Source organism: Dicentrarchus labrax, unplaced genomic scaffold (assembly GCF_905237075.1).
Source record: "Dicentrarchus labrax unplaced genomic scaffold, dlabrax2021, whole genome shotgun sequence".
NCBI lineage: Eukaryota > Metazoa > Chordata > Actinopteri > Moronidae > Dicentrarchus > Dicentrarchus labrax.
Genome location: NW_026136716.1, coordinates 6583287 through 6723829, shown reverse-complemented (window position 1 = coordinate 6723829; position 140543 = coordinate 6583287). Strand labels below are relative to the sequence as shown.

The window sequence follows — 140543 nt, the reverse complement described above, 5'->3', positions numbered from 1 at the left end:
TTCACTTGACTTAATTGTTCAAAGTGTCTTAATAATCATTCTCTATTGATGTATCTCAATCTGTCTCATTCTCCACTGATGTAATGAATGTGCTGTGTGTCCCTGTGTGTCCCTGTGTGTCCTGTGCAGAGCTGCATGAACCCATCCTACATGTTAGAGAATCAAACTCTCCTGAAGAGGCAGTTGTGTCCTGCTCGGCCACAGGTCGACCTGCTCCCACAGTAACATTAAGAGTCCTGCAACAAGACCTCCACTTCTCAAACTACAGCTCTGTCAGTCTCACCAACACCAACGGTACAGTCGCTGTCACCACCACAGCTGTGCTGTCTGGTTTCCGTGGCAACATCACAGAGGTTGGATGTGCAGCGCGAGTGCTCTCTGGTCCTCAGATAGAGGTGTTTATGATGATTCCTGAGGTCAAACAGTCGCCTGCTGATGGTGAGAAACACTTCCAAACATACACATTCAGAGACTGATCAATACTTTATGATTCTGATGTTTTTTGTTTCTTTTTTTAGGGTTTAATGATAAATCTGGATCTAAAGACAGAGATCTCTGTAAGTTAACCTCTAAGTGTTCACAAATCATTATTACCTTTTGATCTGTAGTTTCTTTATGATTGTTGAGTGTTTGTCACTAATTTTACTCTTTTCTCACAGATTCCACCTGGATCATTGTGTTGTCTGTGGTAGTGGCCTTTGTTTGTGTTTGTGTTTGTGTTTGTGTTTGTGTTGCAGTCATCAAACTCCTGCTCAAAAGAAAACATCAGAACAGGTAAAAGTTAAAAATTTACTTTGAACTCACCATCACAGTTAATATGTTAATGACTGTTAAAGATCTTTTCAGACAAAACCCATAAATACATAATTGATAAATGTTTGTTCAGCACTGACTTTTATTCAACCTTCAGTCTGTCACACAGAGACCCTGAAGAGATCAATACAACACAAAAACCAGCGGAACTCATTCTTGAGTAAGACAATTTATTCATTTTAAAACTTTCACATATTAATTTTCTTTGTTTTGCTTCTGACTAATAAAATTGACTAATGTTTTATTTTCATCTGAAGGACCAAAACACCTTCAATGCAGCAAGAGAACAAGATAAGGCAACGGAGAACGTCTTCTAGGAACAAAAGTAACAACTCAGAATCATTGTCTCCAACAGGAAGTTGTCTACAATCGCTGTTTGACCATAATGAAACATTTAGTGACACAGAATCCTCCAAGACTGTAGAGACAAAGTGAAGACATATATGGTGAAATATGGAGACATTTATGAAAGAACCAACACTAAAAGACCTGTTTAAGATTCATCTTTCAGTTCAACACAGAGAATATAAACAAATATTAATGTAAACAGCAGATTTTATAATGAGGTTTACTTTTTATTTTTTTTAAGTATTATTTTTTGGGGGCTTGTATTGCCTTTATGATAGTGACAGCTGAAGACAGACAGGAAAGGGGGGCAGAGATAGAAGGGATAACACTTTACTGTGTTCTTTATAACCTCTAATGATTGTTTTTATGTTTAAATGTTGTGATGTTTTTAACTTTGATGCTGGAAAGACCTCTCAGTGTTATTACTTTACTTTCTAAGAAGTATTTTAACTTAGTATTTGAAATCTTGGTGTTTTATATGTTGAAAAGGTATTCTGAGCTGCATGTTGAGTGTAAATGCATTTAACGTATATATGTATATGTATTTTCTACATGTATTTTAATAAAATATTGTTTTTCTTTTTCTTTTTGTTCATCATAATAATTATGAAATGTAATTTTGCAACTTATATTTAAACCCTTATAATATATTCGAGGGTTATAGAGTCAGATATCACTGTGGTGATTTATTTACTTATTAGAAATAAATACAAACATTCATATTGCAAATAATAATAAGACTTTGTTGTGGACTGTCAGTGTTAGACTACGGATGTATTGATTATGCTTCAGCAGGAATAAGATCAAACTTTGAGACTGTTGAGCTGCCTTTTAAAAACCTCCTGTTCCCACTCGTCAGGTTGTTCTGTGTTAATGTCAATGCAGTCGTACATTTCACAGCTGGAAGGTTAAGGAAAAGGTGTCAGAGGCAAATGCATCATTACTTTATTGTTGTTCAGACATGATGAGTGTTGACTGATGCTGTTAGTTCATGTAATGTTGGAATATTTTAGCAATACAATTTTAGATGCATGAGAAAAACAGGCTCTGAAACACGGTGAGATCAAGGACAGAAAATCTGAAGCAGAAGGAATAATAACATTACAGTGAGGACAGTTAACAGGAGCAGGAATACCAGATGTAATAAAACACTTCAATAAACAAACATTCTTCTGAATTATGAAGTTAAAAAATGTCTCTTGGCACATTTACAGCAACGTTTTATCAGTGTGCACTGTCCCTGCTAAATAAACTAACAAATACAAATGAATGAAGACTCAAAAAGAGGAATCAGTGGAGATATTGTTTACTGCCAGGAAATCAGAAAGCTTTAGGTGGAAGAACTGAGTCCAAAAAACGTGTGTGAATCTGAAAGAAATCAAACACAAGATTGAATAACAAAATAAAGGTTTGTAGTTTCCTAATGCTAAAAACACAGAAAGAGATCATTAAACCATAGACTAATTAAATAAAATTAAAAAAAATAAACCAATATATACAGTTATTAATGTAAACAAACACGTATACACCCAGGTAATATGAAATGATTTGAAAGAAACTGGGCTCTCTCCTTGTTTTCTTGTACTCCCGGGTCCAAACTGCAGGTGGCGCTAAAGCTACTTAACGCCGGCTGCTGCACTCAATAAAGAGAGAGAAGAAGAAACCTGACTTGGCGGTAAACAATGAACAAAGATGGCTGAATGTGTAGTTTCTGTCATCAGTGCGTTTGGACTCTTCTGGAAAGGTGAGTTTATTAACCTTTGTTTTACCACATTTTATGTTTTATACAAACATATGTGATGTATTTTTATTAGACAGGGTTTTATTATTATTGTTATTAATGTATTAATTCATGAATTCATTATTATTTGTCTGTCGAGGAGTCGCTGAGGACGTTACATCAATTAAAAGTAGATAAAATGAGTTTAAACACAGTTACATTAATGTGTGCAGGAGTTTAATCGTGTTTTTAAACTGTGTTGTAAAATGTTTAAAGTGTGTGCAGCATAAAAACTGAGAGCAGTTTCCACAGATTTAATGTTTGCATGTTGTTCATCCTTCAAATTCACACTTTTTAGTTTTTATTATATTTGACAAAAAAATAAATGCAAATGTCTCTGAAACCCTCTTCTATCCTGCAGGTCTAACAGTGTACAGTGGGAGAAGAGGCTCATTTAAACTGTCAGCTGATGCAAAATAAAGATGTTGTTCAAGTCACATTGTGGAAACCTGAGGGAGAGAAGACTCTTGCCTCCTACAACAAACACTTTGGTCCAAGAGTTCATCCTCTGTGGACTGTGGAGGTCTGTTAAAGTCTTTTTAAAGGGTCTGAAACGTATTTTAAACCTCTGAAGAGCCGTCGTACAAACAGTCTCTTCTCCAGACCTTAAACAAAGCTCATGGAGTGTATTGATCTGGACAAGCAGATGTTTTCCTTCGCTGAAGATGTGATGAGGATTTGTGGACTACGTTGAGCCTCACGCTGCAGGATGACCAGTCGCAGGTATTCTTCACCTGCTGCTTATTGATTTGATTTAAACTTCGTAAAAACTGTTCTTAAATGTTTTTATTTACATTTCATATGAGTTGTTTTGGATCATATGACAGTCAGACTCCGCCTCCTACAAACCAGTCCCAGCTAGAAAAAAAAAATAACTGCGTCGTACTTAGAAACCTGAAGGTTAAGCGGACAGATACACATAGAGCAGAGATGAAACACTTTATATATTTACTCTTTCTGATGGGACTATTTCAGAAAGGTAAGAAAATACCATAAATATTATGTAATTATACATATTTTATGTACTTTCGCTTCCTTAAAGCGCAGCCGGTGTGACAATTGAACTGGTGATATTCCCGAGCATTGGTGCACAATTGTACACTAGAAATACTGGCTGAATTTACTTCTTTTTATCATTTTAACCAACAAGAATGAAATATTTAACGTTGTAAACACTCCAGTGCTGATGTTAAATAAGATTAACGGAGTTGCCTGGAGTTTGAAAATAGTTACCTGTGTCGATGTCTGTAAATAAATCAGAAAATGTTCTTGCTGTCGTTTTACGTATCCTTATGAATCTGATGTCAAGTATATTTGGTAATAGTTTATACTGTCATACAGTCAGTAAGGAAACAGTCAGTGGTGATCGCCTTACTCTTTTTACCATCGATTATGTCGCGTCTACACTTTTATCTCGCCAATTACAATTTATATTATACACATGACCGCACACCCTTTCATCCAAATTAGACAACTGTCGAATCTCATTTTGCAATAGGAACAGAAATAAATTGGATAATGTTAAAACTTTAATCAGTAGAGAGTCTACAAAGTTTTTGTGGAGGAAAACGATGAGCCGCAATCGCAACCAGTCTCACGCAGGGGGAGATCGCCTGTTATTTAAAACTCTAGTGTACTACGTTAATGTTGTTTTACACTAGAAGTAGTCAGAATCTTTATTACCTGGTTCGGCAATAAGGGTCCTCCAAAAGTCACACCAGCTGACTTTTCCGTACTGTAGGTCCTGTTAGGTATAAAGTAATATTACCGATTGTGCAGATAACAGTGGGAAAGGAGAACTGCGCACATATCTCAACTCCTTTTATTGAGTCACAATATGAAAAGTGAGATATAAAACAACATACAGGTGATATCCTAACTGCAAACAACACTTGTCTTCAGACTATTTCAACCTTAAACAGAAGCTTTGGTGCAGAAACCAGACAGGAAATAGAGCAAAACAACAACATGTGTCAATGGTTCCCATAATAGGCAGAATATATACAGTATAAAAAAACTAACAAATGCATTCAGTATGAGTGCTCCCCTTTAATGCAGTGTGTCATATTGTAACAATAGAATAAACATATGTTATTAAAAATAAATACCTACAGTATGAATTATCTTTACTTTCACAAATTGTTTCCTCGTACCTGCTGTTCTGTTCTGTACTGGTACACTGTATATACACAGACGAGCTACTGTAGCTGAAAGTGCTGAAAAAAGTTCATGCTGGTTCTGATAGAAAGGGAGTTGTACTTCCAGTATGAAAGTGTACACGCACCCTCAGCTGAAGAAACTTCTCTGTTGCTTCATCTCCTGCAGGTCTAACAGCTCTGGTACAGACACAGCAGACTGTGATGGCAGCAATGGGAGAAGAGGCTCATTTAAACTGTCAGCTGATGCAAAATAAAGATGTTGTTCAAGTCACATGGCAGAAAGGTTCACCTGAGAAAGAGGAAAATGTTGCTACCTACTCCGAACACTTTGGTCCAAGAGTGAATTTTGGCTTTATTGATAAAGTGGGGTTTACTAAAGATGCTGGACTGCAGAACAACTCCATAGTTATCAGGAACCTGGCAGAGCAGGATGAAGGCTGCTATCAATGTTTGTTTAACACCTACCCTGAAGGTCGTCTCACAGGTGCAACCTGCATCAAACTCTATGGTAAGAACATTTATTCATTGTTAAATACATTTCCATAATACAATACTACAAGTATCCTGTTAGAAGCTGATGTCTTTGTAACACCTTCATTAATGTGCTGTGTGTCCCTGTGTGTCCTGTGTGTCCTGTGTGTCCTGTGCAGAGCTGCATGAACCCATCCTACATGTTAGAGAATCAAACTCTCCTGAAGAGGCAGTTGTGTCCTGCTCGGCCACAGGTCGACCTGCTCCCACAGTAACATTAAGAGTCCTGCAACAAGACTTCCACTTCTCAAACTACAGCTCTGTCAATGTCACCAACACCAACGGTACAGTCGCTGTCACCACCACAGCTGTGCTGTCTGGTTACCGTGGCAACAGCACAGAGATTGTATGTGCAGCGCGAGTGCTCTCTGGTCCTCAGATAGAGGTGTTTATGATGATTCCTGAGGTCAAACAGTCGTCTGCTGATGGTGAGAAACACTTCCAAACATACACATTCAGAGACTGATCAATACTTTATGATTCTGATGTTTTTTGTTTTTTATTTTTCAGGTTTTGATGATGACTCTGGATCTAAAGACAGAGATCGCAGTAAGTTAATGTTCAGTTATTTTTCATTGTCATTTACAACTCAGTTTAATAATGAAAATGATGTATAGTTCCCTTTATGCTTCTTGAAGAACAAAATAAAAGATCAATAGGTAATAATAATGAATGACTAATTTGCATTAATTGTCTCATAATTCGAGGGTTGTAATGAATAGTTTGAAGTTTCCGCCTCCTTTTGTGGAAGTGCGGCCATGTTTATTTGTGCTTTAGAACTAAACTGTACGGGGATTAATTTTTATATAATTCATCCATTCAAACTATATTAAAGCCGGTGAACACCCACACAGGTGTTTGCAGTTAATTATTGATTAGTCCTCTTCTTGGGACTGAGTGGGCGTGTATACTGTCATTGACTGACATCTTACTGAGTCTTCTTTTGGCTTTGTTGCACCTCTTAGAGTGGGACGAATTACACTTATCGTTCTTATTGGAAACTGAGAATTGTGACGTAATAAATGTCCATCAAAGCTCCAGCCCAACTTCAACCTGAGCCAGAATAACTGAAAACACCTGTGTGGGTGTTCACAGGCTTTAAGGCTTATAGTTATGCATAATAAAGGTTGTGGCTGCTTTGAGTGACAGGTGGGGAGTCGAGATGTTGATGGCCAGAGCCGATCACACTGAGCTTCACATCGCTGTGTAGAACAATCAGAGAATTACTTTTTGTGTTTCTTATTCACTCTCTTTGTTCTCAGCACTTGTTACAGCCCTACGTAATTCAATCAATTCTCATTTGTTTGCTTTATAAGTGTTAGTTCAAATGATAAATGTTCCTCTTTTCTCACAGATTACACCTTGGCCATTGCATGGCCCATGGTAGTGGCCTGTTTATATGCTTCTGTCATCATCTATGTCTCCATAATACTCTACAGTGAAAGCAGGTGAGTCTCCACCTCAACTCAAATCTAGTTTATTGATACAGCACCTTTCAGACAAACATGCAGCCCAAAGTGAGTTACAAAGCAAAATTGAACACATAAATTGCAGAGCTAATATTTAATACAATAAAAACAATCAAATGTACATCAATAGATAAAAGTCAATAGAAAATAAACAATAACAATACTCCAAATTAAAAACCAGATTAGAAAGAAAGGTGTTTAATTTCCAGGTCTCAGTACTGAGAGAGATTTCCATCCTTACATCCAGAGGAAGTTCCACAGTTTAGGGCCATAAAAACAGACGGCAGTCTCTCCTGAACGTTTATGGGACACATCAGGAATATTAAAAAGAAAAGCAGTGGAGGGCCTCAGGGGGTCTGGCTGGAGAATAAAATGAAACCAGATCTCTGGTGTATTAAGGTCATTTAAAACTTTGTGAAGTGGGTCAAAGAACTTTAAAATTAATTATATTTCTGAACTAGCTGTAGTTTTATTACAGACTTCTTGTAATCCAGTAAAAAGTGAACTACAGTAGTAAACAATTAATACTGAAAGCATGAGTGAATATTTCAGCATCTCTGAGTTATAAAAGGTCTGACTTTGATAATATTTGTAAGACGACAAAAATTATTTTTAAGTGAAGTTAAAATGAGAATTTAAATTTAAATCTGAAGTCATTAGTGCAGTTTGTTTCTCTGCTTTGGGTCTATTCACATGTTCAGATTAACGGATAAAAATATATATGATTATAATGTAATAATATGAGTGGAATCTGACTGTCTTTCTTTCTTTCTTTCTTTTTTACCTCAAAGGTAACAAACATCTTCAGCAAAGTATCCGATCAGACAACTGATACCTGTGGAAAAAGCCGGAGGAGCCGGAGATCAAACCGTCAGATTTCTGCTCAACCCTCCTGAGCCACAGCCGGTGTGTTGGAGGAAACGTGTTTTCTATTTGTGGGAAAAAAGCGTAAAAAAAAAGAAACACTGGTATTTACTGCATCACCACGGCAACAGACTACCACAAAAAGTCACATTCAAGGTTCATAACATATCATCAATGTGTGAAAAGTTTAGCTGGATGTGGTCAGTCGACAAGGAGAAGCACAAGGAAGTATAAAACTTAGTAACCAGCGCTATGAGTGCGACTCAGTATTGGCATGTCGACATGTTCAGGACGGGAATCCCCTGGAGGAGTTTGGGGTCTGTGACCTAAACAAGAAAACCCAGCATGCAGTGTGTCCGGCATTAAAGCTCAAAGAATAAAAGATAAAAGAAAGATAAAATCATATTTAAGGGCTATCCTCTAATAATTTAAAGACATTAAATATGTGTTTTTGTTGTTTTCTTTCACAAACATTCTTGAGATTGTATTCAAAGGTTTTATATATTTATAGGTGTGAATGAAGGATTTATCTATAATAATAAATAAAGTATTCAACAGAAATTCTGTTGTCTTTTCCTCCATTATGATCCTAAATGTGATATAATTTCTTTAAAATGGGAGAGAGATGGGAGGAAAGACAGAGGACCTCTAAAGGTAAGACGTTACTAAATTAATTTAATAAATAGGTCAAAGACCATATATTTATATCTGTCCAGTAACTGAAAAATATAAATATTTCTAAAAAGAATGAATCTGTAATTATTTACTGTGAATTAAAATCATCAGTAATTAAATCAAACACAGGACAAAATCTGTATTTACTAGAAAGGACTCTTAAGTTCAAACAAAAACTGATTTTTATTTGTGCATTTTGTTCCATATATTCAAAGTTTTACTTACTTTAGTATCCTTTGTTATATCCGCAACAAAGTATTTGACCATAGTTTTACTGGTGATACCAAGTGCTGCCACAAAATGTCAATTAAAATGTAACTCATTTCCAGTTGCTTAATCCAGGAATATCTATATCTGTCACCTGTCAGGTATTATAACGTTTTATTTATTTATTATAATTTTATTTTGTTAAACCTGCAAACAAAAAGATTTAGACCACTTAAATTTAACTTTATTATCTGGAAATGTCTCATTCAGTGCAGTGAGAGGTCAGACAGCAATATATTGATTATTAATTTAATTCAAATATCCAGATGCTTCTCTCTGATTGGTCGGGATGTACCATTGCGTTGTTATGAGGGGTGATAAGCGTCACTCGCTATCTGTGTCGTATTTTAAACAGGTAATTAGTTCATTTTTTATTTATTATTGAATAATAGTATATTTTATATAAATGTATAATGTTCTCTGTAGACTGTAAAGGCTCGTGTTTGTCCATTGGTGGTAAATAGTTATTTCTATGACACCCCTCGGCGATGAACGTACCCAGAAGTCAGTGCGTACAGTAGCAGGTGACGTACAATAACAACATTACTTTGAATGAGATGGCGGTAGATTCAGTAAAGATGACACAACCTGCAGTTTTATGTTTATTTTGTGCGTTTGGAGTTTTTCAGAAAGGTAAGATTTATACTTTGTGTTTCTGTCATTTATATAAGTAAATTATTTTAATTAAACTGAGAGTTTATTGTTCTTTGTTTACTGTAATTCGGCAATTACGCCACGTTTTTTGGGATTACTTTTACACTTTTGCACTGGTTGATGGTCAAATTCATACTTTATATTATATTTTAATACTGAGTTTGTTTGTTATTGGTCAGTGAAGAACACAATGTCTGTTAGCTTTCACATCAGGATACTGAGGTAGAATAAAAACAACCTAGATATGTTTATTCTACAAATTAACCTTATTTTTGATACTTGAGCTACAAAAGATTAATGCATTTAGAAGAAAACAAAGAGAAAGCGTTACAGTAATTATTATTATTATTGAAATCAGATTATTTATGAGTCTAAAGTTATATTTCCACTGTGCTTCACACTGGTGAGACTGCAGCCTGTACAACACACACACACACTTACCTCTGAAACCATCTTCTCCTGCAGGTCTAACAGCTCTGGTACAGACACAGCAGACTGTGATGGCAGCAGTGGGAGAAGAGGCTCATTTAAACTGTCAGCTGATGCAAAATAAAGATGTTGTTCAAGTCACATGGTGGAAACCTGAGGGAGATAAGACTCTTGCTACTTCCAGCAAACACTTTGGTCCAAGAGTGATTCCTGACTTTATTGATAAAGTGGAGTTTAAAGATGATGGACTGCAGAACAACTCCATAGTTATCAGGAACCTGACAGAGCAGGATGAAGGCTGCTATCACTGTTTGTTTAATTCCTACCCTGAAGGTGCTCTCACTGGTATAACCTGCATCAAACTCTATGGTAAGAACCATTTTAAATATTCTTACTAGTAGTTTTAACCTGTTTTCATATGATTTATCTCCAACTTAATCAAAAACATGTTTATTTGTTTACGAGTAGTAATGTAAAGCTGTATCCTGAGGCAGTTAAATACAATGTGTATGTAATATATATATTGTGAACCCAGAATCAAATCATAAGTTGAGTGTATCGTTATATCTTTATCTACCAGGGAGGTGCATTATTAGTTGACTAGTTGATGAAACGTTACTCTCACTACTCGCTAGATATACTGGTACATATAGAAATTAGTTGTTAGGAACATCTCTGTTGTTCACTTGACTTAATTGTTCAAAGTGTCTTAATAATCATTCTCTATTGATGTATCTCAATCTGCCTCATTCTCCACTGATGTAATGAATGTGCTGTGTGTCCTGTGTGTCCCTGTGTGTCCCTGTGTGTCCTGTGTGTCCCTGTGTGTCCTGTGTTTCCTGTGCAGAGCTGCATGAACCCATCCTACATGTTAGAGAATCAAACTCTCCTGTAGAGGCAGTTGTGTCCTGCTCGGCCACAGGTCGACCTGCTCCCACAGTAACATTAAGAGTCCTGCAACAAGACCTCCACTTCTCAAACTACAGCTCTGTCAGTGTCACCAACACCAACGGTACAGTAGCTGTCACCACCACAGCTGTGCTGTCTGGTTACCGTGGCAACAGCAGACGGGTTGGATGTGCAGCGCGAGTGCTCTCTGGTCCTCAGATAGAGGTGTTTATGATGATTCCTGAGGTCAAACAGTCGTCTGCTGATGGTGAGAAACACTTCCAAACATACACATTCAGAGACTGATCAATACTTTATGATTCTGATGTTTTTTGTTTCTTTTTTTAGGATTTAATGATAAATCTGGATCTAAAGACAGAGATCACAGTAAGTTAACCTCTAAGTGTTCGCAAGTCATTATTACATTTTGATCTGTAGTTTCTTTATGAATGTTGAGTGTTTATCACTAATTTCTTTTCACAGATTTCACCTGGATCATTGTGTTGTCTGTGGTTGTGGCCTTTGGTTGTGTTTGTGTTGCAGTCATCACATTCCTGCGCATAAGAAATCATCAAAACAGGTAATTTTTTAAAATATGAGCTCAACATCTGTGTTGTTTTAATACCAACGTCTCACAGTTAATATGTTAATGACTGATTGAGATCTTTTCAGACAAAACTCATAAATAAATAATTAATAAGTGTTTGTTCAGCACTGAGTTTTATTCAACCTTCAGTCTGTCACACAGAGACCCTGAAGAGATCAAGACACCACAAAAAGCCACTGAATCCATTGATGAGTAAGACAATTTATTTATTTAATTCATTATATTTGTTTTGTTGCTTCTGACTTACGAAATTGACTAATGTTTTATTTTCATCTGAAGGTCCACAACACCTTTAATGCAGGAAGAGAACGAGATAAGGCAACAGGGGTCTTGTGAGAAAAAAAGCGACAACTCAGAAACATCGTCTTCAACAGGAAGTTGTCGGCGACAGCTGTTTTTACCATAATAAAATATTTAGTGACACAGAACCCTTCAAGACTGTAGAGACAGAGAGAAGAGAGATATGATGAAAGATGGAGACATTTATGAAAGAACCGAAACTAAAAAACCTGTTTAAGATTCATCTTTCAGTTCAACACAGAGAATATAAACAAAGATTAATGTAAACAGCTGATTTTAAATTAATGTTTTCATACTTTTTTATTCTTTACTGTTCTTTATAAAATCTGATGATTGTTTTTATCTTTAAATGTTGTGATGTTCTCGACAGCGTAAAGATCTGTAATATATTTGCATCATATTTTTTGCTTTTTAAAATGAAATGTATATAAATGTTGCCTGTTATTATAATTTAAAGTATTCTCAGTAATGCAATGAATGTGTTATATTGAAAATATTGTTTACAATTACAACTTACTTTTATTTTAATATCCACTGATCACATTATTACATATTTATTTTATGTTGCATCTTTCCATTTCATCACTCTTCACTCTTTTGTATATTGTTCTTATAAATTGCCTTTATAGCTCCTGAACACCTGTAAATAACATTGTAAATAAATAATGTAATATGGAGTTTAAATTCATTGAAGTCATTTTCTGTTCAGGACTGACTGTGATGGCTACAGGTATTTATACATATATATATATATATATATATATATATATATATAGTGTGTTTCTATGGTGGAAATAAGAATGAGACGTTTTTTATCATGTTGAGCAGGTAATAGCAAGAAAATGTGTTGAAATGTGTCAAACCAAGGAACAAAAGCAGCTCGAACTACTAATATTTTTATTTTTATTATTACTACTTATAGCCTGCATTATTATAGCACTCTGGACCACATGTAAAGTGGTATATCGACACTGTATGCTGTTGTTCATTGATGCTTCATATACTTTATATATCTTTTTTCAGCTACTTGCATAATAGCAGTGCTGTAGTCAAGACAACCTTTGCTGAGTCCAAGACCAGGACGAGTTAAGACCGAGTCCAAGTGAGAGAAACAGAATAAACCAACATCATTGCCAGTGAGATGAGTTTTTGCTGCCAACGTTGATCCCTGTTCTAGATGGTGTTTGATTATGAATCTGGATCTAAAGACAGTGATCGCAGTAAGTTAATGTTCAGTTATTTTTCATTGTCATTTTCAACTCAGGGTTGAATAATGAAAATAATTTATAGTTCTCTTTATGCTTCTTGTAAAACAAAATAAAATAGATCAATAAGTAATAAAAATATAATCATATGTTTTAATATATAACTATATTAAAGCCTATGAACACCCACACAGGTGTTTGTAGTTCACCTGGCTGATTAAACCTTTTCTTGGGACTTTAGTATCTTTTATAATATCCACAATGAAGTGTTTGACTATAGTTTTACTGGTGATACCAAGTGCTGCCACAGGATGGCGTCTGTATAGTTAATGATTCACATTAAGTTGAAGTTCAGATACATGGAGGTCGCTGTTTATTCATATTTACTGTGGAAGTGTGGATACATCAGGGAGGGAAGCAGGTTGGTTGGAGTTGTTTTTGTCATTCTGGATCTGTAAATGACAATAAAAATATAATTAGCTTTCAGTCACTAAATCCAGGAATATCTATCGACCTAATATAATAAATCATAATGTCTCTGTCAGGTATTATTACGTTTTATTTATTTATTATAATTTTATTTTGTTAAACCTGCACACATACAGATTTACACCACTTAAGTTTAACTTTATTACGCGGGAATATCTCATTCAGTGCACTGAGAGGTCAGACAGCAATATATTAATTATTAACTAATCCAAATCTCTGAGTTGGGATGTACCATTGTGTTGTATGAGGGGTGATAAGCGTCACTTGCTGTTTGTGTCGCATTTCAAACGAGCGAATTCGCTCACCATATTGAATAACAGTCTTTTATTATATATATGTTAAATGTTGCCATTGTACTGTAAAGGCTCGTGTTTCTACATTGTTGGTAAATAGTTGTTTCTATGACACCCGCCTCCCCCCTCAGCGATTACCTGGAAGTGCGCACGGAGTTAACGTACAGTGACAGCTTTCAGTTTCAATGAGTTGGCGGTAGATTCAGTAAAGATGACACAACCTGCAGTTTTATGTTTATTTTGTACGTTTGGAGTTTTTCAGAAAGGTAAGATTAATACTTTGTGTTTCTGTCATTTTATATAAAATAAATGATTTTAATTAAACTGAGACTTTATTGTTCTTTGTTTACTGTAATTCAGCAGTTAAGTTAACCACGTTGTTGGCGCTTCATCAGAATCAGAATCGGGTTTATTGCCAAGTACAAGGAATTTGTCTTGGTGCATAAAAAGCACGCCAAAATTTTTAAAATATAAATAAATAAAGATAAGGATAAAGATATAAAGATCTAAACTGTGCAGGAAAGACATTTACAATGTTTTATTTTACACGTTTGAGCTGGTTGATGGTAAAATTGGCAAATTCTGATTAATATTTCAACTTGAGCTACAGAAGAATAATGCATCCAGAAGAAAACGAACAGAAAATGTTACAATTATCATTATTATTTAAATTTGATTATCCATAAATATGCTTCACACTCACCTCTGAAACCATCTTCTCCTGCAGGTCTAACAGCTCTGGTACAGACACAGCAGACTGTGCTGGCAGCAATGGGAGATGAAGCCTGCTTAAACTGTCAGCTGAGTCAGTCTAAAGATGTTCTTCAAGTCACATGGCAGAAAGTTTCACCTGAGAAAGAGGAAAATGTTGCCACCTTCAACAGATACTTTGGTCCAAGAGTGAATCCTGACTTTATTGATAAAGTGGAGTTTAAAGATGCTGGACTGCAGAACAACTCCATAGTTATCAGGAACCTGACAGATCAAGATAAAGGATACTATCGTTGTTTGTTCAACACCTACCCTGATGGTGCTCTCACTGCTATAACCTGTCTCCAGGTCTATGGTAAGAACATTTTAAATATTCATACAGCAGAGGACGCTATCTACTTTACTTGCCACTCACATCAGTAACTGTATCAAGGCAGCAGATCTACAAAAAGTAATGGAAATGTGTATTATATTTAATAATCATTCTGATGTAATTAATGTGCTGTGTGTCCCTGTGTGTCCCTGTGTGTCCCTGTGTGTCCTGTGTGTCCTGTGTGTCCCTGTGTGTCCCTGTGTGTCCTGTGCAGAGCTGCATGAACCCATCCTACATGTTAGAGAATCAAACTCTTCTGAAGAGGCAGTTGTGTCCTGCTCGGCCACAGGTCGACCTGCTCCCACAGTAACATTAAGAGTCCTGCAACAAGACCTCCACTTCTCAAACTACAGCTCTGTCAGTCTCACCAACACCAACGGTACAGTCGCTGTCACCACCACAGCTGTGCTGTCTGGTTACCGTGGCAACAGTCCAGAGGTTGGATGTGCAGCGCGAGTGCTCTCTGGTCCTCAGATAGAGGTGTTTATGATGATTCCTGAGGTCAAACAGTCGTCTGCTGATGGTGAGAAACACTTCCAAACATACACATTCAGAGACTGATCAATACTTTATGATTCTGATGTCTTTTGTTTCTTTTTTAGGATTTAATGATAAATCTGGATCTAAAGACAGAGATCGCAGTAAGTTAACCTCTAAGTGTTCGCAAGTCATTATTACATTTTGATCTGTAGTTTCTATATGAATGTTGAGTGTTTATCACTAACTTTTTCTCACAGATTTCACCTGGATCATTGTGTTGTCTGTGGTAGTGGCCTTTGGTTGTGTTTGTGTTGCAGTCATCACATTCCTGCTCAAAAGAAATCATCAAAACAGGTAATTTTTTTAATTTGAACTCAACATCTGTGTTGTTTTAATACCAGCGTCTCACAGTTAATATGTTAATGACTGACTGAGATCTTTTCAGACAAAACCCATAAATATATAATTGATCAATGTTTGTTCAGCACTGACTTTTATTCAACCTTCAGTCTGTCACACAGAGACCCTGAAGAGATCAAGACACCACAAAAAGCCACTGAATCCACTGATGAGTAAGACAATTTATTTATTTACTTTATTATATTTATGTTTTGTTGCTTCTGACTAATAAAATTGATTAATGTTTTATTTTTATCTGAAGGTCCAAAACACCTTTAATGCAGCAAGAGAACGAGTTAAGGCAACGGGGAACATCTACTGTTAAAAAAAAGAGAAGCTGCAGCCCAAAAACACCGTCTCCAACAGGAAGTGTTCGACAACAGCTGAGTAAAATGTTTAGTGACACAGAATCCTTCAAGACTGTAGAGACAGAGTGAAGACAGATAGGATGAAATATGGAGACATTTATGAAAGAACCAACACTAAAAGACCTGTTTAAGATTCATCTTTCAGTTCAACACAGAGAATATAAACAAAGATTAATGTAAACAGCTGATTTTATATTAATGTTTTCCTACTTTTTTATTCTTTACTGTTCTTTACTTGTTTTTATGTTTAAATGTTCTTTAACAGTGGAAAGATCTTCTCTGTGTCTTGTGACTTCACTTTCTAACATCTGTAATATATTTGCATCCTGTGTTTTTACTTCTTTCTGTCAAATTATTATTTTTTTTCTTTTTAAAATGAAATGTATATAAATGCACTGCTGCTTCTTTTTGTATGTTTTTATATCAGCTCAGTTATATAAAGATTAAACTTATTGGAGACTACATTATATTAAATTGAACAGAATAAAATGTTTTGTAATGGTCTGAATTATGGCTTAAAAATGTAATTGTGGGCATTAAAAATAAAGAATGTATATTATTACTGTGGTAAAGGAAGCTTTAACTAAATGAGGGTGTTGTTGACAGAAATGTAACTGTCTGAAATCTTGGTGTTTTATATCTTGAAAATGTATTTTAATAAAATATTAACTTTCTAAATCTGTTAGTAACAAACAGTTCCTATATATAGCACAGAGACAACATTACTGAGAGTGTATAATGACATCTTTATGCATGCTGACAATAGTTAAAGCTCCATCCTTATTCTTATTGATCTAACTGTGGCCTTTGATACCATCAATCCATTTTACTTGATAGATTACAGAACTGGGTTGTTGTTTCTGGTACAACCTTAGACTGGTTTAATTCCTATTTGACTAATAAGGTCATAAATAAAAATGTTCTTCAAGTCACATGGCAGAAAGTTTCACCTGTCTATAGTTCCCTTTATGCTTCTTGTAAAACAAAATAAAATAGATCAATAGGTAATAAAAATATGATAATATTTTTTTAATATATAACTATATTAAAGCCTGTGAACACCCACACAGGTGTTTGTAGTTAACCTGACTGATTAAACCTTTTCTTGGGACTTTAATATCTTTTATAATATCCACAATAAAGTGTTTGACTATAGTTTTACTGGTGATACCAAGTGCTGCTACAGGATGGCGTCTGTATAGTTAATGATTCACATTAAGTTTAAATTCATCATGCGGAAATATCTCATTCAGTGCACTGAGAGGTAAGACACCAATATATTAATTATTAAATAATCCAAATCTCTGAGTAGTGGGATGTACCATTGTGTTGTTATAGAGGTGATAAGCGTCACTCGCTATTTATGTCGTATTTTAAACAGCTTATTAGTTTACCATTTATTATTGAATAACAGTCTTTTGTAATGAATGTATAATGTTCTCTACTGTATACTGTAAAAGCTCGTGTTTTTACATTGTTGGTAAATAGTTGTTTCTATCATTCACACCCTCCTGGTGATACTACAACTGTTATTATATCAATAAAACACTCTTTTATATTTTTGAGGAATTTTTATCGGGATAAATAATCAATAACTCAACCATTATCAACTGTAGTGCCACCAAAATCACTGTACACATAATTTGCCCCCTCCTGGTGATACTACAACTGTTCCAAACAATGGAACATACTTCTTTTTCTTTAAATAAAGAGCCAAATGATATATATATCTTTCTTAGTGAAAGAGCCAATAACAAGTTGTGCAACTAAAGATATTTGACGTTATGTAGGATGCATATATCAAATGGACCATCAAAGCAATTTGTCATTTATTCAACGTTAAACAAAAACACACACTGATTATTCTAAAAAACACTAAAACAACAAAAACAAACATCTGTTCAGTGAAATCCAGTCACTTAAAATTAGTGGTCATAAGATATTAATTATGAACTATGAAACAACATTTTAATAAGTTTTGAATTAAGTAAAAGTATAGAAAAATTGATAAATAAATAGGGCAAAAGAAACAGGTCTTGAATATTTACAGCACACATCTTTCTGTACATTAGGTAATAAATTATTCCACATTTAGATGAAAAACAGATTAAGGTAATTGTTTACTTTTGTATACAAGATTGTTCTTTTCTTTCACAGTTTACTACAGAGTAAAAAAATCACTTATATTTATTTCAGTTGCACACATTTCCAAGCATAGCTGTTTTGTTCTGTATTTGGTTTTATATCAGGTTCCCATGCATTTTAAAAGGGTACTACTATTATTATGGCAGTAGTGAAATTTAATACACCTAAACACTGCTATTTCTGATAAGAGTCTGCCAAACTTACCAACAGCCTCGTCACTCAGGGCTGTTGCACAACTCACAATACCAAGGGGTATCTTTATTTGGGATTTGTGCTGCTGTCATTCCAAGGCACTGCGTGTGAAACCATCTTGTACAAGTTCCACACTGAATCTACATAGGGATAAAAACATTAAACATATTTTAAAAAGTTGACATTAGCAAATCTGTAATGCATAAGATTATACAAGATTTGATTACTATAGTATTATCTCAGGAATTTCAAGATTATCCACTATTCAGATCATCCACTGATGTTTTCAAACAATTAAAGATTCTCACCCAAACAGCATCAACAGCGGTTTGCAGTAAGTCCTTATTTCCACAGAAGGAACAGAAGTCATCCTTTGCCACTAAAAATAATTAAGCTATATTACTGTCATGTTTGTAGGAAGTTGTCAACATAATAATGTAATATTTTGAACAATACCTGATCCTCTCAAAATTTCTTCTGACATTTCTCTTCTTAGATTTTGAATTGATTTTTTAGATGACTCAATGCGAAATTTCTGCGGTATGTTTGGAAATTCCATTACTGTCATCTTGGCCATCTGGACAGATGTCAAAACAATACATGTGTTATGTATGATTTTGCACAATAAAGAAACAGATTTTTATCTATATTGAAGAAAAGATTTTGCATACTATCACCTGCATGACAAAGATCCCACAACTGGTGGCATCTTTCTGGAAGGTGTGGGTTATTTTGCCAGGCTTCCACTTGATGTTTACCCAATCTTCCTTTCCAAGTCTATTCCTGCGCATCTTGAAGTACTGTCTATAGGACGAAAGGAACAGAATTTTCGGTTTACATTTTCATGAACTCTATGGCCAAATGTGTGTGTAAGGTAGTCAGTCCTCATAATTATATAATACCCAAATTTGTAGCCAGCCTTTTTGGAGTCCTCAACTTCATTGGAGCCTTGAAGAGGATCAACCACAAAAATGTGGTTTGAAAGGCTATGAAGATACTGTTTGAAAAATGTAAATATCATTAAACCATACCATCCTTAAATATGTCATCAACCACAACATCAACAATGAAAATATATGTAAAAGTTTAAAACCACTGTTGACAAATTGATACACAGTAATGTAAGTACATTTAAAGTATTAAAGACAAAAAAACAAGCCATTTCACATAAGCACGTTCTTAATTTTTTTTTTAACCTAGGACACTCATCATATGGTACACAGCACTCAATGCAGCTGCATGACATACGGAGCTGATAATCCTAAACTTGTGAATTTGTTAGTTGAGCCATTATAATTCTTAGATAAATACTGAACTGATATGAAAAATATGTAATTAATACTACTGTATTTTTGTAGTTTTTAATTGATTATAGGTAAGTAGTCTTTATAGTAATTTTATGGCTGGTAACCTTTGAACAAACAAACCATGACTAATATATAAATGGCACATAATACTACATGAATAGCTGTTTTCTCACCACAAACTTCCAGTGCACATTGTTTATGTTGACAAATCCAATGGCTCCATCGTAGTCATCAAATGTGACCTGACAAAAAAATAAGTGACACACAGAAAATATGTAAATTTCTGAAGCAACTTACAGAAGGAATATTATTAAAAGTATTAAAATCAAGATTTTCCATGATCACATCAAGGACTATAAAAACTCTGAAATGAAGCCTGCTGATGACCTAAACTCTGCAATACTAAAGTGAAGTTGTACGCACCTTTTTTAAACCCTGCCTGGCCATCTGCTCTCTTGTGCCATGTAATATTACACCCATGGTGTAGTGATTCATGTGGAATAGTCGGCCAGCAGTATCCTTAGACTTGAGGATGGCTCCAATGTAACATTCTATCACCTTTGAACAAATATTATGAAAAGATCAATCATAAAAATGTCAGATATTGTACAGTAGAGGAGTCTAAAGTAAAGTTGTGTTCATTATCTATAAATATATCCATCTATATATTTTTAATGAGAAAACTTGCCTCTCCAAAGAGTAGTTCATCAGGCCTCAAACTCTGAAATTCTCTGTGCCGGAGGGTAAATGTGTGCTTCTGCTCCTATGATTTACAACAGCCACAACAAGTTCAGTTGGCTTGCATTTCCAGAGGACATCAACCTACATGGATATTAATAAATAAATCACAATGTTTCTAGCTGTCAAAAAGAGTTCATGGTTTCAGCATCAACAAATGTAATTGGCTTGAATTTAATGTATTTAGCAAAAAAGTACCTCTGTTGTGGGCTTGGAGCTGCTGTTGTTCTCATTTGTCTTCTGAAGATCTTTGCCAGTGTTCAAGGCTGACTTTGCTTTCTTTGGAACAGGAACAGTGGTTGGAGCAGTGTAGAATTTGGAGCTGCCAGTGCGGGGTTTTGCTCCATCTCTCTTTGCCCAACTCTCCTGTGATTGACCTATGTCCTTCTGTTGCATGGGTTTTAGGAGTAACTGCTCAGATAACTGATGACACATGATGTGTTCTTTATATCTACCCTGTAGAGAGGCAAACATTTTCCTGACAAAGGCCCCTGGTCTCAGTCTCCTCTGCTTTTTGAGAATGGAATGTTTCACTATTCCAAACCATCCCTCCACATGGCAGTTTGTGTCCCTTGTTTTGCTTGGGCCAAAGGTGTCATCTTCTTTGTCATATGCAAACCTTTTTAAATTTCCCAAAAGCAGACCACTCCAAAGGGGAAAAAGGCCCAGGTAGTTATCAAAAAGAACATCAACAACAACTGGGCAGTAGTAAGGATTGTCCTCATCTTCTTTGGTTTCTGCATTCTCTTTTTCAAGCTCTCCTTGCACCTCCTTCAAGACCTTCTTGAATTCATAGGTGAAGGGAGATTTGCCTACAACCGTGTGTGCATTTCTTCTATCTTCATCACTTTCCTCCTGAGCTACAGGACTGTCTTCCAGTTTCTCCGTCTCTTCCACGTCAGGAATTGTGCTCTTTTTTATCAAGTCCTGTATGGCCTTGAGATTATTCTGCACACTACAGGTGTTGTATTTGTCAGTTAATACAGTACACAATGAGCGGAAGATTTTGATTGCAGAGACCATTGATGTTGTATTTTGCAACCTGGCAAATGCAAAGGTTGCAAACTCCTTCAACCCTTTATCGTTAGTCTTTCTCCCAATAGCCTGTGCAACAGCTTTGAGCACATGTGCAGAGCAAATGTGAAGCACTGTAAACATTTGGATCTCTTTCCATGTCTTTACTCTTGAAGAAATAGCAAAAGCCCTATCCAAATAGCTTTCAATGCTCTCCTTGTTGAATGACAGAAGGACACTTTGGAGTAGTGCCCAGCTGTAGTCTGTTTCCACCTGGTGTACTCTTACCTTTGTGTACTGTGACAGTTTTCTGAGAAACTGCATTAACCAGAATGTAATTGGTGGTATAGAGTGTTCGTTGGTCAGCATTTCACAGACTGGGAGGGGAGGTATATTCTGACCACCACCAGGAAGAGTAAGAGAGTAGTAAAGTACTCTTTTGGTCTGCCTGGAACTTTACATACAACATTACCTGTAGCATCTAGGTACAGGGTCAGTGGGGTCTTCCTTCTCAGGTGTTGCACTGTTATGCTTATTCCAGTTTCTGTATACATGTGTACACCAAAGGGGTCAACTTGTAAGTGCTGTATGTAGCCAGGCATCTTGTGGAAATGGAAGTCACATTCCTTCATGATCTTTTGGGTTAGGTACATCTCCATGAAGACATCATCATGCACTCTTGTTGCTTTTGTAACCTCTGAATTAATCACCTTAAGCACATTTTTGTTTAAACACTGGGTTATGTTCCCTGAAATCAGTTCAGCAACTGGTGTTTTTTGGAGCTTACGATAGAACACTTGGCTCACTCCTTTATGTAGAGCTTTTGCAATTCTCCCTCTCCGGGTTTTTGCGGCTGGTCTGAATTTTGTCTCATTTTTCTTGTGTGCCACTGTTCCTGTTTGCAGCACAGCTATCTTGACCTGGTTGTCTCCCACAAGGATTTTTTTTGCGGAAACTGCTATATAACACACTTGTCCATGGTTGCCTAAGTTTTGTGGAACCATGTCGCGGAACAATTTTTTTCCATTTCTTTAGATTCACAGTTATTGTGAATCTCTTAGGCACCACTGGCAACTTTCTCCATTCACTTTTGTTTCCGGTCTTGACGTGTTTAGGTTTGGCTCTTTTCTTTAATCGTATTTTTTTATCTTGCTCTTCTCCTACTTCATTCTCATCTGTCTCTTTCTGTGAAACTTCTTCATCATCTTGAGCTGCACTCTGCAATGTCATTTTCTTTTCTTCTTCTCCTACTTCATTCTCATCTGTCTCTTTCTGTGAAACTTCTTCATCATCTTGAGCTGCACTCTGCAATGTCATTTTCTTTTCTTCTTCTCCTACTTCATTCTCATCTGTCTCTTTCTGTGAAACTTCTTCATCATCTTGAGCTGCACTCTGCAATGTCATTTTCTTTTCTTCTTCTCCTACTTCATTGTCTTCTGTTTCCTCATCTGACAGTACTTTAATATTCTGAGTCAAATTTAGAGGCAGATCCTCTGTTCCACTGTCTTCAAGTGCCACTGTATTATGTGTTTCATCCTCATTTAGTTCCTGATTCATAATCAGATCCCTCACTCCATTACGATTCTTGGTCCATATAACCCACAGCCAATGACGGTTTTTCTTCATATCTTCAGCAAATAGGTGTACAGATAGTTCAGACCAGATCTGGGAAGAATAAGCTGTATCTCTGTTTGTTATGTTAAAACTGGTCATTGCTCTGACCACAGCTTCTTTTCCCCCTGCCACTGCCCATAGGTCTTTCCTCTTTCCTCTGTTTCCTTTTTTTACTCTTCCCATTATCTTCAAATAGTCCCAAGCCTAGGGAAAGGGAAAAGGGAAAAACTAAAACCTTGACCTAAAAATGTTTATGCTAGTGATAATCAATTATATGTTTTACATGTGCTTGAAAACCTGGGGTAAAAGTTGAGGTATACAAAGTAATACAATAAGTTGACAAACAGTTAATTTAATCATTATACACAACCTAAATATCACATTTCAATTTGTGAACAGCTATATAGGCATAGTAAAATAAAGATAAAAGATTACTTACATATAACCAAGGAAAGATTGTGGTGGTACACTGGCAAAGCTATCCAAAGGCAGAAAAATTGCAAAGTACTCCAAAGGCAAATAGATGTCATTCTCCATCATGGTTCTGCAGTAAAGACTGAAATCTGATCGTTCCAAGTAGAGCTTAATTGACAGTGGCTCCTGATTGGACGGTAAGAGGTCAACTTGGGGTGAGATGTGCCACACACTTTATTTCTGCAACAGGTTGGTCAAGTCTGTATGTTTTAAATATGCTATATAAATAAACAAAATAAACATCACCAGGAAGGTACAAATGAGGTGTACAGTGATTTTGGTGGCACTACAGTTGATAATGGTTGAGTTATTGATTATTTATCCAAATAAAAATTCCCCAAAAATATAAAAGAGTGTTTTATTGATATAATAACAGTTGTAGTATCACCAGGAGGGTGTGAATGATGTATACAGTGATTTTGGTGGCACTACAGTTGATAATGGTTGAGTTATTGATTATTTATCCCGATAAAAATTCCCCAAAAATATAAAAGAGTGTTATATTGATATAATAACAGTTGTAGTATCACCAGGAGGGTGTGAATGATGTGCACAGTGATTTTGGTGGCACTACAGTTGATAATAGTTGAGTTATTGATTATTTATCCCGATAGAAATTCCCCAAAAATATAAAAAAGTGTTTTATTGATATAATAACAGTTGTAGTATCACCAGGAGGGGGCAAATGATGTGTACAGTGATTTTGGTGGCACTACAGTTGATAATGGTTGAGTTATTGATTATTTAACCCGATAAAAATTCCCCAAAAATATAAAAGAGTGTTTTATTGATATAATAACAGTTGTAGTATCACCAGGAGGGGGCAAATGATGTGTACAGTGATTTTGGTGGCACTACAGTTGATAATGGTTGAGTTATTGATTATTTAACCCGATAAAAATTCCCCAAAAATATAAAAGAGTGTTTTATTGATATAATAACAGTTGTAGTATCACCAGGAGGGTGTGAATGATGTGCACAGTGATTTTGGTGGCACTACAGTTGATAATAGTTGAGTTATTGATTATTTATCCCGATAGAAATTCCCCAAAAATATAAAAAAGTGTTTTATTGACATAATAACAGTTGTAGTATCACCAGGAGGGGGCAAATGATGTGTACAGTGATTTTGGTGAGGCTACAATATATGAGAGTACAGTTATTGATTATCTTTTGAACTATCTCTTTTCGTTATTGAAAATTGTTGACGGTCCCTGCGCACTCCTCTCACCGCCAGGTGTGCATAGAGATCAATGTTACTGGAGCTGCGCAGAGGACGGCTTGTTTAGATGAATGTGAGGTTGTAGCTCATTGTGTGCTTTACTACGGATGGAAAAAGGCATCGGCTGTGTTTTAAAAATGTCCCGATTATGAGTTATTGATACGGGAAGTGCGAATCTGTGAATATATTGCCAACTTTACTGCAGTGAACCCCGGAAGGGAGGGGCAGCGGACAGATCCACATAGAGCAGAGATGAAACTCTTTATTTTCCTCTTTCTGATGGGATTCTTTGAGAAAGGTAAGAAATTACGATAAATATTATGTTTTTATACATATTTTATGTAATTTCGCTTCCTTAAAGAACAGCCAGCTGACTTTTCCGTCTTTAGTTTCGCTTTAAATACGTCCCGCAGAGTAATCTCGCATTTTCTTACCACTTTACAGTCACAGTGTAGATTAATGGACATCTTGAACTAACGGGGTCCCAGTACTGTAGGTCCTGTTAGGTATAAAGTAATATTACCGATTGTGCAGATAACAGTACAACATACAGGTGATATCCTAACTGCAAAAAACACTTGTCTTCAGACTATTAAGACTTTAAACAGAAGCTTTGGTGCAGAAACCAGACAGGAAATAGAGCAAAACAACAACATGTGGTGACACAGCAGCACAGGGAAATGTAATGCAAAGACTACAATAAAGGATAATAGATATAATGGACAATATAAGACTAATGAAAAATTCATACACTATATGTAATATGCAGTGAAATGGTGTTCAAATATTCTGAGCAGCATATGACTAAAAACTAAATTGTACATTTACAATTTAAAGATGTTGGAGGGTGGAGGTACTGGGTGTGTATTAAATCAGACTTCACTAAGTTGGACTTCCTGTCAAAGTGTACACGCACCCTCAGCTGAAGAAACTTCTCTGTTGCTTTATCTCCTGCAGGTCTAACAGCTCTGGTACAGACACAGCAGACTGTGATGGCAGCAGTGGGAGAAGAGGCTCATTTAAACTGTCAGCTGATGCAAAAGAAAGATGTTGTTCAAGTCACATGGCAGAAAGTTTCACCTGAGAAAGAGGAAAATGTTGCCACCTTCAACAGATACTTTGGTCCAAGAGTGAATCCTGACTTTATTGATAAAGTGGAGTTTAAAGATGCTGGACTGCAGAACAACTCCATAGTTTTCAGGAACCTGAAAGAGCAGGATGAAGGCTGCTATCACTGTTTGTTCAACACCTACCCTGATGGTGCTCTCACTGCTATAACCTGTCTCCAGGTCTATGGTAAGAACATTTTAAATATTCATACAGCAGAGGGCGCTATCGGCTTTACTTGTCACTCACATCAGTAACTGTATCAAGGCAGCAGTTCTAGAAAGGAAAATAAATGTGTATTATTTTACATAATATATACTGAACCTCAGAAATACATCAGGATTCAAAAATGAGATGAAGAAATATATTTTGAAGACTTGTCTCAAAAGGAATCTTTTTTCTGTCATAATTTGTCTTAATAATCATTCTCTATTGATGTATCTCAATCTGTCTCATTATCCACTGATGTACTTAATGTGCTGTGTGTCCCTGTGTGTCCTGTCTGTCCCTGTGTGTCCTGTGTGTCCCTGTGTGTCCCTGTGTGTCCTGTGCAGAGCTGCATGAACCCATCCTACATGTTAGAGAATCAAACTCTCCTGAAGAGGCAGTTGTGTCCTGCTCGGCCACAGGTCGACCTGCTCCCACAGTAACATTAAGAGTCCTGCAGCAAGACCTCCACTTCTCAAACTACAGCTCTGTCAGTGTCACCAACACCAACGGTACAGTCGCTGTCACCACCACAGCTGTGCTGTCTGGTTACCATGGCAACAGCCCAGAGGTTGGATGTGCAGCGCGAGTGCTCTCTGGTCCTCAGATAGAGGTGTTTATGATGATTCCTGAGGTCAAACAGTCGTCTGCTGATGGTGAGAAACACTTCCAAACATACACATTCAGAGACTGATCAATACTTTATGATTCTGATGTTTTTTGTTAACCTCTAAGTGTTCGCAAGTCATTATTACATTTTGATCTGTAGTTTCTTTATGAATGTTGAGTGTTTATCACTAACTTTTTCTCACAGATTCCACCTGGTTCATTGTGTTGTCTGTGGTAGTGGCCTTTGGTTGTGTTTGTGTTGCAGTCATCACATTCCTGCTCAAAAGAAATCATCAAAACAGGTAATTTTTTAAAATATGAGCTCAACATCTGTGTTGTTTTAATACCAGCGTCTCACAGTTAATATGTTAATGACTGATTGAGATCTTTTTAGACAAAACTCATAAATAAATAATTAATACGTGTTTGTTCAGCACTGAGTTTTATTCAACATTCAGTCTGTCACACAGAGACCCTGAAGAGATCAAGACACCACAAAGAGCCACTGAATCCACTGATGAGTAAGACAATTTATTTATTTAATTCATTATATTTGTTTTGTTGCTTCTGACTTACGAAATTGACTAATGTTTTATTTTCATCTGAAGGTCCACAACACCTTTAATGCAGGAAGAGAATGAGATAAGGCAACAGGGGTCTTGTGAGAAAAAAGCGACGACTCAGAAACATCGTCTTCAACAGGAAGTTGTCGGCGACAGCTGTTTTTACCATAATGAAATGTTTAGTGACACAGAAACCTTTAAGACTGTAGAGACAGAGTGAAGACAGATATGGTGAAAGATGGAGACATTTATGAAAGAACCAACACTAAAAGACCTGTTTAAGATTCATCTTTCAGTTCAACACAGAGAATATAAACAAAGATTAATGTAAACAGCTGATTTTATATTAATGTTTTCATACTTTTTTATTCTTTACTGTTCTTTACTTGTTTTTATGTTTAAATTTTCTTTAACAGTGGAAAGATCTTCTCTGTGTCTTGTGACTTCACTTTCTAACATCTGTAATATATTTGCATCCTGTGTTTTTACTTCTTTCTTTCAAATTATTATTTTTTTTCTTTTTAAAATGAAATGTATATAAATGCACTGCTGCTTCTTTTGTATGTTTTTATATCAGCTCAGTTATATAAAGATTAAACTTACTGGAGACTACATTATATTAAATTGAACAGAATAAAATGTTTTGTAATGGTCTGAATTATGGCTTAAAAATGTAATTGTGGGCATTAAAAATAAAGAATGTATATTATTACTGTGGTAAAGGAAGCTTTAACTAAATGAGGGTGTTGTTGACAGAAATGTAACTGTCTGAAATCTTGGTGTTTTATATCTTGAAAATGTATTTTAATAAAATATTAACTTTCTAAGTCTGTTAGTAACAAACAGTTCCTATATATAGCACAGAGACAACATTACTGAGAGTGTATAATGACATCTTTATGCATGTTGACAATAGTTAAAGCTCCATCCTTATTCTTATTGATCTGACTGCGGCCTTTGATACCATCGATCCATTTCACTTGATAGATTACAGAACTGGGTTGTTGTTTCTGGTACAGCCTTAGACTGGTTTCATTCCTATTTGACTAATAGATTCTTTAATGTCTGCATTAATAATCACGTTTCCTCCTCATCTGTTCCCCTGCTGTGTGGAGTCCCTCAGGGGTCGGTTCTTGGTCCAGCTCTGTTCTCCCTGTATATGCTTCCTCTGGGTCATTTGTTCAGCCACTTCCAAGACATGTCATACCAATGTTATGCCGATGATACACAGATCTGCTTCTCTCTGAAACCCAATCACCTGAATCAACTGTCCTCTTTCCATGAGTGTTTAGCTGCCACCAAAGACTGAATGTCTCTTAATTTTCTCCACCTAAAACAAAACTGATATCATTTTATTTGGCCCTGAGAACTTTGTCACTGCAGTTGATCAGTTTATTGGACCACTACACTCAAATATCAAACCCACTGCTAAGAATCTGGGTATCATCTTCGACCAGTATATGACATTTGACCTTCATGTTACAAAAACTTGTCCAGTCCTGTTTCCTGCAGCTACGAAATGTAGCAAAATTCAGAAGTTTCTTGTCCTCCAGTGATCTTGAACTATTAATTCACAGCTTTATTTTCTCCTGTCTAGATTACTGTAACTCCCTCCACACGTGCCTCAGTCAAGCTTCCTTTAATCTTTTACAGTTAGTACAAAATGCAGCTGTTAGACTTTTAACCAGAACCAGCCGTCGGTCCCACATTACTCCTGTTCTCTCATCCCTTCATTGGCTTCCTGTGAAATTCTGCCCCCAGTTACATTTCAGATCTTAAAGTCCTTTTATCTATTCCCTGCTCTAACTAACAAAACTAAAGGTGACCTTTGCTGTTTTAGCCCCAACATTGTGGAACAAACTTCCCCAATCACTCAGATTCACTGAATCGGCTCCTCTACAGGCAAAGCCTTTTTATAGATCTCCTTGTTTGTTTTCTCATCTGTCATCTCTCTTAATTTATCCTTCCCTCTTGTTTTATCTTCCTTATGTTTGTATTTACATCCTCCCTATGTATGTTTGATTGGGTATGGTTATGCATGTACATATTTATATGTATATATGCATATATATAGACCCATATGTATATTGTTGTTTGAAAAGCACTTTGTACCGTGTTTAAAAAAGTGCTATACAATTAAAACTTTACTTACTTACTCACCTGTCAGGTATAAATATAACGTTTTATTCATTTATTATGATTTTACTTTGGCAAACAGAAAGATTTTAACCACCAAAAGTGACAAATCCTCATTTGTCACTTTTCGAAAACAGCAAAAAAAAGGAGAACTTGAAACGAAAGTAAATTGTGAGATGGAACCTATTTACTGTCAATGGTTGAATGTTGAAAGAGTTGGAGTGTGGACTGTACCACTGTAGGGGGGACAGCTAGACTTAACGCGCTGTTAATTTAGTATATAAAATATTTTATAGTAATTGACTAAATCAGCAGTTTACTGATCATTCCTTTGTATTCTGTTGTTTTTATTATTTATAATATTGTATTTATAAGGGTCATATTTTACATATTTGCCTTGACACTTCCCCTCAGAGATGATACCATATAGTCTGCTGGACATTTATATATATTACAGTCTGTCATATTTAGTTTATCTTAAGGTATCAACACACATACAGCTACATCATGGCAGACTGCATCGTCCTCTGTCTCCTTTTGGTGTTGAACTTTCAGACAGGTAGGAAACTGAATTCTATAAAAAATATTATGTTTTGTTTTGTTTTAAAGTTATTTGTTGTGAATAAGTTGAAGTTAAGTGCTTTATTTAACGAGCTTATAGTTGATCTTGAATTCCAAATTACGATGTAATCTGTTACACACATTTCTCATATCTGATTTAATTTCTGTCCTGCAGGTCTAACAGCTCTGGTACAGACACAGCAGACTGTGATGGCAGCAGTGGGAGAAGAGGCTCATTTAAACTGTCAGCTGAGTCAGTCTAAAGATGTTCTTCAAGTCACATGGCAGAAAGTTTCACCTGAGAAAGAGGAAAATGTTGCTACCTTCAACAGATACTTTGGTCCAAGAGTGAATCCTGACTTTATTGATAATGTGGAGTTTAAAGATGCTGGACTGCAGAACAACTCCATAGTTATCAGGAACCTGACAGAGCAGGATGAAGGCTGCTATCGTTGTTTGTTCAGTACCTACCCTGAAGGTGCTCTCACTGCTATTACCTGTCTCCAGGTCTATGGTAAGAACATTGATGCATTTTAAATATTCATACAGCAGAGGGCGCTATCTACTTTACTTGTCACTCACATCAGTAGCTGTATCAGGAGACAAAGACATTTGGAAATCTGTATTATTTTACACAATTTATACTGTAATTCATAAATAAAACAAGATTCAATAATGAAATAATGAAATATGATTGAAAACTTTTGTCTAATAAAGGAATATTTTTTCCATCATAATTTGTCTTAATAATCATTCTCAATTGATGTATCTCAATCTGCCTCATTCTCCACTGATGTAATTAATGTGCTGTGTGTCCCTGTGTGTCCCTGTGTGTCCTGTGTGTCCCTGTGTGTCCCTGTGTGTCCTGTGTGTCCCTGTGTGTCCTGTGTGTCCTGTGCAGAGCTGCATGAACCCATCCTACATGTTAGAGAATCAAACTCTTCTGAAGAGGCAGTTGTGTCCTGCTCGGCCACAGGTCGACCTGCTCCCACAGTAACATTAGGAGTCCTGCAACAAGACCTCCACTTCTCAAACTACAGCTCTGTCAGTGTCACCAACACCAACGGTACAGTCGCTGTCACCACCACAGCTGTGCTGTCTGGTTACCGTGGCAACAACACACAGGTTGGATGTGCAGTGCGAGTGCTCTCTGGTCCTCAGATAGAGGTGTTTATGATGATTCCTGAGGTCAAACAGTCGTCTGCTGATGGTGAGAAACACTTCCAAACATACACATTCAGAGACTGATCAATACTTTATAGCTCATGTCTTTTTTGGTTTTCAGGTTTCAGGAATCTGGGTCTGATCACATTGATTTCAGTAAGTTAACGTCCAAGTGTTCTCAATTATTACTTTTTGATCTGTAGTTTCTATATGAATGTTGAGTATTTGTCACAAATTTTTCTCTTTTCTCACAGATTTCACTTGGATCATTTTATCTGTGGTGGCCTGTGTTTGCTTAAAAATTTAATTGTGTGCATTTATTATAAAGTATACATATCATTACTGTAGTAAAGAAAGCTTTAACTAAATGAGGGTTTTGTTGACAGAAATGTAACTTTATATCTGAAATATTGGTGTTTTATATCTTAAAATGGTATTCTGAGCTGTTTGTTGAGTGTAACATCATTTGATATATTTGTATTTTAATAAAGTTTCCATTTTCTAAATCTACTAAGTACAAACAGTGATTTGTTTGTCATAATAATCAGAAATGTGTAATTTTGTTCCTCATATATTTAAACCCTTACGATATATTTGTCTTTATAGAGATAGATATCAGCCTGTGATGAGACTCTGTGGTGATTTATGGACTTGTTAAAAAGTAGTTCAAACCTTCATATTGAGGTTGTTTTTATTAAATCATGTCAGTGTCTCTCATCTGTCACCTGTCAGGTATAAATATGAGGTTTTATTCATTTATTATGATTTTACTTTGGCAAACAGAAAGATTTGAATCACCAAAAGAGAAACGAAAGTAAATTGTGGTTGAACTTTATAAGATGTCTCACTGAGTGTGTGTATGGGGGGCAGCTAGACTTAACGCGCTGTTTATTTAGCATTTATACAAGATTTTAGAGTAATAATTGATTAAATGATTAAACCTATAAATCCTGATATGTTTTATGTATGATATTGTATTTATAAGGATCATATTTTAGAAAAATGCGTTGACACTTCCCACGGTGATACCATAAAGCCTTATGTACACCTATATACATTACAGTGTCATATTGAGTTCATCGTAAGGTATCAACGCTGAAATATAATATATATTTATGGGGTTTAAAAGTTATTTGTTAAGAATAAGTTAAAGTTAAGTGTTATGGCAGAAAATCTAACCGGAGCGGACTCTTTACTCTTGCCTCCTACAGAACTTCGGTCGCATCTTCTGCGCATGACAGCCTTTCCACGTGTGGAGCTCCATCATGGTAGACTGCGTCGTCCTCTGTCTCCTTTTGGTGTTGAGCTTTCAGACAGGTAGAAAACTGAATTCTCCAAATATGTTAGGCGAGACCGGGGCTTGTTGTCCCATTGCAGTTATCTTCTCCACCAAGGGGCGCAACTAAAAAGTGGAATACTAGTTTTCTTCCTTTACATGGTCAGGTGTCATGTCCTGTCTGAGAAGAGGATAGCACATTGTGAGCTGAGATGAGCACCAAGTAACCGTTTTGCACAACCCAAAAGAAAAAATATCAACTTTATATATTTCAAAATAAGCTTCGTTAGGCAAAGGATGGGCCCATGAAGAATGAACCCATGGTAAGTCAGTCTACGTATGCCAGAACTGCGTTGCGGATGATGAGTCTAGTGAGGAAATTTGTTTGTCAGGTTTTGTTTGAGTTTTTATGAATGGATCTTCCAGTTGTTGTTGGAACTAGTCCACATTTTAGGACTGGTTTAAGTTTAAGAAAGGTAAAACAGGCATTGGAGTCTGAGAGTCATAGCCTACGCCTCAGCAGTTCCTAAGGACTTTAATCCAGTGCATGTTGCATAATATTTTATGTTAACGTTTGTTCAATGGCTTTTTCAAGCTCAATGATAAACATTTTCTGTGCCTGACTTCAGTGTTCACTTTCAAGTAAAAAAGAACAACATCAATAATTTTGTCCTTGTTTTATTAGTTGCAAAATCCAGTGTGACATCTTACCCCATATAGTGAGACAACTTACCCGATGGTGGGGCAACATGTCACATGTTCACAGTCTCTATTTGATTGCTTATAACTCTGCACTGACACAAGATATAAAAATGACATGAATACAAAATATATACCTGAGACTTTCATCTGGTACACATTTTTTTTTATATGATGTACTGATTCCAAGAAATATATAAGAGTGTAAAAAGTGTGACAACAAGCCCCGGTCTCCCCTACATGTTTAGTTTGTTTTTAAAGTTATTTCTCAGCTAATATAATCTGTTAAACTTAAAGTCAAGTGCTTTATTTAACAAGCTCATATTGATCTTGAATTCCAAATTACGATGTAATCTGTTACACAAAGTTCACATATCTGATTTAATTTCTACCCTGCAGGTCTAACAGCTCTGGTACAGACACAGCAGACTGTGATGGCAGCAGTGGGAGAAGAGGCTCATTTAAACTGTCAGCTGAGTCAGTTGAAAGATGTTCTTCAAGTCACATGGCAGAAAGTTTCACCTGAGAAAGAGGAAAATGTTGCTACCTTCAACAGATACTTTGGTCCAAGAGTGAATCCTGACTTTATTGATAATGTGGAGTTTAAAGATGCTGGACTGCAGAACAACTCCATAGTTATCAGGAACCCGACAGAGCAGGATGAAGGCTGCTATCGTTGTTTGTTCAACACCTACCCTGAAGGTGCTCTCACTGCTACAACCTGTCTCCAGGTCTATGGTAAGAACATTTATGCATCTTAAATAATCATACAGCAGAGGACGCTATCTACTTTTCTTGTCACTCACATCAGTAGCTGTATCAGGACAGCAGATCCACAAAAAGAAAATGAAATGTGTATTATTTTTAATAGTCTTTCACAATTGATGTATCTCAATCTGTCTCATTCTCCACTGATGTAATTAATGTGCTGTGTGTCCCTGTGTGTCCCTGTGTGTCCTGTGCAGAGCTGCATGAACCCATCCTACATGTTAGAGAATCAAACTCTTCTGAAGAGCCAGTTGTGTCCTGCTCGGCCACAGCTCGACCTGCTCCCACAGTAACATTAAGAGTCCTGCAACAAGACCTCCACTTCTCAAACTACAGCTCTGTCAGTGTCACCAACACCAACGGTACAGTCACTGTCACCACGACTACTGTGCTGTCTAGTTTCCGTGGCAACAACACACAGGTTGTATGTGCAGCGCGAGTGCTCTCTGGTCCTCAGATAGAGGTGTTTATGATGATTCCTGAGGTCAAACAGTCGTCTGCTGATGGTGAGAAACACTTCCAAACATACACATTCAGAGACTGATCAATACTTTATGATTCTGATGTTTTTTGTTTCTTTTTACAGGTTTTGGTGTTGAATCTGGATCTAAAGACAGGGATCACAGTAAATTTACTAAGTTAACTTTAATTGTTCTCAATTTTTACCTTTTGATCTGAATGTTAAGTGTTTGTCACTAATTTTCCTCTTTAGTCACAGACTTTATTTGGATCATTGTGTTGCTGGTAGTGGCCTCTGGTTGTGGTGTTGCAGCACACCTGCTCATACGAAAACATAAGCATGGGTACGTTTTAACTTTCAACTCAACATCTGTGTTTTTTTCAATAGCACAGTTAATATGGTGATGACTGATGTGTGTTTGTTCAGCACTGACTTTTTTTTTTTACCATGAGGAGATCAGGACAAGACAAACACCAATTAAACCCACTCAAGAGTAAGACAATTCATTAATTTTGTACTTTATTATTAGAATGAATCCAAATTAACTGTCTTCTGCTGGCTGACTATTTTTGTCAACTGTACATGTTAAATGCATTGATTACTCTTATTGACGTTTTTTTTTTTAGAAACTTATTTATTAATCCCCGAAGGGAAATTAGGTCGTCATAGCAGCCAGGTACATTAAAATACAATAAAATACAATAGAATAAAATACTTAGATTGAAAAGATAAAAAAAGATAAATAGGTAGGTAAGGTGCAAAGAAGTTGTAGTTGCAAGATGGTGGTAATAGTACTGATGATATGATGGTAGTGGTTTTGTTAATAACAGTATATAATGATAATATTAATAATATTTCTAATAATATAATAATAATAATAATAATAATAATATGTATATATAATATGATGACTGAACAGATATACATGTATACACATAGATACCCCAGGACACCGCAGCAAAGAAGATGGTGCTCGCCACAACAGACTGATAAACATAAACATTGAAGGACTTGAGCCTCCTCAGGAAGTAAAGCCAGCTCAGGCCCTTATTGTAGATGGCCTACGAATTTGTGGACCAGTCCAGTTTTTTGTCCAGTGTGACACCCAAGTATTTATCTTCTACATACATGTTCAAAATACATCTTTTAATAAACGGTTCATGTGTGGTTCCGTTAAGAAAGTAACTTTGCTGCTCATATTTAAACCCTCACAATATATTGAGTTTGTGTATAGAAAAGTCACTGAAATCTTGGTATTGTATGTCATGAAATGCTGTATGTGGACTGCAAATGTATTTGTATTTTAATAAAATCAAAATTTTCTCAATCTACATCTTTAAAATGTGATGTATTCTCAGTAATGCAGTGACTGATGCAGTGACTGTGTGCTGCTACAAACCTGCAGCACACAGTCACTGCATTACACAATATGGCCACTGGAGGTCCTGCTTCCCTCAGTTTGACAGAAGAGGAGTTGAGTCTGTTTTTTGAGAGATCGGGGACTGAAACGCTGCAGCAGGAACTCAACTCAGCTCAGTCGTAGTTTAAATCAATGAGCAATGGATCACTGTGCTCCACTTTCATATTACCTGTAGCTCAGGAAGCATCTCCAGGACTGGGAGCTGACTTTGTTGTGGACTATCATCTGTCAGAGGGTAAGTTTGACCTCTTCTTGTCGGGGAAAAAAAACGATTTTGGTTGCAACCAAATTAGTTTGGAGTAACTACAAATTGTTTTAGATGTTTTCACTGAATCCTGGAACAAACCACCTCAATTAGTTTGTCTAACTTTAAATGGTGAAAGTCTTCAGGGTGTAAAACCAGACATATTAAGAAACTTTTTACTGAAGATAATATTTAACTTTTATATACCTTATATAATAATATATAATATAAACTTATATGTCTGCATCGTTAACTAAACTAGAAAATAAGTTTAAATCCACTTAATGACCTGAACATAGTCCCTTTGTACTTGTGAAGCACAGGTGACATTTTTCTTCCTGTTCCATTTTTTACTATTTATTTAGGGAGAGAAGTTATAGAGAAGTTGTTATATGTGTCACTTTTTATGATTTTCATGTGGGAAACCTGGTAAGAGAAAGATTTAAATCCACAAAACTTCATGAAAAAGCCATTTTAAATATCTATTAAATAACATACAGGTGGGGAAGGGTTTTTTTATTATTGCAATCTGTTAAAGAAATCTCACATAACATCTGCATCCTGGGGACTGAACCAGCTGTGGTGGTTAAAATGTTCAGTGCACATCTGGATGTAAAGCAGATTTTTTAGGATTTTAAGTCGCCCAGCCTGGTTTCTTGGTGAGACGTTAAGATCTTCTGCATAAACGTGTATCCCTTCCAACAAAATACACTCAATTAACTTAATAAATCACCAAAATCTGGAAGGTTATTATCTGCTGGAGCTTCACATTGATTGAATCTGATTTGTTTTGTGTCCCGCTGTCAGACATCAGTGGTGTTTTTGTCGTGGAAAAGTGATTTAAGTGTTGCCCAACAGGAGCGGACTGCATGTTTGAAGCCAGATGGTTGGCACTGTAAAAAGAGCAAATAAAGGCCCATAAAGCTCTGAGGTCTGGACCTGGTCTGTCTTGTGGTTTAGGTGGGTTTCTCTTTTCCCAGCAAGTCCACTTCACTTCACTGGAGTCTGATCAAAGACCTGCTGGTTCCACCTTTTTGCCCTGGATGTCTAGAATATTTATAGAAGAACACAGAGGAGCTTTGACACAGTGTGATGTTCACACCATGTCGTGCTCACCTGAATGACTAATGTCTCCTCACCACTCCCTTGCATCATCATGTGATGACTGTAATTTCCTTGAGGTTGGATTTCAGGTATCGATTTTGAAATCTCGAGGTTTTTGGCATTGTCTAGACATCAAAGTGGCGGCTTGTGTTGCTCCCTGATGATTATTGGTTTACCAGGAGCAGGATGCACGCTGCCTATTAACATGTAAAAACCTCCATTAGGCCCCCAGGTAGTGTTTCTTGAATCAGCAGCAGCTGCTGTTGATGCTAAAACATTGTGTTACCATGCCGACAACTATCCACGATGCAGGAATGACCCAAAGCGATGGCTGCAGAGAAGTTTGGTTTCTTTTTGTGTTCCTCCTTCGCTGCCAAGCAAAGAGCGTAATCCCTGACGATGCTGTCATTGCTAATGTCATCCTCTGGCTTCATGTTCCCTCATGACAGCAGACGGCGTGCCAGTACGATGCAGCTACAACTGTGCTGACCAACAGCAGCTCAACAAGTCACAACACTGGACAGCTGACGGGTACGTCTGCACCACAGCCTCTCCGTTCACACTGTTCTGTGCTAATTTAACCTTCTTGTTTTTCCCAATTTGATGCAGCCAAAAGCCAGGTTGAGGTTTAGGTTGTGGTCGGAGCCGTCTGACTGACAGTGTTTGTGTTTGCAGCTGCAGCCTGGATGTGATACTGGGTCAGAGTGTGAGTTGGTAACCCTGCCCGAGTGTGCGATGTGTGGACCTGCCCTGCCTCTGTGTCTGCTGCTCTGGATAGTAGGGACGGCTGTTTCCAGGACACAAGGTACTTTCTGCATCCAAACCGTGCTTGTTGGTTCAATTAATAGACTGTGGTACTCATTTTATAGCCTTTAAGACAAAAAAGTGTCCATGGAACTGAGAGTTCTGCTGTTTTGGGGGTAGTAACTAAGTGCATTTACTTAAATACTGAACCTAATGCTCCTACTCCACTACATTTAGAAAGAGATACTGTACTTTTTTACTCCACTATGTTTGTCTGACAGGTATGTGACAATATTTGACATAAAAACACAATAAAATGCATTGCTAAAGATTAAACAAGTGGTTTTCGTGACCTCTTGTGTTTGAAGCTCAGAGAGGTAAAGTTATTTCATATTTCATATAAAAGTCAAATATTAATACAATGTTGTGGATCAGAACTTGTTTTTTTCTTTGTTCATTCCTCATTAATCATCTCACAACCCGTCAGATTTATTTTATAACAGTAATAATGAAATATGCAGAAGTACTTTTATCTCTGATCCTTTAAGTATATTTTACTGATAATGATACTTCTGTCCTGTTACCCAAGTAGGATTCTGAATAAAGGACTTGTAATGGAGTATTTGTAAATTATTATATTATTACTTTTACTAAAGTAAATGATCTCAGCAGATAGTTATACTACAGCAGGGATGTGAAAACATCTGTATAATAGACTGTATTGTGTAATATTGTCTCTGAACTCAGGTGAGGTCATAGCTCCTGCCACTCTGAGCGTGGAGGCAGGTCGTCCCCTCCTGCTGAGCTGTAACGTCACCACGGCGACAGGCGACACCGTCCGGCAAGTGCGCTGGCACAACAAGCACAACAAGATCCTCCTGGCGTACGAGCAAAGCGCCCCGGCCCGCATCAGCCACCAAGACCCCAACGTGCAGCTCACTGCCGCCCACAACGACGCCAGCTACATCACCATCAAGAAGGTGCAGCCCGATGATGAGGGCTGTTACCTCTGCGTCTTTGATGTGTTTCCCACGGGCCAGCAATCCGGCAAGACGTGCGTCAGCGTCACTGGTCAGTCTGGTTTCCAAATGTCTAAAAACTACTACCACCATCAGAGAGCGCAGTTGTGTATTTTGGGGTTTTGGTTCCTAGCTTCTGTAATCTTAAAGAACAAGTTATCTTCAGTAACTCACACCTAACATTTGAACTTTTGTACTTTTCCACAAACACAAAGCCTCTTTTTCCCACTTAGACCCCCCTACGAGACAGGAAGTAGTCAGCTAAGGTCTGAACTCCCAGACCTGCAGGGGAGAATGCCCACCCAGCTGGCCTTGGCACTTCCTGTTGTTACCATTAAACGTGCACATACACATTTTTATTGCTACCAGACTCCTCCTGTTAGCTCCAGTAGTCCTGTAAATCTTTCATTGTACAATCTGATGTCAGCAGAAATAAATACAGCAAACATACAATCACATTAACACACGGACCTCACTCACTTTCATGATATTTAGTATTGATAACAGCACTTCCTTTGTTCCAGGTACAGTGCGCCAGGAGGGCAACAAGACGGCCGTGAGCGGGCAGCCGGTCACCCTGTCCTGCTGGTACAGCCTCCCAGAGAGGGTGCACCAGGTGCTGTGGAGGAAGACGGCCGAGCAGGGCGACACCACCACCGTGGCCTCCTACGGCAAGCACAACCACCACTTCATAGCGGACCATTTCAAGGGTCGCGTTGGCTTGAGCCGAAGCCTGGGCGACACCCAGCTGACCATCCAGACAGTGACGACGGAGGACGAGGCCTGCTACACCTGCGAGTTCCACACATACCCAGACGGCACCAAAAGCGCCACCGCCTGCCTCTCTGTTTATGGTGAGTACCTGGGTGCCGTCTATTTCCTCGTTGATTCACCATAAATCAGGCTGCATGTGAGCCAGAATTCCTCAAATAGATACTCTTATGTCTTTCACTGCTGCTTTGGCTGTTTAATATTGCACTTCTGTAATGTCGGGTTACTTGTTTGAAACATATTAACAAAAGATCAGTGAAGCAGAGGTAGAAATATCTTGTCTTTTGGTCTTTTTATATACATTCAAGCTCTAAATACACACCTATCTGATAAATGGACTTTCAAACACCTAAAGGAGCCTAAAGTGCTCCTCCAAAGCCACAGAAGACATTATATAAACACGTGTAAAATTTTCCCTTTTTGTAAACACACCCAGGTGATGCTGTTGCAAATTAATTAAAAGCTACTGATGACTAATGTCAGGTATTTCCAGACATTGTTCTGAACAGGTCGGGTTAAAGAGCAACACTGAGACATTTCCGTTCGTTCCACTACTTCTCGCTGTCGTTAAAGTCTCTGAGCTCTGGCTTCCCACTTGTGTTCATCAGATTGGTAAAGATCTAGCAGCTACCAGACTAACAGACACACTACCAACGCTTTTCAAGGTGGAACTTCAATATAAATTATCATTATTTTATTGTTTAATAGAGAGTTTAATAGATTTGTATTGCATTTTATTGTGCGTACGACTTTGGGTTTATTTTCCAAGTGTCTTGACTGTACTAGAGATACACTGTAGGCTGAGAGAAAACGTGTGTGTGTGTCTGTGTGTCTGTGTGCATCCCAGATATAGCACAGGAAAGGGAAGTTCTGTGTATAAACACAGCCCTGAGGTGAGAGTTAGTCCAGTCATTAAACTACTGCTCTGACCCACTTTGAAGGCAGATGCTCCGTGTCCCTCGCCAACACTTAACCCCATCCTGCGCCCACTGCGCCAGAGAGGTTCAAACCACAGTGTGAAAAAGAGTGTAAGCTCTCTTAAGTCATAAGCAAATGTTCCAGGAGTGTGAGTGGTTGTTGATCTTCCTCCTTGTGTGTGTGTGTGTGTGTGTGTGTGTGTGTGTGTGTGTGTGTGTGTAGAGATAATGTTGACTGAGGGAGGGGTGTCACTGAGGGGAAAGGAGTGATTAATTTGGGAGAAAGCCCAGGGGATGAGTGGCTCACTGTTTCCCCAGATACAAGGCCCTCAGTGTTTCTGCGTGTGTGTGTCCTTCTCTTTGCTCTGTTAAACAAGCTTTTGTCTTAAACAGACGGAACCAGAGATCCAGACACACACACACACACACAGCACAGAGTTAGTAAAAGCTGCTTTGCCTCTGTTCTGTTTGCCGGCCTGTCGGAGGACAACTTGTGTCACTGTGTCCTCGAGGCAGATAGATTGACAGGCTCCGTCTCTCCATCTCCATTTTGAAGGCAGAGGAACAAATCTCTGCTGTCTGTTTCCTGTGGTTGCTCAGATAAAATGCAAAATGGCACATTAAACACAATCTCCCTTTCACCAGTTTTACCCAAACCAGAGGTGAGCCATGCGACCTCGCCCTCGGGAGTCACCGAGGCCAACTGCACCGCTCAGTCCCGACCTGCGGCGGAGATCATGTGGAACGTCGGCGGGGACAACCGAACGCTCGGGCCGCCCGTTTCTTCTTCCTACGAGCAGGGCGACGGCACGACGATAGTGACGAGCACGCTGCTCTTCCAATCAGGGCTGCTCAGTGACCTGTCCGTCAAGTGCATCGTGCACCACCAGGGTCTGAAGAAACCCCTGACGGTGTCCCTCAACGCACACGGTGAGGAGCTGGTTGAATGTTGTCAGGTTTTCATGATGTTACAAACATTTCACACACTAGATATTTACGTTAATGTACATTTATCAACAGCTTACACTACTGATAAAGAGTATTTATTAGTGATCCTCCTACATAATGACGAAATAAGTAAGTACATTTACTCAAATACTGAACTTAAGTACAGCTTTGAGGTACTTGAGTATTTTAATTTTATGCTCCTATATTTGACTATCTCTAGATGGATTTAAGGTCCAGTGTGTAGGATTTAGTCGCATCTAGTGGTGTAGTTGCAGATTACAACGCTCTCACCTCACCCTCCCCTTCCAAGGCCCAAAGACACACTAAATGACACACACCTGACTTTTAATTTAAATAACTGTTTGAGGTAAAAGTATGCAATATTTCACAAAAAAGGGGGAACATTTAAGGAAACCAGCAGCATTGCAGAACTTAATTTTTTCTTCTATCCCATTAATCACCTCAGATTTATCATTTATCTTCGGAGGGGTCCGACCCCTAGTTGGAATTAGCTCCATCTGAACCAGCTAAAGTTTTGAATGCCGGAAGCAAAGCCTGTGCACTCTAACACAGTAAGTGAAACCCTGTGGAGGTGATCCTTACAGCACAACAAACGCTGTAAGCTTCTGACAACATGTTTTACTGATAAAATCCAAATAACACTATGCACAATCAAGGCTCTCAAAATGCTGCCAGAATGTGTAAGTTGTCCTTCCCATCCTTGTGTGCTGAGGTACAGTAGAAAGAAGGCTTTTGTTTTCCACATGTGTGTATTCTCAGCTATTTTGATCACGGGTAATTGTGGCTGCTTTGATGGGGTCCTGAATCCTGTAATGTCGCAGCATACGAGAAGGATTATTTTTCTCGTACCACATCACCTAACATGTTTAGTCCAGATGTCACGAACGCACACGCTGTAATTTTAAAACATAAACAGTGATTTGGTGTAAATCTGTGTTTTTGTGTGCTGTAGTGGGTCCAGCCATGGTCATCCTCCTCTCAGTGTGCGGTGTGGCAGCGGTGCTCCTCCTGTGTCTGTGTGTGTGTCTCTGCAAGTGCTTCATCTGCACCGACGGTGAGTCTCAACTCTGCATCTTCACATCCCACAAAAGCACCACGTTTACCCTTTCAAGCCACATCGACTCATCTTCGAAAATGTATTTAGGTTTGTTGTTGTTTTTGTTGAGGTGTCGTTTAATTGCAGCTTGATTGAATCCAACTAAAACAGGAAACAGTGCTGGTGAAATACGAGTGTTCACTTGCAGCTGTATGCAGCGAGGGCATGCCTTTGACTCTGGTGGTTTTCCAGAGGCATTCTGGGAAGTGCAAGGGGTGGTTGCAAAAGAGTAAATTAGAGCATGTCATCAAAAATACGTTAACTGCTGTTATGAAAGTATCTGAAGGTGGATTTCCCCTTGCAGATTTCGGTGGCACAGCTTATTCAGGGAAACGTGGGTGAAGAAAGTGAAAAAGAAGCACTTTGAGAAATTCCTAATGTTGATCCTAAATGCTTCAGAGTTCAGCACGGGTGTTTTTACTGAGCAGCTCTCAGGAGTGACTGTAACTGTGACTGTAAGAATAACAGGAACTGAGAAAACAGGCTGGGTGTTTTAATATAATCCAGTCTTTTCTATAAGCATTTGTTAATTACAGGCTCTCCATCATGGGAGAAAAATACTCAGCTGATATGTAGTGTATTGTTGATCTTGTGGCCCGCTGTGCTGGCCAACTTTTAAGTGCCTCTTGTCATTGTCATGCTTATGGTGAACTGTTCACATTTCTTCTGGTTGCATAAACAGAAAACATCCTTGGATTTTATGAGCTGACAAGCCGACCTCAGAGAAGCTGAGCAAAGACAATCCTGCAGCTGTGTCACAGAGGATTATCGTTCAACTCTACGGAGCTTTATAGCGTCTTTCAGCTCACTGTTTTGGTTTTCCGGCCCTCACCTTTATAGTTTTGCTTCACTCTTGCCGCTCTTATCAGCGTAATTTCCAAGCACCGTCTGCTACCAAAGAAAATAAAGTGACTAGCTGGTGAACAAATAGTGGAAGGATTTAGAAGAGTCAGATAGATGCTGTGTATGATTTGAAAGTCCCTGCCCTTTTCCAAGTAATTTCCAATGATCAATTTCCAGATAGTCCTATGTAACAAACCATCTGGCGCTCCCAGCTGATCAAATACATAATGTTTTGCAGCTGCATGAGAGGAAATTAAATTAGTCTGTATCCCAAAAACATTTCAGAAAGTTGAGAATTTAAAAAATGTTAATTGTGGGAGGGCCTTAGCCAAATGATTGCAGAACATGCTGCACGTCCACACGGTCGCAACTGTTGCCAATTCTAATACAGCCAGCAAACTTAATTGCATCAAACCTTTCTCTCTCCACCAGTTCCTGTCTGCCTCTGTTCCTACCCAAAAAAAGCATAAATTCACCAAAACATAATCTTAAATTAAAGTTGTTGTAAAGCTTTGCTGGAAGACAAAATATAAGAAGAAACCACACTTGATGGTTTAAATCAATCATTTGTTATACTGTGTAGTCAGTCAGATCAAGTCAGTGGCTACTTCCAGCAGGGACAGACATTAAACTGTAGCCCAGCGGTAGTCCAGTGGCACCAACCAGACTGTAGACTGGGTGTGTCAGGCCGTCAGTACACTACAGTCATACAATCATTGGCAGTGTGGGGCCATTGCATCCAACAAGGCCTTTTCAAAACAGTCAAAAAAGAACATTTTGTTTTAACAGTTTTTTCGGCAAGAAGAGGAAGTGGATTTGGCGTAGGTGCATGTTGATAAAGTGAGTAAGAACAAGAACATCATCACCATGAAATGCCTCACATTTCTCTGAAAGCACATGCTAAAGGTCACCTCACAGGGCTCACAGCTACTTTCCACACTTAAGTGTCAGGGTGGATGCTTGGTCATGTGTCATCAACACTCCCTTTGACTCCTGTTAACACCTTTTCGCACAATCCTCTCTGGGTGTCACAGAAACACTGCGGTGCCAGCGTAATGTGACGTGTGGACCGCTGCCCACTTCCCCTGTATCAGAGACGTTCTGCCCACCGAGGAGAAGGCAGGGAAAACCAAACTTACTGCGGCATTGACCGAAGCTTTGGCTGACGTTGGTGCTTCTGCCGGCCAAACAAAAGTCATGGCCGTAAAGGAAGAAAAACAAAAGTGGGGGCTGATGTCTCAAGGTCAGGGCGGTCCCACGGCTGCTCTCGATTTGGCAACGTACGATTTAACTTTAATATGGGCTTTTGTGTCAAGCAAGAGAGAGAGAAATCCCAATGAATATAGTTTATATTTGATATATATGACCCACCTTTAAAAGGTTCCTAGAACAATGCATTTCCTAAAACCTCAATCAGAAGATTCATGAGTTTCCTTTTTCCTTCGGCTCCTCCTCATCTTTGTTTTTCTTGTGCGATAAGAAAGCATACGGCCACTTTCCTAACGTCTTAAAGATGGAAACCCAGCGACACATCGCTTTAATTCCTACATTCCTCGTCACCTCAAGTTCCAAAACCAACATACGCCCACATGGGTCGCACAAAACAAAGGCCTCAATCATGCTGTTGATGTAAGTGTGTTTGTGTTCTTTCTCACATCCCTAACTCATGAGCCCTGACACTCTCAATAACTGTATGTGATTGATAGTGTTGTGCTGGACAAGATCTTGCTCAAGTGTCCAGGATTCAGGATGGGATATCTTGAAGAGATTGCAGCTGGCTCGCTGCAGAAATAGATTTTTCTCAGGACGAAAAAAAAAAAAAGAAGCTCCCTGCTTGCTTGAGACTTTCCACATTTCTTGAAGGTCTTTGCCCAAGTTTCCTCGCTTTCCAACTCCGTGGATCCTGAGCAGAATAACAAGTGGCTTTGCTGATTGTCTTGAGTTAGCGGCCCGAAGAAAAGACCCTCTTTCTCTGTGTCTAATCCTGTGGACTGTGGATGAAGACAGACATTTGGGGCCCAGAGGAGGGAGCAGTGAGTCCCAAGTTGAAAGCTTGCCCAGTTGATAACAACAATCGACTGTACTGACACACACGTTCTGTAGTTCCCAGTCTTGGCTTGGCTGAGATGTGCCGGGAACACAGGCTTTTACTGTGATGTGATTCAGATTGCAGTCAAAGGGGAGAGAGCTGTGATGCAAAGTGTCTCAAGTCCTTATTTGGGGCTGACCTGATTCCTATGTCATATGTTTTCTTTTTTAATCACACTCAGCTTGCAGAGACCATATTGTGGATGTTATCACCCGCAGCAGGGTTTCACACCTCTTATCTCACAGGATATGTGTGATCCAATCTGTATTAACATCAATATTAACTTTAAATTTAACACCAATGCAATGGCTGGTGATACACAATGAATAAAGGTAGTTATAGTTAAAGGATTGGTTCATCTCAGTTACAGAAAGACATGTAATATATGTCTCCCACTGTGGTTCAAGCCATGCAGATAGTTTTGGTTTAAAAAAAAAAATCTGCTTTCCAGAGACACTAGGATAATCTTAAAACTTACTACCAAAGAGTAATCCCTATGAAAACCCTTTAAAGCCCCTAAAAACGTGCTTATTTCCTACAACATTAAACGTTTGTGACAAAATCAGAAGCAATCTAAGTTCAAATTTGAGGGAAGGAATCAGTATTTATTGTTATAGCAGTGGTTCCCAACCTGGGGGTCTGGACCCCCTCTAGGGGTCGCCAAAGCTTCATGGGGGGATGTGAGGCCTCCTGATTTTAAGACACGCTAGAAAACTGAAAAAATATCCTCAGACACAAAGGAAAATGTAAAGTAAATTGTCTGATATAAAGAAAATAAGAAAACACTGAATTTGTCCTAAAAGAAGCCTATTAAGTCTGTATAAGTGTTAATAATGATTAAAAAAAACTACAGTACAGACAGAGAATTGTATAAAAAGTTCCCAAAAAATAATCTGATCAAAATTCATCCAGATCTAATTTTACACAAACCTCTTGCAGTTACTGAGTTCACTGTTTGGGTTTGTTTTAAATATAATATGAAATATCTATAAAATACGTCACTTAAGCGGGAGTGGTCAGTTTACGAAATGATAAAAAAAAAGGGTCCCTTGAGGAAAAATGTTGGGAACCACTGTCTTGTAGGAATTGTATTGAAGTGGTGGCACAAACCTCACAGCTAAATATCTAAAAAAACGTTGCAAATACTGTAAATCCAAAACAATCTGCATAGTTTAGAAACCACTAAGAGGGAATACATGATATTTTTTTGTAATTTGAGTACATTACACTTTAAAAACGGAATCTCCTCGAGCAGCTATCTGAAAGTAAATCTACATTGACAAATATTTACAGTGCGTCTGAGACGAAACCCGCTGTGGATGGCCTACAAAAGCTGTGATGTCTGTGGGAGAAGTCGAACCGCGGGCCGGCCACAGAGGCTTTTGTGGCTCTTTCTGAATCAGTGGGCGTAATTTAGCCTCTGCCTGCTTCAATTGTGGCTGGGAAGTTGGGGGCCAAAGCCTGAGGTTCTTCCAGTAAATTTCTGCTGGTCTATTTGTGTTCTTTTGGTGTTTGCCGGGCGGAGATGTACAGACTATAAGGTACGGCGGTGGCACAGCTACAAGCACAGGAAGTTAACCACAGATAAGACCCCTTTTTTATTCCTGAAAGCCGATGTTTTCAATGGCAACCCTTCAATCTGGGGCACCACAGGAAGTGTGGGGGAGTGACCACATCCGGTCCAGCACACAAACACGGTCGACCCCTTGAATGATGAGGGCAGAACTGAGGGTTCGCATTGATCGCTCTTTAGAGATTAGAGGTGGGGAAACATATAACATAAACGAAGTGAAGGAGACTCTTGCTGCTCGCGGCGCTGCAAAAAATAACCACTTTTAACTTTAAAAGTCTTCTAGTAATGAACCATTTCTCTCCGGCCTCTGTAGTGTTGATAGATTTTCTCTGTCAGCTGAGTTAACTCGTCACTCTTGCTCTAATTGGCTTTTAGGCTGCACACTCAGCTTATAGACTTTTCCTAAGTGAGCCACCTCTAAATAACTCACATTGCCACCACATGTACATTAAGGTGCGGCAGGCGTTTAATTATGTCTGTGGAATTCCTGCAATGCTTCATTATATTGTGAATGTGGTCTTTTTGGATCTGAGTGGGCGTTTTGGGGACTCTGTGTGTGCATACAGACGTGTATGTGCTTGCTGTGTTTATTCTTGCATTCTTGTGTGGGATTTATATAAAGTAAATTCAACCTCTGCCCATGACGTTATGACATTTTTGCCTTGAGAAACTCCCACTCCTCACTGGGTGCTCCTGTAGAGACAAAGAGTGTTTTTTTACTGCATGTTCTGTCAACTACAACGTCAAACTCTACCTCTTTGTACTATTTCATCATGGTGATAAATCAAAAAATCATCAGAGGCCCGAGTTATGAACAAATCAATTATACAAACAAACATAAAAACCAACATTACCAGAGTGACACCATGCACTATAGAGCTTTTAAATAGGGCCCTAATTCTTATAACTTTGTGCTTTTTCAACAAATCTATAATACGAGCAGTGGCATCATATTTTTAGGACTTGACTTTGCTTTCATTATGATAAAACATCATCAACATCATCAGGTTGTACAAAACTTTGTACTATTTAATTACAGAACTTGTAGCCTAACATCAATCAAACAGAACGTATCCATAAACTGCGTAGTTGTTCATATGAGAAGAAAAGGTTAACCTCGTTTGTTTTTGGTTGAATGCATCAATCATCAGTCCACACTCTGAACACATTAAAATATCAGCTGTAATTTAGTAGAGAGAATATTGGTGTTCGTTTTCTCATCACTTAATGAATAATGGCTTCCCGAAAGCCTGATGAGACTCCCAGTTGTCAACCTTTAACTGGTGTAATCAGGAAAAGGAGTGTCAGAGCCTGACAGGACACGCAGACAGCTGAGGAAGGATTGGATCTGCGTGATTAATGCAAAATGGGAAAAATGAAACGTTGTGGAAAGTTTCTTGGGACAAAAGCTGACCAACTAACTGTCTCTCTCTCTCTCTCTCTCTCTCTCTCTCTCTCTCTCTCTCTCTCTCTCTCTCTCTCTCTCTCTCTCTTTCTGTCCAGACTGATTTGGGAGGCCGGCGTCACTGCTGCTTTGATGAAGGTCCAGCGGATCTCTGAGCCTGACCTAGCTGCTCAGCACCGTGCCCTCCAGCTCAGCGTGCAGAGGAAAGGGAACAGAGCTTTTTCACAGAACTGAGCCAACACTGCTGGTTCTGCTCCCATGAGCTGTGAAGATACAGACAAACATTTCTCTTGTCATTTACAGTAAAGTAAAAAACAGAACTAAAACCACATTATTTAATGCTAGATACTACACTTACAGTAGAAACGTTGCTTTGATGATTGATCCTGATATGAAGATATGAAGATCACGGAGGTCCGGTAGTCGGACTAAAGTGATGCTTTGTAACCTAAAAAGGTTGTTACAGTGTGTCTGTGTGTTGAACAGATACGTTTTTATATATATATATATATATATATATGTGTGTGTATTTTAAATTAAGGTTGAGTAGAGTTTGCTCAGTTTGAAGTGTTTCGACTTTGATGGGTAGCTTATAAAGAAAAACTACTAATTTAAACTAATGTAATCCAAATTTAAAGAAATCAATACATCACTTATAAGTGGGGGAATCAGTTAGTTCCCATTCAAAAACAACACAAAGGTTACCGTCCTTTCTGAAGCGATAACAAAAGAGGAAGTTTTGTGGGATCATGGGAGTTTTCATTGACGTGACTCAGGCAGAAATGATGTAATGTTAAAGTTTTATTCAAGTTTCTCTCTCGTTGACGTGTCCCGTGTTTACCCCGTAGTTCGAGAAAACTCTCCATTACCTGAATAAACTGACAGTTTCCTCTGAGTTTGAACGATGTTGGAAACATTTGGGGATAACTACACAACTCAACTAAAATATTTAACATAAGTCTAGTGTTTATAGTCATTTTAATGTAAAGTATGTTACGTGTTGTCAACCCTGAATGTTGCTCGGATATATATGACAGCCCCGGACACGCAGAAATTTTATCTAATAACCAAAACTGTTTTAAGTTTGGCAGAAAATTGAATCTTCATGTAAGACACTATCGCTCACAGCTGATTGTTTTTCTGGGCCTTCAAGGTGGCTGAAAATGTAAAGACTCATCCGCTGTCCTTTTGCCACTGCTCCCTAATTGCTGTGGGCATCTAAAATTGCCACCTTGGGGTATTACGTCACCTGAAAACCCTCTATTTGTGGTAGTCAAATCAAGAAGAGGGATGATTAAAAGGGTGCCCATTTTAAACTAGACCTACAAGTTACAGTAAATCAAAAAGAAGCAGGGGGGGGGGCTAAAATCTAACTTTTTAGTGAACCAGTCCTGTTGTGATTCAGACTGAAAGGTTGGTTTGGGTGGGAAAGAATAAAAGGTTTATTATTTATAGCTGCTGTGTTGTGTGGTTGACCTGTGACCTGTGTGCTCGGTGTTTAACACCGCCCAAACGATTCCAGCGTGGATGAAACCCTGCAGCTGTGAATCACTGTGTGTGTGTGTGAGACTGAGAGTGTGTGTGGGGTTGTTTGTATACATCTGCATGTCTGTGTTTTAAATGTGAAAGTAATTTGTCCGTGTGTGTGTGTGTGTGTGTGTGTGTGTGTGTGTGTGTGTGTGTGTGTGTGTGTGTGTGTGTGTGTGTGTGTGTGTGTGTGTGCGTGTGCAGTTTGTATTGTTGTACAGTGTTTGAACTTTAGGGAGCACCAGCAGAGTTTTGTTTGGGATATATATTAATATAGGCCTGTGTGGGCTGTGTACAGTAAGGTTTTGTAGAAAATCTCATTTATAAGAAGAAAACATATATTCTATTAACAATTAAACTCAACATCCTCTGTTACAGTGAAGTTTTCTGTATATAAAGGCGATCAGAAGGTTTAAATGTTAATAAATGCTTACATTGAAGTAAAACAAACGTAGCTACGTTGTCTATCTGCTGTTTACTTTCTATTTCAGTTTAATAATCATGTTTTCAGTGTTACAGTGTTTTGTTTTTTGAACAGTATTCACCTTTTTAGTGTCTGTAAGAGTCAATAAATAGTTACCAGTCTGGTGCTGAGAAGATAAATCTAAAGTTATAAGTGGATCAGAAATAAAAACCTGAGGATTTATTTGCTTTTTGTTTCGCTGTTTATTTTTATAGTCTGTATTTTGGAGATATTGAGTAAGAACATCACAAATTATACCTCAAATTTGTAAATGAAGTCTCCAAACTGGCTTGGATTCTTTTAAAATTGTTGGGTTTTGGTGTATGAAGACTGTGGGTGGTACAGTAACCTCAACAAAAAACGTTACACAATAGGAAACTCATTTCCTCCGCTGCCCACTCCAGTGACTGTACTGTTTCACTCTCAGACCCTGCGAGTGGCATAACTCCATCTTGGTGCCTTTTTTTAAACAATCTGTGACTAACCAATGCAAATATTTAAGGCTTAAAATAACCTGAAATGAACAGACATCCAATTCCACAATTGTTGTGGAATTGGTGGTACCTGAGTGAGTCAGTTGTGAGCCATGAGTAAAGTATAGAGTTTCACATCTAAATAATAATTTGAAGAACACTGAAAAAGAATTGTTGGCATGATATTAAAGCCTTAAGTCTGCAGGAGGAAACTGCTTTTAAAGTATTTAAAATTATTTTAGAAACCTGTTAGTCTCCTGGTGTAAGTCAGTGATCTCCAGAGGTATTTCTGCTGTTGCTGAGGTAGCGTAAAGATTGTGGAGTGCTGTTAATTCAGCTAATTTTAAAAAAATGAGTTTGCTCCTGGACATTAATTTAGAGAACATGAAAACTAGTTGAAGTTGAACAGTTGGCTAAAAATAATGGAAAAAACATTTTGAAATAGCAAGTCAAAGATACATGACAAACACTGATAAAGGTAATGGATAAATAGTCCACATATTATAGTTAAACACAATAAACGGGTGAAATAGTTAGCTAAAAGTAGGCTGATTGGGGAAAAAACACTGCTTCACATAAGCTCATAGATAAACAGTTTAAAGAGTCAACTAAAAGTAATTAATTAACAGCTGAAATACATCATTCTTAAAATATATATCAGCTAATATAAAGTTTAAATGTCCAGATTTACTCAAAGTAAAAGTTTAGTATGCAAACTGCTGACCAAATAAACCTAAATATTAATGGATAAAACATATATTGTAAAATATGGGTTGTATATTTATTATCCAGTCTAAAAGCAGTTCAGATGAACACATTTGGGACATGAGGTGTCAGTGAAAGGTAGCCTACTTGAGTTTATTAATGGTAAACAGTTAGGGAACCATTAAAGTCACCATCAGATACTTAAATTCTGTCACTGTGGATTACTGAAGGAAGGAACTCTCAGTGCTCCTGTTTTCATCTGATATTGTATTAATGTTTTAGAAATGAGCTCTGCAGTCTGAATTAAACCATTGTACCACTTTCTCCAAACATGTAAATAAAGACGTGTTTTTCTCGCAAACCTCACAAAGACAGGAAAGGGTAAGTAGTTCCTTTGAAACTCGGAGGCACTTTTGTATTTGACAGCTTCATTTTAACTGTTATTATTCCACTGATGTCATTAAAGCAAATAATTATGACTATTAATAAAAACATGGAGGCTTATCTGGAGGAAACTGTGTGTAAACCTTAAGAGGACTTCACAATAAAATCAGTAGTGTTTGTTTTTTGTCCCTTTGAGGCTTTTAATGCTTATGGAGTCACACTTATAGGAAGCAATGATTCCAGTAATCACTCACCTTCCTTTTAAAAGATTTTTACAGCCTTATATCACCAAGTTAAGAAATCATCTCGCCTGAATGAAGCCTTCTCACCACTAGATGGCGACCTTGTTAAATGTTCCTTAAAGTAAAAAGTGTTTCCCTTATCCCATCCAGCATTAATTCATACTTTTTCCTCACAATTCCTGCATTTGCACTGCAGCTAAATAATAATATATAATAATAATGAAGGAATTAACCTGACTGGGAAAGGTGTTGACACTCAATAACAGCTGAAAACACACACACACACACACACACACACACACACCAGTTTCTGTACCTTCCTGTGTTGAACTCACAAGGGGGCAATGAGCTTCTCTACCTCCATGTGTCACATTGTGGCTGGTGGGCGATGCAGCGTTGATGTGTTGATGTTGGGTGGGGTGCAAGTGTGTGAGAGTGAGAGAGAGAGAGAGAGAGAGTTAGTGGCTGTGCCAGATTGTGCAGACATGAATGCAGCGAATGTACGTCAGCTTATAGCACTTTCAAAACCACAGAGGTAGCACATCCCACGGGCCACGGTGCTCCACGTGTTTTCATGCAGCCCATGCACTCCACGTCCGACTCCCCACTATCACCGCTCTCACTCTCCACGCAGTCTTGCACATCACTTATCAATCATGTCTGTTGGCCATTTAACGAGCTGCAAACTACTTCCCTTTTGACACACGTCAAAGCCTTATCAAACAATCAGTGTGGTTACCTCACGTTTGTTGCCACAAAATCAGGAGGTCACGCCGGTGTTAGAAATAAATAGTGTAATGGTATGTATGTGTTCAGAGAGGATAAATCCAAGTACCTTGTTATGTTCTGTTCTTTAATACTAATTTTAATCCACAAATAATGTTTAATTGTCTCTAACAATAATTCTTCGATGCGGTTCCTGATGTAGAAATGAAATGGTTCCGTTTTAGTTCAGTTTGGCTGGTTTCAGTCTGAACTGAAAGGTGTCATTTCCTGCATTCAGGGTGGGACAGTGCAAGAGCCTGTTATGAGCTAAAATAGAACAATAATTTCCCCCCAATCTGCTCTCAGAGTGGAAAATGTTAAACTCAAACATTTTAGCGTGCAAAACTGTAATTTACATATAATGTGTGCGAAAGTGCAGACACAATCCAAAGGGTAGGCCTATGTGTGCTTCCAATATTAAAATATTATTATAATTATATTAAAATGCCAAAGATATTTTTAAATTCAGTGTCACTGGGGGTTTTTTGTGCTCATGTTAGTCAATAATGTGATTTTTTTGTGTTTACGTTTGCTTTTCAGATGCTAATAATGTCAGCTAAACTAACCTTTATTGTTGTTTTAGGATAAACACATTAAAGGCTTTGCTAAATGAGCTTACTAGTAAACTAATAACTATCCTGGTTGTTATTTATCTTCCCACCAAATTCCTCAGTAAAACATTAAAGATGTTGTTGTTTTCCAGTTCTTCATCCATACTATAAAGGCAGCGGAGGTCAGTTCACCACTTTGTTCCAGACTAAAATACCATAAAATCTCTAGTGACTGTTTAAAACAATGTACTTTTATAAAATTTATTGACTTAAAAATTATTTTTTCAACAGGTAAAATGTGAGCTGGAGTCTCAAAATGAGCACAGAGGTAAGTTTATGATTTATATCCTTTAACTGTAGCACAGCTTCCAGGCTTTGACTTTACATTTGTTCATGTGACGTGTGGTTTTAATTCTGCTTCCTGTTCGTCAGTCGACAGTCTGTCTGCTCCCAAAGTGCACGACAGATATTGTACCCAAGAAGAGAAGCTGCTTCAATAGACATCAAAAGGAAAACACAAAGAACAAGAGGTTTGCAAATACAAACACACACACACACACACACACACACACGCAGACACCAGCACAGATAAACAGACATCACATCACTTTTAAAAAGAAATATCTGCACCGGATGTGCGCACAAAGATTGATACCTGTACAGGAAGCAAAACTGTTCACCTGTGAATGTGTTACATTCTGCACACACACACACAGACACACAGACACACACACACACACATACACACAGCTTCGGTAGAACAATAGCGGTTTCTCACATAAGAAATTTCACTTCTGTATCGTTGCATTTTAATTTACAGGAATTCAAAAGAACAAAAATGGAGACAACAGTAAGACCCATTCTTATTCATGACAGTAAACGCACCATTATTAAGACGTTCATCATATTTTGTCATTGATTATTATAAAGCCATTAAAACCAAATAAAGAATATAAAACATAACAACAAAACCAAGCTATAATAAACTCATTTAACACACACGTCAGTAAAAATGTGACTAAATCAGACGCAAGTCACAAGTGTCCAAATCTTGAAATGAATCATATGAAATGTTTTAATATTAATCATTGAGCTAATATCTTCAGATTTAACCTATCAGGGGCTCACCGGGTGGAGCGTCTATGGGTTCGAATCCGACCTGTGGCCCTTTGTGTGTGTCATCCCCTCTCAAGGCACAGACACGAGGACTAGGGATCGTTTTCATAGACATGAGTGTTACGCAAGGAACGACGGGAGCGCTGGCAGCTCGGATCTGACTTGTCTCTGGATCTTCCTGCACAGCAGACACCTTGGAGACATCAGGAGAGATCAGTTACTGTGTTATTTCTTTGTTTCTTGTCAGATTAGACCTTCAGCAGGAAGTCTGCCGAGTGTCCGTGCTGCTGAACAACTACTGTAAGTCTCACCTTTACAGCCGTATTTTGATGTAGCCCATATAATTATCAATATGATGACAAACACCATGATTGCAGCCAGACGGTACACATATGGCAGGCGGGCGTCCTGAACTGTTGGGCTAGAGCTGTTAAATGTCACTGCAAAATAAAAGAGGACATTGGACTTTGGTGAGCTCAACATCACATCTTCTAGCTTACTATCTGGGAAATAAAGACTTTTAAAGAAATTATTCAGTAGCAGTAAAAAATTGTTTATGTAGAAGAAACCAAACATGTTTTAGGATTCAGATTACATTTTAAAAACTGTAAATCTTTCTTACTTGTGTTAGTCTGCACTGTAACATCGGTGAGCTCAACACAATCTGTAAAACAATACAGAGTCTTAAGTCTCACTAGAACAGGTGGAAATGAAGAGCATTTAATGTCAGAAGTGTTTTATTCTTCCAAATATAACCAGAATGCATCAGTTCAGTACAGATGTATCAAATTACAGAAAAAACACTCACCAATGACAGAGACGTTGATGGGGTGTCCCACAATGAGACCACTTCGACACTGATACACACCTGAGTTGCTCATGAGAATGTTTTTGAAGATCAAATACGATATTCCTTCCAAATGTTTTACATCTTCCCACCCTGTTTTAATGTGACTGCCACTGCTCACATTGACAGGAACAAATCCTTTCTCAAATTTATACCAGGAGACTGTTGGTCCTGAGTCGTTGCAGAAACGAACTGTGCAGTTAATCTTTAAGTCTTCCCCGAGGAAAACTTCATAAACTGTGTTGCGTCGTACTCTCAGTTCAAATTCACAGTCTGAATCTTCACCTGCAAAAGTAAAACAACAAAACATACAAAGTAGAAATGAGAGGGAAGCTCATCCTCACTTGTTAGCAGATGATCAGCCAGTATGAATGATAGATAGATCACAGAAAAAAGGTTTAATAGGTTTGTCATGCTGCAGCTGTGACCATCAAACTGGCAATTCAGGTCAGGAAGTCACTTATGGTATCTTTGTGGTTAAAGCACTTTTCTGCCTTGAGCTGTGTGCTGCCTGAAACAAATCCCTCCAAATTAAATACGTTTAAGTTCACATTACTGACTTAGATCAGGGGGCTTGCTACTCTTTTCTACGAGTTTATGTAGCACATTATTTGTTTTCACTAATACAACGTAATCATCATTTTCACAATATAGGCGGACCAATAAAAAGCCAATTTAATCTAATTTCTACGCCCTAAAATGGGTCTCTTAAAGGTATAGCTCATATTTTCCACCACACATCTACACGCACTGTATAAAGATCATCACGAGGGCCAAACGATTCAAAGACCCATTGTACAACTATATATAATATGTAGTCGCTTGTGTATGTTACTGTCTTTTCTGTTTGTTTCTGTGTTGAGTCTTTAAGGTGTGTCGAGGAGAATATCTGTACTCTGTCTGGTCTAAATTTAAGGTATAATGACATTTATAACATTAAACATTAATATTAATAAACATAATGCATCTGATTCAAACTCAAAACACGATTGATCTCATTCATATTTGTGAACACAATACTGAGCGAAACAAAGGATGTAACAAAGACTCTAAGTGTGAACGACGTAGACAGAACAATAATAAACTTACTATCAGTTTCCACGGAGAGGATGGACGCCGCTAAGATGGACATACAGAGGACGGTCAGACAGAAGTTAAGTCTCATGGTGGAAATTCTTCAAGAACCAGCAGTTCTGTTAAGGAACTATCATGGCAGGTCCGTTGTACACCACAGTAAATGGCTTGTGGTTTACTTTACTTCCTGTTTTTGATTACCTTGGTCTTTGGTCTCTGCATAGCCCAGATTGCTGTGAAGGCAAATACACCCAACAGACATATAACAGCGTAAAAGGGGGACGTTTTGGCACACACACCTTGTTTTTTCAAATTTGGTATCATCTAAAACTGTGGGGGGTTTTCAAGAGAACATTTCATGGTAATTGATTATTTTACAGGAAAAACACGACTCAGTGGTGATTGCGTCATATAATCTTAATTCAAATCAAACAGTTATAGATACATAATGATATTTGATTGCACAAAATTATGAGATTATGATTACATTCTCTTATTAACCAGGTGAAGAAACACAATCCTTCTAAAAGGTTGTGAAACACATAATTACAAAGTAGTCATTCATATAGTCAGAAAATGAGTCAATAGTTGATATGATACAAGTTGTAAGGTCATGAAACCATTACTGTTTTCATACGCAATGTCATCAGCAAGATAAATTCAAGTCACGGATGTGCAACAGCACAAGTTTACAGACATAAAACATTCAAACCACAAATCACAGATCACAAACAATCCGTATTAGTTGTAGACAGTTTGCAAAGATTCTATAAAAATACATTTAGTTTGATAAAAGACGGTGCAGATTTACACAGGACAAGGCTGGTGTGATTATAACTATACTTGTCTTATTGTTAACAAATCCACCTCTCAACACTCTTGTCTGTGGTACTCAGCACCAAACACACGGGTTCTTACTGAAGACGTAAAGCTTTGAAAACAAGTGATGTTTACAGGAGTAAATGCTGAATTTGTTAGGGACTATTTTCAGCTGCGGATTAATACAGTTCAGTGTTCTAGTGAGTTTTTACAGCAGTGTGCGATTGAGTCAATGTGAACTACAGTGCGTGTGTTCATGGTGATGAAGGAACACGTCAATGTGGCTCATTCATGTGTTTTTAAAAGTTTTTGGACAATAATAGAGCTTAACGGCACAGAGGAGGGAGATGTATCAGGTGTTGAATACACACGGTGCTTGTTAGCAGGATGCTTTTTTTATGGGATTTGTTGACAATAAGAAAAAGACAGAATATCATCAGTCTTATCCTATAACTTGTATTGTCTGTAGCTCTCTTAATATCCCAGCGAGGGGCGATGATGCACCAGTAATTTGGTAGCTCAGACTCTTGTATGACTTAAATCCTGCACCAGCAAGGCAACCTCATAGCTGAACCAGTATAAGTACCTTTCTCTGAATTGTTGGCATAAAGAGGAGTTAAAGGTGGAAAATTCACGATGTTAGCAATTCAACAAAACATACTCAAGCTGCTCAGCTTCTGCGCTGCATGGGTAATTTGTCTGACATCTCCTTCCGTTCTTGTGTATGTTAAAAGCCCTGTGGTACAGTTATGCAGATGTGTTGAGACTGTAATTGCCCTTCAGCCTCATTTCCATCAGACACTTTCAGTACAGTACCTCAGACCCCCTTACCTACACGTGCCTACGCTCTAAATTTGGTTTCCACCGCAGTGACTGACCACTTACTGCTAACCTTTTCCTCTTTTCCTCTTCTATTAATAGGCACTTTCACTCTCTCTCTCTCTCTCTCTCTCTCTCTCTCTCTCACTTGCACATGCACACACGGTATGCAGTTGTTTATTAGCCCACAACAACGAAATGAGCTTTGTTTGACAAAAAACTGCTGAAAAACAACTGCTAGCTTCCTCGACAGCAACAGAGTGGTTCTATTGGTACCATCCACAACTTTTGACAATGGAAACCCAAAACATGTGTAGCAAACTGAACTGCTTGGTGGAAACAGGGCTTAATTCTGTTGTTGCACCTGTTAGGGCCATCGCTGGCTGTGCTTCATTTGGTCGTACTGGTTGAGAGTGCGGACAGCTTATGGGGCAACAGCTCTGCCATTAAATCTCTATCAGCTAATGATCAAACAGCAGCAGGTGGTATTGATGCTTTGGTACATTTAATCTGTTCAGTGATGTGAAGTGTCACTGCGACTGATTTAAGTCAAAGTGTGCTGGTTTGTGCCAGTTTCGGCTTGGTTTGAAGAGCATCCATTATCACAGATACATGAGGTGTACAGGGCCTTTAAAGTACTGACCAAATAGTGGAGATGCTAATATTAGCGCTTACATTAAAGGGTACATTGGGTGGGATGTCTGAGCTCCTCTAGGATGTACCAGTTTGAAATGTTCGTCAATGGTTTTCTAGTGTCTAGCGGTCTTTCACACGGATCGCCGCGTACTCTGAACACTCCTCCATCGGCCTCCGGGGTCGAGCAGCGGCCCTAGGAGGAAGCTGATGGTTGAGGGCAGCGTACACTACAGAGCCCTCTTCCTCCGCCGTATTCCTCTGTCTCTCTCTGTCCTCTGGTATCCTGCCGTAAAGGTGCTCGTTGTCTCCTGGTAACGGCAGCTCATTGGGTTGCGAGGGCGGTGTCTTTCTCCGGGTAGATCTCCGAGATGGCGGCGGAGCGGGGCTTCCTCTCGGTGAACCCTGAAGGCCGGGGTGCGGGAAGGGTTGCTCGACCATGGCGATTGCCATGTACTGCAAACATCCAGAAAAGGTGTTTAAATGTTTGAACAAATAAAAACATGAAGAGGGATGAGGTGAAATATATCTTTGTCCTACCTGATTATCAGTTTGCGTCTCTTTCTTTGATTTCCCTGCATGATGACATTTTGGTGAAATGAGTTACAGTTTTCAGAGCCAAGATCATGTCCTGTATGGCAAATGTACAAAAATACGTGGTGGTATTTTACCTTTAATAAATAAAACACCTCACCTTTACAGCTTTGCATTGATGCCACAGATATAATTATCACCATGATGACGAAGGCCACTATCCCAGCAGCAGTGTACACGTACATCCAATTGTCATCATTGGGGGGATCAGATGTCACACTTGTGCTGACTGCGAGAAAAAGAGGAAGTTTGGTTCAACATGAGTGTGTTTTATGCATTTAAAGCTACGTAATAGAGGACACAGAGTTATAGACGGTGTTTGAAAGAACAAAACAAATGTTTTAGGATTCAGATTAAAATCTATATATATATATATATATATATATTATAAAGATATCTTACTTGTTTCAGTCTTTTGTGTAACATTGGGGAGATCAGCATCTATAAAACAATACAGCCGTAAAATAAAGAGCATTTAGTGCCAGAAATGTGTCATACTTCTAAATGAAACCAGAATGTATTTGTTTATTCAAGGTATTAAATCACTGAAAGAAGTCCCACTCACCATTGACAGAGACGTTGATGTTGTGTCCCATAATGAGACCACTTCGACACTGATATGAACCTGAGTCGCTCATGTGAATGTTTTTGAAGATCAAATATGATATTCCTTCCAAATGTTTTACTTTTTCCCACTCTGTTTTAATGTGTCCGCCACTGCTCACATTGACAGGAACATCACTTTTCTCAAATTTATACCAGGAGACTGTTGGTGGTGAGTCGTTGCAGAAACGAACTGTGCAGTTAATCTTTAAGTCTTGCCCAGAGGAAACATTAAAAACTGTGTGGCGTCGTACTCTCAGTTCAATTTCACAGTCTGAATCTTCACCTGCAAAAGGAAAATGACAGAATAGGTTAATTTGGGGTGCCTGGAAAACCCCCCTTGTAGAGGTGACCCCCCATTAAAAAAAACAACCCCCCCCCCCCACACCACAGCCAAAAAAAAAAAAAATAGCCTTTTTTTCTTTTTTTCCCCCCCTTCCACCCCCCTTACCCTTTTTTTTTTTTTTTTTTTTTCAAAAACAGAATAAAGTTAATTCACCTTTTCTTGATAGTTTACTGCAATGCTGTGATGTAAATTTAAACTGATACCAGCTAATGGTAAAACACTAATTATACAAAAAACAAACATTCTGCAATAAAAACAAAATCCAAAGAGCTTGACTTGATACCTAATGCAGTAAAAATGAAAATATAAAACTCTGTGACATTTCATATTGTGATGTGTGGAAACACAGTTTGCATGGGAAGGAACTGAGAGTGAACGCCATCCAACTCGCAACGTCTCAAAGGGGAACTTCAGACCCACATATCACCTGTTACAGACCCTCATTCATTGATTACTTTGCATAAATCACTGAAGTCTGCAGCTTTTGTGTCAATTTAACAGTCAGTAAGTGTTCCACGGTTCATGAATGTGGAGTTTCAGAGTTCATTCTCGACCTTTAAAACAGCTGCTGACAAAACGGTCTCACCACGAGGTCCATTTAGTGGTTGTTCTGGAGCTTTCAGACATCTTAAAACGGAAATTTAAACATCTATACATCCACGGTCCGTCGCTCTTCTGCATATGCAAAATGTCGACTTTTCATGAGCGAAACCAAAAACATCTCTCAGCTTTGTGGTGCTGCACATTTCATAGAAGTACAGGAAGACTTCAACCATTCAATTTATCTGAACACTTACAAATCATCAGATTCTGGAGAGACATGGTTTTCAGGGCTAGTGACCAAAAAGCTCCAGAACAGCTACAAACTGGACCTGGAGAGGTTTTTCTCTCAAGTTATGAATACTGATTTTCAAAAAAATAGTTATTTTGTGTTCAGATGTGTTGATTGAAATGTTTTTTCACTTTCATCCTGATGTGGTGAGCATTCAAAACTACCTGCTAAGTCTTTAACACAGTTTATTTTTAACTGTTTGTGGCTCACTACCACAAACATGTATCATTAAATACCTGTTAATATTTATAACTCAAACCACCGCTGATAGAGACTGTTTAACTTTGACCTGCAATGCACAAACTCTTTCTACTTCACCTTGCAATAATTGCACGAGTACAGTCAGTTATACACTACTTAAAATATTTTTGCACACCATATTTAGTATTGTTTACTCCATATAGTGTTTATATGTTCTATTATATCTTTATAATATTCTTATTTTATTATTCTTTATTGTATTTTTACACTTTGTGCACTACATTTCCCCTGTGCTGCTGTGTCAACTTGAATTTCCCTTGTGGGGATCAATAAAGGAACATCTGATCTTATCTTATAGCACAAGAAAACCACAGATTGGACTTTGTAGATGAATGACACTGTGAATAAAATCACTTATATGGCCATTTTTAGATTTTTTTTAATGAGGGACGACGTATTTCAGGGAAATTATAGAAACTATTACCTTCCTTATCTAAATCAGCACTACAAAGGAACAAGGAACATTGAGTGGGTAGACGATTGATAAAACTAATGAGTAAGTTTTTCTTTTTAACAATATTTCTTACTCTTTTATGTTTGTATCAAATCTAATAATTTCCATCATGCTCCCACACGAGTGAAAAACACCCTCCTGTTGTGGAAGAAAGTAAGTGAAAGTAGATTTTCATTATCTGTAACAGACATTATGGCATTTTCATGGTGAAATTTACATATTTTCCAGACAAACACATGAGGAATATGGAATTAAAGGAGGATTATTAAGTAATAATCACATTCTGCGTACGATTATCGATATCGGTTACCACTTACAAACTCACTGGGAGGTGACTGAACGCTGACTAGGTCTTTTTAAGAACTGTATGAGCTTCCTGTATACTTAACATTTTAAATCTATATCCTGTGTGGCCATCTAAAAATCCATGACCTTTACAAACACCAGGCCTTACCAGAGAATTTAGATAGTGGTTACTCATGAATCAAATAAGCTGACTTTTCAGTGAAAAAGCCTGATTTAACACATCACAGACCTCCAGAGGAAGAACAAGTAATACTACACAAACACTGAGAAAGCACAATATGCACCAAAAAAAATAAAAATAACTTACTGTCAGCGTTCAAGGTGAGAAGCAGCACTGCGAAGATGGACACATACAGGATGGTCCAGCAGTGGTTAGGCCTCATGATGGGGACGCTCAGAAAACCTCCCGTCATCTTCCACTCACAGACAGTCCAAGTGGGAAATGTTCCTCCGAGCACATCGTTATGCGATTTAAATTTTAAAAAAAAGAGAACTTCTGCAGTTTGAGGTCGGAGATATTTGTTACATGCTGCTTCCTCTTTCTGCTCTCTGTTCACTCCCTTCCTACCTCTGCCTCTTTCTCCTTTAAAGTAGGGGCGGTGAGAGCAGTGGAGGGTCGGTGGGTGGTCTCGCTTCTGCAAACGTTACAGGTCCAATGCAGTTAAACATCTCAGATTAGGGGGTTCCCACCGTTTTCAGGGGCTCACCCTGCTACTATACAGCTTGAGCAAAGACCTCATGTTTTACTACAATCGCCCTCTGTCACCATCTGTAGAATTTACGACTTGTCTTCTCATTTCCGAGTCTTGTTTCAGTCTGAGCACCTTGACATCAGCTTCATCACTTCTTGGCAGTGTCTGTGGTTCACCCTCCTCAGGCTGACTTCCTCTCCTCTCTCCTGTCCTTTCATCTTCACCATCTGCGTCTCCTGCAAACTTGTGCGGCCTTGTGCAAAGCGATGTGGTTTCAGAGGAGGATATACAGTGCACTGAAGAGGAGCTGAGACTTCTTTAATGCCCACTCTGTTGATGTGTGCGGTATCAGGCAACACCACTCGCCTCTGGACTTCTAAATCTGTCAATGAGTCAGCAGCATTCAGGTTTAAAAGAACCGCTCTGCCAGTTATGCTCACCTTGTTTGTTTGTGGCAGTATTTAGGCTGTGAAGACAAGCTCTATAATGTGTTCTGTGGTTATAGAGGGAGTTTTTGAATGTCTAAAAAAAAATAACCCTGATGATGTCAGGAGGTGAAGAGATTCAACTGAGCTGTATTATGGGAAATAATTTGTGGCTGTGACCTATACTTAAGACAAACAGTCAGGATATATTAGGCTCTGCTGCTTCCTTTCTGTTTTTTAATCTGTAAATCCCCAAATTTGTGTCCCTTTAAAACTCTGGAGAAATAAGCACAGTGAACAGAAACTGGAAAAAAATACTCACATAAAAGTGCTGCATTCAAAAATAACACCCAAATAAAAGTACATCAGCGCAGTAAACTTTGTAAACTCTGCACCATATTACGAGATCCCTGTATGTTTACGTGGAAAATATTATTCTGCAATGTAGCTGTCAGATAAATAGTAATATTTCTCTATTAAATTAGTTTAATGAAAAGTATATTCTGTACAACTGTGGGAAGACAAAGAGTAAAAACTGAAGAAGGTTTATGTGCAATAAAAACTTAATTAATGGGTAAAGCATCTAGTAAAATACATAGTAAAAGTCCTGCATTCAAAATGTTAAAAGTACTTTAATATTTGTAAAATATAGGCCCACCTTTAACAACTTGCTGTCATATTATATGTGGTCTGACCCTAAGGATGCGTTGTATAAGAGTTTTTTTATGTTTTTCATGTTAAAACTTACCTATCGTATTACTTAAGTACTCAGATACCTTACTGTAAAAATACTCCATTAGCCTAAAAGTAAATGTGCTGCAATTAACAATATTACTTAGGTACTAGTACAGAATTATATGTAGGCCTCATAATACAACTCAGAATAGACTTTAAGAGTGTTAGTACCACATTTAGCATATAATCTATAGATTTAACTTTTGGATTGTTATTACTAAGCAAATTTTACACGTTATATTCCGAATATTTTGTGTGCCACAGCATCATATCTTACAAGAGAAATGAAAAACTGAGCAACTTGGTGTATTTGTATTGGCCTTCTTTTCCACCACTGAAACACCTGTTCTTGTGTACATCTCAGGTAAGAAGATTAAAACTGAATAACTGTAGCGATTTATTGAGGAAAACACAAGTAGAAGTTATTTGAGTTGAGTAGAAAATCAGTGTTATTGAGAAATAAATCAAATAATTGTGGAACAACAGCGCGGAGATGTGGCGTTCAGGGTCACTACAAGTCATCGGGTGGTAACCACTGCGCAATCGCACTCCCTTTACGTAATGACGTACAACACTACGTCCCCGACGAGCCGAAAATGGCGGAGTACCTGGCATCCATTTTCGGCACAGAGAAAGACAAGTAAGTTTTATTCAATATATATTGCATTCAGCGTCTTGAAGGTTAGTTTTACACAAAGTATGCTTGCAGCGGGTCTCCTCCGTCGCCATGGGGACTCAGTTCGGAGCCGCAGCTCTCCTGAACGTCCTCATCAAGTTTACATTAGCATCGGGAAGCTAACGCGAAGCTAACACATTGAATGAAACTCAGGAAGGCGCCGTAGCTAACCTGCAGCTACCGAGGCGCCGAAATGTGCCTCTTGCCCAGATGTTGAGTAGTTTTCTGGTGCACACGGACACTTTTTAAGGGTTTTTAAATATATCCAGGTAACCTGAAGGCTGGTTAACTCATGAGCTTGTTGGCGGAGGAGCTGCTCTCCTCAGGCGGGTTGTTTTGTTCCGTCTCACCGGTGGAGAGCAGCAGAAAGCATCCTACTCCTAATTAACTAATTCAGAAGGAAGAAAAACTATAAAGCGAAGTGTGTATTTGTTGTAGTAATGTGTCGATTATTTAAAGTAAGACTATTGGTCTCTGAAATAGCAAAACAAACCAGTAAAGTGGTTAAAAAAAGAGCCGAGCAGAGTTATTTAACTTCATTTTATTCATTCAGATAAGTGGAGATACAACAAAATGTGTTATTTATCTGTTTAAATGTTTAAGAGAAATTATATTACACAATATTGTGGTGACTTAACTCTCTTACAATATCTAGTTTTGGATAATGATAGTGATATTTTAATAAGTTGTCCTCGTAATAGGTAGTTCAAGGATAAGTCTGCTGATATTCTTTTATTTTTATATTATAAACAGCTTCTGTAAACAAGTGAACAAGTGTTGCCTTTGGATATATGTAGATTTAGGTTATCCGTCTGTGCCAAAGAGCTCCATAATTGTCACTAAAACAACTATTTAAAACACATAATTGAGCCTCACATGACACCCAGAGCAACCTCTGGGTGTCATGTCCCTTCACTGAACCTGGGACGTTTGAATCAATCCCACTTACACTGTCCAGGTGCCCTAAATACTCATTAGTGCATTAAATCCGTTGCTGAAAATCGTCCCCAACAAATACACTATTTACTTCTGGCAATGTTTTCTAAACACTGCAGTGTGTTACTTGAAAAATATATATATATTTGTGACATGTAAGCTTTTAGGACCAGTATTACAAATTTAAAATATGATAGTATGCTGACAGTATTTCTCTTTTTCCAGGGTCAATTGTTCGTTCTATTTTAAAATCGGAGCTTGCAGACATGGAGACCGCTGCTCGAGATTGCACAACAAACCAACCTTCAGCCAGGTGAAGTTTTTCCTCTTACAATGGCTTTAATGTGGGAGCTCATATAACTGTTGGACTGCACTTATATGTCCTAACTTAATGGACACAAAGCGCTTTCATACACTGATGGCGGCAGAGCTTCCATCCAAGGCGCTGGCTGGCCCATCAGGAGCCACTTGGGGTACAGTGTCTTGCTCAAGGACCCATCGACATGTGGACCAGAGCAAGGGATTGAACCACCAACTCTGTGATGAATGGATGACCCACTGTACCTTCTGAGCCATCCTCTGACACTTCAAGGCACACACCCTTATCACAAGTCATGTTTAACCCGTATTGAATGAATACTTTATGACATTTGAAGCTTATATGTTTGTGAAAATGTATTATTTTAGTCTAATAAGTGAACACGTCCACGGTGAAATGTAATGTACTGTATTGGTGCTGTAATCTCTCTGAGAGTCAAAATAGTTTAGGTGCCCTGTGGATGAGATACATCTTCTAATGTTTGTTTTAAAATATTGACTTATGTAGAACTACTGTGTACACAGTGTTAACCTCAGTGTGTTTTGCAGTTATGAACTTCATTCACTTGTTTGTTCTTTTCCAATCAAAGTTGTACTTCTGTGTATGTGGTTAAGAAAATGATGTTACGAGTGGAAAAAGTGTGGCGTACAAATGTTATGCAGGTAATAACATGGGCCAATATAACTTAACTTTGGCTTAAGGATCTTGTGTGACTATCAAAAGGATGAAAACAAGCTCAAATAAAAGTTGTCATCAGAAATAGTACAAAAATAGGCATTAATCATAAGAATCCTGTCTGACCACATGCTTCTTTGTTCTTTCCCCTGCAGACCATCCTGATTCAGAACATCTACCGTAATCCCCAGAACAGTGCACAGACGGCCGACGCTTCTCGCTGTAAGTTTAAAATTTGTCAGCCAACCTCTCCCTCTCTGTTTCCTAAGAGTGGTGCTCACATATAACAACAGATGTGAGGTGCTGCTTCAGCCCTGCTATCTAGAGACCCAGTTGGCACTCCAGTATCTCCCAGGCGTCCTAAACCAAATATTCAATCGCTCCTCGGTTATCACCTAATACCAACAAAAACACCTGTTTCTGATGCTTCCACTATCTGTTTTTCAACCTTGTGTAGCTGAGCTGTCATGTGACTCCCTCTGCAGTTTGTAAGTATCTGAACTGCCAAAACACAAATAAAACACACCGTTCTTACAGACTGTGCTGACTATGGTAGAATACTTAGAACTGTGTGTTGTTGGTGTGTACAGTCAATATGTTGAAACCCAGTCTAGTAGAGCTGAAGCAGTACCTCTCGTACAGGTAAGTGTGTTGATGGGCATGTTTTGTTTCACATTTGAATCATGCATCCAGTGAATTTGAAAGCATTGCATTCACTCTGCCACTGATTTAAAAAAAAAAAAAAAAAACATTATTTGGAAAGTAGTGTTACTTCAGCATCACATACGGCTTTTGATCTGGTCAGAAGTCCTTTATCAGCACCCTTACTTGGACGAGGGGCTTGATCTATAATGACCTCTTTGAAATATAACTGGCTCCCGTGGACTATTTAAAAGACAGTTTTGTTTTGTTTTGATTATTTTTTGCAATCAATCTCGAATGTTTTATACAAATGTGGTTGCGTGCATGTGCCATAATTTTAAATCTTTAAAGTTTTGGGATTCTGCTTGTGGTCAATTCGCTTCCAATTACGGAGAGTAACAACTCTCTCAATGTGCGAGGTTCAGAGCAGTAAAGCCCGGGTGTAAAAATGTTGTTTCATATAATGCGTGAATTCAAAAACACAGTAAGATACTAGACTACAGTCTGCTTGTATAAAAACATTTGACCCTATGGGTTATTATTTGTTTGAATTTTCTTGTTTTTCACCTCTAAAGTTAAACTTAGAATTAATTATTTTGCCCTACATTCTTAACAAAAACCCTAAAATAAGGGGAAAGGTAGCTAATATCTCAAAAAATAAAATCTCTTGAACGATCTACAAAATCCTAAAACTGCGAGGATGCAAAGATCGCAATTTACTGACAGAAAACTTTCTAATCACATTTTTTTCTTCCCCAGCTCTTTATTTTGGTTGATTTATGTCACAGAAGTTTACGTTTTGTATTTCAGACCATTTCCCTCTTGAACATTTACCTTCATAACCTTCAAAACTCTGCCCAGTCTGCTGATGGTTTACACTGTAAGTTCTCCCTTCATCTGCAGGACCCTCCAGCACTGACTGCACTGAATTTACTGCATCACACCTCCCCACATAAATTTGGCTTAGCGGGCTTAGTACAGGAACATGTCCTCTAGGGATGACTAAGGGATGACTAATGCATCACATCATTTCCTGTGCACAGCTTTGGCATCAGATCCTCCATTTTGCTGACGTGATAGGCTTAAAAGCTATACTTAAATTACTGTTTCTGTGTTCTTTGCTTTACACTTTCACATTGAGTACACTTTTTTTTTCCTTTTTTTTATGCTTCTGGTTTATTGAAGCAGGTTTCTACTAGTGCTGTCCCCAACTTTTACCAAAGAAGGTAAAACATTGGCAAACAGTTGAGTTAACCCCCCCCCCCCCCGCTAGCCAGGAGAAGGTCAAGAGGGGTCAGCTCTAGTTTTCACCTGGCTTCTGTGAAGAGCCAGGTTAAGCTGAAAAGGCATGGGAGAGAAGACAACATACAGACTCTTTACCTTTTTGATCCACGTTTGCAGGGTGTAACTATTATAGCCAGAAGATTTCCCACAGTTAGATTTGTTTGTTAAAAGCTAAAGGTGTTACACAGTCCATTTAAAGACGGTCTTTTGCCACCAGTGTCCATCGAGCTTTGCCTTGACCGCCCCTTTGTTGGCATTTTGTAGGCGCTGTCAGCGATGTGGAAATGCAGGAGCACTATGACGAGTTCTTTGAGGTGAGTGACCTTCTGTGCCGATGTCTCGTCTTCATCCAACATATTGAACGACATGATGTCACAACTTGGGTTATCTGGCGCTTTTTGACATTGACCAAATGTATCTAGTTTTTGCTGAAGCAGGAATCATTCATGTGTCAATATTTACACAGCGGGAATATGCAACATCTGTACTGTAACTGCTTTAACACCTGGAATATGAGTGGTACAGTATATTGTGACCTTAATTATAGGTCCTAAATACGAGGCTAAGATCATTCTAGATAATAATCTGGATAAAAATCAGAAACTACATATTTTGTGGGATGAGGTGGAAGATGATTGTTCTTGACCAGAGCCTGTTTCCAGGTGATTAAATAAAAATATAGATTAAGTAACGAGGACCATTTCAGATATCTGTAAATAAGGGACTTTTTTGACAAAGAAATAAAGCACGATGAAAATGTAATAGTAAGAACCATGATTGGAACCTACAATTCAAAGAAATACAGAATAATATCTACAATATATTGCCAACTAATGGGGAGAAGAGGGAATACAACTTCATATGTGAAACTGAAACGGGAAAGAGAGCTAGGTGTACAGTCAACCACATCATCACGTACTTGGAGATTATTTTGTTGGAAGTATTAAATTAGATTCTTTACCACAGAATTAAGAACAAATACTTATCTGTACCACAGCCATGTTGGAGAAAATGTGGAGCTATAAATGTAGATCATCCTCATATTTTTTGGCTTTGCCCTAAAATTATAACATTTTGGGAAGATGTTGACCTGGTTATCGTCAGAATTCTGGGTTATGATATGTCTAAGTCATGTGTATTACTATATTTTGGCAATATGAACGGGAATGTTGTTAAAAGAGGACAGATATTTGTAGAAAATATTGTTAGCAGCTTGTGAACAAGCAATCATGACAAAATGTTATAAGCCAGACCCACCAACACAAGAGGATTGGCTAAAATTGTGAATAACGTACATGTTATGGAACATTTGACTCATAAGATAAAGACCCAAGAAGAACAATATCGAGAAAAGTGGGAGAAATAGGATAAAGACTACCACACTGACAGTAGTATAAGAACAAACTGTAGAGACATGGCAATCCAGTGTGTTCTTTTTCTGATTGATTTATTTATTTGTTTTCATTTTAATATTGTTATTTTTACTGGTGTTTGTATGTTGCAAATGAAAATCAATAAAAATAAAGTATCAAAAAAAAAAGAAAAGGAATGCGACTCAACACCGAACTCATGTCTAAACATATCCATTAAGCAGCATATAATAAAACTCTCACTGCAATATAAAGGAATGTTTTAGCAAGGGGACTTGGCTCAACTAAAATACACAACACAACAGTATCACATATCTGTTTGAGTAGTGTGAACTACTCGTGTATATTTGTAATTATGCCATGTATCAACACAACCACATGGTTTCACCACAGGAAGCTGGTTAGCCGAGGTGTCAATTCCTCGTGACCAGCTACTAATTTTAACCTAAAATAAAAGGTAAAAGAGAAGAACCTCCTAGGACAGAGTCATGGTTATTTCCCTCTCTTGTTTCCAACACAGGAGGTGTTCACGGAGATGGAGGAGAAGTATGGGGAGGTGGAGGAGATGAATGTGTGCGATAACTTGGGCGACCACCTTGTCGGCAATGTCTACGTTAAGGTTGGTGGATGATCTAAATGTGTTTATGATGGAGCAAATGAGATAAAGATGTGGCTGTTAAAGAGCTTGGATAAAACAGTCATTTTAGATGACTACAGTGTAATTTTAAGTGACCTTTTCCTTTTGCGTAGATCATTTGAAAGTATATTCATTTTTATATCTTGGTGCATTGTCATTGAGTCAGATTTGTTTATTTTTATTATAATAGTTCACCAAGTTATGAGTTCACAGTCTGGGCACAGTGTACGCAGAATATCTTGCTTTTTTATTAGGCGCTCGTGTGAGCTGCACATCTGGGGCGACGCTTTATTGGAGAGAACTGTGTGCAGTTCCTGTCAAAAATAGACGAATAAAAAGAAATCACACCTTTAACTACAGTTTCAACGTCAATATCTTAAGAATATGCCACTTTTTTTTACTTAACATCTCCCGTATCTGTTTTGATATAAAGCTCTTTTGGTTTCTGTGAAGAGGAACCATTCATGTGTTCACAATTCTTTTATTGTATAGTATTTATCAAAGGCCAACTCGGTGTAGACAGAACTGTGTTTGGTGTGAACATCACAAGCATGCAAACTGCAGCAGTTCAGCGAGGTTGCTGTCACACAGGCGGTCGGTGTGTCCAAGTAATGTATCCGTAGTGTATCCTCATACTTATGTGTCCTGTGTTTGTAGTTTCGTCGTGAGGAGGACGCAGAGAAAGCAGTCATGGACCTGAACAACCGTTGGTTCAACGGCCAACCCATCCACGCAGAACTCTCCCCCGTCACTGACTTCAGGGAAGCTTGCTGCCGCCAGTATGAAATGGGGTGAGTAACACCTGCAGAACTGTAGGAGCACTGAACACTACCTATTAATGTAAAACAATCAAATGCCTTCTTATTTAATTTCAAATGTAGTAAATCCTCTCTAATACAGTAATAACTTTGAAAATCTACTGTGTAACAATATTGTGTTGCTCACCAATTATAACTCCATTAGGAACAAAGATCCAGAGCGAAAATAAAACCAACTTAAAGTTTTTCTATAAGTAAACATTTCAGTTACAATTACAGAAATGTTTGAATAAATATGAGGTTAGTGCAGAACTGAGCACCCAAGCAGACGGCTCCTGATTTTCTTGTTACTCGGTCTGATCAGCAGATAAAAATAAAGGAGAACATCTTTCCTTCTTGTCTCTGTGACCAGCTGCAACATTTTCACACAGCTATAAATCATTCCTTCAGCCCAGGTTGTCTTAATTTAAGAGTTTCCTGCTTAAAAACAAAGTCTTTTATTCAATGTATTGGAGGAACTATTGTACACACATAGTATGTGTGTGTAAGGGCATCAGGTAGAGGCAGAAAAGGCATGTGATGTTGAGAAGAAAGTCCGTCCTGTAGCTAGACGATCCGTAAAGCTTCCCTGTTCACTCTGCAGCTAAGGCTGGATTACTGGCTCAAACACTCAAGGGGCCCCTCGAAAGATCCAGGCTAACTCTGTATAAGCTGGTTTGTGCAAATTTATTGGAAAGCTTGTTTGGAATATGCAACAGACATGATAAGTGCCTTGAGGAGATTTAGGTGTTTGCTTTATTATATAATCGAAACTCCCTCCTCAAACTTTGTGTTCATTTGTTGCATTTTCCTAAATTACTGCACAAAAACAGTTGCACTGCAGAGAGGGAGGAACATAGGCAAATCTTTCCTCCGCGGGCCAACAGCAGGCAAATCATGCCAGCTGCTAGATAAAGTTTCACTGTCCTCTGCGTTCAGCTCGTGCGTGTGTCCTTCAGAAAGGCTCTGAAACTGTACCAGCTGCATGGACATCACATTTTCTTTAAAACGCAATGATAAACTTTGTACTTGCATGGTGGGAGGTAACATCTGATCCTCTCCTTTGAGCCGTTCAGTGTTTTTCCATTGGATTGGGGGTTGTTTACTCAGCCAGCGATAGGACGAACTCGGTGCTAGGGGCGATAAAGATCAGATGTTCTGCTTGGTGGGCTAGCATGAACCTCAGCATGTGTTACTAAGAGCCAACTTCTCCTCGTGGCACTGCTCCACCAAACACAAACCAGTGGTAACCCTTTATGTACCGTGTTCCCTACAGGGAGTGCACCAGAGGTGGCTTCTGCAACTTCATGCACCTTAAACCCATATCGCGGGAACTTCGAAGGGAGTTGTACGGCCGCCGCAGGAAAAGGTAAAGAAATTGTTATAGTGAAACATTTATGTTTGAGGATTAGTTCCAATTTTTTTTTTTTTTAATTAATCTTGTCTTTTTTCCCATCAGGCACCGCTCTCGCTCGCGCTCCCGGGAACGACGCTCCCGCTCCAGGGACCGACGGCGGGACCGCGAGCGGCGAAGGTCGAGGGACCGAGAGCGCTCTGGAAGATTCTGAAAAGAAGCCAAGACTGACCCAATGTCCTATCACATCCCTCCCCCTTTACCCCAGCAGTGATGACAAAGTTATTTTCTTTTTTGGTGAATTGTTCAAAGTGTTTTTCTTTTATTCCCTTTTTTTAAGACGAGCTTGTGTCGCTTTCTCAATAAAACAGATTTTTAATCCTGCACCGGCACCATTTGCTTATATGAACATCAGCCTTTTATGCCTTTTTATGTGGTTAATTGATTTGGATCTATCAGTAACAGGTTGTCCGACGGAAAGGTTTTATCATCTATTTAATATTTTACAGATTGGCAGTCTCCAAACATGGATCTCCTTTTGGTCCTGCCACACCTCTTTATTGCTCTCAAACTTCTGATAATCTTAAACTAAATAAACTATTAGTTTATTTATGATTACAGCTAAGAATTACAAGTCTTTGATTCACATTAACCGCATTCAAAAACAGAACTAATCTTGACTTTTAAATGGGAGATGAATTTATAGTAGATGGATGCATGCACATATATGGCTGCAAATGCATTTTCACACCTCTAAAACATCACTTACTCATTTTTCCCCCTATTACACTATGAATGAGGCAACATTAACTAAAGCACAAGTCAACTGCAGGGACTTTCCCCTACTCCCACTTCTGTTTTCTTAGATCTGATAAAATCTTTGCTTCGGATTAGTTAAACACACGTAAAGCCTACTGGTTATTTGGTGATGTCTTTAGGTTGAGAAACTGCACAGAAAAGTGGAAAAATATGAATATATTGTTCAAGAATTCATATAACTACGTATAGTTAATACAACACGCATTTTCTGCTTTAAAGCTGAAATTTGAGTCGACAAAAATGTTATTTAAAGTTTAAAAAAAATATCTACGTATAGAGCTATTTCACTCCCATGAATATTTTGGGAGTAACTAACTCCCCATGAGAAGTTCTCAAGATGTCACATGCGTCAAGGACCGTGCGGTGCGTGTTGGGTCAATAAAAGGTAAACAGATGGTGCGGACGGGACAATTTTAACGCAGGCTGTTTCCCGAACCCCTTTCTCAGATATCTGCGCTCTGATTGGCTGCGCGCACCAAACCGACGCCCTCGCCGCAGCCAATCAGATCGCGCCTCGAAACTTTGCCCACGTCCTCCCCGTTGAGGTCCACGTGCTTCGTCACGAAAACCGTTGTCTTTATCGGAAGTTGCTCGCTCCGAGCTGTTGTCCTGACTACGGCTGCTGTACGTCGGGGTCATTTGTGTGTTTTTCCCACATTTTTTGGGGCATTTAACCAAAACAGGTGAGTGAGAATTTACAAATGGGGCAGAAATGAGCATAAAAAAAGGGGTAAAATGACCACGGTAGGACACGTGGTTGTGGTATTTGGGGGCTGTAAGCTGTAGACGCTGTTTCTGATGCAACCTCGCAGTTACGTAGTTCATTTTTATTTTTTATTTTTTATTTTTTATTTTAATCCGACTGCCGTTATCTGCTTTTAATTTGGTTTTTGTGTTTGACTCCGCTTAATGTTACAATAAAACGCAATATAACGTTACGTTTAATGTAAGTGCTTTCCGTTCATTCTTATATTTTTCATTATCAACCCCGCACTTATCCTATCGGAGCTGAATCGTGTTTATTTACGGCTTTATAGCTCCTGCCACTCATTTTCTTTTTATGATGTTAGCTGTCTTTCATCCTGCTCTATAATCTGCCTGTCATAGTGTAACCTTAAAGCTGTAGCCAACCATTCAGTTGCCCTTTAAAGAACAGCGAGACATTTAAATGTCCTGTTTTGTCTGATCGATAATGTAAAACTCACATTAGTTTATTGTTGCAGAAATATAACCGCAAATATTCACATTTGAGAAGCTGGAACCAGTGAATTTGAGGTATTTTAGCAACATTATTTTCAATTAGTATTGTCAAGTATCAAATATTATCCTCATCTGCTAAATGTATTTCATTTTTAAAATCAGTCAAGTCTATAAAACATCAGAAAATGCAGAAAAATCACAGTATCATAGGGCAGAGCCCAAAGTATTTAATTGATTAAAGTGTAACACAAGGAAACAGCAGCAAATTCTCAAATTTGTGAACCTGGAAGCATAAAAAATTTGACATTTTTGCTTGAAAAACAATTAATCGATTGTTAAAATAGCTGATTAATTGCCTCTTAAACAACTAATCAACATTTCTTTACCTTTTTATCATTAGACACTCTTTTCCTGACAGCTATACATCTTTCAGTCGCAGTCAGGGCCCTACATGGATACTGGCATATCGGCTTAAAGTTAATCATAATTTGTCCTCCTGACCATGTGTTGGTGGGTTCAGGTGTAACGTTACGTGCCTGCAGTTTGTACATTGTATTTCTATTGGCAGCATTCCTGCGTTTCACATTTGGCCCACCATTTGTTATGGCTGAGTGGGTATCTATAGTCTTCTTGTGCTGTTGACCAGCTGATACTTTGGTTGTTTTTATTGCTGGCAGGGCAATTACCTGACCAACAACAGTTTTTTAAAATAGCCTAAATTACAAAAGGGCAGCTGCACAGTAGTAATTAGTTTGAGAGCATTGAACATACCAAAGGAGATTAGAAACGCCACAAGTTAAGCAGATAATGAAGTCTGATAAGGTAAGAATATTACAGGGATTTTTCAAGAGATTGGGTTTGATGTTGCCAGGCTCAGATCAGGTGATTTATTATTATTTTTTGGACTGTTTTCTCAGCCTGGTAGGTATTTGAGGATTTGATTCTTGACGTTAGCGTGGCCTATTAAACACAGATTTAAAGTTTCTGCTCGTTAAATCCTAAAAGTCTTTTCTGCCTGGCAGCCTGGGCTCGGTGCCGTGTGTGCTCTCACAGAGGATCATATTGCCCCGCTGAACCCTGTAAGGCCACCGCATACCACCTACTCTTTCCCACATTTACCACCGCCGTTGTAGCCAGTGTAACTTCATTAGTGTGTGACTAACTGCGGCTTGCAGAGATCTGATATCAAGAGGTGAAGTTGCATGTGTGGCAGGAAAGAAGGGTTCACACTTAAGATTGGTTTCTGCTCAGGTGGGTTTAACAAGGAGGAAAGACCAGAGTGTGAACGTATTCTTGTTTTCTGTTTGCAGGGATTACTGTTTCATAGCATACTGAATGTTTTATTCACCGGTGCGGCACTAACTTTCTTTCCCATGCAGAGCTGTTTGCTTAAGAGGATGTAGTTGGTTCAGTTTGTGAGCATCGTCTGAAAGAGGGGCCCCGGTTTTAACAGCTGGCCTCGCTGTGTGCACTGTGTGTTAGTGAAGGTTCATCTGCAGCCATTTCCAGTGGAGGAACCTAATGGGTACGTTAATAGGATGAACAAGGGAGGCTCACAGCTTTGTGAAGTAGTCTCGTATCTAATATTGTCGTCTGAAGCTGCAACATTACCGTCATTTTCATTAGATCTTTTTTTCAGCTGTCAGTCTGTCGAACCTTTGATCTGTCTGCAGGAATAACTAACTGTCTGCTCCTGTTCATGCAAGGTTTTATTATTGGACCTCACATTGACCGGTCAGTGTCATATACGTAACTAATAGTCAAAATGTGTAGCTCCTCTTCCAGTCCGACCGCTAATATTTAACATCCTGCAGTACTGAGCTCCACTTTAGGATAATATTTAACATTTAGTTGTACATGTGTGACTTTTACAACATTTTATAACTTGTAACAACCAATAATGGAGTCATTTTAGGTTTACATTCACAAACACACAAAGATAAGAACAAAGTAATGAGTATTTTTCTTTTAAATCTCGAGTCAGCACCGCCAATTTCTGTGTATGTGTGTGTTTTTTCTACAGTAACCGTCTGATGCAATATCAGGAAAAGCTCGATCAGCCAATTGTCAGGGCCTTTGCCACACTTCCCTTTTGTTTTCTCAAGTAGCGCAGATGAAAGCAGAATTTTTTGACTAATTTATTTGCTCATCATGACTGTGTTTAAAATGGTTATTACTGAATGTGCATAAGGGAGGAAAGGGTGCATAAGGAAGAGCAATGTAGCATGATGAAACTTTATTTCTCAGTACGGATGTGACTCAGCATTAATGAAAGCATAAATAGGAGTGGCTCTGGCTCACTGTTTGCTTTCCACTGGGTCCTTTTTGAACGTGGTAATGTATCTGTGCAGTTATTAATAAAGTCAGCGTAAGCTCTGACCTGATCATGCAGTGGCATCTTTTCATTATCAGTTATTGATGCAAAGTTAAGTTCTTAAGTTTATTAACAATAGAAACAAATGTTTTCTCAATATTTCCAGAGAAGGAAAGAACTTATTGAAGGTATAAAATGTTGTCTCTGGGTTTTAATAATGTTTGTTTACTTTTTGATTAGATACCTCCTGCGTTACATAACCATTTTGCTGATTGTAGCCAGTAAATTATTTAGGCAAAGCTTTTTTTAGCAAGGAAATTTCAAACAGTACTTTTTTCTGATAATAATCTGATGATGCATCATCTCCTGGATACCTGAGGAGGTCTCCATTGAAAGCTCACTATACACCAGGTGTCAAAAACATGTGAAAGCGGAAAGAGAAGGCACCACAGTTTTTGTGGACAGACTAGCTAAACAGAACCATTGACATTCTTAAAAATGTCAGATTAGTAAAGAGCCTTTTCTTCTTGTTTTCCAGGGTAAGCCATGCCATCAGTACCCTCATCCAAAGAGAGCCCTGTCAAAAGTCCAGTGTGCCCTCATGCTGCCAAACTGCTCAACCACACCAACGGAGAATCCAAACTCCGGGAGGGTTCGTTCCCACTGAACGGGGTTGACAAGCTGCCCGCGATGGAGGACACTGAAGAGCCAAACAGAACCATTCAGATAAACACAAAGAACGTCACTGCTGAGAGGAAATGGATCCGACCCGACCTTCCCAGCCGCTGCAAATGGAGCCTGGGAGCCTCAAAAGCCGACTCCCCTCATTCTCAAGTTCCAAGGTCAGTTTACCAGTTACCTAGTTGTATTATTGTACAGATAAGTTATTATTTTGTATGTTTAAACAAATGAAAACCAGCTTCAGTAAACTCCCGGGGAGTGGCACTTGCAAAACAAACACTTGCAGAACAAACACTTGCTAAGACTCCTCACATTTTTGAGACAAGTGGTAACTAGTGTCATTTCACCTTGAGGTAGCAGGAAAAACAAGTTCAAGGTTAGAGTGATTTATTAGGTGTATTTGTATCACACACACAGTATCTCTGATTGTATTTACCTTTCCTGAAACACATTTTCTTCCACTCTCTCCTCCCAGAACCATCTCTCCAACCATTCTTCCAAACATCCTGCACAGGATCGGTGACACTCCCTTGGTGCGCATCAACAAGATCCCCAAAGTGTTTGGACTCAAATGTGAAATACGTGAGTCTCCCCCACACTGAGGCCGAGACACATTCTCAGATCAGACAGACAGTTATTATACTGTGACTCATGACTCATAGTGGCGGTGGTGGTATGAGCAATGTGTTTTTCATTTTGACAACAGATTATGAATGAAACAAATCTCCCTGTTGTGTGTTTGTAGTGGCCAAGTGCGAGTTCTTCAATGCCGGCGGCAGCGTCAAGGACAGGATCAGCCTGCGGATGGTGGAGGACGCCGAGAGAGCTGGGATCCTCAAGCCTGGAGACACTATCATAGAGCCCACCTCTGGAAATACTGGTAATTAACTGCATGTGTTTGTGCTTGTGGATGTATGTGTTGCTATGGGGTGGGAGGCATTTAAGGGAAGGAATGGTATGTTAATTAGCTGAAAGTGGCTGTGTTGTAAAACTTGTGTTTTTCCTGTTTTTTAGGTATTGGATTGGCCCTGGCTGCAGCTGTGAAAGGCTACCGCTGCATCATTGTCATGCCTGAGAAAATGAGCATGGAGAAGGTGAGATCTGTCATATTGAACCTCTCTGTGCTAATACTTCCCTCCCCTTCTACTTCTCTCTCTCACTTTTGTGAATTTTGTTTTCAACTATTGGACTGAAAAAGCTGTAGAAGTGTTTCTATCAGTCCGATTTGATTTCGATTTTGTTTTTGGAGGCAGAAGTGAAATTAAATGCAGAAGAAGTGCACCTGTTTCCTCCTGTGAGCTTGTACTTCAAGTATGCCAGCTGGCAAAAACAACCCATTGTTCTCTATTAAAACACCAGAACATTTGATTTTTAGCAGTATTTAGAAGGTAACTCGATTTAAATGAGCTTACTTTTTGTAGTGCTACTATAAATACTACTGTAGTATTGATAACATAAATATTTAACAGGGTCTTTTTATTGGCAGATGACACTCGTACAGTCTGCATTGATGTAAAGCTCAACTCCTGTAAGCCTGGCTATACAGAAAGCATACTACACAAGTACTAAAGGAGAAAACTCTACTATAATAGTTTGATATATATTCTCTCTACTTGTTGTTTATCATTTATTGACAGTTTCTAAGCCCATGCTATTACTTTTGCGCCCTCTGTCGGTCATGTCATGTATAGGTCTTGCTGGTATATAATCTTGATTGACAACACTGTTGACTGCAATGTTTTACAAGTTAACCTAAGGCAAGTCTTACTAGATCTCTGCAATAAAGTTATGATACAACAGAGCAGGCAGAAACGCAGGATTTGAAGAAAGATGAGCATTTTTTCCTGTGTTTTCTCCTATACAGGTGGACGTTTTGAGAGCTCTTGGAGCCGAGATTGTCCGCACTCCCACCAGCGCTCGCTTCGATTCACCAGAGTCTCACGTGGGCGTAGCCTGGCGCCTTAAAAATGAGATCCCCGACTCTCACATCCTTGACCAGTACAGGAACCCGAGCAATCCTCTGGCTCACTACGACACCACAGCTGAAGAGATCCTGGAGCAGTGTGACGGTATGAAGATCTTGTAGCCACGACACTGTCGTGATCATAAAATGTTAAAGAAGATAATAATAATTTGACTTTTCAGCTTTGATTTAGCATAAAAATGAAAAGTTGAAATCTACGAACAGTCAAGAAGTTTGTGTCTTGTATAATTTCCTCAGGGAAAAACTTTTATTGCTTTAATTTTGTTGCTTTTGTCCAAGTATATAAGACTATGTATATTTTACTTTCCCTCTTAACAGGTAAAGTGGACATGCTGGTGGCAGGAGCCGGCACAGGAGGGACAATCACAGGCATCGCCCGCAAACTGAAGGAAAGATGCCCAAACATCAAAGTAAGCTGTCCAAATCACTGTTTTCTGAGATCATATTTCTGATTCCTCTGCAAATAGTGAAGTTATCCTAGTTATTTTCATACTAACTCTCTGCTGAGTTACTCGTTGTTAATGAATGGTGTGTGTTGTGTGAAGATTGTTGGTGTCGACCCAGAAGGCTCCATCCTGGCTGAGCCCGACGAGCTTAACAAGACCGATAAGACCCAGTACGAGGTGGAGGGTATCGGATACGACTTCATCCCCACCGTGCTTGACAGATCAGTGAGTTCCAGCCTTTTTTTCTTGCCTCCCTGTTTCTAATATTAACCTGACTTGCAACTGCTTAATGTAATATGTCTTTATTTATTTTTTCAGGTAATTGATACCTGGTACAAGTCAGACGATGAGGAGTCCTTCAACATGTCTCGCATGCTGATCAGAGAGGAGGGCCTGCTGTGCGGTAAGTTCCCGCAAACACAAACACCAGACGTATGAGTGAGGTTGTCAAGTCAGACCTTTTGAATGTGTGAGTTAAATCTATCCATCCATCTTTCTGTAACAGGAGGCAGCTCTGGGACGGCCATGGCAGCAGCGGTAAATGTCGCCAAAGAGCTAAAAGAGGGCCAGCGCTGTGTGGTCATCCTGCCAGACTCCATCCGCAACTACATGTGAGAATCCACACACGTCCAATAACCGGACAGTCTATTTCTGTACCGTCACACATCTTTGAATAATGAAGTTGTGAAGATTTTACTGGAATATTCAGTGACATTTATACAAACCCTGAGGGTTAAAGCAGCAGTAATGAGTTTATTTGACAACTAGGGGTAGAAAGACCAAAACAAACGAGAAAGAGAGCAAAATGGGCATCCCAGTGGTGCTTCTTTCTTCAGAGAGAACACTTTACTGTAAATTTTTTTCCCATTATTGCGTGCAACACGTTGTGTTGATTGCTCGAAAAGTCATTGAGCTGAAAAAAGCTTATCCTATCCTTTTTATTCACATCTAGCGCCCCCAAGTGGTCAATTAAGGTAATGTGATCAACAAATCTTTATTCTTTTATCTTTTTTTTTTTTTTCCTCAAGGTCCAAGTTCCTCAGTGACAAGTGGATGGTCCAGAAGGGCTTCCTGAGCGAGGAGGACCTCATGGTGAAAAAACCATGGTATGTGTAATCAAAGGGTAAATTCTGCTCTTTGTGCAAACCTCCTCCGATGTGTATTTGTGTTAAGACCCTCTCGTTTCTCTTCGTCCTTCAGGTGGTGGAACCTGAGGCTGCAGGGTTTGAACCTGTCAGCCCCCCTCACCGTCCTGCCCACCGTCACTTGCCAGAAGACCATCAAAATCCTCAAGGAGAAGGGCTTCGACCAGGCGCCCGTGGTGGATGAGGCTGGGTGAGTGTAGCTAACTTTCATGTTGAAATACTGCATGTCTGGATCCCTTTTTTGGTCCGTTGTGTTTTATTGTTGTACATTTAACTTCAACCTCTCTCTGTGTGTGTACAGGTTAATCCTGGGCATGGTGACTTTAGGGAACATGTTGGCCTCTGTTCTGGCAGGGAAGATCAAGCTGTCAGACCCGGTCAGCAAAGTGCTCTACAAGCAGTTCAAACAGGTCAGACACTAATTTAATCCTCTCTATTTGTGGCTCTTGTACTCAACAAAATGTGAAAGTGATGCCCTCAGGGAAGGTTTCCTGAATAAATTGTAGGTTTTAGGTTGAATTTGTTAAATTATTTTCAAGACTAAATCCTTAATTTGGATTGGCTGAAAGTAGCAGCCAATGAGACAAACCAGTTCAGGGGAGGATTTCCAGATAAAAAAGCTGTTAATTGGTTTGACACCAAGACGAGGTCCAGTTGTAATGTTGTAATGATTGATTGTAAAACCAAAGGCCATAATTTCCTTCAGCCAAGCAGCTTTAAATCAAAACATCCAACTGTTTTATGACTTTGTGGACGATCCAGAAGTATTTGCATCCAATTTTCTTTTTTTTCCCTCCCTTTTTTGAGTAGTGTGGACTGTAGTTAATCTACGGGTCTCCAGATGCACAGAGTCAATAGACGTCTCACTTAATCACTTCCCCCGTCAGTAAATGGACCAGAGTTTAATTTATGGCATCTTTGCATAGATCCGATACATCGTATGCCACTTGTGCTTTCAATTTAATGTCAAGTTATTGTCTTATTGTGATCCTTAGATCCGTCTGACTGATAATTTGGGGAAGTTATCTCGTATTCTGGAGACTGACCACTTTGCCCTGGTGGTACATGAACAGATCCAATGTAAGTACAACATTCTCATGCAGTCACACTCATATACACACTCTTCATTCATTAATATGCTCTCCTTTGCTCCCAGTCCATCTTTCTTTAGCCCCTAAATCTGATAAACTCAGTGTGTGTGAAAATCACTTTAAATACTCACATTTATAGCATTTGACTTCTTTTATTTAAGGCACGTGTTTGTGTTCAGTCGGTGCCTTTATCCCAACCTAGACTAACAGTTTGCACGTGCAGGGTTTGTGCCTTTCTAAAGGACACACTGTTGACTGCTGCAGTACAAATGTGAACCCGAGAACCTGTCACGCCCACATTTTTATGATGACATTGGTCTGGCTCAGTGGGTTAAGTTGCCACTGATCATTCCTCTCTGATACATGAGTGTCAAAGTCCAGCTGCAGAGCGAGCACCCCAAAGTGAAATTGGATCTGGACAGTGTTGCCCTGTTGTGGTGGAGTCTGGAAGAGAGGAGAATTTGGCAAAAAAACACACACACATTGATTTTGTGACTTTTATCTAGTTTCATTTAACCATCCAATGTCATCTTTATGTGGGGAAAAAGTAGAGAAATTACAAAGCAGTAACTCTTTCAAGATAGTTACATAATGAAGATATACATAGTTTAAACAGCATCCAAATGAGGACGACTTTGATAATAGGGTGTTTCAGTGGTTGTGGTTGTTTTTAAATAGGAAATGAGCAAACATCCTCTGGACCTGAACATGAAGTACACCCAGACTTCATCACACAGAGTTTACTGAATCCATTCTCAACCTGCAGAATTCATAAGCATTTCCTCTTCCTTTCAGCATGTGTACTACAATAACCCTTGTTAGGTGACATGGGAGGAGTGTCCGATCAAAGCTGGACACAGACTGACCTTTTAAGTGTTGTGCAATCAACTTTATGAACCCACTGGCCAAGTTTGATTTTGTCTATGCTGCACAAAAAGAGTTTTACGTAACCGTAAACCAGCAGACAGAAGCTGGCACAATGTGGCATTGGCAGTAGTAGACTACCTCCATATATGGGTAGTTTAAAGTATTTGTTACTGATGTGATTTGATACCCCCTCCAGAAATCTGTTTTTCTTATGTTTATGTCTCCTAACATGTCCGATCTTTCCTTTACTGACTTGTATCTGCGAGGTTTGTTGTTGGAGAGGTGTCCTCATGTCAATAACTGGTGCCCATGTAATAATGTTGGGTGTACAGCTTGTTCCACTGCCCCCCGGTGGTCAAAAACAATTTCCAGTTGCATAAGATGCCTAAAGGCTGTAGACTCACGTACATTTTGAGTCCAACTGTAGCTGAAGCCCCATAGAGCTGCACTACCTACATACACCAACCACTTTTTATCCGTTTCATCATCTCGATCGCTCTCTTCTTCCACCAGACTTGACAGACGGCACTCCCAGTCTGAAGCAGATGGTGTTCGGGGTGGTGACGGCCGTCGACCTGCTCAACTTCGTCACGGTCCGAGAAAGGCGAGAGAGGTCCATGTCGGAGTCCACCGACGAGCTCAACTAAAACACGCAGTACACGCTTTATACATTTCTTTCCACTAACACAACAAATGCAAAGGACAGCTGTAGTAGATGCAAAATGGCAAAATAATGATCTCATGAAGTTTTTGATTTGGGTTAGGTCTTTTTTTTTTTTCACTTAAAAATATTGATTCTTTTTTTTGTTTGAACTTGAGTCTTAAGGTATAATAAGCAAAGTATGTTGTGCTACGTCAACTTGTGAGAGGGTTACTTATTATTTGAAGCCACTAGTTATTAGAGTATTACTGAAGCCAAATCTTGTGTCAGTTTGTAACTTGTAGAAAGCTTTTTTGTTTTGTATCACAGTCGTAAATATAGGCCTCCATGTTGCTACTTTAAATGTCTGAAAGGTACATGATTATTTTTCAGTGCCTTTTTTATCAATCAAACATCAGAAATAAGGCATACAATAATAAAAATGGTATTTATCTCATTTATCAAGATTAGACAAATAGAAAGTTGCTGTATATAAGCATGTTATTCTTCCCAGTGCTGCTGACTATATGCTGCTTTTTCATTTGTGTATTTGTACACAAAAAACAAACACATGGTGTGTAATCAAATTTCTTGAAAAAAAAAGTAGTGAGCTGTTCTTTCTCTCTCCTTTCAGCACAGTGAGCTGTGATGTATCTGTAAAGTTGTTTGGACTATTTAATCTTAGCTGTGTCAGAGAGGAACCTTTTTTGTATTGCATAATTTTTCCTTAATGAATGTGTATGATTTAAATAAAGTTTAAATGAAGTCTGACTGTTTGCCTAGTTCTTATCTTACCCTCAGTACTGAGGGGTGAGGAAGTAAAACATTAGAATGCTTTTATTTATATAACTGTTACATTTAAGTACTATTTTAAATAAAGTGTGTTGTAAATTTAAAAAGTATAAAAATATAAATTGACATGTTTCATGTTAATTGCATTTAAAAACACCACAACCCCTGTCCTAATCCATCTAAGGTGAACCAGGGTGTATAATTTCAGATAAATCTTTACATTTACATAGTGTACCTAAACACAACCTGACAATTATATATACATTTTAATTGTGTCATTTTATAAGTATGATTAAAATTTGCGTAAAACAGTAATGATAGTCGTGTTGGTTCATTAACATTTATGTATCACGCGGTTTTAATTAACAACAGAGAAACTCTCCAGTAGCTCAATTAATCATTTTTCCAATTTTATACCGCGGGACGTGAACGCAAATATTAACAGTCATTAAAGCGCTATGTTTGTGTCTGCCATGTGGTTTGTGACGCACGTAATGATCCACTCCTAACACCGTGTCGGCGGGGCTTCATTTAGACACAATCTGCTTTAATTGCGGACCTCAGACTCCGCCCTGACCAGCTCGTCTCCGGTGCGCGCCGTGCTAGTAAAGGAGCGACCGCCTTTACGTTGGCAGCGACCAATCAGCGCCGTCAGTGCGAGCCGTTGACCGTGGCGATGTATGCGCTGTGTGGTTAGATGCTACGCGGAAGGCTCGACAGCCAGTATGGCGGAGGAGGGCAGTGTGTACGAGTTAGAGGGGCTTAAAAAACAATTACAGAGTTTGTTGCGCCGCTACACGAGCGACGAACTGCGGACCGACGGCAAACCGTTCTGCTCGGACTTCCGCAAGGTAAGGAGCCGCGGCTGAAGGTGGTGACAGGCGTTGTTGTCGAGGATCGGAGCGCCGATGGGGAGCCGACTCCCCTCCCCCAGAACTGGCCGTTACACGGCTACCGTTAGCGGTTGGGCTCGTTAGCATCCAGCTAACGAGTCGTAGTCGCTTTTAAATAAACGAAGAGACACTGCCGTGAGACGTGTTGTGTGTCCTGTCTGACACCTGGTGCTTGTGTTCAAGTGGCGTTGTCGAGGAGTCCGAGGCTGGAGCTCGGTCGTGTTTTGACAATGGTTGCTCGCTGTGCTGGGAGCAAGCTAACTCGGCTAATCGCTAGCACAGCCGAGTTGTTCCGCTGGTTGTTTATCAAACCGACTGGACAACTTTTTTTTTTGCCCGTTTCCAACACGTTTGTAAATCATTTTACCTAGTGGGGCACTTAGCTGGTGTTCGTTACTCTCTAAATGCAAGGTTGCCATGCGGTTGGTGATCTGCATTATCAGGTATTTGCCATAAAGTGTAACTTTATGTGGAGCTTAATGAGCTCCCAGTGGCAACAGGACCATTGCAGTGGGAGATAACATCATTTCTGGTGTCACAAGATGTCCTCCTACCCTGAATACCTCATAATGCCATAACGTTAGAGGAACAAAGCTAACCTCTGCACCTCTGGGGAAAGTGCATTTAAATGTCAGTGGTCGAGGGCTGCTGGTAAATCCTCTACGGTAACAGAATAGAGTCATAAAGCGTATGGCCTATAGTCGAGAATAGTCTGGTATACTGTTTCCTGTTGACAAATCCAACATCTAAATATTAATATATATATTATCTTTGTCTCTGTGTGGGGCTGCAAACCTTCATTATGTTGTGCAACCTTGTGTTATAGTGTATAATGATGAATACATTAACTTTACTCGTGTTTATTCTGCTACTGGGATATTGGCATGCTATTCAAAGCTTAAAGTCGAGCATTAGCTCAACATGAAAACACAGTTTTGGCACGCCAGGCATTAAGGTAGATTTATATTAGCGATTTGAATCACATAAACTACCAAACTGAAGTTGCAATGCTTCAGAAGTTGTTCCAGTTTCAGCTTTCTAGCCAGCTGCACTGATTGATTGGACAAAGAGCATGAGAAGATCATTGTTGACAGTGGACATTCACAGGATTCCAGTGGCGCACAAGAGGTGGATCTCCACCATTAGAGGGCAATAAAAGCACATGGTATTTTAGGGATTTGACAACTTGTTAAATGTGAAGCAGTACTAAATGTTAGATTTGCATCTAGTTGCATAGTTCATCACAGCCGACTGCAGAAAGCTGCTGGCATAACTGTTCCAGCCAACCTGTGCCAGGTCTTCTTTTACTGTTTAATGAGTATTTTGATTTGAGCAATATAATAAATAAATAAATGATTATTCCCATGTTCTGTTTACTGTAGTTGTACGTCAGTGAGTTCTCAGTTTTTAACATCATGTACAAGAAAATGACCGTATTGGTTGTAGGGCTGCAAATACTTTCTCTGTTTATCGTTTAGTCTATATAAAGATGGAAAATTTGTGGAAAAAAAAGTCCCTCCCAGTTTCTTACAGTGCAGGATATTTAAATGTTCACCATATTACGAAACAGAAAGTAAGACACAGTTATCAAAATAGATGCCGATTAGGGACGCAACCATACACTCAACTCACATTTCAATACAATTCACGGCACTGGGCTTACAGTACGATTTACTCTGAGAAATTAAAGACAGATTATATAATGACTTTTTATTTCTGAGGTATAAACTATACAAAAACAATGCATATTTCCTTTTGTGAGGTGAAACTGATGTCTTTCTGCCTTGATACGATAACGTTTGATATCAGAATCTTTAATCCCACAGATTTAAATCTTCACTTAATTGTATCACGATTTAACTGCCTTGCGACATATTTTGTTTTGCCCTTTCCCCGTGCAGCTGGTGGAAGAGTATGCCTCTCGCTGGCAGGTGCCACTGCCACAGCTCAGGATCCTTGAGATATCGCTCTGCTTCTTCGCTCAAGCCTCCACCTTCTTCGCGTCGAACTGCGATCACGTGCTCCACACACTCAGTAGTCTGGCCTTGTAAGTACACAGACCTTCCTAAATCTAATGAAGTGCTGTAGTTTCAACTGTTACCAAAAGAAATCATCTCCGCTTGTGTTTGCTAAATGCTATCTAAGTAATGCAGCACCATATGGAAATGCTTTGTAGTCACTCCCACTCAGGTCAGGTAGGGTGAAAGCAACATGTGGTTATCAGTGACATAAATTGTCACATGAACTTGCAGCACCAGACATGATCACGTAGCTCGTGGTGAGAATACAGGCGACTCGCTACCATCTCTGAATCTATTCACCTTTAATGTCCAGAGCCAAGCTAGTGGCAGGAGCAGAGTATTAATGCAACTGTAACTGGCAGAGGTCACATACAGCTCTCACTAGCCCTTGGTTCATCTTCACGCCAGTCTAGTGACGTCTGAGAGAGGTTAGGTAACACATACAATGTGTTGTCCATAAATGTGATAGACACCTGTTTATTTTTATGTAAGTTAACCACTACATTGGTTATAACTATGTTGTTATAACTATATTGTAGTATAAACAGGGATATTATTTTCATGCTTAAATTTATGCTAAAGCATCTCACTTTTAGATTTTCTTCCAGAAGAAAGTAGACTGGATGTATCTTTTACTCTTTGTGTGTTTTGGTTCCTGCTCTTGCTTCACTGTCCAAATTTCACATTGGTTCAATTGTGAATGAATGAATGAAACCCTTTATTGCCTCTCAGAGAACTGGCATTGCACAATGTGCCCTTGAATAAGCACATATAAAACAAGACATCCCACAACCCCAAGGAAGAACACACTAGACTTTGATAAGACAGAGCGTGTTATAAAGTAATCAGGGGAAAATAACTTTAAATAATTCACAGTGTACTTGCCACAGTCAAGAAAAAAGCTTGCAAATCAATTGCGTACAGGACAGGGCTGCACAATTAATCGAAATATTACATAAATTACAATATGGCCATGTGCAATATGCATTTGCAGAAGCTTGTAAATGTGTTACAAAACAGCTTTATATTGAAGTACTGCAGTGCTGCAGAGATGTCCTGGCCTACAAATCTTGCTCTCCAGTTCTAAGAAAACATGTTCGTTTGATACAGACCCAAACAAATGTCACATAATTGTGATTTTAATAGTTTTTTTCAGTGAAACATGTGAATGGAAAAAACGATCACTCTCACTAATCGTGAATCATCACAGTTGCAGTATCCCTCAAAATAATTGTGCTATTAGTTTTTTTTACTATGTCATGCAAGCTTATATTTGTCACCCACCTCTGAAGTAGTCCTGTATATTTGGGGACAGTTGGTGGCAGTGTTTGTGGGATTGAAAGTTGATTGTGTTCGTTGGCTCATGCGACTCAATTTGTGAGCCAGGAAAAACCCTGGCTTGCTGCCAGCTGTTGACCCTACTCCATCCTGTCTCCCCCGGGGTTTCCCCTCAGCTTCCTTAAGTGCATTCTTTTGCCTCTTTATCGCAGTCACTATCTGCACATCCACACAGAAATGGATTTGTGTGAATACTCAGAAAGTAGGTTTAAACAGTTTTTAAAAATGTGCATGTGTGGAGAGAAGCCAACCAGTTTTTATCTATTCACAGGAGTATTTTTGAGTTGCTGCTGTTCTTTGACCAGAAGGACTTAGACCAGGAGCCACTGAAACAATTCACTGTTACATTCCAGGTGAGAATGAAGTGCTGGATGTATAGATGTTGGTAAAATGATTCATTCAGTTGATTATTTAAAACTGTGCATACAGGTTGGTGGTGCCCTTTTATATATTCATTGATGTGCACTTAAAGAAACCTTTTTTGTCCCCATGCTGTTTCAGGAATGTCATTTGGCCCTCGCGAGGCATCAGAATGTTCATTTACTTCAGGTTGAGCGCTTGGTTCGGGGAGGCGGACCGTGGGCCTGCCCAGCCTTACAGGCAATCCTCAGTGACTCCAGTTTACCTCAGAGTGAAGGTAGGCAACATGGTTTATATTTGTAGCCCGCCCGACGCTGATGTCTTTAAACCTCTAGCTAATGACTCCCCTAAAGTAGTTGTTTCCTCTCGTTGTGTACATTGATAGCTCATCTGAATCTGTTTATCTCAGACTTTCCCTGAAAAGAAATGCGAGCCAGTGCTGGCAGTCTGTTAGCCACTGTTCGGTGTGTTGTTTTTTATTTTACATCGCTCTATTTGATGTTGACTGTACAGTAAATATTATTGAGAAGTCAGTGTTCAGATGTGTTTAGATTTGTTCCGTGCTGAAGGATAAACCAAAAAATCTGACTCCAATATGTAGCTGAATTGGATTGCTTCTCCTCCAAAGTGCACTATAAATTGTTGTAGTCCAGTGTATTTGAATACCACTGCTCAGAAATTGTTTTCAGTGGTTGTTCCGTGTGATTCCTGCTAATCTCCCACACATAAACTGATCAAAGTAAACTAAAAACGTATCTGTGTGTCTTCTCACTCGACTGTTTTTCAGTGGATGGGTGTGTCAGCTCTGAGCCGCCGGTGTTCTTTGAGCTTCGGGTGCGCTACCTCTTATCCTGTGAGCGGGTCAGTGAGGCTATGGCCCTGGCTAAGTGTTGTGCTTGGCATCCCACAGCAGGACAACACTTGTTCTTCCTCCAGGTCTACCTCACGTGGCTTTTCAAAACTTCACAGCATGACAGTCTACACAAAGAGGTGGGTGTACTGTATTTTAAATACTAGCAGGTCTGTTAAATGGTGAGAGTTTTCACTTCAGTTTGTTGTACCTGCTGCTGTTGCCTGGCTGCCACACAACTATGCCAGAATTTTATGTATGACAATCTTTCAGGCAAAACTAATCCTTTCACTGTCCTGTTTCTCAGGTGGCTGGCTTTAATGGTAAAGATGCAGTTCACATCATCTGTAGTTTGGAGTGTGAGGAAAAGGATGAGGTGCTACTAGCCCTCAGCAGAGCCTTCCTCTCCCAGCAGCTCCACAGGGGAGACATGTCCTATTTGTGGTAAGAAAACTGTTATTCTAATGTCATGAGCAGTCTGTTTATAACCAGGATGCATATTTATTTACTTCCCATTATGGAAGCATTAAGTAAAATTTTTCTTTGCAGTGATCTTGTCTTCGTGTGGAGTAAACTTCATAGTCGGTTGAAAACATCCAAGCAGGCTCTACTTGAGGAGAGTCATCAGCTGATGCTGTCTGCCACTAGTGTCAACTCAATCTTCCCATTCATCAGAGCCATACTGCAAGAAGTGAGAGAGAAATTTAAACCACAGTGTATTTTCATAAGATTATATATTTTTTAATTTCAGTAGATTTAAGGTGAGAGAATTTATGTATTTGTGTATTGAATACAAGTCTGTTTGTGTCTCACTAGCTGGGTGAAGACGGTATCCAGTTCTGCGTGGAGCTTTGTGCTAATGCCCTGAAGTCTTGCCTTCCCTGTGATGTCATCACCAAGTCTCTAATCTACAAAACCATTGCCGGCCTGGTGCCCAATGACCTGGAGGTTTGCCGAGCATGTGCTCTTCTCGTCTTCTTCCTGGAACGCACTGTTGAGGCCTACAAGATGGTGTACCTGCTTTACATGCATCCTGATCAGGAGTACCACGTGGAGTACAGCCCCATCAGAAATCAAGTTCGCTTTGAAACCCTACAGGTAGAGCACCTTTTTTAACAAATAATGACAAAGAAAAGGCAAAGTTTAGATTCTCAGTTACACATGGGCAGTACAGAAGTTGGTAAATTACACTGTTGCTTAGCATTTTCCATATTGTAGTACCAAAACATTTTCTTTTCTATCTCTCCTCAGGTCTTAAAGAAGGACTTGTATTTTGACCCAGAGTTTTGGAACCTCATTGCTTTGCGGACCAACTGTTTGAAGCTGATGAGTGAGAAGGTGGTCAGTGCTGCCCTCGAGGAAATCATGGAGGACAAATGGATCCTTAACTATTGCACCAAAGAACCTGCTCTCCGATCGAGCACATCAGGATGTCAGAAAGGAAGTAAAGGGGCGCTTCATGCAGCAGCTAAGAAGCGTAATCATAAAGAGGATAGTGACACTGCATCCAAAAGATTAAAGGTGGGCCCAGGTAAAACACGGCTTAATGTTGACCACACTGTAAAGAGGAAAGGCAACCATGGATCACGGCCTTTGAAGGACACATCATCTGAGCCTTTGAGGCGTTCATTTTGGCAACTCGACCGACTACAGGACAATGGAGAACATCGACGCACTACACGACTCTCAGAGAAGAACCCACCAAAACGGAGGATTAGAAAACCCAAGTGGCTTCTGGAGGACTCAGGAACTCTTGGAGAGAATGACTTTCCGCCGAAGATCAAAAAGCATGGGTTGAGACATCAAAAGCACCATCGATCTTCTGTGGAAAGGTCAGAAACTGGTCAGATCAAGAACAATGCAAAACACAAACCTTCACTTAACTCTCATTTAATGGCAAGGGAAAACAACAGCAAACACCAGAAAGGATTTTCCATGGACTGTTTTAATCCAGCCGCCCCTCCACAAGTCATTCTTGAGCTCTCCCTGCCAGACAACGAACTGATGGGTACGTTTATTGAGGACACTTGCAGCAGGCCAAGAGGGTTCCCTCAGGTGCTTCTTTACAAACCTACAGTGAAGGTTCCTGCAACACCACAACCCATGAAGACTGTACACCGCAAAGAGGTGATTCTTAGAGCGCGGGATGCAACTATGTTTGTACAACAGTTGCACTGTTATGCTCGGCGCCAGAAAGGAAAAGGTACCGGGTCCAATATTCAAGGCTCTGTGTCAACAATCACACGGTCCTCTGTGCAAGGAAGTCCTCCAAAAGATCCAGAGAGAGAGTTCTGTGAAAAGCCTGCCACTGAGATGAAAGGTGGAAGTGTCTCTCAGACACAAGCAGCAGCTGAAGTTACAGAATCCCCGGTTTTAGAAAAAGTCTTTCAAGCTCAAACTACAAAAGCTGTCTCACGTAAGACGTCTTCAGCCAGAGAGCTCTCTGAAAAGTCTGCTGTTGAGATGAGAGTCACTGTTGCTTCACAGACACCAACAAAAGCGACAGAATCTCCAGTTTTACATAAGGTCCCTCAAGCTCAGAGCGCAGGAAAAGTCTTACAAACCCTCACATCAACAAGAGAGCGCCCTGAAAAGTCACAGGCATCGGCAGAAACTGAAGTGACAGAAGCCCCAATGTTTGATAAGGCCCTGAGAGCTCAAACAAGGGAGCTCTGTGAAGAGTCTGCTGTGGAGATGAAAGTCACTATAGCCTCACAAACCCCAACAGCAGGTAAAGTGTCTCAATCCCCAGGTTTAGATAAGGTTTCTAAAGCTCAATCTGTAAAAGACCTGTCAAAAACCACAACTTCAGCTGAGGTTTTGCAGACTTCAACTGGAGACAACAATCAGATGATAGTTACTGAGGAAGTCCGTCCAGTCTCAAATAAAGCCAACACTGGAGCTGCTGATCCCTTGGCCTCAAACTCTCAAGATATTGTTCTGAGAGATGGGAAACGACTTGAACTGAAGTCCTCTCGGGCTGAAACTGGTGCTCCAGAGGTCTCAAAAGGACACGTGCCTTGTGACAAAGACACAGGCCCCGGAGGAACAAGGGTCACCACTTACACACCTACAGATCAGGACAGTATAAATGACATATCTGCTCTGACATTAGTAACGGAAATGGTTACTGAGCTTGCACCTGAGACACTTGCTCACAAACAGCAGGCTGCTGAGGACAGTGCTTCCAGGGAGTCAAGAACTGGGAGTAAACCTCAAGTTCCTCACAACTTATATGCTACCTCCAGCTGCTCTGTACCAGAACTGGGGGCCTCCGCAGTTGATGATGTGCAAGGGATGAATGAGGAAACTCAGGATACTTTTTCAGAAACACCTGAGAACGGTGAACCTGTGGAATCGGAGGAATCCAAGTTGGAGTACTGCTGTACCTTCTGTAACAAGGTCTTTAAGGGAAGTCGCGTCGTAGCACATGCTATGTTCCATTACCGCAAAGACGAGTGCATGTTCTGTGGGACGATGTTTAAAGATGACCTCCTGGCCATGATGCACCTCTCTAATCATATTGAGAAGCTGAAGAAAAGCAAAGAGTCAGCTGGTATCAACGCCCAAGAAGACTGGGACTCTGAGACCAAAGATATCACCACACCTAAAACCTCTGCCAAAGCTAAGATCACAGACATGTCTTCTGGGCGCCGTAGTCGTGGGAGACCTAGGAAATCTGGCGCCTGTCCTAAATCAATAAGCCTTCCAGATTCAACCCCATCTGGATCCAGAAAGTTAAGATCCAATGACAAATCAGTGGATGGTTCATCTTTACAAGAAAAGAAACAAAACTCATCAAAGCACCTTAATAGTAAATCTCCTGTTAACAAGGTAAACGGGCACATTGTCAAAAAAACGGAGCTTGACGGACCGAAAAGCTCCGAAGCTAAGCAGCCACGCACGCAGCAGCAGATCTCTGAAGGAAGAGCGAGTGATGGGGACGAAAATCCCAGGTTGCAAGAAAACAAAGATCTAGAAATGGATTGTGCAACATCAGTTCCTGTAAACAAAGAGTTCAGCTGTTCCACTGGCGATAAAATGAAGGAGACAGAATCTCTGCAGGTCCTAAAAACGACCACACAACCAGATGGGAAAGTTGTTGAAGAGAAGTATGCTGAGTCACAAGAGAAAGTTTGCTGTCCTGTGGATGGTTGCGCTTGGTTTACAGACCTTTCAAAAAACCGCGTTGCGCTGCTTTACCACGCTCTCGAAGATCACTATGGTGAGGTCAAACCTTTGGAACTGGCCTTCCGTGTCGGAAACAGCAGATGTAGTATTTGCATGAGGGTTATGTGGAGTTTCGAACATTTTCAGCACCACGTTGAAAGACACAGACTCAGTCCTCGGCATCCCTGCCTCCATCAGGGTTGTACTGCCAGGTTTAAAAGCGGAATGGAAATGAGACGCCACGCCAGGAGGCACAGTCCGCTGCAGGCAGTGTGCTGCCTCCCTGGTTGTTCACAGCTATTTATCTGTCTCTGGGCACTGAACCTTCACGAAAGAGAGCATTACGCTTCCAAACCTACTAAACCAGACAAGAATACAAATGAACAAACGGGTGACAAACATAATAACTCACCGGCTGGGAAGAAACCAGATCATAAGCCCAAAGATGAAACTGCTTCCAATACTGTAACTAAGACTGTGAGCGTAAAGGCTACTCGTAAGTCAAGAGGACAAGTTATACACAACTCATCAACAGGAAAACATAAGGCTCCTCCTCCCACCACCATCAGAGCATCTCTATCAAAACAAGGGCTGAAACAGGCCAGTGAGACCAAGGATTCACATGTTTTGAAGAATCTTTCTAACAAGGACACCTCCACACAGCCTGCCGGCCCTAATCTGAGATTGAGGCAAACATTAAGGAAAGTTAAAGGAACAAATATATCCCTGGCACCGCATAAAAGTCACAAAGTCATCTCATCGTTGTTCAGACACAATATCAGAGTGAGACATAAGTTCAAGAAAAAGCAGGTCAAAGTAAACACTAAAGGTCCCAAAAGAAGAGGGCGTCCTCCTAAGTCAAACAAAGCTGTGCATGATGAAAACACTACTACTGGTCAAAACAATGAAACTGTCAAAGAGAAAACTGATCAGAGGAGCCCCACTCAGCTCACGAGCCCCTCTAAAGCAGCAGAGACGTCAAATGTGAGCAAGGCATTAAATGAAGAACAAAAGAGTCAGCAGGTCCAAGATGTCGTCAAAACTACTGAAACATCAATTGATGAATCAAAGTCTAAAAAATCAGTTAACAAGCAGATTAAGAAGAATCATGTTAAACAAAAGGGGGTCTTGCATAATACCTCTACACCTATTGTGACGTCTAACAGCGTAAATCAGTCAATCACCACCACCTCGGCAGACAAAACGCACAAGAAACTGCAAAAAGCGAAAAAACGCCCCGCTCCGAAAGAAAATGGGAGTCGGGCTGCTTCTTCAGACTCCAGCAAGTCAAAGAAACACAAGGTTACAAATGGCAAAGCCAACACAGAGATTAAGAAAAAATGTCCTGTCAAAGAACCAGAGTCTGCCTCAAAAAAGCCTAGTAAGTCAAATTCTGTTGTCCCCCAGGTTGAGCCCAAAGCTGCAACTGTAGAAAATTCTGCTGATGAGGAGGGAAAAGCGAAGGCAGAAAACAAAGACTCCACACAAAACTGCTCTGGTAACGCTGTGCCTGCTGTCCCAGCCAACACTTTAAATGAGATAATTGCACCACCCACCACCTCAGGAGACAAAACACAGATGGTAACAACAGAAGAAAAGTCAAAGAAATCACACATTACAACGAAAGAGGGAAAGAAAGAGAATAATACATCTACTGCTTCTTCAGACTCAGGCAAGACAAATAAGAAGCACAAAGATGCTAATAAAAAAGTCAAGGAAAGACTGCAAGTAACAACAGAGGAAAAGTCAAAGAAATCACACATTACAAAAGAAGGAAAGAAAGAAAAGGATAGTCATACTGCTTCTTCAGACTCTGGAAAGACAAACAAGCACAAAGATACTAACAGTAAAGGGGACAAAAAAAGGCGGCCTTCTTTAAAAAAGTCTGCCAAGTCAAAATCTGTAGACCAACAGGTTGAAGCGAGAGCGGCAGCGGCAGAGAGCTCACCTGATGTGGAAGGAAAAGCAAAAGAAGAAACCTTACATGCAACACTTGACTGCTCCAGTTCCTCCGTTCCTGCTGCTACAACTGGCGTCTTAAATGAATCTCCATCCACTGCCAACGAAGAGAACACGCAGAAGGAAAAATCAAACAAATCTCATGTCAAGAAAAACTCAGATCCCAACAAAGCGAATAAGAAGCGCAAACTTGTTCATAAAGAAGGCGACACAAAGACTGTCAAGAAGAAATGCAAAGATCAGGGTGTTCCATCGGCGTCCAAGACGCCCGCAAAGTCAAAAAGTAAGGTCCAAGCCGAGGTAGTGGCGAGCTCTGCAGGCGAGGAGGGAAAACCCTCAGAGGAACAATCTGCAGTTAACGGCACCGGTTACTCTGTGATGATGAACGGACAAGCAGCAACTGAAGATGTAAAATCTACAGTCTGTAAGGACACTCTGGCAGAGTACAGTAAGAGGCCATACATGCGTCCGCCGCCGACGGCGTACCTGGATGAAAAGTACACCACCATGCCAAAACGAAGAAAGGATGTGTCGTTTTTTCACTCGTTTCAGAGAACTTTTTCTCCTGCGCAGGCCAAGGTTACAGCAGCTCTGCCGAGACAGCGATGTGCCAACTGTTTCGCTACTTTCAACAGCGCCGAAGACCTGCAGAGTCATCTCCAAGTGCAGAAGTGCTCAAGCCTCTTTGGATTCGACTCTGACGACGAGGGTGAGTCTGCAGACTTTATTGAAATCTAAAGCAAATTTAAGGATCAGTGCGTCATGCTCTGAGAATATGAGACAACCCTTATTATTGGGACGTGTGGGAGTTTTTCACTTTACAGGCCTGTGAAGCAATCGGTATGATTTTGTCTGACTGTTTTAATTTTTTCTGTAGGAGTGCAGTGAAAAATGTGTCAAGTACCAAAAAGTACCATTCACAACTTTTGACAGTAGAAAACTGACCAAAAACAGGATTGTAGTCGAGCTGAGCCTTACAATGCAGTGGAAACTCAGCAGTAGTGGAGATCAGGGCATTGAACCGGCGCTTTGATGAATTAGTGTTATTGGCTTTTTAGTTCAGACCGTACTGGTAGTGTAGTGGCAGCGTATGTCTAGAAGACACTCTGATTAGAGTTGGAGAAAGGTGCTACTCTGAGCAACATGAAGGCTACATAATCCAACCTCCTTTTTTATAGTTATTGTCCTGTATTTGGTCCAATAAGGTTACAATAATTCACTTAATTCAAGCTTGAATCTGTTAAACTGTGTTCAGTAGTTGTCATTCTTCTCATTTGTGTGTTTTTTTTTTTTTTTTTTTTAAATCTGTTTCAGGCAACAGTTGAACGTGTCTAATGAAGTCTAAGTGAATTGACATTTGGGATGTATAACAGACTGACCTGCATGGAGCCCCTGGATGGAGCCTACCTCCACCGATCAGTGCTGTCTTTGAGGACTTGTTCGTGGCTGCGGGGGGCGATGACTCACCGACCTGGAGACTATAAAGGGTTACCTGACTTTTGCTGCAGCATGTGCCTGTAACGCCAGGCCCCCCGGGGGTGTCCAGGACACATGAACAACCCGATCAATAAAACTGAACTGGATCCCCAGTCGGACTGTGTGGAGGACAGCGAGTACTGAAGTGCCTGCTCTGGAACCGCCGTGCTGTTTCCAGCTGCTTCACCTGGTATGGAGATTAAGCACCATGGCTTAAAGACTGAACTCTAGAAAGCTGTGAAAAAAATACTGACGCAAGATGACAAGGCTGCTCCTGCTATCATACTAGGATACATATTTTTCACATCAGTAAGCCATAAAATGCCATTGTTTGCTTTTTGCACTCTTCTCATAAGATTTCTCACTTTCTTTCTGCTTAAACTCTCAAAAAGTGATGGGATTGTACAACGAATCTGACGCTGTTTTAACACCCTAAGGTTGCATATAATTTAGATTGAGTTTAAACTTTTAAAAAGCTGTAAGAATGCTGTATAATCTTTTGGGATCTTTTGTGTAATTCTTAACATACTAATTGTATTTCTAATACAAAGTTCCCTACGGGGTTGATTAGGTCTGTGCTTGTCCTCACCACGAGTAACCAATAGGGGTCAGTGTGCACCAATCTTTTTGTTTTTATGTGAACACGTTTGCTCTTTTTCTGCCACAGAAGGATTTCTACAGACACAGCTGCTCCACTGTATTTATCACTGTACAGACTCAAGAAAATGGCTTCACTTCCAATCCATCAAGCTGTATTTCCTTTAGCAATAACAAACACACAATGTGCCAGTATCCCACTAATATTTCTCTGGATTCTGTCACCGATCATGTTCTCTCTGTTATTCGCTGTCAGTGGAGCAGCTGACATTCTCGCTTATATTATATTTTCTCACTTAAAACGTAGATTTTTTTTTCAATTTTATCTTCACTGAACTGTCCAAGACCTACTGAGACATTGTGATTTCTCTTTTGAATCTTACACATTCACAACCGCAGTTTAAAGTGTAACTGGGGGGTGGGGGGGACGCCGCACCGATCTCTCACGAGCAGCAGCAGGTTATATTTATTTATGTTTTATTTTCTATCTTTTGTAAATATTTGAAGAGTTTCAGTGGCTTATTATATAAAAATGGGTGTCTGAGCCGGGTTTATATTTTGTTCTTGGAGAAAAAATAAATAAATCATTTCAAATGGCATCAATTCTGTTTGGCCTTCCAGTGGCGTCCAATACACCAAAAGAAAGTGCATGCTTTCATCAAGAATGAGCAGTTTTTATTCCAAAAGTAGGAAATAAAACGCTTCGCCGCACTGGCAACAGATGAGACGCAGTGGAGTTGGACTGCAAAGGAAGAGAAAATATTGAATTATGTCCCAGATAGATTGCTAACTCACAAGATAAATCTTCACCTCTGCCAACTCCAGTCTGTGTCAACTTGCCAGTATTACAGTTTGCAATTCAGCTACTTAAAAGGTAAAACCAAGGATCGGGAATCCAATTTGCCAAGTGTGCATGAAACGATCATCACCATCTTCAGTCTTTTAAGATGCAGTTTAGAGTCTTTCCTTTTTAAATACTTCAGCTCTGAGCATTTGAAAAATCAGCGAGGCAGAATATGTTGCAAATCTCCCTGATTATCTGGATTGGAAGAGAGGCACAGGAAGGGCGGCCCCTGAGAAAAAAATGTGTTTCTCACTTTGATGTTTGTCCGTTGCTGCAGAAGAAGGTAATCTGAACCATACCTGTACACCAAACCTACCACACACCTTACAGCTTTCATTAACAGACACAGTAATGTACAAGTTATTATTCTCACCATATTGAAATATGTGAATTCTAATTCCCATTTATCCCTGAATTTCAAAAGGTGAAGAGCCCACACTGAGCTGCACTCAGATGACCTGGATTTCCACCCACTGTAGCCTCGGGCTCAGACTCTTGCTGCCTGAACCTTCACAGACATTTCAGGGTAATTTTCTGGCAACATGAGCACAATTTCTAGAGAATGGCATGTAGCGTTTCTTCTGATCATTGCCGGTAGAGCAGTAGAGGTTCTTGATTTGGCTCAGTTCATGTTCATATACAGAAATAGACAAATGTTTAAGGGTAGGCCTTCTGTAACTGATGACAGTAATTACTGTTCAGCCATTAATGCACTGTAATCAGCTAATGATGCAGACAGACCAGACAAAGATCAGACAGACAAGTGTTGAGGCAGTTCGACAGGCAGACGGTCACAAGGGCCAGACAGAAAGGCGATCTCTTTGTTTTCCATCTGAGTCAATATTGTTTATTGTGGTAGGGAGGGAGAGACTGCTGAAGAGGAGGGAGAAGAAGAAACGGGAGACCACAGGAAGAGTCAAGTTCCCACCCACAGGTCTGTCTGTGCGTGCGGAGGGGTGGAGGTACTTTTCACTGGATTGTCATTTGAAACACGAGCAACGTAACGTGCATTTCTCATCCTCCGGTTGCCAGAGAGTTAACATGCAATTGTGTGGGGTTTTTATTTTATTTTTTTAAAGGAGCAGTGACAACATTTCAAACCCATTTCAATGTATTATCATTATTGTATTACATGTTTTTATCTTTCTGGAAATTTGGGGGATAATAAAGACATGGAGTTACATTCCACAATAACAATAACATATTACATTACATGTAATGTTTTCTTCTAGCTGTATTGTCCATCAATATGTAGATACCTGCCACCAGATCTGGGTGACGAAATATACAGAAGACATAAATGAACAGTTGAATTAATTATTTAAAAATACCCCCAGAGCTCAGTTCAATACATTCAGGGCTGATTGTGACTTAAATACAGTAATTTACAACACGATTCCATCTTCAAAATACCAGTTTTAAATATGAAAAAAGATTTAAATATTTACAAATAATATTACTTAAGAGTGTGTGAAGTTAAATTACTAGAAGATCTAGACCTGTACCCAAGTGTTGTACCGTCGGCTGTGATAGGATTCAGCCACGTATGAGTGAAATCTTCAAAGAGCAGCACTGCAGTGGAGGCAAGTAGGAACGGGAGAATATAATAGCTGTTTGGGAGTGTTTAATTGAACGGGGTCTGGCATTAGACTTCAAGAGCCGAACCAGCTATGAGCTTAGTATAGACGCAATCTGTTAAACTCTGTGGACCACCAATAAACACAGTCACCATTTCCAGCTCCACTAAAAGTGGGTGTGCGAGGGCCCCGTCAACATCACATGACATGATTTATATGGAATAAATCCTCTCGCCCTCAAGCATCTCATGACTCAAGTTGCCTACAGCTTATTTAATCTTTTAATAAAAAAGGCATGGAGTTGGGTCTGTTATTATTCATTCCACTTTCCATTTCACACAGTCACAAGCCGTGTCTCTGCAGGTCGTGCTTAAACACGTTGCAGCAGGAATGAGTCTCATTGGTCCATCCCGCCCCTTGGCTGTTTTGGCGCCCTCCAGGTGCGATTGGTTGCTCCCAGTCAGGATCGCGTTATTAGGCCAACACATGGACACTCTCAGAGTCAAATACCTCTCCTCACTTTCTCCCTTTGGCTGGGATTACTCCACTTTTGCTCGTTTCGCTGCATACGGGTGGCTGACTTGGCCCTTTGTGTTTGACTGGGAAGCACTCCCATCCTCTTTTGTGGTCAGAGCACAGACAGCACTAATAAAACTCCTCAAGTGCTGCATGTAGTCTGTTGTAATCCAGTACATGTAAATGTGCAGTTCCGCCTTCCTGCCCTCCTGGCAAGAGGCACTTCCTCCCTCTTGCTCCCACCTTTGTTTTCAGGCCAAAAGATTTCTGGCCTTGTGTTGAAGGGCGATAAATGGCGGCATCCGCAGTCTCTTCGCTCTGCCTGTGATTGATTAATTCCACTTAGGCCTCATGAAGTTGGGGATGCACTGGCAGACCTGGTGGCTGTAGTAAAAACCAGTCTGGCACACTGGTCTGGGCTTTCTGCAAGGCAACCTGTAACAGCTGGACCGGAGAGGACGAAAGGAGGAGGAAGATGAGAGAGAGATGGAAAAAGGGAAGAGGGAGTAGAAAGAAGACGAAGGGTGGAGGGAAAGAAAAGGGTGAGGTTGAGAGGAACCAAAGAAATAAAAAGAAGACACAGGGGAGATTATATTATAATCTTGGCATGAGTACTATTGATTATTCTGATCTTCACATCCCTTTTGGATAAACCCTGATCCAAGTTTTGTTTGTGGGTGCATCAAATGGTTCTGTGTGTGAGAAAAAGAGGGAGTATTTCTCCAGAGAGGGGGGGGGATAAGGCCAAATTCTGGGAACTCTCCTCTTCAAAATCACAGTAGGTGTATAGTCTTCTGTTGTACCACCTCCTGTGACCAGATGTTGAATCAAACGTAAAAAAATAGACAAAATGATGGAAAAAGGACAAGTGAAGGAGTTGTGCATGCTTGAATAATAATGTCGTAAATGTAGGTATTACTTTGTTTTGCTTTAAAAGTGCATACGTGTTAAAATATGTCTCTTTCAGAGTTAATAATATAGTTTCCAATGAGCGGGAAATGTCTGACCGTGCTAACCTAGCTACCATCATTTGGCCATTTGACCAAACGTTTTATAACTCGAGGTATGTTGAATTGTTTTTGTGTAATGTAGCAGCATTTAAACCTTATTTAAGTGTGTACGTAGTTTTTCTTGGTAAAAAACTTAATTACATAAACAGACAATGAAGTCTTCTTTATTTCAGCCCTGTTAAGCTGAGAAAGTTAAGATACTCTGCCATCAAAGGTCACTTGTGTGTGTGTGTCTGTGAACTTTCCCACATATGTAAGCCACAATTAGAAATCACTCATATCAAAGCTCATGTCTGCTTATGTTTTTCCTCGTGCCTGTCACTCCATCTGTCTCCGAGCCTGCCCGCCTGCCCCCGATGGCTGCTCTGCTCACTGTCATCAAGTTCAACCCCCCGTCTCTCCCCTGTCTGTCTCTCTGCAGGCCTCTTTGGGTCAGAGGAAGGTTGATCTCTTGCGTGCTGGCTGTGGGAACCGCGACACGCATGCAAAACACGCACACGCAGCTGAGACCCCGGATGAATGTTTAGGACGCCGTGTGTCCATAAAAGGTCATATGGAAACATGCGAGCGCACAAAAAATGGAGAGTTTTTCTCTTTTTCTTTCGAGTTTGGAATGTATGACATGTCCATTGAGAGTTTGCGTGCTTTCTCCCTCTCTAACTGCCTTCCTCACTCTTTTTCCTCACCCCTTCCTGTCTCACAGAGCTCCCAGGGTGAGGAGCTGTGATGGCACCCCGAGGGCCGACCAGACCGCTCTGCACCAGTTCTCCCGCTACTGGTTCAGGTAACTGGTGATTAACTGGCGTGCACAATTTAGAGAATTTAAAGGTGCATTAAAATCAATCCTTAAACACTTTAGTGGAGATTTGATGGTGCTGATACTACACAACCTGACTTATGTCTTTTAATAACACATACAAGTCATTTAGTTCATGTAATGCAGGAACCGTCTTGTAGCAACAGCTCCAAAACACTAAGTTGGAGCTTTAAAGAGTGAATCAGTTCATCAGCACTAATATGAGGAACAGCAAGAGTGACACGGAGGCTGCGTTTCATTAGTAGTTCCACTTCCCCTCAGCCCTTGGTATGACGTAACAGCATACGTCGCACGGAGGCCACTTGGAGCGCGGAGGGAAAGTGGGCGGGGGAGGAGCGGGGGATTTAAATGAAACGCACTTGCCCTTACTCTGCGTTATAGCAGCAATGACGTAAACTGCAATGCATTGTGGGTGATATCCACCTCGGAGTGACCATCATTGTTCACTCGCTCCCTCAGCCCTCCGAGGGTCCATCTCACCATGTTCACTTCAGTTTTCCAGACAATTGGAACAACACTTATGATGGCGGCGGGGATTCCCCTGAGGGCAAGTGAACGAGGGCGTGTTGAACGACTAATGAAACGCAGCCACTAACCACAGACTATGGTTTGCCACGTAATAAACAGCCATTATCAAAGCACATAAATATCCAAATTATCATTGTAAAAACCAGTAAAAACGTGCTCTGAAATCAGTAGAGTCAGTACAATTATTTCTTTTTTTGCCAGGACACTGATCATCAGTGTCCAAGAGATCAGGCCCTCTTTTGGCCCTAGACCCCCATGTTACATACACCTATTGCTGCTTAAAAATGTTAATGCTTCTATAAAAGGAGTTTGAGTGTGTCTAGACCACATATGGTAGTCACTGTCTTTGTGCAGCGCAACACAAAGTGCAGTACGGCTGTAAAACGTCTGGAAATGTGAGTTTACTTTTGGTCATTTTTATGGAATTTTATTTTACGGAACTGTGGAAGTCAGAAAAGAGGATCTTATAAATTCAAATGAATTGTTTTGACGCAACTGGGAAACCAGAGATTCATTCATAAACACCATTTTTAGCCTTTCAGATGCTGACAGGGGGGGAAATGTAGTTGTTGACATCATTAAGTTTGGTAACAAGAAATTCCTGCTGCCACAAATGTAAAAATGTATTAGTAAAGGTTATACAGCGTTAATGTTGTTGCCTATACAGAAGCGAGATCGGCTCAGTGCACAGGGGGTTTTACGAGTTAAGAGTCTAGTTGGCCCGAGACTGAGAGTGTGGATACTTGGGATAATTTAATCTCCCAAAGGAGACATTCTCTCTCTGCGTGCTCCTTTCCACAAGGAGCTTAGAGTGCTGAGCTGAGAGAGTTTTGGCAGGATCCGGGGGCCTTCTGGTACGCCTACCTGCAGGTGTTGGAGTTGAACCTCTTGCCCTGCCGCAGACACGACTGCGCACTCTCTCTGCACTGACACAGGCAGGTGTCAGGGTTGAGGGGCTGGTTCCCGGGACACTCTGCAGCGCACACGCAGCCGCACAGCTCCTCGTCCCAGCGCTGGCCGGTGGGACACAGCTTCCCCTCGCCTTGGCCTTCACACTGGCATTCACCTGAGAGAGGAGATAGTAAATCAGATATTGCATCCTGCACTTTCTGTCGGTGCTAAATATTTGGTGGTCGGGTTCTGACTTGTCGTTCAAAACTTCCCCTATCTGTGGTTATCCTTACTGGCTCGATCTTGCCTGGTTGCTCTCAGAATGACAGCCCTTTTCTCAGCAGTTTGGTATATGTGCAGTAAATGTGAAACTAAGGCCAGAGGTAGCTGATGAGAAATGTTTCTTTTACCACTTATGGCGTCCCTGTTCAAGCTGTGGTCCAGACTCTGGGGTTTTAAACTCTCAGTGTCATGCGAAATATTTCCAATAACTAAAATCATCCTCACAGTTTTTGTGGTCCAGTTTCCAGCCTGGATCGCAGCTGTCCTCGGTGAGTCCGTTTCGACAGACGCAGTCGCAAGTGGAGTCATCCAGAACCCTGTTGGGCCCACAGAGAGCCAGCAGACCTGAGTCCAGCGCCTCTGGATTCACATGGAAAAGAAGTAAAAATGGTATTTAGTTGTTTTTCCAGCTTTGTTTTGTCTTTCTGTTGATGTTAATGCTGGTGTATCTCAGAAACTACTGAATAGATCAAGGATGTACAGATGTTCTCCAGAGGATGAATCCTACTGATTATTCAGATATTCAGAGTCCTCAGAGGACAAATATAATTGTAGGGATCCCCTGACTTTCAATCTAGCACCATCAAGAGGTCAAATACCTGCATCACTAACAACATCACCCTCAGTTGCACTTTGTTTTTAGTACTAATTAGTAAAGTTTAACATGCTTACAGGCTAAACTAAGATGGTTAACCTGTCTGAGTTCATAGAGCCTGTTGACTCTTTTAGCCTAGTTACAAGAATACCGTAGGGCAGGTTGCAACAGTACTGGTGGTTAAAGTTGTAAAGAATCTAGCATTTTCTTTTTTTATATTCTCAGTTGAGCTTTGTGTAAAAAAAAAATCATTTTCTATTTACATTCATCAGAAAGGTTTTAAGTACAATTCCCAGGAAAGGTCAATTTGAAACGTTTGTCCTACTATGTCTAAAATGTTCATATATATAATTTGTATTCCATTCACACTCTTTCCCAGTGGTATCTATTTTCAGTCTGTGATAAGTAAGGTTTCCCAGTTTATTATTATAAAAAGAAGAAGTAGCTGTACACACTGTAGTTTGCTGCATGATTGTACAAGTAAAATGCCACAAAGACACTTTCAATTCTCACATTACACTTGAATAAACATTCCCTCTGGGAGAAGATGTTTCAGATCATCGTCAGACATCATCGTCATCATGAGCTTTTGAAAGAAACCGAACTGAAATCTGGCTCACATCCTGAAACCTGCTCAATTAAGGTGTTGCCACATTTGTTCATGACTGTACGCTTTGATGTTTTCAGTGCTGTTAGTTCACAAAGCAACAGCAGGACAATATCCACTTTTTAAAAACACATATAATGAATAAAAGCATTATTTTATTATTAGTATTTTGGGCACTCCACACTGCAACAGCGGGTTTACGCTGTGTAGGGACGAGATTGTGCAGGTTTTCCCTCCAACCAGCTCTGCAGCAGGTGGTTTCCACTTCCATCAGTGAAATCACCTGGTGTTGTGTTTGTTTCAAGGTTTAAGGTTCTCCACTGTCTGATCCTGAAACCTGCTGCTGTATCATCACGCCATCCAACCGCTGGTCCGACTGCAGTATTGTACCCACGAGGTAAATCCTGTTGTACTTGTAAAAACTGTTGTATTAAGTTGTGCATGTTTCTCTTTTGACATCCTGATCTCAACCCTTTACTGAGGTTAAATTTGCTCTAAATACTTATGAGTTCTACCAGTAAGTTTCATTTTCCATCCTATTTCTTTTCGTATCACATATCTTTATTGATTTTGAACATGAATCATGGATCATCTTTTATTCCAAGTAAAGTCCGTGAATGCTTTCTAAATGCTGGAGAAAAAGGCTGGAGGAGGTGTAAGAGGAATTGACTGAAATAAATATAAAAATTTAAGGGAGAATATTCATTTAAATAATATTGATTCTGCCAATTAATATGAGTTTTTTTATTTTATTTTTTAAAGTATTGGATCAGGACCTCAAAATGACCTGTTTCACAACCTTCTCGGTCCCCTCGTGATTCATTTGACTGATTTCAGAGGCCAGAAGAGCTGAAAGTATTCACTATTTCACAGGAAAACCAGCACAAATTAGAGAAAGGTCAGGAAGAAAACTGGGTATAATAGAGAAGTCTCATATTAAAACCCCCTTAAGGTTGAAGTGAACACGCAGCTGTGATAGCACATGTACACTTACGAGTGTCAGAGTAGTTTATGGTGTCTGTGGAGACGCACACACAGTTCACTGGATCCCATAATGACCCAGAGGCACAGGGAACTTCGGGTGGAGAGCACCTACACACACACAAACACAAACACACACACACACACACACACACACACACACACACACACACACACACACACACACACACGCACACACACATTAATATATTACCAATGCATGGATACAGGAAACATGACTCAGAAATGTTTTGTAAACACTCTCACTCACAGGTGATCTGTTGTGGCTCGTCTTATGATGGAGTGAAGCGGCCGCTTGGAGAGGCACTCGCACGTAGTGTGGTTGACGAAGGTTACCATGACGACGGAGCGATCCATCCTGGGTGGGGACAGCTCCATCAGCTGCAAGAAAAGAAAGACAAAGGTGTGACTGTAGATTATGTAAGAAAACAGTTTATCTTTTTTTTTTCCTCCTTGTTATTCTGCTGCTCTGCTCTCTCTGAAATGTTGCTGCTGATGTGTACAAGTTGATGTAATTGTTGTAGATTGTGCAACTGTGTGCGTGGCTGTGTTGTGTTGACTCGATGTCCAGTTGCAGCCAAAGGGCGTCCACTGCAGTTAGGGCGTGTTGTGATACAGTTGTTATGTAACTGGGCAGATTGGTTTCTGTCCTCTTTCCTGGGGCAGTTTGAGGTGTAGGGACATAATCGTGTAACGTGAGCGAGTGTTGAATATTTCAAGAGCTAAAAAAAGTGTCTTGAGAATCCAGCTGCACCGCTTACCGTCTTGTTGACAAGTGTGTGACTTGTGTTCGCACAGTAAAGGGCCTCGTTGGTGCAGCATCCACCGCACCGATGCAGCGCCACGCAGCGAGGGAGGTAGAATTGACTGGTGGATTCTGGGTATTCTTTGGCGACCTCGACACACACCTCTCTGGGCTGGCATGAGGTCCGCTGGATCTCCTCCAGGATGACTGAAAACATATGTGATTGAGTAACTGGGTTTTGCTTGTTGATACAGAGAGCTTGACTTTATCTGTTATTAGTGGTTTTTGGGTGATGGCAGGAAGTCACCAACCTCTCTAATCACGTATCTAGTCCTCATTTTCCAGTCTTTGTTTCCAACTAGGCTTCTTTTCTCTATTTTCTGCATTTACCACCTACTTTTATCTGTCTCCAGTGCAATCAAATCTGTCTGGCAGTCCACTTTAGAGTGTTAACATAATGTAGACTGGCCTGCTATCATTACAAATTTAGACACATGTTGGAAGTGATCTGGTTCTGTATAGACTTTCACGAAAGTAGCAGTTGATCTACTTTGTAGGAAATATTTCAATCTTTACCTCCCAAAGTCCCGTCCACTTTGTAAAGAGCCTCCTCCCTCGGCTGACCCCACAGATCCTCATTGTTAGAGTGGACTAAAGGGCTTCCCGAGGAGGAGGGAAAAGAGGGGGAAGAGGAGACGTGCCACGATTTCTTCCTCAGGCACTGCTGGAGCAAGCTGTACTCGGGGTACAGGAGCTGTAATAGCTGATCCATACTTGTCACTGTCTCCAAACTGGGCTGGTCGTCTGACAACGCTGGAGCCTGTAAGATGGGAATCATATAGATAAATGTGACTCTAAATGTTGCCACATCACAAAGGGGGGAAAGAATAAGAGATACAAAGAGACTGGAAACTTGCATTTGGATCATAAGTGACCACTTTTTAGACCCGATATCCTTTGTAGTAATATAGTAATTATGACAGAAATGCTTACAATTTCTTCTCTTGTTATATTTTAAAATGTTAGAATTGAAGGCGATTATGTGTTTTTTGGAAGAAAACTATTACAATACTGTAGAATTTACTGTGTAAGCTTCGCTGGTTTGAGCTGGATAAACAGTGAATACCTCAGCAACCAATGTGTTGTAACATGTTGCTGTTGGCTACTGTTGGTTATTATGGGTACGCGCGTCCTCTCCTCACCTGCACACACACACACACACACACACACACACACACACACACACACACACACACTGTTGCGTTTAAGTACACAAGGAAGCTGTAAAGTCTGCGTTTTCTTTGCACTTTTCCGTCTTTTTGTGTGGTTCCCTTTTATTGAAGTTTCCTGCTGCTGCAGAGCCCTTGAGGGAATCTGACTGTTTCATCTGTATTTTCTATATTTTTCTGTCCTTTTGGTTGCAGTATCAATCACTTTTTTTTGACAACCTTTCATGGTACATTCCCTTAATGTGCTGTGCATGACCAACCTCAAGTCTCCTACGTAAGTACGTCTAAAGAGTCCTTAAATGCGGCATTAACCCTACTTAAATCACCCAAACAGAAAGCCACATCATTATTATTATTATTATTATTGTTGTACAATGTAGGCTTTATGTGGTGCACCAGGTCCATGCAGGAAATCTCAGTTGACAGTAGATATTGCTCTATAAACCATTCCTGCTGTGAGTCATCCCCATAATGATTTTTCTGCCATCATTGATAGATGACTCTATTATACTCTGTGGAAATACAGTAGATCAAAGATAAAACGTTAATTGTGTAACAGGCTGGATGACGGAGGACTTGGTATCATCTGGAGGGACTGAATGTCAGCTGGGACATGTGAGTGTCACGCATTAATTCCTCCAGGGAGCAAGGGTGGTTGTTTAGTTTCCCAGGCTGAGAAGGAGCAGACTGGTACAGCTGGCATTACCTAAACAGAAACCAGATCTCTGCCGTTATCAGTCTTTCCATTTATCTCTTTCTCACTCTCTTTCTCTCCCCCTCCCTTTCTGTTTCTTTCCATCCATCTCATCTGTCTCAGCATATTTCTATAATTTTTGACAGAAAAATAAGTTCTGTCAGTGTCTCACAGCTTTTTTTTTATTGTGCTTTATTCCTCTTATGCTCCCCTGTTCTTTATTCTCTGTAACTTCTACAATCCCTCCAAAACAAGAATTGTATTTAAACAAGATCTAATTAGAATTTAACAGTAAAAGCACAGCTGAGGCTGGTGGAAATGTCATTGCTTTTTCAGGTATTTGGTCATAAAAGAAGTATTGGAGTGATTAGTAAAACATCAGGGAATCACCAAAGTAATAACAGCTCATCCTGAGGGGGACATGAATGTCTCAAGCAAATTTAATGTCAATCCATCCAATGGTATTCGAAGCATTTTCACTCAAAACCTAGTGGAAAAGTCAGGAAATTCATCCTCTGGGAATTAATTTAATCCATCCAGTAGCTGCTGAGATATTTCCGTCTGGACCAACTAACCTGAAGCTAGTGAAGGCAGTGACTTGTGGTTGTATAGAGTAAAAGAACCAATGTAATGACTTGGAGTAGAGGCTATAAAGTTGCCAGTATATTTACATTTACTTATAGCTTCACTCATACTTTTTGCAGGTGTATTTGAGCCACGTTACCATTTAAGCCTCCATAACTCTGTGAAACATGGCTTTTAGTAGTAGTTAATAATAAGTGGGAAACCATAACCAACTCTAAGGGTCAAAGGTTTTCCTCTCTCATTAAAGTACCTTAAAGTTCATTGTTCAAGCAGATAATAATCAATAGTACGCTGCTATATTGGAGAATCTCTACGGAGTATTGTTGTAATTATACACACTGAACATGGATTCGTCTCTATTCCTTTCAACGTCTTCCCAGAGTTCCTCTTTTTCTTTTGTCTCTCTCTCTCTCGGTCTCTCTCTCTCTCTCTCTCTCCTTTTGTGTTGTAAAGTGGTCACGTGACATGAGGTCATCGCTGTGGGAGTATGAGGTCATGATGGACGAATGACCATCATCAGATACTTCTGGCAGACATACACACGCACATGCACACACCCACGTATTTGTCACTTACTCCGTCTTCCTCGATTAACTTCTTATGTATGAAGCTATTGTTGCGTACAGACACACTTTAATTTATCCATTTTAACAGTCGATATTCCACTTTGCCACTTGTGGATGCAGCTATAACATCAATAATTGAGTGAGGAGCATGAAACACTGCTATTAAAGATATTTTTGACAAGGAAGCTTTTTGTGTAACCACAGAGAAACTTCCACAGAAGAACCCATCTGCCAGAATTCAGCAGAGCTTGAAACTGAACACCAGATAGTTTGCTGGCTGGCTCATAAACAGCATTTACAGTAAAGTAGGAGGCAAATTACTTTTACACAGAACTGTGCTCATAGTATTATTTGAAATGAGGTCAAACAGGAAACATGTTTGACACTGCTTTTATAACCAAGAGACCTGCTTTGATTGTTTCCAGTGGTCAATGATTTAAAAGCTTTTGGATAATAACAACTATTGTATTGTGTTTTTTTTTTGTTATTTTAGTTGTTAATATACATTATTTAAATGTATATTTAAAGAAAAACCAACATAAAGGGCCTTAGAGATGATGGGATGAACACATTACATGAAGATGGTTATACTTCTGACCTTAACAATTATTGGCCTATATCTAAGCCTTCTAATACCTGTCTGTCTGAACTCCTAGGATCACTGGCCAACTCAGGCAAATAATATCCTCCCGCTACAGCAGTCAGGATTTAAAACCTGCTCATAATACAATAACTGCTGCAACTTGTGGACGACATTGTTAACTCGCTTGGTAAAAAGCAGCATTGTGCAGTGCTCTCTGTGGATGTGTCAAAGGCTTTTCATTGATTATGACAGAATCATGATGAGTTTGAGGCTCCTCAATTTCACCTCTGACCCATAAATAATAGTTTTTTGTGTTTTTGTGCAGCAGACAGGGAGCTTACATTTTGTTGTAGAATAATAAATCCTGAAATGTTGCTAATTAGGTTGCTTTATGTTGGTTTTGATTATTCTGCTTAAATCTGGTTCAAATCATATGTGTCTGGTTTGGGCTGCTGTTGGTGTTCCACAGGGATCAATTTCAGGTTCCCTGTTTTTATTCTGCACTTATACTGAATCTATATTCCTTTTCAATGTAACATTGAAATGTATGTGTTTATGCTGACAATACTATCTTGTGCCATCAGCTCTACAGCAAAACAGGTCTTTCTATAAATTTAAAGCTTGTTCAAAGCTCTAAAAAGACAAAACGTTTGTATTTCACAAAGAGCACCGAGCTTTGATATTCCTTCTCCGATTTCTAATCCTCATGTTAATCTCATAGACACATTACAGCATTATAAATGCTTTTTTTGTTAGACAGAAGATCGTCCTATAAAACCCTGAAAAGATTGGATTCTTATACCAGAACAATGCTTGTGTCTCCTTACAAAATGAAAAAAAAACCATCATCCAATCCATTATCCTCTACACTGGATTATAGAGATATCCTGTTGCCCATGCAGCTGCCACTACCCTTAAACCACTGGATGGATCATTGTATGACTGAATTGTCTCGTTAAGATGTTGTGTACACAGACTTTGTTTGTCAGGTCTCTCTTGTAAAAGCGATATTGATCTCAATGAGACTTCCTGAAAACAGAGGTTTTTTAGCTTAACTAACAGAGTTTCTTCTGAAAAGATTCAGTGTTTTTATAATGGGGAGAGTGCAGCTTCAAAATCTTTCTTAGATGTTGTAAGATGTTGTATTAATGTATCACTTGTATGTGATCAGTAGTAGACACACATTTAAAAGCAGTAGAAGTTAGTGAAACTCCTCAGTGGTTTGGTCCAAAGCCAATGAGAAACAGTACAGCCATGTTTAAGTTCAAATGTGTTTTTACAGATGATGGAGAAATGAATGTGAATGTGAATGTCTCACCTCGGTGCCCATGTCTCCAGTTTGGTAATAGTCCATATAGTCTTGTCCTGAGCACAAATTGCCGATATTAAGAATCCATAGGAGCAAAGCTGGTATCCACATAGTGAGGAGATGGAGAGGAGAGGAGAGGAGATGTCCGGACAGAGGAGGAGAAGGAAGTTGGTGAATTTAAAGCTGGATGTAAAGTGAAAGAGAGGAAGGAGGAGAAGAAGGTGGAGGAGTCTGAGGTGAAGGGGAGGAAAAGGAGGAGCAGGAGGGTATCACAGACTCGGCAGGTATCTCTTTGCTCCTCTCTTCATTTTATCCTGGGACGAAGTTGCTCTTCCGGCGCAGGTTGTTTGAATTTGGGAAAAGAGCTGAATAAAACATGATGAGGAAATCAGTCTCCTCTTCTTTCTGTCAAACACAGTTCCCTTTTTTTCTTTTGACTTCAGAGGAAGTCTTTCCTCTGGTCTCGCTGCGTCTCCATTCTCCCTGTTGATGTCAGGTGTCTGCTTACTTCTTGAAACAACTATTAGTCTCTGTTTGCGTTTTATCTCTTCAGCTTTTCTTCTCTCTGTGTTTCGTGACCTTCAACTTGAATTATTCCTCAACCTCGTGTCTTTTATTTGCTGACTCTCCCATGCGTGTCCCTTTTTCTTCCTCTCTAGCCTTGGTTGTCCTCGTAAGTCTCTTCTCTTCGCCCTTCACACCTCCCCGCTTTCTTTATCTATATTTTCTCTTCACACAACAGCTGTGCTCTTCCCTCCCTCTGTCTGTCTGTCTGTCTGTCTCTCTCTCAGCTTATTGCTGCCTCTTTATCTGTCTCCTGTTTCCTCCTCAGAAACCTCCAGGGCAAAGCTCTGTCTGTCTCTCTCTGGACTTTCTCTGCTTTTTAACCGCTTTCTAAATCTGTCACAACTTTTTCTGACGGGCTGTCTGATCGTTTAGAAAAGCATCAAAGAGGGCGAGAGAGGAAAAAAAGAGGAAGAGCTTATTCCAAATCCCAGAAAAGTGTCCAGCTTTTGGTATTAAGTTCTTGTCCTAACGGAGTGGATGTGCGTCCTGCTCATCCTGGTGGAGTGAATGAGAAACAATGCAAGAATGGAAGGATTGTATCTTGTGGGCGGAGTAAAGTTTTGAAAGAGATGATTCGTGCCTTATAGCTTATTATACTGGTGCACACTCTTTTTTTTCCCTCAGAAATTGCAGGCTATGCAGCGTCTACAGAGCCAGGCAGCGCCTTGGCACTGACACACTTTCTCTCAACACATGCCATCATCTTTTTCTGTTTGTGATTTAAATTCACTGAGGAGAGGTTATTTCTTGCTGTGGGTTTTATAACTTCTCAAAAAGACATCCTCTCAGACAAAAAAACCCCTCATGTTCAAACACCGGTTATAAAATCAGATTATCCTCCCACATTCCTTATCTCTCTTTCCCTTACTCTCTCATTTATCTGTGTCCTTCCATCTTTGTAATTCCTCATAATGGGAGCAGCTTGCCGTTGAGACTTTAAAAATGCGTGTGTTCAGTAGCAGCCAGCGGTGATGAATGTGTGAGTTGCTTAACTGCGGCTCTAAGTGCCTTTTTATGAGCTGCTAATACGTTTGCTGTCTCTCTCTCTTTCTCTGCCATTTCTGCTTTATGTCGGCTGCCCCCGATTCCTGCTGGTTTCTCTTCACCTCAGCAACCAGTATTTCAATGTCAAGACTAGTCTTTGTGTGTGTGTGTGTGTGTGTGTGTGTGTGTGTGTGTGTGTGTGTGTGAGAGAGAGAGAGAGAGAGAGAGAGACAGAGATAAAGCCACAAAATTGGTCTCACACCTGCAGCTCCAAACACCTTTCCTGTCTTTACTCCTTCACACTTCATCAAGCTCCATTGTTGCCTTCTTCCCTCCCCCCTCAGCTCTTTTCCCATTCTTTCTCCCTCTGGTATGGCTGTTTAAGGTCCTAAAAATGACAAACTTTGCATACCTCCTTAACTATACTGCCCCAAGGCTGTGGGCATGTGTGTCTGTGTGTCATGAAGGATGAGGAGGAGGAGGAGGGTGGGAAGAGGTGAACAGCAGAGGGAGCTTACATCTTTGTCTAAATTATGATATCTCCCACCCCCCTCTCTCCCAGGCCAAAGCAGTTACTGACAACTGTAAAACAAATTATGGGGACTGGAGGACTGGAAAAGAAGAAGAGGACAGACAGGAGGCCGACATCGACGAGGAGGAAGAAAGAGGTGTGTCTGGGAAACGCTCGAATGAGAAAACATCCGATTTTTGGGCCAGTCACTGCCAGCCTTTCCAGAGGATTAAAGACACACACCCCCGCACACTCACACATGCACGCACACTGTGGCAAGTGTCTGCTTGCAGTACGCTTTATGTGTTGAAATCCATGCAACCAAATTCCACATTCCAGTCATTGCTTCCTCCATTTCATCATGTGAGCTCGCAGCATAGAATTAGAGATTATAGAGAGTAAAGTTTATTAGTTTGTCATATCAGGCTTTATCCTGTTCTGTTGAAATCTGTGGCACCAACAAACAAAGGGTCTAATTTCTGTGTTTATAAAGAGAAAACAAATCAGCTGCCACTTTAAAAATGAATATGTATGAGATGACATTTACTTTATCTGTCAGGGAGGAAAGGATTAACTGTTTCCTTGGGGGGGTAAAGGGGAGAATTTAAATCTCTCTGATAAAATATTTATTGACCATAATCCTCCCCAGAGGAACACAAGCAAAACCTAAGCCTAAATGAAGTCAGCTAAAGTAAAAAAAAAATAATAGAATATAGATAATTTTGTGTGGGATAAATAAATCATGTCCCTCTTATTCTAATCTCACATCCTCCTGGGTGGTCCTCACCCTCAGGCCTACAGTGCATTTTTCTTTTGAGAGGATTCTCTCACAGACTAATAACCACGTTAAACTGAGTGCACGTCTTAACACATGTGGGACTTTCTGTTTTTATAGCAGTGTTATTATATTATGCATTGGCTATACTGTGGCGCCGAGCTTTTGTCACACATAAAGTACCAAAGTAATGTACGCGATTTCCTTTTGTGTAGGATTTAGTGGCATCTAGCGGTGAAGTTGTAGACTGCAACTAGTTGAAACAAACTGTAGGAGAAACTACGGTGGCTGCAGAGCTCACGAAAGGTTGTATCCAGGACCAGGGTTTTATTCATTCTGGTTCATACTGTTGATTATTATAAACTAATGAAAACATACCTATTATATGTTATATATGTTCGGTCATTAACTGTGACCACGGTTTTATTTGCCATGCCCGTCTGTGCCAGAGGAACTTTGTGAACCTGCTCAAAATCAAACTAATCTGAGACTGACTGATCTCATACAGTGGAAATATGTGTCTAAAATGTCTAAACTATCAGATTTTACACAGCAGAAAAACTAAATAATAATAATAAACATTGTTAAATCATCAGGAGCTGTCCAAACTTGCTAAGCTTTAAATTTCTCGAGAGGGAAACAACACTTGCACTAATTATAACGAGATCGTCAATGTCAGCGGTGCATTTATGAAAACTAGAAACTTGGAAACAGTTTTTGAATAGTAATAATCTATTTGAACGACTCGTCAACACCAACTGAAGCTTCATCTCTGATGTTGTACAAATGTTAAAAAACTGATACTTCAGTGGAGAAACCTGAGTGCTGCGATGTTAATAACACAACCTGTCACTGCTCAGACAAACTTTTATTTTTACTTAGTGCCCATATTTCCTTTATCCAGTCATTAACGCAACATCTACACCCAAATAATTGAATTTATTTATAATTAATTTAATTATACATTATCCTCCGAATGCTGTTTTCTTAGTGCTTTAAGGTTTTGGACTACACCCCACCCCCCCAAAACGTTTCTTAATTTTTTAAGGATTTTATGCAATGTAGAAAATAAAAAAATAAATATACTCAATTATATTTCAACCATGACGAATAAGACTGGGCGACAACGGACCTGAAATGTTCAGCCATGTCTACATAATATCACAGTTGCAGAGTAAATGTCCCTATCACGCATACAATTTACAGCACAGTGCATGAGTCCAGATACAACGCCTGAACCACACAAGGACCATAACTTGTGGCTCAGTTCTCTTTTCCCAGCCGTCCTTGCTCGGCATCGTCCGTCTCCTTTTTATCAAGTGCCGCTCTTCAGCCTCAACATCCTGTGCCCCGCAGTAGATAGTGTCCTTTGCACCAGACAGTGAGTCCACACAGCAGAGCCATTGTACTCTATAATTATGGAAAAGTGCTTCTTCCTTTATCACTGTCTGCCACAGTTTGGAGCAGCAACGGCGTCCTCTGCTACTGAGCTGAAGACTGGACTGGAGGCTGTTCACTGGGTTCCTCTGTCTCGGCCTTTATGCTCTCAACATTTGGCTTCGGTGTGGCAAGTGTGCTATAAATGGTCATAGCCTGAGGGATAGAAGAGCAAGATGGAAAGCGTTACCCACATATAGCAACAGTTAAAGCAGCAACAAGGACATTTCTTTTTGTGTTGGTTCTGGCGGCCCCTGTGGACAAAAGCGGTAGTGACCGAATATGACCTTGTGGCAAGAATAACTATATAGAAATAACCGTTGTTTTCATAACCCGTTAAACCCTCTGCAGTATGTTTAAGTTAGTGATATTTAAAGACGAGGTGTCTTGATATGGAAAGATAGTGGATGAGGTGGAGGAGGAGAACCCGACACTGTTGACTCCTTTTTAATTAATTTTTAATTTCTATCTCTAGACCACTTGAGTGTGTGCCATCATGCCTATACTGTGACAGCTTATTAAAGAAAAATGGATAGTGTTATTGTCATCACTGAGATAACTCGTATTGCAGTGAGTGTAGTGTCAACAATTGTTACTATGGTTACCTGGAGTTTAATTAAATCCCTATGTGATTATTACAACAGTGGCTAAACACATGACCAGAACTGTCTGAGGAGTCCTTATATAGTCTGTAAATGTTTATTAAGTTTATGTATACATAATATAACTGTATTAGAAGAAACTGTGAAGAGGAAGAAACCTCCCTACCAACGCCTCCAAAGCTCACTAGTTAACACAGTTATATCTTGTGAGTTTAATTCATTCGTACACTTGTCCTGGATCTAACTCTCAGCTAGAAAGCGAATAAGCGCATTCCCCCGAAATGTCAAACTATTCCTTTGACTAAAAACATATCAAACAGTGACCCTAATCCTGAGATTAGTGGGCAGTAAACATGATACCTGTGTGACCATTCCACTGACGTCACCGGTGTTAGAGGGCAGAAGCACAGTGTTGGACTTTTTGGCGAGGTTGGAGAAAGCAGAGACGTACTGCTCGGCAACGCTCAGCGAGGCGGCAGCACTTCCGTTCTGTCAAGAAGGCAATCAAAATTCTGGTTACGGTAAAATACTGGGAATAACATTTTCCAAATAATGCAGGATCACTTCTAATCCTTTAATGACAAAGGAATAAACTTCAAACCTCTTCAGCCAGAGCCTCTGACAGCAGACGAATAGCCTTGGATTTGGCCTCTGCTTTGGCTATCACAGCTTGGGCCTCACCTAGAGACAACACAGCATGTAAATTAATAACAAAAGAAGATTTGTTTTGGGTTTATTGGAGGCTTTAAACCTCCTTTCTTAACCTTTCTTTTCATTCACTTCTACTCTAATGCGGTTGCAAGTTGTCAGTAGCCGTGTTAGATGTCTGAGTCGTGAGATCCCCGTGCAGTGTTGTAACGCAGTCTGCAGGCATGTAATTAAATGCTTTGTGGATTTCGTGTAATGACGGCCTGAGTCTTACATTAACAAGACCTTCAATTACATATGTGATCGAATGATTCACGCATGTAACTGAGTCAATGGAAAAATCCAAGTTAAACTGTTGTTTCTTCAAGTCAAAAGTAAAACTGACCGGATGCTTTGTTTATCTGCTCTGCCTTCTGTCCCTCTGAAGCCAGGATTTGGGCTTGTTTGCAACCCTCTGCAACGTTGATAGCTGCTTCCCGCGCCCCCTCGGACTCCAGCACTGTGGCTCTCTTCTTTCGCTCAGCCTCCACCTACACAGGAAACAAAAGAACAAAGAAGGACGTCAAAAGATTTCTCCCCATGGGAAACTAAATTATCTTAGAAACCCCAAGTGGTTGGGTGTGACCTTTTTTAATAACCTCTAGGAACTCTCAAGTGTATTAACGAACTATCACTGTGCACACAAGTTCTTAAAGTGAATATAATACTACTTATGTCACCTGCAAACAAGACGGCACTGCACAGAATATTACTAACGGTGAATTATAGGGACAATAAGAAAGTTGTATAACAAAGAAATTAGGATTTACATTTAGTTTTCTGCAAATTATAGCTGCAAGCTTCACTTTAAATCACTTCCTAAACAGGTCAGTGTATTGAAGTGGTTGTTATGGTTACATGTGTCATACCTGCATCTGCATTGACTCTTTAACACGAGGTGGAATCTGTATGTCTTTGATTTCATAACGCAGGCAGCGGATGCCCCACTCGTCTGACGCCTGGTTGATGGAGTGGACGATGTTGGAGTTAAGAGACTCCCTTTCCTTAAAAACCAGAGAGATTCAGGTCAGCAGGTTTAAGGTACTTCACTTGTTGCAATGAAATACACACCGAGCAGATGTTTCTTACCCTGAATACTTTGTCCATGGTGAGTTTGCCCAGTTCTGAACGCATTGTGGTTTGTGCGAGCTGAGTAACTGCATACTCTGGATCCTCTACACCATAACTAGCCTGGAGAGACACACAACTCATCAGCCTCCATGAGGAGCAGTTCATGAATAATCGGACTAACTGGCGCCACCTGCTGGCAAAAGCACAGCACTACAATCAGGGAAGATTATTAATCATTAGCTACTTCAGTCGCAAATGACTGACTGATTTAACAAATAATTTATAGTAGTGTAAAATAAATTGTGTGTGAGGGTCTGAACAGATTTTTAATGGATCTGTTTACATGCTATGATCACAATTTTCCTACAGTCACTTACACACATTGTTTTGTGTTAGTATTTCTCTGGTCATCAGCCATATGAGGGGTGGGAAATCACAGTGAATGTTCCCTAAATAGCCAACCAGGTACTGATAACAGACTGAGTATTGTTTTACAAATTCTTACCTTGAAAGGATCTAAGATTCTCAAAAAAAGGACTCCGTCAATTTGCAGCGTCACATTATCTGTGTAAAGAAAATACAAGTTAATTCAGCCATAAAGATGGTTAATGAAAGCAATAATTAACACAGCTAAGCCTTACCTAAAGATACAGCTGACTGTTCAGGAATGTCAATAACAATCTCTTTAAGGCTCTGCACGTAACGTATTTGGTCAAGTATGGGAATGAGGAAGTTCAGTCCCTGAAAGAAAGGACAAATAAGAGTTAGTGCTCCGTGTGTCTGCATCTTTACAGAGAGGAAATATGGTCACAAACAGAGAGAGGGATAGGTGAGCTTGTGGAGCCCTTGGTAGAAAAGAATCACCGGTTCTAATATCCGGTGAAAGCGACCCATCCTCTGCACCACCCAGGCCTCCTGCTGCGGCACAAACAGGACCGCGGTGTTCATGGGTAGACGGGAGGCCCATCGCTGCGGGACTGGACTCACCCACAGCCTGGGCACAGTCCTCTGGTTGTTCTGCAGAGACAGCAGAGTGGTGCACAAATCAATCAACCAACCACACACACACACACACACACACACACACACACACACACACACACACACACACACACACACACACACACACACAATGGGGAAAGCGTCTGTTTGTGACGTCACCACGTCATTCACGTAAAACGCACGTACTTTGAAGCTAAAATGTGTTTATTTAATCCGCTGCAATGACTTCTCTATTTTAAACAGATTTAAACAGATTTAAACGATGCGTGCTCATCATAATAGACCAATAGATTATAGATATTGTTGGGAGCTACTTTAAGTGTAGGGTTAACTAACCATTAAAAACCAGTTATGGAGGAAGTATGAACAAAGTTTACGGCTATAAATGCACAAATATGAATCTTAAATAACAGATACTTGTTTATTGACTCAGCTCCTGGTTCGTACCTTAAAAGCAGCTCCGCCGGCCCGACACAATATCCGTAACATGTTTTAAATACACGTTAAATGTTATACACACATGAGGCTGTGTTAAAATCCACGACTCAGGTTGAGGTCATGTTTTGTAGATATGTTGTTGCACAAGCGCAGTAGCGTTATATCACTATGTTGGTGTGTAACAGCGCCCCTTGCTGCCTGGGATGACCGCACTGCAGCTGAATATGACTGTGTGAACATATATGTGTGTGTGTGTGTGTGTGTGTGTGTGTGTGTGTGTGTGTGTGTGTGTGTGTGTGTGTGTGTGCTCATAAGTTTACATACCTGGCTGGCAGAGTTTTTGATTTCTTGGCCATTTTTCAGAGAATATGAATGATAACACAAAAACTTTTCTTTCACTCATGGTTAGTGGTTGGGTGAAGCCATTTATTATCAAACAACTGTGTTTACTCTTTTTAAATCATAAACTACCCAATTGACCCTGATCAAAAGTTTACATACCCCAGTTCTTAATACCGTTTATTGCCCCCTTTAACATCAATGACAGCTTGAAGTCTTTTGTGGTAGTTGTGGATGAGGCGCTTTATTTTCTCAGATGGTAAAGCTGCCCATTCTTCTTGGCAAAAAGCCTCCAGTTCCTGTAAATTCTTGGGCTGTCTTGCATGAAACTGCACGTTTGAGATCTCCCCAGAGTGGCTCAATGATATTGAGGTCAGGAGACTGAGATGGTCACTCCAGAACCTTCACTTTATTCTGCTGAAGCCAATGACAGGTCGACTTGGCCTTGTGTTTTGGATCGTTGTCATGTTGGAACGTCCAGGTACGTCCCATGTGCAGCTTCCGGGCTGATGAGTGCAAATTGTCCTCCAGTATTTTCTGATAACATGCTGTATTCGTCTTGCCATCAATTTTGACCAAGTTTCCTGTGCCTTTGTAGCTCACACACCACTTTTTTTCAGAGTCCTGTATTTCAGCTGAAGTTATTTGTGGGTTTTTCTTTGCATCCCGAACAATTTTCCTGGCAGGCTGAAATTTTTGTTGGTCTACCTGACCGTGGTTTGGTTTCAACAGAATCCCTCATTTTCCACTTCTTAATTAGAGTTTGAACACTGCTGATTGGCATTCTCAATTCCTTGGATATCTTTTTCCTGTTTTATACAGTTCAATTACCTTTTCCCACAGATCCTTTGACAATTCTTTTGCTTTCCCCGTGACTCAGAATCCAGAAACGTCAGTGCAGCACTGGATGAAAGATGTAAGGGTCTGTCAGAAGCTCAGAAACTCACTGACCTTTTATACACACACACACTGAATACAAGCAAACAGATCACAGGTGAGGATGGTTGCCTTTAGTGGCCATTCAAACCCGTTTGTGTCAACTTGTGTGCATGTTATCAGGCCAAAATCTCCAGGGTATGTAAACTTTTGATCAGGGTCATTTTGGTAGTTTTATTATGATTTAAAACAAGTAAACGAGTTGTTAGACAATAAATGGCTTCACCCAACCACTAACCATGAGTGAAAGAAAAGTTTTTCTCTTATCATTCATATTCTCTGAAAAATGGCCAAAAAAAATCACAAATTCTGCCAGGGTATGTAAACCTATGAGCACAACTGTATATATATATATATATATTCTTATGGTATCAAAGACAGGCTATAGGATGGTTTTTTTTATTATATACTCATCAAAACTAACATATATTCTTTAATGGGCTTCATCAAATAAACGGAGCACTTGAATAAACTATCATAAGCATTTCAAAACATTGACGTCTTCATAAACAAGCCAATTGTATATGTCTTAATACATTTTTTGTTTTAATGAATTGCTGAAATAAGATTAAAACGTGGATAGTGAGACTGTTTGCTGTACCAGCACTTAGTCACCTTACCTAGCTACAGTTTTTTTTTTAAATTGCCCTTAAAAATATAGTTGTATACTGTTTTCCACTGGAGGTGAAGTGCTTAGCTTAAAACAATAATATTCACGACTTAGTCAGGGGTGAGTGTGTTTTATACTGTTCTGTCTATTCATATTTTTAAATTCAATTTAATAACCATTTCCCCAACCATTATGATTTCCAGGCCTGCTTCATATAGACAAGCCGGGAGAAAGTCTGTCTTACAGGTAAGTCTGTGGATGAAAAGACAAAATTCTGAATAATTTACAAAAGCATGACAGATAGTGGATATTGCAGGCTTTTATTTTTTCATTTGACCACATCGTTTATGTTAGAAATCATAAAACAACACACCGATGTGTTGAGGACAACATGACAGAGAGGTGGGTCATAAAAGCTATGTTAGATTACAGCGATAGTGAATTTTAAAATAAGACAATAAACCATACTGACTTTAAATCTCTCAGTGGAGATAAAAGCAACTAATGTAATGAGGAAGCAGATAAACTAACAGTCTTCTGTGTTTATCCAAAGAGTAATAATGCAATTCGACAAGCTTATAGTATAAAGCCTCATCACATTATGTTGTCACTTTTCTTGGCTTTTATGACAGTCGGGTAAAATAGCAACATATTTTTATGTTGATGAAATGTTGTGAACTGGATATGTTGCCAAAATCATAAATGATGAAAATGTTCTTCTTTAAATTATATAAAATACTTCATTCATCTTATGTGTAATAATGTTTTGTTGCAGAGTTTGGGACAAAATGAGAAAGCCTGCAGCTGAGGCCGCTGTCGAGGGCGTCCAGGGCTGCTCAGACTGAATACACAGTGAGTCACACAAACAAACATACAGGTGATACAAGGCAGCATGTTTCATTAAAACTGAAAAGGGACCAGACACAGTTCATTTCAGCCCTGTCTTACAGCACTTTGACCTCCCGGGAGTGATGCTGCAGTATTCTGAGGGTGCAGATGAGTTGGATAGCTTTCCTGAACCAGGGGTAGAACAGAGCATAAATCAGAGGGTTCACACAGGAGTTCAACAGCATTATCCAAGACAACAGGGCATAATATGACAAGCTAGTGGAGGTGTCCTCACCTGCAAAAGCGGGATAGTAATACGGGCAGAAGCACATTAAAAACACAGCTATCACAACCCCAAGAGTCCTGGCCGCCTTCCTCTCTGATTTTTTAGCGGTTGGAGCTGCAGAGACAGCGGTAGCAGCCGTCTGCATCCGAATGACACGCACCTGAGAGACAGCAACCACAAACACCCTCAAATAGAGAACAACCATGACAGTGCAAGGCCCCACAAATGAAAAGAACATGTCTAGTGTGCCTGAGATGTGGCTGATGACCACCACACACTCTCCGTGGCAGGAGCTGAACCTGTCCGACCGCCCTAAGTGTCCTATCAGAATACACCCGTTGTAGAGAAGAGAACAGGCCCAACAGAGACAGATTAAGATTTTAACTCTGTTCAGGGTGATCTTAGAGCAATACAGCAGTGGCTCACAGATAGCCAGATAGCGGTCTATGGATATGAGCACCATGTGGCCCAAAGAGGCAGAGAGCAGACAGTAAGAAACATAAGGAGTCAGAGCACACATCAGCCTCCCCAGCAGCCAGCACGTCTCCATGTAGCGCAGGCCCTCGATGGGCATCACCAGCAGCCCCACCACCAGGTCGGACACAGCCAGGGAGAGGAGCAGGGCGTTGGTCGGGGTGTGGAGCTGCCGGAAGTGGGAGATGGAGATAATGACGAGCAGGTTGAGTGTCACAGTGAGCAGAGAGACGAAGGCCAGCAGGGTGTAGAGGACTGCAGTCTCAGAGTGGGGACGCAGCAGCCGCCTGCAGGAGGAGTTGATGTTGGGGAAGCAGAGCGGAGGGCCCCCAGTGCCGTCCATCAGGGAGGAGGGGAAGAGCTGTAGCTCCACATCAGACAGCTGATTTATCCTCCTCAAACCTGCCCTCCCACCTCTCCACTCACCTGATGACTGATGCAACTTTTCTCCCCCTTTTCATCATTTATTTTTATATGTAGTTTATATGTAGATTTGATTTAATATAACCTGTGTTTTAAACAAGTAGGCTTATTTTACCCGTTGCAAAGGTATGAATAATAGATGCTCTTCAGTAGACACCTTCAACTACTCTGACGTTGAGCCACTGGATTTTATGCAGTATAGCGACTAATTGAAAGCAGCAGAAGACTGAAATGGTCATTTAAAATGAATGAATACATCTAAATGCAGTAGAACATCACAAAATGCAGGTTAAAAATCCAAAATGATCAGTGCGTACTATTGTTTTCTCATTATTAGGTTGTGTAATTTGTTTTTTAATCCATACCATGCCCCATCGTCTTCTAAAAAAACATTCAGAGATACTACAGAGCAAAAAAGATGCAATTTAAAATGAAATTACTTCAAAACTGTTATTTTTATTATTTTAAACAGACATTTTTTTAAAAACTTTATTTAAAAAGTTCTGTTTTGCATTTATATAGACATACACTCACATGTACAAACATACTGCACTCACATAAACGTTACTCCACATTTTAACCACCCAGTATTCCTCCCTGCCTGCGCTGGGAATAAATAAAAGTAGCACACTAAAATAGGAAAATCAGTATAATACAAATAGTGAATACATTAAGAGAAAAGTCCAGTGTATAGACATTAGTTGGTTCCTTTACATATTCAATACATTTGTCATAGGACCTACTCAGTGTACATCTCATTCAGTTCAACAGACAACGGTTTGAGCTCAGTTTTCATGTTTTGAACTTCTAGTTTACTTCAACTGAAGATCAATTTTACAACAGACCATGTAGCACTGTGTTAATAAGAATCCATCTTTTTGTAGGGACAGGGTATTAAGACTGTTTGCTATCTTTGGGTAGGTACAGTAGACAGTGAAATAGAAGTTGGCTCGTCGGTGAGAATGTTATCACAATGAATTGGTTAAAAGAAATGAAGAAACCAGGGTGGTGAAATGCTTTAAAATGTGTCTGAATGTGACTTTTAGTATATTGTGTTGGTCTGTAGCTCTTTCTGCTGTACAAAGAGGCAGCAAGTGTCTTCTGCAGTGTCCTGTAGTCTCCATTGCAACGCCCCCATGTGGCTTTAGCCAGAATGTGCATGCTTTGTGACTGTTGGTTTGCTGAGATATATTTATTTATCACGGAAGTGTGTACTTATTATACACATTATTTCATACAGATGTATACCTAAAGAGCTGCTCTGTTAAAATCACTCTCCATTGGGAGATATGCCTTGTTTGAGGGTCGCTCAGCAATAGTAGGACCTAAGGGGGGGACATGTGCTGTTTTATTCTCCCTCTCTTATTCAGATTTTTCCTTTTCAAATGCTTGTTTTTAACGTATCTGTGAACCTTCACTTTCTAACCATTTTCTAATCCTTGTGATTTTCAGGCTTTATTCACACAGACACCTCTCAAATGGTAAGTCCATGGAAGGAAAGCAATAATTCAGAATAAATATATGAATATTATACTTAGAACAGCTTAAAATATACATTTGTTCATGACAATGTGGTAAAGAAATGAAAAGAGGACATTTCCCACTGAAAGAACAACTAAAGAGATTCACTTCACTAGATCATCGTCATTTCAATGTTTGTATTTATCTTTATATTTGCATGTGTGAAAATATTTAGCTCCCAGGCACAAATGCTGCACATAGATTGTTTCATTAGAGGTCAACAGACAGCCATTTGCAGTGAAAAGTCAGTATTGTGTACTTCACTAGTGATTACGTGTGTGACAAAATGAGAAACTCTGTGCCTGAGGCCTCTGTAGAGGGTCTCTGTGATTTCAGCCCTGTCTTACAGCACTTTGACCTGTCGGGAGTGAGGCTGCAGTATTCTGAGGGTGCAGATGAGTTGGATAGCTTTCCTGAACCAGGGGTAGAACAGAGCATAAATCAGAGGGTTCACACAGGAGTTCAACAGCATTATCCAAGACAACACTGCAAAGTATGACAAGCTAGTGGAGGTGTCTTCACCTACAAAAGCAGGATAGTAATACGGGCAGAAGCACATTAAAAACACAACTATCACAACCCCAAGAGTCCTGGCCGCCTTCCTCTCTGATCTTTTAGCGGTTGGAGCTGCAGAGACAGAGGTAGCAGCCGTCTGCATCCGAATGACACGCACCTGAGAGACAGCAACCACAAACACCCTCAAATAGAGAACAACCATGACAGTGCAAGGCCCCACAAAGGTGATAAAGAGGTCAACAATTCCTGAGATGTGGCTGATGACCACCACACACTCTCCGTGGCAGGAGCTGAACCTGTCCGGCCGCCCTAAGTGTCCTATCAGAATACACCCGTTGTAGAGAAGAGAACAGGCCCAACAGAGACAGATTAAGATTTTAACATCAGTCAGAGTGATCTTAGAGGAATACAGCAGTGGCTCACAGATAGCCAGATAGCGGTCTATGGATATGAGCACCATGTGGCCCAAAGAGGCAGAGAGCAGACAGTAAGAAACATAAGGAGTCAGAGCACACATCAGCCTCCCCAGCAGCCAGCACGTCTCCATGTAGCGCAGGCCCTCGATGGGCATCACCAGCAGCCCCACCACCAGGTCGGACACAGCCAGGGAGAGGAGCAGGGCGTTGGTCGGGGTGTGGAGCTGCCGGAAGTGGGAGATGGAGATAATGACGAGCAGGTTGAGTGTCACAGTGAGCAGAGAGACGAAGGCCAGCAGGGTGTAGAGGACTGCAGTCTCAGAGTGGGGACGCAGCAGCCGCCTGCAGGAGGAGTTGATGTTGGGGAAGCAGAGCGGAGGGCCCCCAGTGCCGTCCATCAGGGAGGAGGGGAAGAGCTGTAGCTCCACATCAGACAGCTGATTTATCCTCCTCAAACCTGCCCTCCCACCTCTCCAAACACCTGATGACTGATGCAACTTTTCTCCCCCTTTTCATCATTTATTTTTATATGTAGTTTATATGTAGATTTGATTTAATATAACCTGTGTTTTAAACAAGTAGGCTTGTTTTACCCGTTGCAAAGGTATGAATAATAGATGCTCTTCAGTAGACACCTTCAACTACTCTGACGTTGAGCCACTGGATTTTATGCAGTATAACGACTAGTTGAAAGCAGCAGAAGGCTCAAATGGTCATTTAAAATTAATGAATACATCTAAATGCAGTAGAACATCACAAAATGCAGGTTAAAAATCCAAAATGATCAGTGCGTACTATTGTTTTCTCATTATTAGGTTGTGTAATTTGTTTTTTAATCCACACCATGCCCCATCGTCTTCTAAAAAAACATACAGAGATACTACAGAGCAAAAAAGATGCAATTTAAAATGAAATTACTTCAAAACTGTTGTTTTTATTATTTTTTAAAAAACTTTATTTAAAAAGTTCTGTTTTGTATTTATATAGACATACACTCACATGTACAAACATACTGCACTCACATAAACGTTACTCCACATTTTAACCACCCAGTATTCCTCCCTGCCTGCGCTGGGAATAAATAAAAGTAGCACAATAAAATAGGAAAATAAGTATAATACAAATAGTGAATACATTAAGAGAAAAGTCCAGTGTATAGACATTAGTTGGTTCCTTTACATATTCAATACATTTGTCATAGGACCTACTCAGTGTACATCTCATTCAGTTCAACAGACAACGGTTTGAGCTCAGTTTTCATGTTTTGAACTTCTAGTTTACTTCAACTGAAGATCAATTTTACAACAGACCATGTAGCACTGTGTTAATAAGAATCCATCTTTTTGTAGGGATAGGGTATTAAGACTGTTTGCTATCTTTGGGTAGGTACAGTAGACAGTGAAATAGAAGTTGGCTCGTCGGTGAGAATGTTATCACAATGAATTGGTTAAAAGAAATGAAGAAACCAGGGTGGTGAAATGCTTTAAAATGTGTCTGAATGTGACTTTTAGTATATTGTGTTGGTCTGTAGCTCTTTCTGCGGTACAAAGAGGCAGCAAGCGTCTTCTACAGTGTCCTGTAGTCTCCATTGCAACGCCCCCATGTGGCTGCAGCCAGAATGTGCATGCTTTGTGACTGTTGGTTTGCTGAGATATATTTATTTATCACGGAAGTGTGTACTTATTATACACATTATTTCATACAGATGTATACCTAAAGAGCTGCTCTGTTAAAATCACTCTCCATTGGGAGATATGCCTTGTTTGAGGGTCGCTCAGCAATAGTTGGACCTAAGGGGGGGCATGTGTTGTTTTATTCTCCCTCTCTTATTCAGATTTCTGTGAACCTTCACTTTCTAACCATTTTCTAATCCTTGTGATTTTCAGGCTTTATTCACACAGACACCTCTCAAATGGTAAGTCCATGGAAGGAAGCAATAATTCAGTATAAATATATGAATATTATACTTAGAAGAGCTTAAAATATACATTTGTTCATGACAATGTGGTAAAGAAATGAAAAGAGGACATTTCCCACTGAAAGAACAACTAAAGAGATTCACTTCACTAGATCATCGTCATTTCAATGTTTGTATTTATCTTTATATTTGCATGTGTGAAAATATTTAGCTCCCAGGCACAAATGCTGCACATAGATTGTTTCATTAGAGGTCAACAGACAGCCATTTGCAGTGAAAAGTCAGTATTGTGTACTTCACTAGTGATTACGTGTGTGACAAAATGAGAAACCCAGCAGCCCCACCACCAGATGATGTCACCTCCGTCACTCACCATCTTCAACTTCATCATCCTTTCTCCATTTGGCTTCCCTCAGTTATCTTTTCACATTTATTTTTTATCCTTGTATTAACTTTTGGGGTGCAAGATCTCCTTTGCTGGAGTATATTTCAGCTCCTCACCAAAATAAGTTATTAATAATTTAACAGGGGCATTTATTACTGGCTGTTGTATCGTCTAATAAGTTTTAAATATTAGTCAGTCTTCCATAAAGGGCAGAGTTAGCTATCTTATACTACGGTCTGACTTTCCAAACCAAATCTGGCAACACAAGTTCGACATTTTAACTTAATTGCTTTATGACTCAGAGTTAGAGAAGAAACTGATACCACTCTTGTGTACATACAATAAATATGAAGCCACTGCTTAACTATTGAAAGGTACACTGTAATAATTTTTGTATTTTGTCTATTTCTCCTTTTTTCCGATTTTTTATGCTCAGCTAAACTAACCAGCTGCTGGCTGTAGCTTCATATGACAGTGAAATCCATCTTCTCCTCTAACTCTCGGCAAGAAAGCAGATAAGCCTATTTCACAATATTAATATTAATGGCTTATTGCTGACTGAAGTGAAAACAAAACACTATTGCATTTATGTCTTAATCCATGTGTGTCAATTATAAAGTATGGCTTGTTTTAGTGTTTTTAAAATGTGTTTAATGATTCCAACTTTCCGCAGGATGCTGCAGGAGAATCTGGCCTCAGCCTCTCCTTCATTATGCCCTTACTGCTCTACGTCTCTTTGAAGGCCGAGGACCATCGGACCGCCATCTACTGCTGGGATGAAAAGGTAATGTCCATCATAAAGAAACAACTATGTCCAAGAGATTTGTTATTTAGTGGGAAGTCCTCTACTAAAAATCTGAACTGCTCGTGTGAACATAGATTCTCTTTTAGTCAAGTGAACCTAAGTTTGTTTTCCACAACTTTAAGGGAGACCGCCATGAAAACTTTGTGACACAAGCACATCACACAAGTTGCTATTTGACTTGTTTACCTGTTTTCATCATTACAGTTTATTTTTTTAACACCTCAGATTGGCCCGGTGCCTCAGTGGTTTAGAAGTGTTACTTTATACAACAGGCTCCTCTGCTAATGAGACATTAACATTGTTTTTGCTGCTGGGCGAGAAGCTGTAATTTGCTCTCAGAGGTATTACTCTTTGTGTCTGTGTACAACAACAAATCATACCACAAGAAAAAGTGCATGTGTTTGTGTGCATGATAAATGTTACAGCTGTTGTATATTATAGGTGACTAATTATATTTAAAACTGGCATTAAAATGGACTATCCATATTATCTGCAAAAAATATATATTGTATACACAGAAGAATTAGAGGAATCTTTCCAGAGTTCCCAGAATTACAGGATGAGATATTAAAACAACATGACAAAAGAAATATGATTAAGAAACTTTGTTTTTCTAAAGCTTAAGTGGAAATCCATTTTCATAATTATTCGTCTGGAGTCCAATATGGTTTCTTAATTTTGCTGAATGTGTATTAATGAGCCAGCAGTATTAGTTTCTATCAGTTTGATGGTGCATTCACTGGTCACTGATGTCATATAATTTCTCTATTTTATGTTTGTATTATTGTATTCGTCTGGTAATGAAGCCAGCCGACCATTTCCATCCCTTTATTGTGACTAATAGTTTCATTTTCACAGCTAATGTAAGTTTTTTAAAGTCTACACAGCTGCGCTCTCATTCAAAAGTAACATTTGCAATAAAAGGAAAAACAATATTTTGTTATTTACATTATCTTAGTTATGAAAACTGTTTGGAAGTGTTGAAGCTGTGGGAGAAAACCTCTTCATCATCTGACTGTGTGGCTCATTTATTTGTGTTTGATGGTTGCAGGGAGTTGACACGCTCTGTGGGAACTATGGAAAAGTCTCCTATCTTTGTCATTTAATGAACACTATACAATCCTCCACCTTCCTCGTGGTATGATTTGTTGTTGACTTGTTTAGACTAGATATGTGGCTTCAATGGAGGACATCTGGGAAGAATAGGAATGTGACACAGACCAACTGAGTGAACATCTCTGTGCTGAAGCCCTTTGAGGCCTTTTTTGTATCATAAAAAGAGTTAAAAAGACTACTTTGTGGCAGAGATGTTCGTCTGAACTGTTATCTGTGTTATCTGTGAGTGAATAACAAGCAGTTGGCTACTTTGGTGTTTAGAAAGTGACGTTTTAGAGCATTTGCACTGAACTGCTTTGTTAGCTCATCACAAAATGTATTAGATATGTAAATTAGGAAAATGAGTTGACCATTGTGGACATCAGATCCAGAATATTTTTTTTAAGGACACACCTACAGGGGATCACAACAAACTTACATACTCTATCTTCTCTCCAATAAGATCTGCTCCCACTAGAAGAAAATGATAAAAATACAGACGGGGAAATGTATGAAAAGTTCCCTAAACAGGGAATAATAATAAAAATATTGGCTAATTGATTTATTCCACCACGGTACCACAAATTCTGATTATTATTCCAATGACTGTAGACTTTGTTTTATTTCATACACCAGGGTTGGTTTGAATGTGTGCACCACGGTTCAACTTGAAATTAACGCAACTCAAACTCTGATGATTTATTTTGTAGAGGACGCGGTCTGTGGGAACCGTGGAAGAGTACAGGGTCAGAGAGGATCTACTGTTCTTAACTCGAATAATTTATCATGTGCATCTTGTTGACTTCAAAACAAGGGTTATTAATGAGTGTAGAAACACATGGACTGTTGACTCTGAAAGAAAACAAACTAATTAAAATGTAATGTTTCATGTTAATCTTAAACAAGGATAAATAAAGTTCTCAGTTCAACTAAAATGATTACATAATAACGATTAACTCCTCTTACCAAATCTACAGGTTAACGAGTCAGCGGCCCCTAAAGGAGGAGTGACAAAGAGCCAATCAGCGATGAGGAAAACACAGGAAGTGAGGTAGACTTCTCTCATTCCTGCTTCATCAAGAGGAGAGGAAAACAAGATGAAGAACTGGAGTTCGTTGTGACTTTTATAAGGTCAGCCAAACACAAACAAACAAACAAACTAGTTAACAGGTACACAGCTAGGATCATCAGGTAGCAGCACCTTATCTCAGCGAGTTACACCTGAGGATTACAAGTCACTGGTTCGTTGTTGTTGTATTTATTGTTCATGTTGCTGAAGGGAAAACTGAAAAACATCAGCAGATTATCTCACTGAGCTATTATTGATGGATTTTTTTTAAAGCACTAATACCTGTGACGTCCATAAATTTGCAGGAGAAAAGTTAAAAGCCTCAGCAGGAATAGCTCAGGAAGATAAGCAGCTGATGTGGTTGATACCAGAGGTTGAGGGTTCAAATCCAAACACATGTGTTGTGAGACTTTTGAAGGTTTCTCCTCAGTGATGTGAACAACAAATACAACTACAAAGCAGCAAATTACCAGCCTGAGGTATAGCTCAGTGAGATAAGGAGCTGCAAAAGGATGATCCAAGGTTACATTTTGTGTGTTCTCTCCTCAAAGAGATCAAGAAAAGTAACAACTGACACAGACTGTACTGTCAGTGGTACTGTCTGTGAATAAGCAGATGATTGTCTGATTGGAAGTGGGGTTCGAGCCTTGCTCAACTCTGAATTATGAAGTCAGATGTTTGTAGAAACAAGTCAAAAGCTGTTAGAAACCCAGACTGTCTTATATCAAATAGTGCAGAGTGTTAGAAGAGTGATCAGGAGACCAGAGGTTGTGTGTTCGATTCTCTTATGAGGCTGAGTGAATTTTGTGGTCCAGCAGCCAAAGTAAAATGATAAAAGCGCCCGGAGAAGGAGTTATAGTATGAAGGGAGCTTGGTGGCGCAGTGTGCATGGGAGTGGCCAGAATGCAGAGGTGTCTGGTTCAAGGCTCGCTCGGCGCCGGATGCCAGGTTCCTGGAGTGTCACCCCGCTGCAGAGGGAGAGGAGGGGGCCGTGTCCCCTCCCGGGTTTCCAGAGAGACAAATGCAGGGGGTTATGGATTTTAAAATAATTTTATTCAACATTAACATGCATAACACCCATCTTCCCAAAGAAGTCGTCTTTGTGGATCACCCCTCCCCTCCACAATGAAGTCTTCTTAGACTTCATTGTGGAGGGGAGGGGTGATCCAGGAAGCAGAACCTGAGAGAGAGAGAGAGAGAGAGAGAGAGAGAGAGAAAAAAAAGTTAGTACAGACATTAGTACACACTTATTAAACACTGCTATATTAAATTAAATTAGACACGACTATATTATACTATATTACATTAAACACTTATTAAATTAGACACTATTATATTAAATTTAATTAAATTAAACTAGACATTATATTATATTATATTACATTAAACACTTATATTATATAAAATTGAATTAGACACTACTATATTATATTACATTAAACACTATTATATTATGTTATATACAATTAAATTAAATTAGACACTACTATATTATATTCAATTAAATTTAATTACATTAGAGACTATTATATTATATTATATTATATTAGACACTATTATATTATATTATATTATATTAAACTATATTAGACACTATTATATTATATTATATCATATTAGACACTACTACATATACAAGAATAATGTAAGATACATACCACAGCATCGCAGTGGAAGACGGTTACAGCAGCGTGTCCGGGGTTCTGGTTGGGAGCGATGGGATTTGGGTTACAGGAGCCTGAGGGTCCAGAATTTCCTTAATTTCTGTGAAAACAACCAAAGGAAATAGTTAATATTAATAGTTAGTAAGAGTTAAAACAAGTAACTGCAGCTTGAGCTCCCAGAAACCAAAGCAGAGCACAATAAGAACACTTACTGAGGTTGGATTTCACCCCACGGACCTCTCCAATATCTGTAATTTACACACAGTCAATATATCAACAGTTAGTATTTAATCAGTTAGTGAATAATAACATAAACTCTGTAAAGCGGACTTACCTGAAGACTCTTCTGTGTTTCCTGCAGGCCGTGTCAACAGCAGTCCTCCTGTAACTCTGGACATCAGCCTTCAAACCTGTAAGACACACAGTCAGTGGTTGCAGCTTTGTGTAGATTACAGTGAAACAACAAACATTTATAGGATTCAGTCACATTTATAATCAACATTAAGACTAGAAAGTGGACCAACCTGAAGACTCTTCCATAGTTCCCACAGAGCCTCAGCAGCAGTCCTCCTGCAGCCATCAGACACACAATAAAGTCTAATTATTGACAGAGCAACAAACAAACAATCAATATATCCAAAGATCCACAAACAGTCACTTTGTTTGTCTTTGTTGTTCGAGACGCTGTTCGCTTGTCGCTTTCACTGAACGCTCATCAACAGGTGGCGTTGATTTCCTCTGACAATAACAGCAAGAAAACAACAACAACGACTGTTTCAAAGGTAATGTTCATTCTCACAATAAGCTCTCATTGTCACCTTAATGTAACTCGAGTGAATTTGACCGATTGTTTGTTTGTTTAGCTGTTAGTCAGCCAGCAACAGACGCAGCGACCCTGTATTTGTTTGTTTGTGTTTGTTTGTGTGGCCGTTCAGCCTCTGACTGACCTTCTAACTCACAACAAACTCCAGTTCTTCGTCTTATGTCCTCTTTTCTTCTTCCTCTCGTCCTCCAAACGTCTCCATGAAGCAGATATTCCCGGTATTCCCTCTCTAGTCCACAATGACTCTCCACCAGGGAACAGACTCTCCACCGGGCTGCTCAGGCGAACTGACGCCATGACGGAAAGTTCGCGGTCATCTCCGGATACTTGAACCTGTTTCATGAAGACGTTTAGAGGACGAGAGGAAGAAGGAGAGACAATAAAAGAGTTTCTGTGAGTTATAAGGTCAGTCAGAGGCGGAACAGCCACAGAAACAAACAAACAAACAAACACAGGGTCGCCGCGTCTGTAGTTAACGACGTCAGCTAGCGAACACCTATGCTTACAGTTGTTGACTATAAACAAACAAACATCGGTCAAACTCCTGATAATGAACATTACCTTTTAAACAGTCGTTGTTGTTGTTTTCTTGCTGTTATTGTCAGAGGAAATCAACGCCACCTGTTGATGAGCATTCAGTGAAAGCGACAAGCGAACAGCGTCTCGAACAACAAAGACAAACACAGTGACAATGAAGCTGCTGGTAGTTCAATGGCTGCTGTTTGTTGTTGTTGTTGTTGTTGTTGTTTCCTCGCTGTGTGAGAATATCAGAGATCGATTAAGGTCATTATCCACTGTCATTGTCTCACTGACTGATCAAACAGTGTAACGTTGCTCTTGTGGAGCAGTACCGGCAGTAACACTGAAACCGGGCCAGCTGTGTGTGATTGACCTTTATTGGAGCCAATAAGATCTGCTGCCACTAGAGGGTCTGATTATTATTGATTATTGGCTCATTGAATTATTCTACTACAGTATCTGGCAGGAACATGGTGACAATATCTTTGTTTTCCTTTTGTTGTGATACAATTGGCCTCAAAGTCTCACTATTCTTCCAATAATTGTACAGATTCTAGACACCAGTGTCATCTTTAAAACAGCTTTTCCTTCTTTGATTTTTAAAGACTTTATTAGATATTAAATGTCACTATTTCTGTTTATTTTCTATTTCCCAAGGGAAGAAAACATGTAAAAATATTAAAATATATATGAACGTGAAAATAATTCAAAATGAAATGAAAGATAATCAAATAAAAACTGGGATGCAAAAATCATCATTCCCACTAACTGTTCCTATTGCAATTGTAAAATCTGTTGCGATTAATACGATCAATATAATATAATATATCATGAATATGCCATTTAATGAATGCAACCTGATGATTTATTCTGTGTTTGATGGTTGCAGGAGGACTGCTGCTGACACGCTCTGTGGGAACTATGGAAACTATAGGCTCTATTATTTTATTATATATCTTAGGCTCTTGTTATATTTCTATTTCCTATCTGTAACTGAATCCTATAAAAAGTTGGTTCCACCTTGTCCTTACAAACCTAATTTATTCCAAAACCCTCTGCTTCTCATCCAGATCAGCCAAGAACCGGCAGACACCGTTGTCCACGTCTTGGCTCAAGGGACTCGAGTGTTTGTGAACTACTAAAGAGTCTTCAGGTAAGTCCACTTTCCAGTTTTAATGTTGGTGAACATTCATATCAGTACTAGTAACCATTCATGAGTGAGACAGATTTAAAAAAAATCTTATTTTTTTTATGAATAAATAAAATTATTAAATAAATAACTGACTCCACTTGCTTTCTTGTCAAGAGTTATGAGTTATACGTGAACGTTTATCAGTAATCAACAATAAGTTATTGAACTACTTTGATATTAACTCGTGTTAAGTGTTTTATAGTGTTGCAGTTCATTTATTTTGCATAAACATATTGGTAACAATTACATACAACATCTTCTACACAAACTGAAATGTGACGAAAAGTCAACTAAATGTTCAAAAATATGTCAGCTACAAAATTGGAATTTTTACATTTGATGCAACACAGCAGAATAAGGTTAAAATAACAAGGATCAGATATAAAGTAATAAAAAACATGTCTTTCAGCTACTTAAGTGTATATATATATGAATAAAAACAGGTTGAAAAACCTATTAATTATTATTATCCATAATTGTCTGTTCTCTCCCGAGGTTGGTTTCAATGTGTGCACCGTGGATTAAATGAACACAACTCAAAGTTCTGATGATTTATTGTGTTCGAGGGTTGCAGGAGGACGCGGTCCGACACCTGGGGAAGTTACTCTGACAGAAAACAGACTACAGATTATTCTTGTAGAAATAAAGTTCTCAGTTAAAGCATTAGTGTTGGCTCAAAGTGTTGCATGTTGGGGAAAAGTCAGAAACAGTCAAACAGTCAATCCTCTGAACAAAGTTTATTTTCCCCCCCAAAAAAACAAAAACAGATGTTGACTCTGAAAGAAGAAAAACAATAACAAAATAATTAGTTAAATAAAGTTTTCAGTTGAACTGAAATGGACACAGTAAGAACCTAAAAGGGACTCAAACTCCCAGATCCAGGTCTTCAATGTAGACCTGTCAGTGTCTTATCTCACTGAGCTATGCTTAAAGTTGAACCTGTGTATGTTGTTGTATTTGTTGTATTTCACACTGAAGGAGAAAACATTGAAAATGGTCAAAACACCATCTGGTTTTGAACCCTCAATCTCTGAGTGTGGAGAACCAACTGTGACAACTCTTCACTCATTGAGCTATTTGTTGGGACAGTTGAGTTGAACTCGTTGTTGCTTTTCTTTACATTTTTGAGGAGAAAACACAGAAAAGTGTCATCAGAAGATAAATTGGATTGGGTCCCTCTGCTTTAGATCATCAGGTAGCAGCACCTTATCTCAGTGAGCTACACCTGAGGGTTGTATTCATGGGTTTGTTGTCATATTTATTATTCATGTTGCTGAAGTAAATGCTTAAAGATCTCAGAAAAGGTTGTCCTGGATTTGAACCTTCCAACTCAGGAATGAACATAAGCTACTTATCTCACTGAGCTATTTCTACAGGTGTTTTTTTTTTCAAAGTAGTAATACCTGTGACGTCCATAAATGCATAGGATAGATAGACTTTATTAATTCTTCAAATTGGGTCGTCGTAGCAGCCAGGTACATTGGTATTTGCAGATACACAAACATGCTGTTGAAACATTTATCTTTTTATTTTTCACCAAACAACAGTGCAACATCTGCACCGCTGCTTGTTAGCTTGTCCAGTAATGTGTGTGTGCGTGGGGGGGGGGTTGTCCAGGATTGCCAGCATCCTCTCCTCCACCACCTCCTCCAGGGTGACAAGCTTCGAGCCAACAACAGACTCTGCCTTCTTAATGAGTTTGTTCAGTCTGTTGGCCTCCTTTGCCTTGATGCCCGCACCCCAGGACACCGCAGCAAAGAAGATGGTGCTCGCCACAACAGACTGATAAACACAAACATTGAAGGACCTGAGCCTCCACAGGAAGTAACGTCGGCTCAGGCCCTTCTTATAAACCAGTTTATAGACCAGTCCAGTTTGTTGTCCAGTGTGACATGCTGACAGGAGAGGGCAGGGGCTTGTTCCTCCAAAGCAGCACTGTTGTACCTGAGCTCCATTATAGTTCATATAACCCCAGGGTTGTCTGTCCAGTGTAAAACATAAACGAAATGTAGTAAAAGTAAATCAAAGAATTATAAAAAAAAAACTCATCAGCAGGAATAGCTCAGTAAGATGAGCAGCTGATGTGGTTGATACCTGAGGTTGAGGGTTCAAATCCAAACATGTGTTGTGAGATTTTTAAAGGTTTCTCCTCAGGGATGTAAACAATAAATACAACTACGAAGCAGTACATTACCAACTTGAGGTATAGCTCAGTGAGATAAGGTGCTGTTAAAAGATGATCCAAGGTTATATTCTGTGTGCTCTCTCCTCAAAGAGGTCAAGAAGAGAGATAGAGGCAGGGGGTTATGGATTTTAAAATAATTTTATTGAGGATTAACACCCACAACACACATCAGAACAGTTGGGTGGCCCCTCCTTGCTGTGCGAGTTGGAGATCATCAGCCGGACACCTTCCTCTCCACAATGAAGTCTTTCACAAAGATATGTTTGGTGTTCAGTTGTCTAAAGGAAAGAGTAAAAAAAGTCAGAGAAAAAGAGCTGCAGCGTCTCAGATCAAATAGCTCAAGGTGTTAAACGACTGTGTGGAACTTCGGAGATTGTGGGTTCAAACCTTTGACGTTGTGAACTTTCAAAGTCAACCCCAAGAAGAAGACTGAAAGCCTCTAAGAAACAAGAAACAAGGAAGAAGTGTCTGCGTACACATAGCGCAGTGTGTTAGTAGGCTAATGGACATGGGTCGATTCCCTTATGAGGCTCAGTGAATTTTAAAGTCCAGCGCCCCAAAGTGAAGAAATAAAAACGGCCAGAGAGCAGGTTCTAGTGCGAAGGGGGCTCGGTGGCGTGGTGGCTTCGTCTCGTGACCGTAGGGTCGGCCAGTGGAGGAACCGCTGGTTCGAATACCACCCGGCCGGTTCCTGGACTATCGATCCCACGGCGGTGGGTGAGGGAGGGGGCCTTGTCCCCTCCCGATGCGCCGGAGAGATCAAAGCAGGGGGTTATCGGACACAGAGCCACGAGCGGCTGAAATTTTGCTCAAATGTTTGAAGCTTTTTACGTAACTGTGAGGGAGAGGGGGTTGGCGGACGCCGCCACAAGTGCATTTTCGGCAAGAAATTGATGACGTCAGAGCTCCCCTAGTGGCATACGAAGCTACTGCAGTGGTCAGAATCGACCATTTGTCACTGAATCCTTGCCCACACACAGCAGCCATTTGGATTATCCCAATACTGGGGTCCAATCTGTATTTGAAAACAGGAGATTAAGATATATGGGGAATTTGAAAACTCTAAGGTGATGGATGTTGTAACTAATCCGATAATCTGAATCTGAATTAAAAACTACTGGCAGCACTTTGGGTGCTGGGTTCCTGGAGTGTCACCCCGCTGCAGAGGGAGAGGAGGCGGCCGTGTTCTCTCCCGGGTTTCCAGAGAGACAAAAGCAGGGGGTTATGGATTTTAAAATAATTTTATTGAACATTAACAAGCAAAACACCCCATAACAACCCTCTCTCCCCTCCCCCTCCAGGAAGTCTTCTTTGTGGAAAACCCCAACTGCTGGAGGAGGGGAGAGAGTGAGAGAGAGAGAGAGAGAGAGAGTAGAAGAGAAGCACAGTTAGTACCAAGTTATCTTCCAGCACACAACACTACTATATTACATTACATTATTAATATTATTATTAGACACTATTATATTATATTAGACACTGCTATATTAAATTAGACACTATTATATTATATTATATTAAATTATATTAGACA

At 39.7% G+C, this 140543-nt stretch overlaps 12 protein-coding genes and 3 long non-coding RNA genes across 60 annotated transcripts in view; 6 read left to right on the top strand and 9 right to left on the bottom strand.

Annotated features, from left to right (window-relative positions):
* The window catches only part of LOC127378387 (uncharacterized), an 86273-nt gene extending 84529 nt beyond the window's left edge, over nt 1-1744 (top strand). Inside the window, exons 9-10 of the mRNA XM_051427164.1 lie at nt 911-973; nt 1071-1744. Coding sequence (XP_051283124.1) covers nt 911-973; nt 1071-1248 — 241 coding nt within the window. The 3' untranslated portion in view covers nt 1249-1744. The remainder of the gene's footprint in view (nt 1-910; nt 974-1070) is intronic.
* LOC127378423 (uncharacterized) overlaps nt 1-26104 on the bottom strand; it is a 57038-nt gene extending 30934 nt beyond the window's left edge. For both annotated transcript variants that reach the window (XR_007888041.1, XR_007888040.1), the window contains exon 1: nt 26014-26104. This is a non-coding gene — a long non-coding RNA (uncharacterized LOC127378423). The remainder of the gene's footprint in view (nt 1-26013) is intronic.
* LOC127378388 (poliovirus receptor-like) overlaps nt 1-35689 on the top strand; it is a 38581-nt gene extending 2892 nt beyond the window's left edge. The window contains exons 1-10 of one of the 38 annotated variants that reach the window (XM_051427204.1): nt 2819-2905; nt 3303-3664; nt 5267-5383; nt 25883-26013; nt 33778-33868; nt 34096-34404; nt 34485-34523; nt 34611-34701; nt 34814-34851; nt 35298-35689. In XM_051427204.1, coding sequence (XP_051283164.1) covers nt 5302-5383; nt 25883-26013; nt 33778-33868; nt 34096-34404; nt 34485-34523; nt 34611-34701; nt 34814-34851; nt 35298-35665 — 1149 coding nt within the window. In that variant the 5' untranslated portion in view covers nt 2819-2905; nt 3303-3664; nt 5267-5301 and the 3' untranslated portion in view covers nt 35666-35689. The other 37 variants (XM_051427201.1, XM_051427178.1, XM_051427186.1 and 34 more) reach the window with 37 other exon arrangements.
* Nucleotides 35690-35858: 169 nt separating this feature from the next.
* Nucleotides 35859-50725, top strand: LOC127378395 (OX-2 membrane glycoprotein). The gene is made up of 8 exons (XM_051427211.1): nt 35859-36013; nt 37576-37657; nt 37802-37931; nt 38618-38941; nt 39414-39743; nt 41223-41507; nt 42499-42600; nt 48651-50725. The coding sequence occupies exons 3-8, from the start codon at nt 37862-37864 to the stop codon at nt 48653-48655; spliced, it is 1116 nt and encodes a 371-aa protein (XP_051283171.1). The 5' UTR covers nt 35859-36013; nt 37576-37657; nt 37802-37861; the 3' UTR covers nt 48656-50725.
* A 3723-nt stretch (nt 50726-54448) lies between these two features.
* LOC127378414 (B- and T-lymphocyte attenuator-like) lies at nt 54449-56984 on the bottom strand. The gene is made up of 5 exons (XM_051427239.1): nt 56715-56984; nt 55587-55910; nt 55401-55442; nt 55090-55218; nt 54449-54971 (listed from the first exon to the last, which is right to left on the bottom strand). Exons 1-5 carry the CDS (start codon nt 56788-56790, stop codon nt 54871-54873), a joined length of 672 nt encoding a protein of 223 aa, XP_051283199.1. The 5' UTR covers nt 56791-56984; the 3' UTR covers nt 54449-54870.
* A 114-nt stretch (nt 56985-57098) lies between these two features.
* LOC127378401 (B- and T-lymphocyte attenuator) lies at nt 57099-63483 on the bottom strand. Its single transcript, XM_051427219.1, has 6 exons — nt 62674-63483; nt 60130-60453; nt 59967-60005; nt 59665-59793; nt 59511-59545; nt 57099-59426 (listed from the first exon to the last, which is right to left on the bottom strand). Exons 1-6 carry the CDS (start codon nt 62777-62779, stop codon nt 59094-59096), a joined length of 966 nt encoding a protein of 321 aa, XP_051283179.1. The 5' UTR covers nt 62780-63483; the 3' UTR covers nt 57099-59093.
* Nucleotides 63484-64707: 1224 nt separating this feature from the next.
* Nucleotides 64708-73292, top strand: LOC127378413 (splicing factor U2AF 35 kDa subunit). The gene is made up of 8 exons (XM_051427238.1): nt 64708-64858; nt 66056-66143; nt 66980-67046; nt 69015-69064; nt 70641-70739; nt 71415-71548; nt 72831-72923; nt 73014-73292. The coding sequence occupies exons 1-8, from the start codon at nt 64815-64817 to the stop codon at nt 73120-73122; spliced, it is 684 nt and encodes a 227-aa protein (XP_051283198.1). The 5' UTR covers nt 64708-64814; the 3' UTR covers nt 73123-73292.
* Nucleotides 73293-74253: 961 nt separating this feature from the next.
* Nucleotides 74254-84866, top strand: LOC127378551 (cystathionine beta-synthase). 3 transcript variants are annotated; one of them, XM_051427459.1, is made up of 15 exons: nt 74254-74410; nt 77780-78083; nt 78398-78504; nt 78668-78802; nt 78937-79016; nt 79787-79991; nt 80225-80316; nt 80452-80577; nt 80671-80755; nt 80858-80963; nt 81381-81458; nt 81553-81687; nt 81799-81907; nt 82493-82577; nt 83969-84866. In XM_051427459.1, the coding sequence occupies exons 2-15, from the start codon at nt 77788-77790 to the stop codon at nt 84100-84102; spliced, it is 1773 nt and encodes a 590-aa protein (XP_051283419.1). In that variant the 5' UTR covers nt 74254-74410; nt 77780-77787; the 3' UTR covers nt 84103-84866. The 3 variants fall into 3 exon arrangements, with proteins under 3 accessions (XP_051283419.1, XP_051283420.1, XP_051283421.1); XM_051427460.1 differs by lacking the exon at nt 74254-74410 and adding an exon at nt 76319-76452; XM_051427461.1 differs by lacking the exon at nt 74254-74410 and adding an exon at nt 77410-77429.
* Nucleotides 84867-85420: 554 nt separating this feature from the next.
* LOC127378545 (uncharacterized) lies at nt 85421-99150 on the top strand. 2 transcript variants are annotated; one of them, XM_051427444.1, is made up of 10 exons: nt 85421-85738; nt 87682-87827; nt 89411-89492; nt 89641-89776; nt 90287-90489; nt 90657-90793; nt 90899-91040; nt 91166-91447; nt 91601-97187; nt 97793-99150. In XM_051427444.1, the coding sequence occupies exons 1-10, from the start codon at nt 85568-85570 to the stop codon at nt 97801-97803; spliced, it is 6897 nt and encodes a 2298-aa protein (XP_051283404.1). In that variant the 5' UTR covers nt 85421-85567; the 3' UTR covers nt 97804-99150. The 2 variants fall into 2 exon arrangements, with proteins under 2 accessions (XP_051283404.1, XP_051283405.1); XM_051427445.1 differs by lacking the exon at nt 85421-85738 and adding an exon at nt 85780-86945.
* A 1281-nt stretch (nt 99151-100431) lies between these two features.
* LOC127378555 (vascular endothelial growth factor C) lies at nt 100432-114029 on the bottom strand. The gene is made up of 8 exons (XM_051427472.1): nt 112941-114029; nt 108542-108785; nt 107982-108172; nt 107471-107601; nt 107213-107310; nt 105242-105376; nt 104708-104909; nt 100432-101932 (listed from the first exon to the last, which is right to left on the bottom strand). The coding sequence occupies exons 1-8, from the start codon at nt 113040-113042 to the stop codon at nt 101821-101823; spliced, it is 1215 nt and encodes a 404-aa protein (XP_051283432.1). The 5' UTR covers nt 113043-114029; the 3' UTR covers nt 100432-101820.
* Nucleotides 114030-116617: 2588 nt separating this feature from the next.
* On the bottom strand, nt 116618-121165 carry LOC127378556 (stomatin-like protein 2, mitochondrial). The gene is made up of 10 exons (XM_051427473.1): nt 121015-121165; nt 120430-120582; nt 120207-120306; nt 120071-120129; nt 119584-119685; nt 119364-119498; nt 118841-118985; nt 118409-118488; nt 118168-118296; nt 116618-117361 (listed from the first exon to the last, which is right to left on the bottom strand). The coding sequence occupies exons 1-10, from the start codon at nt 121054-121056 to the stop codon at nt 117251-117253; spliced, it is 1056 nt and encodes a 351-aa protein (XP_051283433.1). The 5' UTR covers nt 121057-121165; the 3' UTR covers nt 116618-117250.
* Nucleotides 121166-123196: 2031 nt separating this feature from the next.
* On the bottom strand, nt 123197-124840 carry LOC127378557 (trace amine-associated receptor 13c-like). Its single transcript, XM_051427474.1, has 2 exons — nt 124014-124840; nt 123197-123904 (listed from the first exon to the last, which is right to left on the bottom strand). The coding sequence occupies exons 1-2, from the start codon at nt 124819-124821 to the stop codon at nt 123819-123821; spliced, it is 894 nt and encodes a 297-aa protein (XP_051283434.1). The 5' UTR covers nt 124822-124840; the 3' UTR covers nt 123197-123818.
* A 492-nt stretch (nt 124841-125332) lies between these two features.
* Nucleotides 125333-127834, bottom strand: LOC127378558 (trace amine-associated receptor 13c-like). Its single transcript, XM_051427475.1, has one exon. The coding sequence runs from the start codon at nt 127750-127752 to the stop codon at nt 126766-126768; it is 987 nt and encodes a 328-aa protein (XP_051283435.1). The 5' UTR covers nt 127753-127834; the 3' UTR covers nt 125333-126765.
* Nucleotides 127835-132668: 4834 nt separating this feature from the next.
* LOC127378562 (uncharacterized) overlaps nt 132669-140543 on the bottom strand; it is a 10303-nt gene continuing 2428 nt past the window's right edge. For 2 of the 5 annotated variants that reach the window (XR_007888076.1, XR_007888074.1), the window contains 3 exons: nt 134503-134538; nt 134285-134390; nt 132669-133806 (listed from right to left, as the gene is read on the bottom strand). This is a non-coding gene — a long non-coding RNA (uncharacterized LOC127378562). Of the gene's footprint in view, nt 133807-134284; nt 134391-134502; nt 134539-139088; nt 139288-139396; nt 140340-140543 lie in introns of those variants that run through there. The other 3 variants (XR_007888075.1, XR_007888077.1, XR_007888078.1) reach the window with 3 other exon arrangements.
* Nucleotides 134811-135978, bottom strand: LOC127378564 (uncharacterized). Its single transcript, XR_007888079.1, has 3 exons — nt 135675-135978; nt 135238-135446; nt 134811-134860 (listed from the first exon to the last, which is right to left on the bottom strand). It is a non-coding gene; the product is annotated as an uncharacterized LOC127378564 (long non-coding RNA).

What these genes read in the sequence shown, in the direction of transcription:
- LOC127378545 (XM_051427444.1), top strand. Translation starts at nt 85,568, where the DNA reads ATGCGCTGTGTGGTTAGATGCTACGCGGAAGGCTCGACAGCCAGTATG. An exon ending in GGAGACATGTCCTATTTGTG is followed by an intron (nt 90,794 to 90,898) that starts GTAAGAAAACTG and finishes TTTTCTTTGCAG; the next exon opens with TGATCTTGTCTTCGTGTGGA. An exon ending in TCAGAGCCATACTGCAAGAA is followed by an intron (nt 91,041 to 91,165) that starts GTGAGAGAGAAA and finishes GTGTCTCACTAG; the next exon opens with CTGGGTGAAGACGGTATCCA.
- LOC127378556 (XM_051427473.1), bottom strand. Translation starts at nt 121,056, where the DNA reads ATGTTACGGATATTGTGTCGGGCCGGCGGAGCTGCTTTTAAG. An exon ending in GCAGATAAACAAAGCATCCG is followed by an intron (nt 118,489 to 118,840) that starts GTCAGTTTTACT and finishes TGTTGTCTCTAG; the next exon opens with GTGAGGCCCAAGCTGTGATA. An exon ending in TCAGTGGAATGGTCACACAG is followed by an intron (nt 117,362 to 118,167) that starts GTATCATGTTTA and finishes TCTATCCCTCAG; the next exon opens with GCTATGACCATTTATAGCAC.
- LOC127378401 (XM_051427219.1), bottom strand. Translation starts at nt 62,779, where the DNA reads ATGACGGGAGGTTTTCTGAGCGTCCCCATCATGAGGCCTAACCACTGC. An exon ending in CATCAACGTCTCTGTCAATG is followed by an intron (nt 60,006 to 60,129) that starts GTGAGTGGGACT and finishes ATTGTTTTATAG; the next exon opens with ATGCTGATCTCCCCAATGTT. An exon ending in ATCAATGCAAAGCTGTAAAG is followed by an intron (nt 59,546 to 59,664) that starts GTGAGGTGTTTT and finishes GTCATCATGCAG; the next exon opens with GGAAATCAAAGAAAGAGACG.
- LOC127378557 (XM_051427474.1), bottom strand. Translation starts at nt 124,821, where the DNA reads ATGGACGGCACTGGGGGCCCTCCGCTCTGCTTCCCCAACATCAACTCC. An exon ending in TTACTATCCCGCTTTTGCAG is followed by an intron (nt 123,905 to 124,013) that starts GTGAGGACACCT and finishes CCCCTGGTTCAG; the next exon opens with GAAAGCTATCCAACTCATCT.
- LOC127378414 (XM_051427239.1), bottom strand. Translation starts at nt 56,790, where the DNA reads ATGAGACTTAACTTCTGTCTGACCGTCCTCTGTATGTCCATCTTAGCG. An exon ending in CATCAACGTCTCTGTCATTG is followed by an intron (nt 55,443 to 55,586) that starts GTGAGTGTTTTT and finishes ATTGTTTTACAG; the next exon opens with ATTGTGTTGAGCTCACCGAT. An exon ending in ATCAAAATACGGCTGTAAAG is followed by an intron (nt 54,972 to 55,089) that starts GTGAGACTTACA and finishes GATGTCTCCAAG; the next exon opens with GTGTCTGCTGTGCAGGAAGA.
- LOC127378395 (XM_051427211.1), top strand. Translation starts at nt 37,862, where the DNA reads ATGTGTGGACCTGCCCTGCCTCTGTGTCTGCTGCTCTGGATAGTAGGG. An exon ending in GGCTGTTTCCAGGACACAAG is followed by an intron (nt 37,932 to 38,617) that starts GTACTTTCTGCA and finishes CTCTGAACTCAG; the next exon opens with GTGAGGTCATAGCTCCTGCC. An exon ending in GGTGTCCCTCAACGCACACG is followed by an intron (nt 41,508 to 42,498) that starts GTGAGGAGCTGG and finishes TGTGTGCTGTAG; the next exon opens with TGGGTCCAGCCATGGTCATC.
- LOC127378413 (XM_051427238.1), top strand. Translation starts at nt 64,815, where the DNA reads ATGGCGGAGTACCTGGCATCCATTTTCGGCACAGAGAAAGACAA. An exon ending in GACGGCCGACGCTTCTCGCT is followed by an intron (nt 67,047 to 69,014) that starts GTAAGTTTAAAA and finishes GGCATTTTGTAG; the next exon opens with GCGCTGTCAGCGATGTGGAA. An exon ending in TCGGCAATGTCTACGTTAAG is followed by an intron (nt 70,740 to 71,414) that starts GTTGGTGGATGA and finishes CTGTGTTTGTAG; the next exon opens with TTTCGTCGTGAGGAGGACGC.
- LOC127378558 (XM_051427475.1), bottom strand. Translation starts at nt 127,752, where the DNA reads ATGGACGGCACTGGGGGCCCTCCGCTCTGCTTCCCCAACATCAACTCC.
- LOC127378551 (XM_051427459.1), top strand. Translation starts at nt 77,788, where the DNA reads ATGCCATCAGTACCCTCATCCAAAGAGAGCCCTGTCAAAAGTCCAGTG. An exon ending in GATCCTGGAGCAGTGTGACG is followed by an intron (nt 79,992 to 80,224) that starts GTATGAAGATCT and finishes CCCTCTTAACAG; the next exon opens with GTAAAGTGGACATGCTGGTG. An exon ending in CCACCGTGCTTGACAGATCA is followed by an intron (nt 80,578 to 80,670) that starts GTGAGTTCCAGC and finishes TTATTTTTTCAG; the next exon opens with GTAATTGATACCTGGTACAA.
- LOC127378555 (XM_051427472.1), bottom strand. Translation starts at nt 113,042, where the DNA reads ATGTGGATACCAGCTTTGCTCCTATGGATTCTTAATATCGGCAATTTG. An exon ending in CGAGCCACAACAGATCACCT is followed by an intron (nt 107,311 to 107,470) that starts GTGAGTGAGAGT and finishes GTGTGTGTGTAG; the next exon opens with GTGCTCTCCACCCGAAGTTC. An exon ending in TTCAACTCCAACACCTGCAG is followed by an intron (nt 101,933 to 104,707) that starts GTAGGCGTACCA and finishes TCTCCGGTCCAG; the next exon opens with CTGTTACAGGTTGCCTTGCA.